At 40.5% G+C, this 144,179-nt stretch overlaps 2 protein-coding genes across 4 annotated transcripts; one reads left to right on the plus strand and one right to left on the minus strand.

Moving 5' to 3' along the window:
- Nucleotides 1-6,107: 6,107 nt before the first annotated feature.
- IPCEF1 (interaction protein for cytohesin exchange factors 1) lies at nt 6,108-82,579 on the plus strand. 2 transcript variants are annotated; one of them, XM_030945800.1, is made up of 11 exons: nt 6,108-6,142; nt 43,237-43,287; nt 48,904-48,940; nt 49,607-49,776; nt 57,416-57,489; nt 58,616-58,687; nt 61,619-61,680; nt 64,934-65,022; nt 70,306-70,672; nt 78,374-78,567; nt 82,335-82,579. In XM_030945800.1, exons 2-11 carry the CDS (start codon nt 43,264-43,266, stop codon nt 82,533-82,535), a joined length of 1,290 nt encoding a protein of 429 aa, XP_030801660.1. In that variant the 5' UTR covers nt 6,108-6,142; nt 43,237-43,263; the 3' UTR covers nt 82,536-82,579. The 2 variants fall into 2 exon arrangements, with proteins under 2 accessions (XP_030801660.1, XP_030801662.1); XM_030945802.1 differs by lacking the exons at nt 6,108-6,142; nt 43,237-43,287; nt 48,904-48,940 and adding an exon at nt 48,991-49,134.
- Nucleotides 82,580-97,252: 14,673 nt separating this feature from the next.
- OPRM1 (opioid receptor mu 1) lies at nt 97,253-140,990 on the minus strand. Of its 2 annotated transcripts, none has more exons than XM_030945783.1 (4): nt 140,911-140,990; nt 105,722-106,074; nt 104,274-104,794; nt 97,253-99,230 (listed from the first exon to the last, which is right to left on the minus strand). In XM_030945783.1, exons 2-4 carry the CDS (start codon nt 106,062-106,064, stop codon nt 99,192-99,194), a joined length of 903 nt encoding a protein of 300 aa, XP_030801643.1. In that variant the 5' UTR covers nt 106,065-106,074; nt 140,911-140,990; the 3' UTR covers nt 97,253-99,191. The 2 variants fall into 2 exon arrangements, with proteins under 2 accessions (XP_030801643.1, XP_030801642.1); XM_030945782.1 differs by lacking the exon at nt 140,911-140,990 and adding an exon at nt 119,715-120,162.
- Between the last annotated feature and the right edge of the window lie 3,189 nt (nt 140,991-144,179).

The following is a 144,179-nucleotide window of genomic DNA, read 5'->3' on the forward strand; positions in this document are numbered from 1 at the left end:
GGCAAAACAATGCAGTTAATTGGAAAAGATCATAAACCCCACAAAAATGGAAAATAATATTTAGTACTGTTGCATATATGTATAGTGGGGATCGTGCACTTTTGAAATATTGAGCAGGCTTCTGTTGAAGCCTGTAGAATACGTGAAAGCCAATACCTTTGGTTTCTTTTACATAACCATCAAAAAAAAAAAAAGTCCTATTTTGGATGGTAATGTGTGAGAGGAAATAAGACATAAAAATGAACACTAATGGCTGGTAGAGACAGAGTGCAGGGCAATTCTCCAAGCCATGTGTTTCCTCTAGTATTATGGACAATTAAATTAATCGTTGTTTGAATTCTGGATGACCAACAGAGGTGAACACAGTACTGACAGTATTATACTAATTTTGTGCTAATCAATGAGCCTATAACTTTTCCTTCCTCATAAGCAGGGCTTGTTTTACATGCTCCATAGTGTTGGTGCTTGTTGAACAGAAAGGAGAGACAGTAAAAATCCAAAACTTAACCAAACCAGGAAGCAGGTGGTAAAGACTAGCTTTATAGTTGGAGAGGATAAAGAATTTTCTTCTTGCATAAATGTTTCTTTAGTCCAAATCTTGCATCCTGTTTTATTACACGGCCACCAGGCAGTCTTCACAAACTGCTCTATATCTGCAATCACATCCTGAACAGACCAAGTTAAACCCCTCATCAGGCTTTAACTTAGGTCTTGATGAATTCAGCTCAAACCCTTTTTTTGCAGGTTTTACTTCCCTAGGAGCTTTCCTGCATTCATCATTCAATTTTTGGAATATCTTACACATGATCCAAGGAGAAAGGCTTTCATGCTTATGCATTCTCAGAAATGCCTTTGCCAGCAGGATTGGTATCTCAGAGGAGTGTGAATGTTGGCTTCTGCTTGAGTTTTCTGCACTAAAATATTCATCCCCCAATTTCCACCATACATCCTAGTGCACCATCTCTAAGTGTAAGATAGAAATGCTCGTGGGCAACTGGAAAGAAGTGTTGTGTCCTTTGTCCTGCTGTACAACTGTGGCTTCTTTCTTTGCAGTAGCCCGAGCTTTACTTTGCATATGTTGTGGTTATGGAGCATGTGCTCTTTGTGGCTGTCACATAGGAATGCTTTTGTCTCCTTGCCGGCTGTAAGGTTTTTATAATGGACAAGAGCACTCAAAGAAGCCACTGACTTAACTCAGCATATTCTGTGATTCACTTAAAATGTAGAAAGAGCACTCCAAAAAAACTCAGTTTGGAGAATGAAAAAAGAGGGGTCAGGCTAAGCTAAATGTATGGGTCTGTGTTGTGTCAAATGCTGCTGCAGCTGAGTGGCAGTAACTCTGCAAAGAAAGCACCTCACACAACTGCAGCATGCATATTTGTTTCTACCACTACATTTGTGTTATGCTGGAATATGAAACAAGGGCAGTCTTTCAAAGCAGTTATATATAGTTCCACACGCCACACTTGAGCTGTAAGATATATTGACAAAAGCAGTCAAGAGCTGCTGTCAGTGTGTAATTTCACCAAATTCTGCTGCATCAGTTTAAAATAGTAACCTCTCTTTATCCTGTTGCCTGCACAATGCAAGTCCTTAACCATCAGTTTTGTCTTCCTTTGTGATAGCAACTGCTGGTAAGATTGTGTCATTCCCATGGGGCCTTGTGCAGTGGTCCAAAAGCTTAGTTAGTTTGGGTTATTCTGGACTTTGGTCCAAAAGTGGAAAGTCAAATTTAAAAACAATATTACTGCTCCAACATCACTTAGAGTTGGAAGGTTTTTTTTAATACATACTAGATATGAAACAGGCAGTAGTTGTCTGTTGCACGTACTTTGCCAGTAGAAGAAAAAATAAGGATTACAAACTCAGTGGAGGAAAAAACCCCAGACCTTTGGTTGTCCTCCAGTTCCTGCCAGTGGGAGAAATGTGTTTGTTTTAGCATGACATAGAATAGACGTAAACATTTCTTTTTAAACCTCCCTGTGTGGTCACCTCAGTTATTCAGGATGATGTAAGCCACTGACTTTCTCCCTTAAGAGGTTATGGAGTTATCCAATATATTTTTTGGGAGACAGTAAAGATATCTTAGACAATTATGTGATTGATTAACAAAGTATAGAGACAGAGTAATTAAGCATAAAATAAGTGCCAGAGAGTGCTGAGTTATAGGGGAAATCCTTGGGGTCAGTTTGATTGTGGTTGCTGTTTGTTCTCTGTTGAGGGTGAATGATCTCCATGCGAGACAGCAGCCAAGGAATCAGAGGACAAGAAGGCCAGTTTACTGTGCCATCTTCAGCTGAGAGGGGTAGTTGCTTGGGCTTTTTTGGTTGGTTCTGACACCTCACATTCTCCTTGGTAAGTGCAAGTGAGCCAGAGTAGGAACTGTTGAAATGTACCTGTGGAGCAAACCTGACACGGTTCTGATGGATCGACTGAGCTGTGCTGACTGATGGTGCTCAGCCACCATGTGTTTAGATATGCTCTGGCAGTGCCTTTGCAGGTGAGGAACCTCAGACCCTTGTGACCTTTGTTTAGAGGCTTTTTTGTTTGGGCAGTATTTACTGAGAGGCATACAATATGCCACAGTCTAAACTGATATTCATTGTTTTGACTGTGTATTTAATGTTTTGGGTTTTTTTCCCAAGTAACTGCATGCTTCTCAGTGCTACTTATTAATGTGTTTTCCTCTTTCATCCCCCATTAGCTGTTTTCAGTACCAATGTTTCTAAGGAAATCCTCCCATATTTCCAGTGAAAATGTTCATAATGCCAAGTAGTCACAAAGGAGCCATAAAATTTTAATCTGTAAACTGTAAAAGAGCCCCAACCAAACAAAACTCCATTCACAAAACACAAGGAAAAAAACCACATTTTCTGCCTTGTGAATAACAACTTCATTAATAATAATGAAACTAAGGATTTTCATCCAGGTAAAAGATCAGCCAAACTTTAGTGGCTGCATCTTGGGTGATTGGTTTGATTTTATTACGTGATAGTAAGAAAGTGAGGGCTGTGGTTCAGGTATTGTAGATTCTTGTAGTGCAACTGTGGTGCTTAAATGTGTCTCCACAGAACATGACCAAAGGCTTTCTTAGGTGTAACACAGTTTTAGCTGAAACTCACCCACTTCACTGAATGTCCCATTGAACATGTAGAAGTCTTAATATTGTCTGGCATATTTCTTGACCACTGGTTCCTGGGGGGAAGTTGGTATAAGTTCCTATAAGTGAGTAGGATGAGAGCAAAATAAATTGGGTCCTAAATTAATTATTTCCCTTTTCGTATGTCTTTCCTCTCTGACCTTTTCCTCCCTACATTAAGGCTGAGGGACTTTCCAAGAATTTATTTCACAAACAAACTGCTATAAAGTCTTTAATATTTATAGCATAATCAGTTTGTTTTGATGTCCGAGATAGTTTTGATCAGAGCCTTCCAGCAAAAATAGTGCTGCCCACAAGACAACATTTCCAAGTTCTTGATTTTTGTAAGAATTCCTCTCTGCTTACTAAGCTGTTGGCTTAGACTCCGCTTTGAAGTTACTTAGACTGCCCCAAGCAGTCCTTGGTCCTTTAGGTCCAGACATATCAGCTTCTTATCACTGGATAGGAAGAAAGGTCTGTTTTTTTCTCCTCTTTCCGAGTTTTGTAACACTGGATTCACAGGCTGCCCCGAAGAGATGGGTGTGGACCTGCTGCCCTTCCCTGCCTGCCCTCTCCTGCTGTCTGTGCAGTGGCTGTGTGCGGGGGAGGGACAAGAAGGTGAAGAGAAGCTCATCATCTAAAGCAGCAGTCCCTCTCTTCCCTCCCTCATGCTCAGGATAGGAGTGGCAGGCCTCCAAATAAAAGTCTAATGGGACAAGGTACATGATTTGCAAAGCTGGTTTTCCTGTGAAAGTGTGGGAACATTGTGGAGTGACATGATGTGTCTCACAGTGTTAGCACAGAGGTAAAATGAGGGAGCCATTATCTAAGAACCAAAAAGGTTTGGCAGCATGTGAGCTCCCTGCAAGGCGCAGGCATGTTTCACCCAGGGCTGCACAGAGAGGCCCTTTACTAAAGCAAGGGGACAAGTGAGCTGGGGCTGTCTGGGAGAGCCAGTCAGGCAGATACCCCAGGGTGCTCACACATGGGTGAGTCTGGTCACAAGAGATGCATTTGACCTGTACTGACCGTGGCTGGCTGCTGTGCGTGGAATGGATGTGGTCTGTGTGGGAAACAAGGCTTTTAGAGGGATGTGGAAGAGGCTCAGGTTTCAGATCATGACTCATTTTCCCAGTGGTTGACCAAAGCGAGGGGGAGGTGTGATGGGAAGCTGTGATGAGAAGTACTCCTGCTATCTTTCTCCCTATCAAGAAATCTCAAGGAGTGAAAACAAACATCATCAGAAGTCTGAAGTTTAAAAAACCTGAATCACAACACAGTTACCAAAGCATATGATTTCTCCCACGGGTCATTCTTGCAAACGTGGATTTTTCATCTAGTTTGCAATGAAACATTTGATGTGTTTACAAAATGCAGAAGATTTTGGACACCGTCTGGTCTCACGCAGTATTTGCTGTTCGTGTAGCTGGCTGTGAAAAGAGACATGTTGGCTAGTGAGGCTGGCTCTGGCAGTGTTGTCTCAGGGCAGGGGCTGTGAGATTTGCATCACCCTGACTAGTTTGATACAAGCTTTTTGGGTTGGATGTGCATAACGTGCCTACATTTTAAAATGAAGTGAAAGTCAGTTATAAAATCATAAAAACATACAAAAGCCATTAGTGGGAGAAGAGATGCTGCCAAAACATTGTTCTCTGGTTGCTCTCCAGTACTCTTGCCTAGCTTGCACCCCCAAGACAAAATTCCAGGTGCTTCCCTAGTGGAAGGTGGCATACTACATGACCCCAAAAGCACATTTCCATTGTTGAAAGCATAGGCCAAGCAAAATTTCTGTTGTTTTTCTCTAGGTCTTCAGTGATTTCTAGTGATGACTAGTCTGCTCAGTCTGTTGCTACCTCCTCCCTTTGCTCAAGGTGCCTTTGCTGAGCACCTCGGGCATTTTTGGCATTGTCACACTTGGGTGCCTGCAGAAGGCAGTGTTGTGTTCAACATGCTGCTTTTGTACTTGAGCATAAATAAGAGATTCTCCCACTAAGTAAACAGGGTTTGTCAGGCAAGAGGGTTTGTCCTCAGCACTAGGTCTGAGTACTAGGTTCCTTGTTCTTTTTGTGTCAAATCTGATTGCTTGATTAGAGCTGTTTCTGATTTGTGATTGAAAGGCTGAAATGAAAATAGGATCTCGAAGAAGATTCAAATGAACATTTGAAAAAATTAATAAAGGCCAAAGAAACTAGAGAAATAAAACCAGGCACTGATTCTTTATTTGAGCAGTGCTAAACAAAAAATACACAAAGTAAATGTGTATGTCTTTTGCATTTTTGTGGGGTTTCATATCTCAGCCTACTGTCTGGAAACTTTTAATATTATTCTCCTACAAGTTTTCGGACAATGAAAGGTGACTGTGGGATGCTTATGATCAAGCTGCTGCTGTATTATTGTTCTGTTGTATTTTGGGAGAGCAGATTGCTTGCTACACCTGGGTTTTCTGTTCCTTCCCAGCCCTCCCACTCTAAAACCAATGCATATCACATCAGGTGGTTTTCAAAATTAAAAGCTTGTCACCAGATCCTCTTTTCACTGTCCTACTCAGTTCAACTTTTGAGAACAATAGGAAATGTATTTTTAAAGGCTGAAGATGCTGCAATACCTTAAGCACAGGTAGAAGTAATTATTGATTGGTTTGAGAACTGGAGCCATTGTAAGGTAACAGATATGCTGCTGTACTTAAGATGAAAAGTTTTTCTTCAAGTAGAAATTGTGTTATGTTCTTGGACTATTAAATACACTCTTGATTCAGAAATGCACAAAGCACTATTTGTGCCACTTAAAGTTCACATGGAAAAGCTGAATCATCCAAGCCATCTGAATGATGCACACTATTTGGTAGTTGTTTTCTTCATCAGGCAGCTGGTGATCTCTCTTCCTGTATTCCGGGCTTGGGTGGGGGCCGAAAAAAGGAAGAAAGGAGTCTCCAGGGTGGGGGGAGAAGCTATTGCTTCATGTGTGCAAACTTTATAGTTTTCCTGAGACCTCTCTAAATTTGTGGTAAGTTAAAACTATATTAAGAGGATTGAAGAGGCAATATATATTGCAATTAGGTTATAAAGTGTTTTTATTTTAAAGTAATAATGCTTTATGAACATTTTAGGCATTATTTGTTTATTATAAGTTATATTTCAAGCAGTTCTTCGTGGGGGAAGACATGGGATATGTGCTAGGGCTGGGAGTCCTTCAGACTTGGTAGCTTCTGTGTCTCCTGCTCCCCTCTCGAAATAAGGAGGTGAACAGTGAGATTTTTTCTTCTGTCACCAGCCAAAAAATGGTAACTCAATTTCTCTTGTGCTGTTCATGTTGTAAACTTAACACCCAGTTTGTGTGTTTGCCTACTGAAGCTCAGTGGTAATGAAGGGCTGTTTAGTGCTGAAAAAACTCCCAGGTCAGGAGTGGGACAGACATGTGACAGGGTTGGGGGGAACAGTAGTTTTGCAGAAAACCCCACACCTACTCCCTGCAGCTACATCCTTAGTTTTCTAATGTAGGATGTATCTATTTTTTGTGGATATTTTGTTTATATTGACATTGGTGAGGAAGCTTTTTTCTTCTTTTTTAATGATCTACCTCTTTATTAGTCTGTCTTACCTAGTTAGATGGTAAGATTTTTTTTTATCAGGCCTTGTCTTCTAGTTTTAGCTTCCTGAGTGTAATGGGTTGGGGATTTAATTGTTCTGTATTGTATTTATTAGTACAGTTGAAAGGGTCTAAAGAGCAGCAGAATAGAAAAAGCAGTGCAGAAAAACTTTGTTCAGATCTTGTTTGTCTGACTTTTCTTTGGGTTTTTCTTTTTTCCAAAAGCTGAAGAGGGACACAACCAGCAGGCATTCAAATCTTCTTTTGAGTCTGAACCAAACAGTGTGACTCTGTCAGTGTGAGTGACGAACTGCCTGGGAATTGATAGCAAATTAATTGTATTTCTAACCAACACAGAGCAGGAAAAAAGAGCTGGGGCTCTGATTCTCTGCAGATTCTTCAAGAGAGCCTCTCATTAACTGTGCAAGGGGGACACTTCCATTCCTTTTGGTGACTGTCATTTTAGGGCTGTCAGTGCCTGCAATAACCTCAAGTACTTACCACAGCAGGTAGTTTCAGCAAGGGGGCAACAGCCCCTCTTGCTTAGAAAATACTGGTCTTTGAGAAAATACCAAATCAAGCAATGGTTCATAGTCTTAAGAAAAGATGACTGCATTAGTGTTATAAGAACAAACTTTAAAGATTTATGTAAGAAATTTATGGGACAAGAGGCAGTAAAGTTGAATTACAGCAGAGAGCTTCAATGTGGTTGAAAAACCTGATGTCAATGAGAGTTAAGCACTGGTTTAAGATGCTGAAGGGAGCTGTGGAACCTCCATTATTTGAAGTCTGAAAGAACGGGTTAGGTGGCCTCTGTCAGAAATAGTCCAAGTAGAATTGATCCTGCTGGGAAGGACAGACTTAATGGTCTCTTGATGTCTCTACAACCTTGTGAATTTGCAGAGATGTGAGTGGGCTGTGTGTGATTGCATCCTGCTAGAGTTCATCAAGTGCTTTCAGACCCTTCTGGATAAAAGCCACCATGCAGACTTTACCATAACCCTGGTGAAATTTGGAGGTTTAAAGGACCCTGAAGCAATCAAATGAATGCATGAGAAGATGCAGTTCAGGGCTACCACACAGGAAAGAGGGACGGGGAGCACTAACATTCAGTAATTTTGTACTTATCTAGAGTAAAAGCATCATCAAAAATTACCATTATTGTTCCTTCAATTGTTGAGGCACTTGCAGAACATTTCAAAACCACCACTTTTTGTTTTGAAGAACTGTGGGGGTTTTCCTCTTAATAGAAGGAAGGTATTAGTAATGGTGCTACACTTCTGACAAGGGAAAGCATATTGATAGCTCGAAAATATAGTTTGGCCTTTTAAAATCAAGACAATAGACCTACAAGACCTGCTCTTTTATACTGCTTCCTGGTAGAGTTGAGAGACACATCCCCACATCCCTGCCATTTCGAATGTAATTTTTAATTTTTAAAAAGGAAAATAACTTGCAGACAGGTAGAGCAGCTCTGTGCTTATGGAAGTAGCTTGTTTCTGTATGTAAGTTCCTTGTTAGAACAAACTGTGAAGCAAAAAAGAACCCACCTTCATTTTCTTTCAACCAGTGGGTGGCCCAGGGGTATGAACTTTATGGGGAGACACGCGTGTGGCATGGTACCAAGAAATTAATTTCTCATGCAGTGAAAATCATCAGTGGCCAGAGTCTCCAGAAAGCAGCACCAGATGTCCTGAATATTTTGACATTCAAGTCTGCAGAAAGCTCCAAAAAGGAGGAAGTGAAAGAAGGGTGGCAAGTCTCTTGCAAGAAATTTTAGGGATGTGGGACTTCATTTGCACATGAGTGTGACAGCTCTTTTAAGCAAAAAGCATGGTGGGAAGTGGGATAGACTTTTTCTTTACTACCACTCAGAGGACTGAGCCATCTGCTTTTCCATGTCATCAAGGAACACTGTCTGGTCTGCTGCCTTGATCCCTTCTGTGGAATATTTACTCTTTCCGTAAGTAGCACATGTGCTTCTGCAGACCTGCCAGTATTGCCCTCACTATGATTCACAGTGCACGTAAAGCCAGTAGTTATTTTAGGAAGCAATAGCTGAGTCTCTGCATCAGATTTCAAGATGCATTTTTGGGCAATTTTTCAGATAATCCATTTATATGCAGTTGAAGTGCTTTGAAGATATAAAGTGCCATGTTACAGATAAGTACTGATTAGTCATGCAAATAAATAGAGATGTTTTAATTAGGGCAATTTCAACATGACTCGTACTGTGGAAAAGAGCCCATGTAAACATATTAAATAGATAATTTATTAGTGGGAGCAACCTGTGATTAAGGGTGTCATGTTTTAATTTTTGGGGGAGAATAACATACTTTGCAAAGTAACAATGCAAGAGAGTATCAGCCTGATAAGCTAAAAAACAATAACAACCTCTATTTTTCAAAGTATTTATAAAATTATAAATTAGATATTTTGTGTCCCTTCATGTCTGCTTGAGCCACAGTACAACTCCAAGTAAGCTGGGCATGCTCATGTACGTACTGCCTGAAATGTGGCAGTCTTGCCAGCTGGTGAGTCTGAGACTGCTTATATATCCTGTGGTGCTATAGTAGCTTTGTTCTGGGATTTGCCATCACTTTTCTGCCAGGACCCTTTCTTGCAGTAACTTTTCTTTGTGTTTGTGTGATCTGTTAGAATCCTGACTGCAAGAGTGACAGAAAGTGACTGGGGTGTTTGCCACAAGGCCTTCTGGTGTTAGGTAGGAGGTGTGGTAAAGTGTTGCTGGGTCATTCCATATCTAGTTCAGAGTCGCTTTTGTATGTGTGTGCAATTATGTGTAAGGTGAATAGAAATGGAGGCCGGGATCAAGGTACTGTTTTGCTATACTTGCTCAGGAAGGCTTCTGAGAGTTAGAGCCAGACCTTTCATGTTCTTAGATATGGTTACACACAGCGCTGTTGCATTCCTTGGAATCAGGATTGGGTACCGCTGTGACGAGGAATGGAGCAGAATATCAGACTGTTACTGATATGTGTGTGTTTATCACCTTGGACAATATATCTGGGCAATGTAAGTGATGAATACTTGATGAACTACAGGAATGCATCCATGAAATGATTCCTTGGCCCTTTGTTTTTAGTGCCAGGACTTGTTTATAGTGGAGTGTGCCAAAGTTAACCTCCAATTAAAAATCAGGAGAGGCAACAGTTTACCCCACGGTAAACACCACGTAGTGGCTCAATTTACTCTCTGTCAGTTAGTCACAACACCCACAGTCTTTTTAATTTATGACTAAAATGCAAAGGTGTAATGCAAGTGGATTTTCCAGTCTGGTTTCCTAGTTTCAGTGGAATTTGCCTGAGCTTTATATAAGTATAAAAGTATTTACATGTGTGTATGCCTGTGGGTGAATGTATATACCCATGCACTGAATTCTGTTTAAACGACTCAACCATAATATTTGAGATGGAATGGCATAACTTGTCAGCTCTGTCTTTCAGATTCAGTCTTTTACCTTTGCTAAAAACCTTCCAAAGAACTTAGACTTACAAACTATAGTCAAGGAAAACGGGTCTGTTGTTGCCATAGTTCCCTATTCACCCAGCACCCCTTACCTAGAAAGATGATAAAACCAGGCTCAAGTGAAAGTTTACTGAAACAGCTTTTGTGTAACTTCTCACTTCATGCCTATATGAGGTATATTTCTCTTTTTTTTTCCTTTTCTTTAAACTGAGAATATATAAGAATAAATTTTCACAATCATTGCAGTTCCTACTCAGTAGGTATTTGAAGTACTTACAAAGGTTCAGTGCAAAACCTATTTTTAATCATTGCTATTCTCCTTCTAATGTCAGGGTTACACTTCAAGTGCAGCTGTGTGTATCTCTGCCTTTATAAAAAGAAGTCAAATTTCATTTAGAGTTGTGCTTTGGAAAAAACCCAAACAACTGCTGTGACTTCATGACCTTTCTAAAATGTGTTCTCTGCCTTTTAAATAGGGACTTTCACTTGAAGGAATTTACAACAGATTTTCCTCTGAGTCCTTCACACTTAGATCTTGGCTTCATTCCAGAGTGTAGAAACTAGATTTGTAATTGCCTTATTTACAAGGTAGGGTTTGCCCTTCTCCTTGTTTGCTTAACTTGTTTGAATTGTAGACTATTAGGCGCCACTTAACCTTCTAAAAAAATGTTTTATTTCCATTTCTTTTCTGATAAATAACTGTTTATTCTCCTGAAAAACCATCATCAGAATGAACAGAAAAAGTGGATTATTCTGAATTTAATTCATAATGCAAGAGACTGGGTTTAGCGGAACGGAAGAAACTAGAGTTGTCCTCAATTTGATGAGAAGATAATTTGACTTAAAATTGCTGTTGTATTTTTTTCCCAAAAACTATGGATTTAGATAAAATTTGGACAAAACAGTGGTCTGAAGTTCCATTCCAGGCTTTAAACAAGGCTCAAGCACAGTAAATGTTTTGGGGAACAAAACCATTATTCCCAATGGCTTTTGGCTTGAAATTGTTCATTAATTATTTGTTTCTACCATCAGTCTCTGCCTCTTGCATACCTGACTGGCTCTAGAACTAGCTTCTGATACACAGAACCAGCACAGGGACTTGTTGGGAACACTTGTGCTGTCAGGACACGTCAGGCCTTTCTCTCTCAAACATGCCATCATAGGCCCTTCGGCTTCCTCGCTACCCAAAACTGCTCCTTGTCAGTACTTTACTCTTCCCAATGATCCTATCAGGAGGTCCAGCATTCTCTTTAGGAAGAGAAAGTTAATGGATGAGACTTAATGTAGTCCAGAGTGTGTTTGGGGACCAGCTGGCTATAAGAGAGATCCAGAGTGAGGTGTTTATCTTCCCATTCTCTGTCTTTCCCACTGGACTCCTCCCACTGCAGGAAAGGGTGGCAGCAGCTCCAGGTCCTGCTAACAGGGGTGGAGGAGGAGGAAGAATGTTGCTTCCTCCTTGCCAGGGTAAGGCTGTACCATGGATCCATGCAGAAGGCTAGCCCTCATCTGGAATTTCTGGACTATGTTTTACTGCTGTATTATTTAACCTTTTTTTCAAATACTGTTGTGTGAGCAGCTGGCACTTGCTGTCTGACTGGTGGTGTCATTAGGCTTTTATCTGTGTGACTCTGCTGTAGGACAGCACCACAGGAGTCATTCAGCTGGTTGGGCCGCTGAGGGTTTGTCAGTGGTGACTAACCCTTGTTGGATTTTCTAGTCCTCTCAGCCCTCTCTTTCTTCTTATTTCAAATAGATTGTGAAAATATTCTGAACGGTAAAAATGTACTTGTCTGTAACAGCAAGCGGACTGTGTATCACAGCCTGCTGTACAAGTCTTTTGGAAATTGTTTGCTTACATGGTTTCCTTTGTGGATTTTTTGTGGCATTTGACTGCTTGGCTGAGCTGTATGGGTCTCTGCTCCCAGACAAACTTTTGCAGTGGGAGAAAGACCTTTTATTGTTCTCTGTGGATGAATGCTGGTATTCATAAAAACACAGCCTGTCTAGTCATGCATATAAATAAAAATCCATTCAGGATAATGATGACAAAAAGGGAACATACATATGTCAGATAGATCATATTCTGTAAATACAGACAATAATGAGGTTTGTAGAATCTACTTAACTTAGGTCTTAGTCTTGCAGGCAGTTATCAGTGTGCGAATACGTTTATGTAGCACTGTTGACTTTTAGGACTGCTTGAGTTTATAGGATTAGTCCAAAGGCTGCAGAACACACATAGTCATTTTGTTAAACTCATCTAGTTTAAAGTGTTACCGTCTTCAGGCTGTGGTCATTCCTGTTTTGTGTTTCCTCACTGGGGGAAGGCCACCCCAGAGGTGGCTGTAGCTGTTAACTGGGAGCTGGCAAGTTGTGAGTGCAGGTCCCAGGGCTGCTGCAGCCTGTCTGCCTTCCCTTCCTGCATCTTAGCCTTAGGAAAAGGAAGGCCATGGTAGAGAAGGTAATGTTTAACTCTCATACTGTAAAGTCCTAGAATAGTGAATATTGTCAGAAGTGTGGGCCAATCAAGAACTAGCCATGACTCTTTGGGTTTCCTATTTGGCAGCTGACTTTTTATACTGCATGTAGCTTATTGCAAGATTCAGGTGTGAAAATTCTTATTAATACCTTCAAGTTTGACATCTGGAAGGAAATAGAATGGCTTGTTAGGCCTCATCTGCAAGCTAAAACAACCAAATTAAAAAAGGACTTTGGAGCTAAATCACTGTTTAAAACCATTGAAAACAAGACAGAATTTATTAGATTTACTTTTTTTTTTAATAGATTTAAAGCACATATATGTTCAATATGGTGACAATGAGCACTGATATTTGCAACTATACTTTTTGATACCTTGAAGGCTTATGAGGCCTGGTCTCTCAGCTGACATGGAGCTGATGGTCATTCCCACACCATCACTGTTGTTGAATTGACTGAAATGTGAATGTTCAGATATCTCCTTAGGGGATAGTCTCATGCTTTATCATGTGCATGTGTGTTATCAGAATTCAGGTTTGATTGATTTCATGCCAGTGAAAAATAGTGTATAGCTGAGTGGTAATGGAAACCTGGATACAATGAATAGCAAGAGAACTTAAAGGGAAAGAATGAGAACAGGAAGCCTAATCTTCAGCTTTTCTATATATAGAAAACACCTCAAGGGTAAGTACGTACTGTGTTGTATAAATACATTTAAGATGTGTTTTGTAGGCACATATTTTTGATGTGTTGTCATGATCAGAAACACATGTAGACTCTGAAAAGTTATGTGAAGCATGCAGAACCCTTGCTCATGCACATAAGTAGAAGCAATGCACAGTGTATATGTGTGTAAACATTCAGCTGGAGGAATAGCCACATAAGAACTACTTCAGAACCATCCCTAAGTCAGGAAGCCACAAATTATAGGCCTGAAATTTACCACACTGGCATGTCTACATAAATAAAACCGACTGGAAAGATAGGAGAGAGGAAAAATACATTTACAAATAGTATTAGGTTAGGAAGAGGAAAAATGCTAAACCCTTTTCTTGGCTCCAATCAGAAAGCTGGAAGATTATTACAGGCAGGAGCTTGCAGACTTTAGCTAAACAACTTCCTGGTGCTGAGTATGAGTTTTGATTTTTATTTATGTATATGCATACAGTCAGGGCTTTACACATAATCATTACTTTGATAGAGGCCAAGAGGGGGCATGGTTGGATTTGTTTTTTCACTTTCCAGGTACTTTGTCATCATCTTACTCCCTCTTTATCTCTGCCAAGTCTTTGGGATAGGATGATGTCATCTTCTTTATCTACCTAGTATCTACCATGATGAGCTCTTGATCCTGACCAAGGGTGTTGGCTGTTTCATGAATGCTGAATTGAGAAGCAGCCATAGGAAAGCTGAATTTCTATTGCAGACAGCAACACCTCAGCTAGAGTAAATACAACTGATACTTGTCAAACCACTGAGACAACTGCTAGTTGTCACAAAGCCTTATATAGGTCTCCTTACGTCAGTGCTCTTCCAGTCCTCCCAGCCTGTGCCAGAACAAACTCCCAGAGCTTCTCTCCCCACTCGGTTGTCACACTTGCAACTTTGATTCTGCTGCAGCTGGGCTGATGGAAAAGTAGCTTGGGAAAAGTATCTGCTCTGAATGATTGGTCGCTTCTCAGCCCCAGATGTTCCTGGAACTGAAGTAAGCTCGGCAGGTAAAACACAATTCTTGGAACGGAGAGTGAGAAAAGGGGGTGTCAGTAGATCTGAAGAAAGAAAGCAAAGTCAGCATTTGTGTTTGTTTGGAGTTGTCTTTTCTTTCTGTCTCTCTGAAGAGACTCACTGAGCAGAAGTGTAATTGAAAGTCTGATGTGGAGCATCCCCACACGGTAGAGAAGGTCTGGTGCTCGCTTCATCTCCTGCTCGTGTCTGGGAGGTCTGTAGCACAACTGGTGAGAAGGTAGCAAGAATCACTGCTCTTCCTACTGCACTCTTCTTGGAGCTCTGCCCAGGTCCTCTGCTTCACCACCTTGGAGGATGTAAGGGAAGAGGAAGAGAAGGGAAAGCATTATGTAAGTTGAGGAAACTTCCTCACTGTCTAGCAATGTCTGAATGTTTTAAATGGTGGGGTAGAAGGAAGACTTTTCTTGAGATTGAATGTCATGAAACTAGAATTGAACACACAGGTTCCACTCCATCATCTGGCTTCTCTGAAAAAAAAATATGGGGAGGTTCCTCTGTAAGTGCCTGGAAGCTGGGGGCTTTCTATAGGAGAAGGATGAGTAGGTTTAAAAAGTTTAGTTTTTTCCTTAGGCTCTGCTGTCAGACATCATAAGCAGATGTTGCACACAACCCTAAGGAAAATGGCTGTCAAGAATACATCAGCACTAATGCTATTATGTGAAGCCTAGAGTGCTGGTAGCCCCTGGACCAGAGTTGTTTCTGTGGGAGAGAACCTCCTGTTCTTGTTCTGAAAGCTGTCTTCTGTTTCATTGTAACTATGGCATTGCCATCAGCTTCCTTAACTTAAAATCATGAGGGTTTGGTCAGGAATTTTGAGTCTTTACATATTTTTATTTCCTGTACTGAAAGGCTCATTGCTGCTGTTAATGAGGCGGATAGATCTCAGCTGGCATTTAACAACAAGTACTTGTTCTGGGTGCTGACTGGGGACTGCAATCCCCACATGTGGGGAGAGAAGTTCCCCAGTGTTTTGTGGATTTACATCTGCCCTTCACAACACTTCCATCTGCAGGAGAGAACAGCCATTGCTTTCCTTGGATGATTTGAGGAACTGAGACAAAGGTAAACCAAGCTTGCTCAGCACTGCAAAGCAAATGAGGGAATGGAAAGGCCTTGAACTGTAAAGTAGTGCTTTCTGCAGCTGGAGTATCTTCCCTGCTGTCAATCTCCTAACTATTCTGTTGCTGCGGATAATTCAGTGGTCACCAGCCACTACTCAGTCTTTGAAATGACCTGTGCCTGATGGGTTTTCTGTGCCTGCAGAGGATTCAGCTGAACTGTATTTAGTGAAGAACTTGAAAAAATTAAGTCTGCAAATTAGCCCTGAGAAAAAAATACAGTTGGATATTTCTCTCTTGTGGATTAGAATGCACAGTTTTCCTTACTGGAGGAGGGGGAAGGAAAGGGTTTGAGCTGTGGTATGGAAAAGTTGTGTAAAGAGAGGCTTAGGGCTTGTATTTTGTGGAGTTTCCACTACCTGCTCCATTGTGTATCTGCAGAGCACTGTGTCTTTGGGGACAAGGTGCCCATACTGCTGTCACCTTCTGCAGCAGAAGGCTGAGCAGACAGCTGCGGGTGGGGGAGCCTCTGATGGGTATAATCATTAAAATGAACCTGTTATCTCTTACAGATTTTGGTACAGTCAGATTTATATGTGGCATTTCTTCTAAAATATCTTCATACCTAGTTCCTAAAGGCTTTTAAGCTATGTGTAATGTTCCCTTTGAGTTTCTCTAATAAAAGAGAAATATGTGATAAGGCAGGATTGGAAAAGGAAACTTAAATATTTAATTTGACTACCATTTTTGGGATTAAAAATTGGTCATAACTAGTGATTTATTTAATACCTTGTATATCTGTAGTCACTAACATTTTGCACAAATGAATGCAGTTCCACATTACCAACTTCTACCATGCTTTGGTTAGGTGGCGTTCCTGCAGTCATGCACAGGAACTAGATATATTTTTAGACTCCTCTTATCTCCTCTCAGAGGATAAAAAGTCCCAAAGAACATCCCACTGAATCCTGAGTCCTGCAGGCAAGCCTAGATCCCTGCTTAGCTCTGCTGGAGCAGGGCACTGCATCAGCTGTCACATTCTGCTCTTTAAACCAGTGCTTCATGCAACCTTAGTGCAGTGGCTGGACCAGGAAAAGTGCTGCTGATTGATAGAAATCTGCTGTGGTCCAACAAGTAGTTAATGGTTAAACACTCCATGGCCTCAGAAAGCTGGGGCATACTGGTTCAGATTTTTAATGTGGGGTTAGTCTGTGGAGAAACTTAGAGCTGAGTGTTTCTGGCAGACAGCCTAAGGAGTGGGAAAGGAAGACTTTTGTAAATTCACTGCTGTACAAATGTATGCTTAATGTATGCATACAACCTAGTATTTATTAAACAAGTAGGTTTTCCTAGCAGGAGAGATGAGCAGATGTTCTGCATGTGGCTGGGACATGGTGCTGCTTCCCAGCAGAACCTGACCCTGTCCTCTGCTGCCAGGTGTCACCAGCCCCAGAGTGTGGGGCAGCAATGGCCTGCAGCCTCCCTGGCCCCTGCCTTGGCTTTGGGGTGAAACTGTTATTGTCGCTCTGATTATTACTGTTAATCTTCCACCTCAGGATTTCTGAGAAAACTAACATCAGTACTTAATATGTAGGGATCTTTTTTTTTTTTTTGATTATGAACAAAAACTTTTTTGTTATCAAGATTGTTTAGCAGGAAGTGCTTATCAAGAAAAACTAAAAAAAATCCTGGATAAAATTTACATTCCATATGGCAGATGTTAAGAGGAATGACAATGAAAGCATTATATATCTCATCTTTATTAAGTTAAACAAGTGTAGGAACCACACTGACTTCAAATTCAGCATCAATCTGGTAGTTAAGAAATCAAGTAACTTTAAAAAGTGGACTTAACGATGTGACAGTGTGTTCAGAGAAAAATAAGAGAAACAGCTTAAAGGACAAGCTATTTGAAATGGCATCAAGGCTCTTTAATTGTGCTATTAGTAGAAACTAAGAGTAAATATGTTTCCACATCAAGAAAGATTAAAAAAATATATATGGCAAAGATGGTGTGTGCGAACAAAAAATTACAGCAGTCTGTTAGAAATAAGAAGGTGTTTGGATTTTTTTTTTCAAAAATTGTGAGTCATATCCAATAGAATAAGAATGGAAAAGACCAAAAGTTTTGGTAAATATTTTGTCTTTTTTGGTTTGATCCCTAAAGTCATAAAAAATGGACTGAGGAGGAAGTCACAGCAAAATCCTTTCAGATCATTAGAAACAGAAACCAGAGAAAGATTTTGATACTATTTGAATTGTAAAAGAAGTAGGAAAAGGTGATAAGACTAAGAAATAGTATTATGTGAGCTTGTACTAGATGTTTCTAGAGAAAAGCTTTTTTTTTTGGTGGTGGAAATCTAAAGAACTGTCCCAAAGTGAACTACTACAAGAAAGAATTTTAAAACAAACTAGTAAAAGAAGCCATCAGTGTTCATGGAGGATTCTAGAGCAACTGGAAAAAGGAAATGCTAAAAAAGACTGTGGCATATAATTTATTAGCTGAATTAGTACTAGAGGAAAAAGAAGAGGCAAATTACAACAGGTGGATTCATATGTATCAAGGGCGACATACTGATTTTGGGGTTTCTTTGGGGTAAAGATGATGCTCTTCCTAAATTCAGCATTCTTTGGTTTTATGAGCCAAGCTGCATTGAAGGTGTATCCAGTTGATAGGGGATGTTTTGACACAGGTGTGTTAATTCAGAAAAGGAGTGCACTTCTGAAGCCAATCTCCAGATTATCCCCACTTACCCTGCTGTAGTTCACATGGCAGACAGATCTTGCATTATACAAAATGAGCATCCTTAGGATAAAATTAACCAGATGTGCTCCAGGAGTGCACTGCTAATCAGTCCACGAGACTGGACCACTGGTATTCATTTATTTGTGTGCATGGCAGATCCTTGGCACTGCACACTTTGCTCTATAGATTCATTGTTGGTAGCCTGCTGCACTGCTTGCCTACGTGTGTATCACTGCAGCAGGCTTGGATTTCCAGACACTTTTTGGCAGGGTTATATCCAAAGGCTCGTGACAGCTAAGGTAGCTACAGCTCTTTTGTGGGCTAACAGCTAATTAAACAATGGGAAGCAAAGGCTGGAAACAAAGTATGAAAAAGGGGAACTAGGGTTTCAGTGCGTTAGGACTCCTCAGCTTGAAAAAAAGGATTGAGAAGTAATGTAAGAGGTCTGTCAGTTATGACCACCACTGTATAAGGATTCTTAGCAGAACAAGGACATACTATTCTCCTACAAGAATTGGGCAACCCTGGGCTGCAGATTACAGAGTTACTTTGAAGACCATGTATTGTCCTTGGAACAAGATAGACCATGTACTGTCCTTGAATAGATACAAAAAAGAAGAGTGAGCCATGTGCCAAGACGAGACCAGATGCCAAGCATGTTGTGGGAACTGCTAATTTGGCACACCTTATCTAAAAATGCTTATAGGGTGACAACCAATCAGTAATTAATGTATGTGTGAATATAGCTAGTTAACCAATGAGCATTAAGCATTAGTGGTGTGAGACAGTGTATGGAGAAAGATAAATATGCCAAAGGGGCAAAATAAAGTGGAACAACCTGTAGTGACATTAGTATGATTGTAGTTACTCCACCAACTCTCCATGGGACCCTCTTCACACCACAGAGGTGGTTACAAAGTGGCAGTGAATACTCATTTTCTGCAGGAAAACTAGTATGCACCATTTGTTAAAACGATACAAACAAAAAGCCACAACAAGTACCTCAAAAAAACTCAATCAAAAAAACCCCAACAAAACTGGCAGCAAATTTAAAGAAAAAAGAAGTAACTTTTTCACACACTGCAAAATTAAATTGTGGGAGTTAGTGTGGATTTCATTTTGCTGAATGTATAAATGGGTTCAAAAAGCAAAGAGAAAAGTTTATGGAAGGACAAGCTCTTGAGAAATGAAGCTCTTCATACAATGAAGCTCTACAGATCTTCCTTCAGGATGTCCCCAGAGAGGAATGGCAGAATTCCTCATGGAGACTTCACTTGACATTGTCTCTATTCTGGCTCTTTTCCTATGCTTTGTTAATTTCCACTTTACCTTTATTCTGACACAGTTTGAGCACTACATAAAAATGCTACTTTCATTTCCTCTCCAAGTCTGGCATGTAATTAAGTAAATAAGAAAAAGTAATAATCCATGAGATCAGATTTCTTCAGCTTGTTATTGAAGATACAAATACTTCCTCTCTGCATCCCCTTGGGACACCCAGATTATCCATACTTCTTTTTATGTAGCAGTCTTGAGTCAAGCTCTCTAGAAAGATCTGAGGGTGAAATAGGCACATGCACCTTATTCTCTACAATATTGCATTGTCTTGCAATGCCAAAGGGAGCTTGCTTTAATTCTGGAGATGCTGCTAGTGCTGTGAAGCCTTGCACGGGGCCTCTCAGCCTTGCGCACCACCTGTGACCTCACGTGCAGAGTCCTGCTGCAGTTTCCAGCTTTGGGAAGTGGCTTGAACTTGCAGTATTGTTTCCGTGTCAGCCTCGGGAGCAATTTTGATGTGGGTGTTTGGGACAAACCTCAGTGCTAGCAGGGAGGTGGCACAGGGCAGGTGGAGTGGTGCTGTGCCAAGGACTACGACAATCAAGAACACCCAAAGGGCATTCAGTAGTTTCTGACTCTGAGGAGAACCAGGGAAATTACAGATGTGGTTACAGATGTTGTAGCAGGCTGAATTACAGCAAAGGAACTTCTTTTAAGTGATGACACTGGAGAAAATGTGTACAGCTTCTTAGAGAGCTGAATTGTAAGACCAGGTGGATGGGTGTCCTGGTAAGCAGTGACTGCCTGGGAGTCTATGGAGAGCTCCTCAAGAGATATGGTGCTCTTCTAAGTTTCAAAGGTCCTTTAAACTTTGCAGCCCAGAACTGGTGCAGGCTCTTGGAAGAAAGGTGTAGCAAAGTGGGAATCTGTACCACTGGCTTGTTTAATTACATCTCTCTTGCCTTCTCACTCATTATTTTTTACTCTGTGTGTAACCACTCAACTTTGTTCCCATCCATCTTTTTTTTTGAGTAGACAGGGAATTCCTCTATAACAGGAGCAGTTGGAAATTTTAATACATGTGAAGAGGTTGTTACAATGCCGTTAAGCCTCACATAACAAGTTTTTTGGGTTTCAGAAGTTGTTCATAGTGGTGGAACAAATGAGTAGGAGTAGCAGTGGGGTTGGGGAGTTCCAAGCTCTTCTTGAACTGTCAAAGGACATGTGTGGTAATGTCACTGAGTCATGCCGGCCACAGGGGCAGAGGACAGTAGAAACAATCTTTATCTGCTTCATTGACAAGGGCTTGGACCTTGGTGCATTCACCAAGTAAATTCATTAAGGTTGGAAAAGACCTCCAAGATTGTTGAATCTAACCTTTGACCAAACAACAGCTTGTCAACTCGACCACAGCACTAAGTGCCATGTCCAGCCGCTTCTTGAATATCTCCAGGGGTAGCCACTCCACCACCTCCCTGGGCAGCCCATTCCAGTGCTTAACCACCCATTCAGGGAAGGAATCCTTTCTAATGACCAACTTGAACATCCCCAGTGCAGCTTGAGGGTTTTCCTTTTGTTCTATTGTTGGTTCCCTGGGAGAAAAGACCAATCCTCACCTGGCTACAGCCTCCCTTCAGGGAGTTGTATAGCCTCTCTTTCTCCAGGCTATATACCTCCAGCTCTCTCAGCTGCTCTTCACAAGATTTGTGCTCCAGACCCTTTACCAGCTTTGTTGCCCTCCTCTGGACATGCTCCAGCCACTCAGTGTCCTCCCTGCACTGATGGGCCCAGAACTGATCACAGGATTTGAGGTGCAGCCTCAGCAGTGCTGAGTACAGGGGGACAATCCCTGCCCTGCTCCTGCTGGCTACACCATTGCTGATCCAGGCCAGGATGCCATCGGCCTTCTTGGCTATCTGGGCACAGCTGGCTCATGTTTGGCCAATGCTGACCAGCACCTCCAGGTCTTTTTCTCCTGGGCCACTTTCCAGCCACTCTTTCCCATGCCTATAGCACTGCCTGGGGTTGTCATGACCCAAGGGCAGAACTTAGAACTTGGCCTTGTTGAACCTCATATCACTGGCCTCAGCTCATTGATCCAGCCTGTCCAGATCCCTCTGGAGAGCCTTCCTGCCCTCCAGCAGATGAACACTCCTGCCTGAGTCACCATGAACTGACTGAGGGTGCACTTGATCCCCTCATCCAGATTATCAATACAGAAACTTAACTGGACTGGTCTCAGCACTGAGCCTGGAGTAATGGGGCCTTATGACTGGCCTACAACTGGATGAACTCCATTCACCAGCACTGTCTGGGCCCAGCCATCCAGCCAGTTTTTAACCCAGTGAAGAGTGCACTTGTCCAAGCCATGGGCTGGGAGTTCCTCTGGGAGAATTCTGTGGGAGGCCTTACCCAAGGCTTAAGTCCAGGTGGGTTATATCGAGAGTCTTTCCCTCCTCCAGCATTTGGGACCCTTGGTCATAAAAGGAGATCAGGTTGCTCAAGCAGGACATGCCTTTCCTACGCCCCTTCTGGCTGCGCCTGATCCCCTGGTTTTCTTGTACTTGCTGTGTTTTTTCATTCAGATTTATCTGCCCCATGACCTGCCTTTGCACCAAGGTCAGGCTGACAAACCTGTAGTTCCCTTTGTCCTCCTTCAAACCCTTCTTGTAGATGAACATCACATTTGCTGATATCCAGTCATCTGGGACCTCCCTGGTTAACCAGGACTGAGGATGAATGTTGGAGAGTGGCTGGGCAAGTCCTTCCATCAGCCAATATCCTTGGGTGAATCCTCTCCAGCCCTGCAGACTTGTGTCTAGAGCCTCAACTGATCATTATCTACTTCCTCCTGGATTGCAGGGTTTTTGCTCTGCTATTTGTGGCTGTCTACCAGCTCAGGGGCCTGGCTGCCCCAAGGATAACTGGTCTTTCTGCTAAAGGCTGAGGCAAAGAGGCATTATGTACCTCAGGCTTTTCATTATCCTTGGTGGCAATGTTTCCCCTGTGTAAAATAAAGGAGGGATATTTTCCTTGGCCCTCGTTTTGTTGTTCATGTTTTTCTAAAACCCCTTTTTATTTTCTTTCAGAGCAGCGGCCAGACTGAATTCTAGCTGAGCTTCTTCCTTTTTCTCTGCACGACCTAACAACATCCTTGTATTCTTCCTGAGCTGCCTACCCCTTCTTCCAAAGGTCAATAACTCTCTTTTTTTCACTGAGTTCCTCCAAGAGCTCCCTATTTAGCCAAGATGCTTTCAGGGGTGCTTAACACCAGTCAGTTCTGGTAAAAAAGGAAAATAAATGGTTGCTTGTGGTGATGAGTTTGAAAATTAGAGTTGACAAACCATAGATACCACAGATAATCTTGTCTTCTTAATCAAGGATTGCCTTTCTGAGAGCTGGTTAAGCAATCACTCTACTACAAAGGAGAACCAAGTGGGATATCCTCAGTGGTGCGTGCATGGGAGGCTTCAGCACCTTTGCACAGAATTGCTGTCATTAGCAATGCAGAAGTGTTGGTAGACATGTCACAAGTTCTCAGGCTTTTATGGTTTTGTTTAGTCAGGGTGCAATCCAGTCCTAACATCGCCACATTCCTCATGTATACTGCAGTCTTAACACTGAGCTGTTTTCCTTATGCTATTTGGAGCTTTCCAAGCTTGAGATTTTACCAAGGTGAAATTTCCTATTAAGGAACATGTGAACTTAGGGGGGAAAAAAAGAAGTCTTGGTAAAAAAAGAACGAGACCCAAATTTCTTTAAGCCTTAAGCTTAGGTGTTAAACATAGGAGCCTATTCAAAATAGGCGGAGATTTTAACCACTAGACCACAGTGACTCAAACGTTTACTAAGATGTATTGCAAAATGCTTTTATTCCCTTCTCTTGCCTTATTATTATGACTACTGAGCATGAAAAATGCAAATAACCTGGGGGAGTGGAGTAAGGGCAAAAATGATAGCTGGGCAGAAAGGATGACTGGAGAGCAGCCTTCAGCGTCCTCACCTGTGAAGTTTGTGGATGGGCCTGAGTTGAATGCTGTGGGGGAGGAAGAGAGAGGAAGAGGAAGTAGAATTGCGAATGCTTTGCAACCTCAGCAGAAAATACTGATGAGAAACAGCAAACATGCAGCTGAGGTTGTTGCTCTTCCTGCAGAATGTGTTAGCGTTGCTGTGTGACCTCCTTTGTCCTTCAGAGGTGTGAGCTCAGCAGTCAGCTCAGCCCAGAGGGCATGCCTGTAGGGAAAATGAGGGAGAGAATTTGTTTGGGCAAATTCAGTTAACCCAAATGAATTTAGATGATGCACATATACCTAATATTAGTATAATTTGAAAAGGCACTATTTGGTAAATAAACATGCAAACACCAAAAAACCCTAACAACAAAAACATGGTAGGACAGGCTTTTCTTATCAATGTCTCAAAAATTGATCTTCTGCATGTTATGAATTTTTGAAGACACTGAATTTCAGATGGATATATCATGGCAGTATTTGAATTTAGGTGTAACTCATGTTACCCTCTGGTATCATTGAATTCAATGCACTCCTGATGACTTGTATATAAAGTAATAAAAGGTTATAGATGAATTGCTGCTTGATTGTTGACATTAATAAGTCAATGGCTGCATTGGCTTTTTATCTATTTATCTTGCACTGGAATGGGACATCCTTTTTTAGGTTCTTTGCAAGAAAGTAGATGGGCTAGCCTTAGAAATCTTAGAGCACAACCCTAGAACTATTTGAAAAAATAGATTTAAGATATGTGAAAATAATATGGGGTATTTTCAGAAGACTTTCAAACAGTTTAAAGATATTTTAATTTTCAATAAATAATTTTTTTTCTTTTTAATTTTTGCTTTTGCTAAATGACCTTGCAATTGGAATAGAAATGGTTGAGCAAGAATACAAAAACATGCATATTGTTCATAAGTTTTCCTTTTTAAGGTATTTCTTCTCAAGTAAAGTGTTACATCCAACAACTGTCCTCTTTCCTGAATAATTTTTTTAAATACCAAATAGTTTGTATAGTATCCCTTTTGTGTGTGAAAAAATATACTTTAAATCTTTTGATGTCTTGGTGGGACAGTTAAAATATATGAATGAAGGAGAAGGATGTTTTTCATGGTAAGAGAAGATAATTTCTAACAGAGCATATGTTTTGAAATTGCATTGTCTTGGTTCATTATCATATCCCGAACAATGATAATTTATGGCTGGACTTTAACAGGAATTTTACATGTGTGCAGGTCACAGATTGCCCTAAACCTGTGTTTGTATTCATACATACCTTGCTTTTTGAAAATATATGTGTCTATCTTCTTCTGGGAAGACATTTTAATATTTTCTCAACAGGTTTTTGGGTGATTTGCTGGTCAGAAGGAGGTTTGGAGCTAACAAAGAATGGCAGGCTCATTGCACCACCCAGGCAGGTGGCCTCAGTCCAACCTTCAGCTCTCAGCAGGCTCAGCTGGGAGCTCAAACCAACTCCCTCAGGGCTTGATACCATCAGAGATTGAAAACTTCCAAGGACAGAGCCTGCACAGCTTCTCTAGGTGACTGGTCCCGCTGTCTTCATAGGGAAGGAAGGGTTTATTTATTCTGTCTGTACATCTTCTCTTTCAACTTCTGCTTCTTGTGTCTCAGCCTTTTGCTGTGTACCACTAGGAAGAGCCCACCTCCATAGTCTTGCTGATCGCCCCATTAGGGTGGGGGGCTGCTGTTAGCGGGCCCCTGGAACTGTCCCTTCTCCAAGCTGGAAGTGTCACAGTCCCTTAACTTCACACAGAACCAATCATCCAGCTCCAACCATCTCAGTGTCCCCTGCTGAGCTTGTTTCAGTTTGTCACCATCTCTCCTGCAGTGGGGTGTGTGCCCCAAACTGGATATAGTGTTTAGATGTGGTTCAAACCAAGCAGAGGGGTATAATCATGTCCTTCAATCTCCTGGCTGTGCTTCCATCCCTACAGCCTGCTGGCCATCTTGCAAGCCCACCACATTCCCAGGGCATCTGGAACACCCAGTTCCTGTCACTGGGTTAGTGATAAAAGTGTCCATATTAACATTTGCAATGGGAAGGTGTTGCAGGCTCTCTGGCAGGTGTTTTAAACATATACAGCCACAACAAGCAGCAGTAGTGCCAATGTGACTAGAACTGCTGAGGGCTTTTTATCAAAGATAAAAGGAAAGCAGCGGCATAAGGTTGTGCAAGAAATGATTTTGAAGAAAAGAGTAGGATTTAGGATTCTGTACAGATGCTAAGGTCCTTTTTTAGTATAATGCTGCAATAAAAGCAGTGTCTAATGCTTAACTTTGGCAAATGTTTGTTTTCAAGGTGTTTAAGCAGTTTTCTGGCCACTTAAAGGTGTTTCTCTTTTCTGATAGTGCTGTCCTTACAAAGGCAGCTCAAATGCTTCCAACCTGTGAAGCAGTTTATCTGGGTAGCTCCAAACACTTAAGAGGAATTAATTACTAAAATTTCCTAAAATTCCTCCAATGGAGGTAATTATTGTGTACCTCCTTTAAAAGTGGGAAGGTAAAGCTGTGGAAGAAGGGGGTTCGAAGTCAGGTAGTAAGTTAGTGCCAGAATCAGGCCTGGAGCCTCTGAGTACTGATTCCCTGCTCAAAGACTTTCAGATTCATGCTGTCCTTCAGCCCTTTATTTTCAAAATCTCACACTGGGATTTAGCCAAGTGGTAAAGGCAAACATATAGTGGATTTCCTCTCCTTTGATTTTGCCAATAATGTTCCCACAAGGGGAACTTAATCTGGGGTAGAGAGGAGGTGATGTGTGTGAACCCCTACCATTCTCTCAACACGGGAGCATTCAAAGACTATTAAAGCTCTCTGTTTCAAATTCACTTCATTGACTGAAACAAGGTAAAATAGAAAAAAAAGCTCACAGAGGAAACTGGAACATCTTTACTGCTTAGAAGGAAAACTTAATGGTTGTGCAAGTCAGTAGCTTGCAATCGTAAGTGTTAAGTGCTGATAACACCTGGTTTGCCTGTAACAGGTGCGCTTGGCAGATATGAATCATATTGGTTGACGGAGTCTCATCTCACCCCACTTGTGGTCTCTACAGCCTGTGACAGAGGTCATACAACCAATAGGTTTGTTGGTGTGTGATAAGTTTTAGCAGATTTCCCATACCTTCTGGTACATTCATTGGTTACTTGGTCGTCTCAGTAGGCAAAGGAAAGTTCAGGTGATACCTTGCTTTCCTGTCTGGTAAGAAACAAACACTCATGGAGCATTTTGAATAAAAAATGCAGTGTCTAATGGAATTTTATAGCAAATAAACTGCAAATATGGTGACTTTTCCCCCGCCTTTTCCTGTGACAACATTTGTTCAGCTCAAGGAAAAAAGACAGATGCTGTGTCTTGAATTTTTAACCACACAAATATGTTTATACTGTGCAATTTCCAACTCCAATGAAATCTGCTAGGAGCGCAATGGAAAAGTAGTTTGACCTGCCTGCTTTCACCAAGTGTTGCTCATCTCTGTGAGCTGCCCTCATGCTCATATGTGCCCTGGTACCTATGATTCTGATTTTTCTGCTTACAACAATCCTTTATTTCCTCACAGACAGCTTGCCAGAGAAACAGGAATTGGAAATTCCTAAATATTTTTTGTTATGCTCTGCAAGTTTTCCTGTGTCCTTGTAGCCATGTTGGCAGGAAGTCCCTTCAGAACATCCTTTTTCTGCTCCAGCCTTCCATAACTACCTGTGTGGAAACCTAGTGATTTCTACAGCCTGTATTTGCACAACTATATAGATACCTTCTTTTAACTCTGCATCACTTACCCTACTCCAATGTTATTCCTGTGTTGTAACCTCAAATGTTAGCGACAGTCTCTGAGTCTTTGCCACTGCTGTGGCCAGAATAAGCTAATAAAACAAAGAGAATAATGTTTTTATGCTGTGAAATTTGTCATGAATATTTTGACCTAATATTTCTGGAAACTACTTAGTTTACTGCTCTCTACACATATTAAATCACTATTTGCCCTGTTTCACAGAGTAATATTTTCAAGTCTGTACCAAAGGTCCAAATACTGTGCTTCAATCCTCTTCCTTCTCTTCATTTTATCACCTTTCATTGTTCGTTCCTTCCCTTTTTGTTCTACATGACTGAGAAATAGATGTGTTTTCCCTATATAAATCATAATCTAAACTATTTATGTTGAATTCCTTATCAGTCAAGCCACACTACAGCACATTGTTTGTATTAAAATAACTGTTTGTATTAAAATCCATCTTCCTACAAGAGCTTTTCCCCCCTGGCAATTCTTGACCATTCTTTTCACTCTTTTCTCTTTAGTCTTACAGATTCTTTCTATTGTCCTCATGTGTCAAACTATTTTGTTCTGCTTCTGACCACAGCTGAACATTAAGCATAAACTGCCCTTGAACATGTTGTACACCTCCACTTTTTAAGTTCATTTGCAGCAACAGAGATATTAAGTAAATTGGTTGAGTACCTTCCACTTCAAATGTTATTAATGGAAATGTAGATACAAAGATGCATCTGCTTACTCTTGTCTTACCTTATGTCTTGAAATGATACATTGGAGAGAAGACTTTACAGACATTGCCTTAGCAATGTCAGAAAAGTGGAAAATTACTCTCTTGGTAAAGAGGGAAAAAAGAAAAGGGAAAGCAACATAAAATAAGTTCATGAGTATATTTTGAAGGATATATGAGTGCTTTTTAATGCTGGTGCAAAGTAACATATGAATGCAGTGCAAATACCAGTCAATGAAATGTGATGCCCTGGGTTAACATGGTCCACAGTTAAAAACTAAATTGAGAATGGAAAAGTTAAAAACAAACAAACAAACAAAAAATGTGCAGCCACAATGGAAACTTTCTTTAAATTCAAGGGTGATGTCTCTCTCAGCTGGAAGAGGTTGAGGATGTGGCAGATCTCTCCTGCCTATGCTGGCACAAGCTCTGAAATGGATGGACTATGAATGCATTGTGCTGGCATGTCCTCCTTCCACAAAAGATTCATCTTTGTAGCAAAATATCTTCTCCTGGATGTGCTGATGCATGTTGCTCTATGTGAACAAAGATTTCAAGTAACTCCCTGTAGACTGATGTGAGTCATCTGTTTTTTATGTTCCTACACTTCTGCCAAAACTACTAGAAAGCCCTATAATTATAAGTGGTGTTCGTGGCACCAGCAAGACCCAAATTAATTTTTTTTTTTGATGTCCTACAGGTGGCACTGTAATTTCAGTGTCATGAATAGTAAAGCATGGGGATCTCTGTGTATCGCCTTTACTTGACTCTGGACACTGAAATTTTGCTGTGACAGGGAAGTAGATCTGAGAAAATTCAGGAGAATCCCTTAGTAGCAGTATCCCTCCATCCTGCTTTGAGGAAACTGGTCTGTAATATTCCAGGAAGTTAAAAAAGAAAAAATAATTTCAAAGTATTTGATGGCCTGCTTTATTTTTAGCAATGCCTATCTCTTGGAAGAAGGATGAAATTTAACAGAGTGCATGCTCTGTCTTTATATACTAATGTGATATGTGAAATAAGAGCTGTGTAGATAGAGCAATGAAAAGTTACTTGGATATTTGTGCTAGGTGTTTATTCATTCTTGAAGTCCACATACCTTTGGGTAAAACTGTTGAATACATAAGCCAGAAAAGTACCCAAAAATACAAGGTCCTGAATTTTCATTTCCTTTTTCCCACAAGCCTAGTGAATATGTAACTTACAGAGGCATCTGTCTCCTATTTTTAACAGGGTTGTTAATTTTAGCTTACCACTCTGTTGGGTAGTTGGAAAGGAAATGTGGTAACTAAAGATGGTTGATCTGAGACTATTGGACCCATGTGCTTGTCTGCAGATCTTGCTGTCATCCCTGCTTGGATGGGGTTTCCTGGGACACACCTTGCAGATGACCCAGAAAAACCAAACCGACAGCACTTCATGTCCCACCTTTCCTTTTGTCCCAAGGGCTCCCTGGCCTTGGTGTGGCTGGGTTCAGGCTCTACCACACCTTGGGCTTCAGGAGTGAAGCCTGGGGCCCCCAGGACTGGAGAGGTGCTCTGAGGAATGTGTTAGCAAGAGAGGCTGTGCTGAGGCTTTGAGGGTGCCATTTGTCATGGGGACTGTTGCATAATTTCTTCTGTCTCCCACAAGACTCTGCTCAGGAATGTATGGGAGTACATTTTTCAAACCAATTTCCATTTGAGAAACAAACAAAAATATTTAAAATTAGCTATCTGGGAATATTTCTGATATTTTATTTGCATCTCCTATCCCATTTCCACGTCTGGGTTCTAGCATTAACACTTCTGGCAGGCAAGGCTTTTAGCACTTGCTTTGATGTCTGACTTGTGGTTTGTGTAGTCATGGATTGTAAAAGAGACATGAGTTTCCTCTTGGGCAATTTCAGCATTGCAACTGATTTCTGTAAGAGTTTCCTCTCTGCTTTGCAAGGTGTATGGAGCTGACAGGACAAGTGTGGCTATTCGTCAGAATTCCTTGCTGGTAAGGTTGTGGCTAATTTTTTTTTTCTGAAGTGACAAATGTTAGTTATTTCTGTCTTGTCACATCTATTTCCTTTTTCTTTTTTAAAGGCAGTATAGTTTTAGCTGGTAAGAAACAATGTTCACTTGGTACAATAAAGGAAGTTCACAGGAGCAAGTAGCTGCCTGTTTTTAAAGGCCTGTGTGAAAGATCTCATGTTCTCCCATCCTCCTCTCTACTTTGGTTAAAAATGCAAATGGATCACTAAAAAATAATGAAATAATTAGAAAAAAATATTTGTTGAGTGAGGACAAGGGACAACATGCATATGAATTGCTCTCTTCTGGACAAGTTTAATTCAGTTAAGTTTTTTAAGATCCATCAAGGGACACGGTGACAATCTATTCATGGCTGTTCATGTAAATCTGATATTTGTGAAGACAAATGTGTAATATGGAAATTGAAGCAATTCCTTATTGATTTTGAGTTCCAAGAGAAATGCATGCAAATACAGTGTTGTGTGAAGATAATTTAGAGTGCAATATCGGAGTAGATTTTATTGTGCTGTGGTGACAGCACTGAGAAGAATTATTTCTGTTTTCAATGTGAAAAGAATTTTAGAGTCCATTAGTTTTAATGTTTCTCTCATACACGTTAAATTGAATGAGTAAAGACATGGCTAAAGCACTATGTGAATGGGCTTACCCATACAAAAGGACAGCTGGAATTAGAATCTTATGTCCTTTGTGCTGAAACAGAAAATCCAAACCCCTGTCTTTATCTCTGGATACGAATTTTCCTCAACACAATATACCTCTGGAGAAAGTGGAGATGAGCATCCAGTTTAATTATTCACTTACCTACTTTCTTTCAACAAGTTCTTTTTGAAGTGTAGGGCTCAGTAGTATTAACTGGGTGTATTGGATGGTTTATTATCCCCATGCAGGAACTGCAGTTCAGTTTGGCAGGATTTTCCCATCTGCCAGTTATGCCAATATTTAATGGTTTGGGACAATTCAAAAAGGAGAGATAAATTGTTTTGTGATTTCTTATGGAATGGCCTTTCTGTACCCTCCCCTATAGTGAAACCGTCTAGGTGCAAGAACTACCTCTGTGGAGAGGAGATTCCCACAGTGCCCCTCTCTTGGTGTTGACTGTGGTGGCAGAGCTGCACACAATGTGACCAGATGTAGGTCCTGTGGCATGTGGAGGCTGTGTGCCTCAGGTCAGGCATGCTGAAGCTGTCTGCTTTCAAATGCTGCATCACCTTCACTTTGCCCAACATGCTGCCTCCCTGCTGTTCCTTTTCCATCACAGAGTGGTGGAAGGCTCTGTTTCACCTTATAAATGGCTAGAGCTATTCATGCCAGGCTGCTAATGTTCATGTGAACTTTGGGTTCTAGCTGTTTGCTACTTGTCCCCATGCATGCTGGGAGACCTGATTTCTTGCAGGGCTGTCTAGTTGCCAGAACACAACATTTGCTTCTCACCTCTGTGAGTGTATTTCCTTGTAGGTGCAGCAGCTGGGCGCTGCCTGCTCAGCATGGCAGGCTCTCCACCAGCCCTGTGCAGTCCCTGCAAGGTGGTGGAGGAAAGCATCAAGCCAATACAGGCTGAAGGGCTTCCTCATTTTTAAAGATTCTCTGTTTTGTCCTTATTGATTTCAGATGTTTCCCCTTGCCCCACAAGTCCATCCCTTACACACTCCCCCAAAATCTCCCTAAAGAAGCACTGACTTGGTTATGGGTTGGTGAGACGAGCTCTGCTGTGGATAAAGACACAGCTGCAGGGCACTGTACAGACAACAGTATTGTGCACTCAATTAAATGGCATGGATTTGCAGCCTGCTGCTCGCCAGGTTGTCATGGGGGGATCTTCGGAGATTCTCAGTCCCTGTTGGATCCTGTGGTAGGAGCAGTAACCAAGGAAAGGGCTGTCACTGCATGACATGCTGAATAGTTTCACTATTTTGTGCACAGAACTCTCTTCAAGGAGTCACTCAACCCCCTGTTAACTCATGAGGGCTGTTTACAGACCAGTGTAGCTGGTACTGGTTTCGTGTCTGGAGAAGGTGTCCTTCCTGATGTGTCACTTAATGCTGATAAAATCATACCGAGTGTTGCACCATCACCAGACAGGGAGATGGGCACAGAGGTAATGTTGCATGTGAAACAATACCTATTACCCCTTTCTGCATCTCAGTTCCTTCTTGCCTGAAGGAGAGCCATGTTTTTTTCTCTTAAGAATTTCTCTGGAAAGCAGTATATGTAGTTACAGACACAGCTCATCAAAGTGTGTGCACTGCGTTTATGCCTTAGCAACATGTCTTTCTAAAAATATTTCTCTTTTGCAGCCTCCTCTACTCTTTAATTGCTCACTTCTCTTTCCTATCATCAAGTTACAGTCTGGCTGTCCTCCAGTGTCTGTTTCTTTTGCTTTTGCTATGGGGCATCTCTGGCATAAATCTTGTGAATAGGCTGTGTCTGTCCTCCTCCAGCTCTATCCCCTGCCTCTGGCTTAGCTGAGTCATACTTTTCCTGTGCTTGTGCTTTCAGTTGTCCCCGTATTCTTCTGTCCTTTCTCTCCAAGCAGCTCTTGTGGGTTGCTTCTAGGGGAGAAGAAAAAAAAATCCACATAATGACATGGCCTTGACTGACCTTCTACTTTAACTGCTTCCTCTGCAGATATGGCTTCCTCATCAGGGCAGAGCTCATCTTCCTTTGACTTCTCTACCTTGCTTTTCTCCAAAACCTCCTCTAGTCTTTCTCTCTTTCTCAGCTAGCATGTTATTATTTCTTCTATTGGCTACAATCAATGAACAAAATCCTGTCCACTCTGCCTTCGTGTTATCCTAGCGATTACCCTCAATTTTATCTGAAAAACTCTTAAAACCTTCCACCTGTGATTCTATCTGCTAATGGTTCTCCATCTGTTTTCTGAAAACATGTGCAAAATGTCTTTCAGAAGGTCCTGATATACCTCAATATGCTGTTTATGATCTAATCTCAACTGTACTCTGATCCATTCCTCTGCATATTTTGCCCAAGTGATTTTATTCACAAATGTCCTCCTGTGAAGGACAGATCTAATCCTAAACACAGAGTTGGTTTTTTGTCTGTTTGGATTTTTTTTCTTTTTTTTTTTTAACAAATGTAGTGTTTGGCCTGTCTCTCTGGTGTGTCATGGCTCAGCCTCTAGTTGAATCCAGCCAGCATGATCAACTTCTACCTTTCCAAAGTCATACTTGCTCGTTGCTGGCAATAATATCACACTGATAATGCTATCATAGTCTAAGGACTTCAGTTCTTTGTTCTCATTTCCAAGCTATTGTTTAAATTTCACTTAAGCTTTCAAATGCCTTCACTCTCCGTACACAGAAATACACTCTTATCCAAGTGTCATTATCTAATGTCACTTTTACTGAAATCTCCTATTATCTGGCCTTGACAAAAGTAATTTCATCACCTCAGTTCAGTTCAGAAACTCATTGCAAGGAGTTTTCCTATTCTGGTTCATTGATGAATCTCCTAATTAATTTATCTATGCTTCTGAGCAGCATTAAACATACTGAGTCTGAACTCTAATTTTGAACTCCTTGAATCCCTGGGATCCCTCTCCTAGTTTTACAAGCATTTGAATGTATATAATCTCATTATTTTTCAAAGCCCTTGCTCTGGTGCTAACACAAACCTTTGACAATGCCTGTCCTCAGGTTTACTGAGACCCAAAATATGATCTTGGTTGTTGTTGTCCTGCTGTCATCTTGGAGTCTGTCTGATTCCTGTCTACATCCTCCTGCTGTATCTTGTCTTGAACCTGCCAAGAGAGCTGTCTTTTCTTCCCTGTTCCTACAGTGCACACGGTCCATTGTCATGGAAGCAAGCATACTGCAATCCCTATTGCTAATGCTTCAGAGAAGTTTCTTCAAAAATATTTTGTGTGGTGATGCTGTGAGTTGCTTGACATATTTCTCTGGTTTTTTTACATTGTGTAGCTGTTTTGTTATCCTTGTTCCTTCTTGCAAGGTCTCAAGAGAGCTCTCATGCTCTTATTCCATTGTGCATCCAAGTCTACCAGGTTCTTCTGGGAGCAGCTTCTGGGTACAAGCACCATCAAAATACCGTACTAGCTGAGTCATATTAATTGTGTTTATTTTCTCTTAATCTAAAGCAAAAACCACTGCTAGGCAATTCAGTTTGCCTTAAGGCTGCTTCGTAGTTAATGTGCCTCAGCTAATACACAGTAATTTGCTTATTGTCTGAGCTTTCTCCAGCTCCCTCTAAGAGAGTCTTTAAATGATTTGTGTGGGTCTTACAAAGTGCAAGGAGAAAGGAGATGACATCAAATCATCAAGTTTTTTCGGAAAGCAACAGTGTGAAGATGTTTGTATTTAGTAAGATGCAGCATTTCCCAAATTGGTTGTTTAACATCTCTACAGATATGGGCGAAATAGGGAATTTTAGGAGGGAAGGGAAGAGAGCTGAAATGGAGAACCAGAAATTATCACTACTTATTTATTTTTTTACTAGGAATTTAGTTCACTGATTTTTTTTTTCCAGCTGTGGTTTTTGTATTGCGTCTCTGCCTGGGGTCTTGCGGGTTTTGCCCAAGTGCTACCAGCACACTTGAAGCAATGCTAAGATGAAGATTGAATCTGTATTCCAAATTGCCATGCAGCACACACCATTGCAGGGGCAAGCGAGGCCCTCCAGCAGTTTTCTGTGTTCTGGATGTGCTGTCTGTACCTGGCATACACTTCCAAATGAAGAACAAATGAAATGCAAAGATGAATTGTGAAGATAAAATCCTAGAAACACAGTGAATCAGAGCAATTTAACTGTGGTCTTGGGTTTCTAACCCACAGAAAAGATTTGGTCTTGTACTGATTAATTGCTGAGTCCATAGGGCTTTTTCCAGTTCCTCCACTTCAGTGATTTCTGATCAGATAGACTTCTAGGTGGTGGTTATCTTCTGGCCTGTTTTTCTCCTGATGGAAACCTTGGTACATCTTCAGAGACAGCTGCTCAGCGTGTGGAGATATGTTGCTCCTAATTTTGGGTCATAATATGACATTATACTATGTCAGATGATATAATATTTGGGTTCTACACTGCTGCCTGTGGATGTGCCAGGACAGTGGGTGCTCAGCTGGAGTCCGCAGCTTTCCTCTGCTGCTGCTTCCTCTTCTTTTGCTTTTAAGGACGTGACAAAGTAGGAACATATTTGTTGCACAAGCAACACATTATGAAATGTGCTGAAAACTTGACTGACATCCAGTTTGAGCAGCTGTTCAGCCTTCTGACCTGACTCTGTGAGTTTCAGCCTTGGCTACCTTGAATTCAACATTTTCAGCATTCTTTCATCCTATCCCTGTGGCCAGATCTTCTTTTCCTGCTAAGAACCGGAGCTTAAATTCTGGAGTGGCAAACATTTAATAAAAAAACAACACAAACATATTGAAAGTGAGTCCTCTGAAGTGGTTTGGAATAGCTTGCATTTTTTTCATCCTCATTAATCTCAATAAATCACAGACTGTTGGTCAAAAGTCTGTCCAATTTATGAGAAGTAGGTTTCTTGTGCCAACCTTCTTATGAATTTGGATGAATTATTACTTATGTACAATAATTATTGTACATAAGTTATAAAATTGAAATTTAAGGACAGTACCTCTCATTCATTACTTTTACTACCATGGGTGTTCTGTTGCCAATGAGAGGAAAAACTGAAGTAAGAAGTTAAAATAATTTATTTAAAGAGGATCACAGAAATAAGAGTAACTATTGAGGCTGCAATTACTGATATGTACAAATAAGTGATAATACTAATTTTATATTGTCTTAATTATTATTTTTTTATGACTGAGAAGTCAAGAATTTATTTTGACTATTTGCCTTTCCTCTATAAAGCTTCAAAATATGTGTATAATAAGAATTATGAAAAAATGGAGGTGCTCTATATTGAAATATACTCTTTTAAATATAAAAAACCATAAAGAGCTGGGAACGTTTTAGAAAAAAAAACAGAGAAGACAGGAAGTATCTCCTTAGAAGAAAAATAAGACGCACAGATTAACTTGGTGTAGACTGTTGTGAGAACAACAATAGGATGCTGGAACATAAGCACAAAAGTTTGGTGAAATACAAATTATGACATAAAATCCTGACATTCTGGGAAAACTTTTAAATTGTTTCTGTGAAAGAAGATGTTCAGTTTTTAGCTCTATGTAAGTGATTTTAACATATGGGTTTCTTCTTTAGAAAAAGGCTTATTGTTTTAATTTCAGATTTCACTACAGTGAGGGCAACACTACAGGAAAGGAGTACAGAAAAGTGTTCATTTCTGTAAGATTCAACAAGCAAGTGTCTGATGTAGCCAGATCTGCATTTGCAGGAGCAGCAAGTAGTTATCTCTAATTATTTATTTCTTTGTGCAGATGTTCTGGCAAAGGCTATGGTGTTTAAGAAACAAGAATCAGTAAATCCTGAATGCCTACAGGCGCTGAAGACTGAAGGAAAGTACAAAAAATACTGCAGTGATCATTTGCATGCAGCCATCATTTGCAATCAGTAATAGGGGTTTTTAAAAGTTTATTGCTGCTCTCAGGGCCAACCAGCTTGTTATGCTACCCACCTTAGACAAGACCCCATTTTCACACTGGTGAAGGTCTGTATTCTAGCAGATGTTACTTACTGTGCTCTTTTTTGCGTGGTGAAGAGGTTTCTTTCTCTTCCTTATGGCAAATGTAAGTCAAAGTAAATATGGCTGGTAGCAACTGAAAATGAGAATTAATCTGTTTAAAAGAAACACAAATCTACTGCTGAAAGAGTCTAGAAGCAGGCAAGCTACTTGATAATTAAACTGGATTTTGGGGAAAAATGTTTCTAAGAGTACCTTCTTATCATATCTTTGAGCTTTAATCCTAGAGATGATTTTTTCTGCTTCTCACTAGTCCATATCTGGTCTAACTCAGACATACTGAGAACAGTATTTGGCTCCCAGTTGCCTGCCCAGATCATTGGCCTGCCTGTCCTAGACCTTGGAGAAATCCTATGCTGTATGTTACTAAATGGATGTTGAATGGAGAAATAGGTTCTGGCTAAATTTCTCTGGAGAAGTTGTGATGTCAGCAGTCCAGGTTTTCCATTCTCTTATTCCTAGGGAAGTGCCTTTCAGCCACAGGAAAAAGGAGGCCACTTGCAAATCTGCATGGCTCAGCAGATGACATTGTGAGCAGAAGCAGTTCCACCCTCCTTTGGTGAAACTTGCCAGGGCAGTTTATCCTTGCTCTGCCTCTCCCCACTGGGATTGCCTTATTGCAGAGGTGATATTTGAGCGCAGCACATGTATTTGCTGTGCTCTGATGTGTGGGAGGAAGATAAACTCTTCATTGCTCCTGATCTCTTAATGAAGAACCAGCCACAACTCTAGAGACTTCAGTTTCCTGAGAACTTTATGAATGTGGAGTGGAATTCTTTGATGGAAGAAGCAACAGATATTTCTTACGTATTTCATCCTCCTCATCATCAACATAATGGTTTTGCTTTGATTTTTAAAATCTATTCTCTTGAGATTTCCCTGGAAGTGTGAATGCTGGCCTTTTGTATAGTGCTGTTGATACAACAAATGTTTTCTTGGCGGAAGAAACAAGACTTACCTCTAAGCTTCAGAGAGTGCAAAGAGTAACAATTTTTGCTGGCCTCTTGCTCTCAAATGCAGGAGTTGAAAGGATGGTCCTGCAATTTTTACCTTCCAATGGATGTATAAACCTCCTGCAATGCCATGACAGCAAAGGTTATTCAGAACTGCCTTCTGGTGAGGATGTCTCAGGTTCTTGTCACTGCAATAATCCAAATTTGCAAGGAGAGCAGCAGTTCTGAACCTCTGTGCTAGGGTGAGTCATGCCCTTGTTCTCTCTTTGTTGTACTGGACCTTGCAGTGTTCCCTCAAAACTGTCTTTGCTGAACAGCTGATCAGAAAAAAATAGAGGAGGGGATTATGGTCCCTCTCTCCTCATCTGTATCTTTTCACAAGGAACTTGCTTTGAGAGAAACACCTTAGATTGTTGTCTCAGGAGGGTCTGTAGGCTTTTTACTTTTTTCCCCTTCCTCCCTTCTGTGTTTCATCTTCTGGACTAGCAAAAATCTGTGCCTCTTTGGAGGAGTGCAGAACATCAGGGAAGTTCTTATTTATCCCTGGAGTGTTTCCTTACCCTTTCAGTGCATTAAGTTTTCATCCAGTTTTGCAGAGAGCTTAACTTTACCTGCTTTCATTGCCTGCCACAGCAAAAACAAAAAGCCAGCTAGAAGGCAGTAGGAATTAAAGCATTTCATTTCTGCAAACTCTTCCTTGGCCTTCAAGCATAGCAGCACTAGGAGTTGAACACTACAAGGAATGTGGGGCAGACACACTTCATGAAGCATGCCATTTTGTTTTCCCATTTTAGTCTGTGAGGCCATAGAGGCAGCTGGAGCTTGTCTTGCTTTTGCTGAACTTCCTCTCTCTTTCCCGGCCCTCTTCTCCTGAAGGCAGAGAGCACTGACTCCTGCAACTGCTTGCTCAGAGCTGTCAGCACATATAACCTGCTGCCCTGGGGCTTCCCAGCTCGGCTGACAGCACCTGGCCATGATCCAAGCAGGGCGATGTCTCCAGACCCTTTCTGTCTCCAACACGGGAGCAGTGAACTTTGTTCCAGTTTTTCCTGGCCTTCTCCCAAACAGAGTCAGAAGTCATCTTTTTGAATTGCTTTCACATGAGGGAATGGAGTAATTCCAAATGCATTTGAAAACAATGTTATAACCAATGGTATTATAAAAAAGAAATATATTAGATACAATTAAGCAGTTTCTTGCTGCTAAGCCTGTGAAAAGAGCCCTTTGGTCTTTTCAAAGTGTAACACTTATTCAAAAGTTTAAAGTCATCCATTGTGGCCAAAGCCGAATGTATACTCTAAAAATTATGTGTTCTGACTATATTTTCATAGACTTGCTCTTTCTGATGCCAATGGTGAATCTGTAGTTTCATCTGCAATTACAAACATGAGGTCATGGGGACCAAAGTAGGGTGGGGCAACCTTATCCAGGATGGAAATGGGTCCATGAATTTTTCTGAAAAATACCTTAGTGTCTATTTGTGGTTGCCCCGAGGCAAAGTACCACCTTAATATCCATCTTCCCTGGTGAGCCTGTATGTGAGAGAAAATCTGCAGGCCAAGAGACTCCTTGTACAAGTTAGACAGTCAACTTAGATAGTTGATTAACCAGTTAAGTACCTGACTAGAGCTGACTAATTAGTGGTTAATGGTAAGGTTCTGTCAGATTAAATTGATCTCCAGTAAGCCTAAGGACATTTAAGCGTTTGCAATCACTGTGATAATTTTCCCCCTGCATTGTTGCAAGAACCCCGTTTAGATGTAAGGTGATAATTTAGGACTATTATGTAAGGCAGTCTCCTTGCCACAGGACAGTGCTTCAAGCGCTGCTGTAAATTGGGGCAATGCAATTCCTAATGTCTGGTGAAATATATGATTAAGTAATCATTGATTTTTGAGGGGGAAACTTCGTGCCACTCTCACTAGTTTCATATCACCTGTCAATTCATTGCCCACTGAAGCACAGATTGTTACAGGCAGCCAGACGAGCAGAAAACAAGCACAGGGGTTAAAGCTGGTGACCAGTGTGAGAAATGTAAACAGAAGGCTCAGAGCTTATTTTCCAGGTTGTCCATAGCCCTGGCTTGGTGCTTGGTAAAACAGAAATTTTTTTGGAGTAGTCTGTGTCAATGCCACCTGAACAGGAGCTTAGCTATGCACATTTTGGGTGCTTCTGTGACACAAATAGTCTGAGTCATGTTGCATATATCAAATATTTTGCTCAGAAGCAGGAAGGCATATGTCCACTCTGAATGTCATCTGAGTGATGCCTGGAAGGCATGTCTGGCAGGCTTATGCCCTGATCATTGCAGATTGACATACTCACTGTAGCTTGTAATTGGCAAGAGACAGCATAAGGCCTTGTGGATTTTGATTTTCCCAAGAGGAATATTACTAATGAATTAAGATTGATTTTTGCAATTAGAGTCATTGGAACCTCAGTGTTCTTTTTTTTTTTTTTTTTCCCCACGCTTTCAAATTAAATTTGATTTTCATAGATATTTCTATATATTTTAGGAGAGATGATGAGTCAAATAGACTACCTATTATTGCAAGATATTTCTGATAAGACACCTGCCACATTTCCATGTTTGTTGCATCAGCTTATTGCTCACATACCTACTTGTCTATTACTATTCTTGAAAAAGCAAAGATGAAGTGAGACTAATAAAACTATGCACACACATACCTAATGTTCAGTTGTTCAATCAAAATTTTAAAAGCCCTCAAGAACTTGATTTGGAGATCTTTTAACTGAAACCACATTTGACATTGTATTCAATTCAGACTGAAATAAAATCAGGTGGTTCAGATAACTCCTAGAAAAGCCAAAGAAATATAGTTATGGTTTACAAACTGATAATATAAATCCATCCCCTTTTGCTTTTATTGAGTACATCCATTGCAGTTTAGCCTCCATAAAATGAGAGACTCAAGTGTGTTTCACTGTTTCTGAAGCCATCTGAAGTGGGAGAGCATTTACTGTATTTAATTTTCTCTCTTTGATTTATTCCACATTTCAATTTTAGCAAATTGAGCATCTATTACAGCAGACTGCAATCCTGTTACAAGTCTTCCATGTGGGTACCTTAATCTGTAGGCTGGAGGGTTTTCCTCTCCTTCTGTTCCTAGAATTTATCTTGTTGCAAGAGGAGAGTTTTAGGAAGAGGGCTAGAATGCCACACACACCTTTCAGGGTAACATCCCTCTTCCAATTCCATTCCAGTCAGGACAAGGATACACACAGGTCTTCAGGCTGTAGCACAGCACTGTGAGCGCTGTGAAATGGGCTGAGTCTTCTCCTGCTGCAGCTACTCCAGCTAGGAGTCAGGACACCTTCCTGATGATACCAACTGAAGGCTTGTCTCTTACTAACTTCTCACTGACTTGCAAAGTTCCTGAGCTCAGGTGTAGCTTTTGTGGCCCCAGAAGTCTTTCTGTTGGCCAAGTTGCCAGCCCTGAGCACACCCTTGGGCTGCCATGGTGTGACCACTACCAGCGCACAGAGGGAGAAGTGAGGGGACTGCCCATCATGAGATCCCAGCTGCAGCCTGTGTGAGGGGTTTACTGGGGGGCAGGGAGCAGTGATTCCCAGAGACAGCCCCTGCAGAGTCATGCTGGGGCATCCAGTAAGCTGAATTGGCTCTATTTGGGTGGCCATATTTATCCAGCTCCTTCTCCTGATTCACCTGACTGTTTAGAAAGGATAGTTTTTCCACAGTAAACCTGCACAAAATTGAAAAGAATCACTTCTTTTGCTCTAGTGCAGAGATAAGCAGGTTATGCCCTTCTGCAATGTTTTGAAACAGTTTGAGTACGCTTGAGTGGATATAAAAAATCCTAATGCCTTTTCACAGAGTAACTAATCTCACTCAGGTTGGGCTTTCTTAGGAGAAACAAACTCAGGTTAAGTATCTAAGAGTTATTTCTGCAGTGACGTGAGATTTTTTTAAGTATCTTTCATTACAGGCAGCAATAAATTATATTTAACTAGAATGGGACAGAAGTCAATGCTGCTTTTGAACACTGGGTGCTGGCTCAAAACTGCTTGTCCAGTTTCTGGAAACTAAACAAATGTCTGAGTTAAAGTCACAGAGAAGGGTTAGCTGAAATCCATTTCGATTCCTTTGGCACAAAGCACACAGGAGGAAACATTGCCTTGCCAGTTAACTAATGCTTCTCCCCTTGCTCCTGGTACTGTGTGATTCAAAGCTTTGCAGTTCCTCCCCAAAGCCGAGGCACACATGAAATTAAGGAATGTCAGGAAAAAGGCCACGTCACAATAATTACTGTGATATGGTCTGTTATTCCCTTTCTTGCTTGCTCTGTATTTGAGGCTCAATGTTAATTTACTTGTATAACTCAAGGTGTTTCCTCTGCTTGTTTGTACTAGCTATGATTTCTAAACATCCTTGAAATTATTGGCCATAACATCTCTCCTCATCATGATATTACTTCAACTGGAGCTACTTATAGAAAGTGCTTCTTTCTACTTTTGAACAGAAACGGCTGGCAGCCAGAAAAATATGTATTTGTTTGCCTTTCTATTTTTGGTTTGAAATTGCTGGAAGCCAGTAGGTGGGTTTTTATTTTCTTTTTTAAGGTTTTATTTTCAAACCAAGACAAATATTATGTATGAGGAGTAGCACATATCTTAAATAACTGATTCTAGTAACAGGAAATAATGTTAGAAATTTCTCTGAAGTGTGGCTCTATTTCTGGAAATCCCCTCTTGCTTGCTTCTGCAGAGTTTTGTATCCTCTCCCATTTTCCTCCATGATTCTTTCACATGCAGAGGGGGGAGTTTTATAGGAACTTTGCTGGCACCAAAACATTGGTATGTTTTCATTCATCTTGTACTGCACCAATTCATCATCTGCCCATTCTACCAAGCTGACAAGTGCTTGTGTTAACCGAGTGAAATCTGCCACCTAAATGGATACCTGCTAACCTGGTGTCCTTGGAAAATAGAATCCAGTGTCTGCTGTTGGACTGCACAGATTTTTGTCTCCAGAAAGGAAAATTTCAACCCATTATGAGTACTCCAGTACCCAGTGAGTCTCATCCCATTCGGGAGAGCCAGAAGCTTACTTAATTTTTATTCCCAGGAAATGCTGGGAATTACTTAACCAAAGCAGGAATCTAAATCCTATAGATTTCTTTTAGACTAAAGACCAAAATGAACCAAAAAATGCACTCCCAATTTTATTTATTTATTATCTTTCTTGCATTTTCTCCTAAAACCTCAAAAACCTCCATTCCCACCCAACTCCAACACCTATCACAACCAAGCAAAAAGCAACCCTCTGGCCAAATCCACGAGCTTTGTTCTGTTTATTTCATAAAAATAAGCTTGGATACTTTTGAGTTAATGTTACTTACTGCTTGTTGATTTCTAAATCAGCAAAATCAGTATATATAACATAGGATTGTCTTTCGAAATTTTTTTTAGGGGTTGGGAGAAGTCAGAGGGTAGAGTTAGAAAGACAAAATGTTTGAAAGCATTTTTTTTTACTCTACTGACAAGACATGTTATATGAAAATATAATACAGAGCTTAAGTACACAAAATTTTCTCTTTTAACAGCTTTTCCATTGAGCTTTGAAACCATTCATGGAAGCTGATGGCAATATTCTTGTAAGTATACTTGAAGCTATGACAGAGTTATTGATTATCTGAAGAGGTCATATGTTGGGATTACATCCTTGTAGTCACAAAGACCATGAACAGCATAAAAGATGCCCAACAGCATCAGTATCCAAACAGGATCTTTCTTATGGGCCAGCCCAAGAGGAGAGGTTGCCCCAGTTCTGCTCTAAGGATAAACTGAAATCTGCTGCATGAGCCTGATGCTAGGGGTGCCCTCACTTCCAAATCCTACCCCTCAATGGGTGAGATAACTATAACCTAAGATACATGAGCTCAGCAAAGGATTTTCTTAGCCACACAGTCTAACCCTTGGGAAGCTTAAAGAAAATACAGCTCTGTAGAATATATCTGTTGATCATAGCTGCCTTTGGTGCCTTCTCAGACTCATGCATTGTGAGTCAAACTTCATGAGACATGAAATCTGTTTTTTAGTATTAGCCCAATGCCCCTGCTTTTCCATGTAGACCTTTTTTTTCTTTCCCCCGAAACAGCCTCATATACCTATTTCATCCCATCTTTATTCCTGTGGAGTTTGCAGCCTGCCTCTGACCCAGGACTCCTGGAGCCTTTGATGCAGCTCCCTCTGACTAGGAAGGGTCAAGAGTCCTTTAACTGGTGCTTGAGAGGGATCTGCCCGGAGAGCAGCCAACAGAGCCATCAGGTTGTGCAGCTGGGTATGAAGAAGGAGTGGAATAAGGGGGCCTCCATTCAAACTGTGGGGCTGTAGCAGTCTCAGATGTGGTGGTAACAGGCAGTTTCCCCAGAAGGTGTAGGAACAGCTGTCCCTGCTAGGGCAGAGGCTTCCACACAGAGTGGCTGCAGCTCTCCAAGTCCCAGAGTTCAGTGGGTGTCAGGAACCTCTCCCTGAGGCCCTGCAGGCCACCTTGGAGTGTTGTATTGCACTACAGGAGCTGTGCTGGGAAGTGGAGGAGGTTCCAGAGGAAGCATGCAAACTGTGCAGCAACAGAGAAAGTGGAAGGGAGAGAGATAGGGTCTTCTCTGAGACACAACAGCATGAAGACCACCAGTCCCCACCAGCAATGGAGAAGCAGGCAGTGTCTATGCCCTCTCTCAAAGTAAGAAAAACCTCTGGAGAATTGGAAGGATGGAAGTTGATGATTTCTTGTATCAAGAGGAAGCTCTTGCCTCATCTAAAAACAGGTTGACTGCCTTCATAATTGAAGAGGAGCCAGATGTGTCCCATAGCAAAGGACGTGTTTCACTTGGCTGTAAACCATGCAGGTCTGCCAGGAAGAAAAGGTGAGACCCTGCAGTGTGGGACTCCCTGCTGCAAGGGACAAAGGACCCACCTGTAGGCCTGACCAGCCATCCGGAGATGTTTGCTGCCTGGGAGAGACCAGGATCCAGGGTGTTGTCCAGAGACTGCCAAAGCCTGTGCAGCCCTCTGACTTCTATCCCCTGTTGTTATTCCATTTGAGCACAAAATATACTGCTAGGGGAAACCAATACCTGCAGGGGGCCATAGAGCTGGAAAGTAGCTTTGCAGGGAATAGCTTGGGAATCTTGATGGACATTATGAACCAACAATGTGCCCATGCTGCAAAGAAGGTAGATGGTGTCTTTGGCTACCTCAGACAAAGTACTGCCAGCAGGTCAAGGGAGGTCATAATTTGTTCAGTGCTGCTGAAGCCACCACAGGAATGACTTCTCAATATAAGAGGCCCAATGAAGGGCCAGAAGAATACTTAAGGGACTGTAGCATCAAAGATATGAGGAAAGACTAAGCGAACTGAGTCTATTTAGTTTGGAAAACAGGCTCAGGGGGGGCTCTTACCCGTGTGCATAAATACCTGAAGGGAGGATCCAAAGACGAGGATATGGTTTAATGGCCAGCATGGTGGTGGTGCTAAGTTGATGGTTGGACTCGATGATTGTAAAGGTCTTTTCCAACCTTAATGATTCTATGATTCTTTTCAGCGGTGCCCAGTGACACCACTGAAGGTGGTGCACACAAGAAGTGATGCACATGAACCAAAACACAGGAGGTTCCCTCTGAACATCAGGAAACCTTTTTTACTGTGAGGATGACTGGGCACTGTCACTGGCTGCCCAGAGAGACTGGGGTGTCTCCATGCTCAGTGAAATGCAAAAGCCATCTAGAAACAGTCCTGGAAAACCAGTTGCAGGTGGAGAGTGGACTTAGATGACCTCCTGAAGTTCCTTCAGTCTTAATCATACTGTGATTCTGTGGAAAAAAAAAAGGACACCTGGACTGACAGAAGCCTCTGCTGAAGTTGTCACTTCTCTCACATGTTTTTGCTCATCACTGGAGCCTGCCTGGCACAGAAGTGGAAATGAACTATGCACAGTTGTACAGGTTCCTTTGCAACTCACCCATGGTGTGTTTGCCAAGTGCAGGAGTAATAGATAGCAAGTTTGAAGTCTGTGTAGTTCTGCAGAATCACTAGCCCATCCTGTTCAGTCCTTACCAAACCAGAGACTTCCAAAATAATTAAAACCTACTCTCTATTACCAGTCTTGCACAAAAGTGTATGTTTTGCAGTTATCCCAGAGCTTTCTGAGAACTACTGCTCTCAGATTTCCCTTGGCAAGAAGAAATAGAAATACATCTGATGTTCTTAGCTTTTCAGTTGGACCTGTGATAATGAAATAAATCACTTCCCATTAGGAAATTTAAAATTATAGAAAAATATCCAGCATTGTTAAAAGCAAAATCATGACTTTTGGTTTAGTTTCAGATTATTCAGTGGCTATGTTTGCTAGTTACAGAATATTCACATCTGAAACTCCCCTTATACCCCTTGTTTTATTGGCAACAACTCTGCCTTCCACAGTTTTCTCTTTACTCTGTGCTGGTAAGAATCTCTAGAAGAGTGAAACTTAAAAGTATCTTTTAATCAATGTTCACTCAGGTCCACTGATATAAAAGATTATTGACTTTTTTATAAAAGAGTTTTCAGTGAAGGAAACTTTAATTCACTTCTTGAAAAAAGTTTTGCCACTGGAGACTTGCTAATGTGTATTCCCATGGAAAATTGAATCCAAACTGTGCTGGTGAGACATTTTATGAATTTTGTGGTAGATTCATTTGAATATAAGTTTTCTGTTGGTTTGAGATGAAAGCAGTTTTACTGAAAACTGTTTGTTTATTTCATAAAGTACCTATTTGACTCCAAACACTATGCTTTGGAGAAAGAGGTTGTTTTTATTTGTTTATAGATCAACAAAATTTGAGAAGGCAATTTTGTGAATCATGCTGCATTTTATTGCTGCATTTGGGGATAAGAGCTTTCTCTTTTGTGGAGCAGAACACATATTTTTTAATAGGATGAAGCTGAGTTTCTGAACAGCACTGAAACGCAATCAGAAATTGCAGAATTCCAGGCTTAGTGCTAATTTGTTGAAAATTTGCCTCAATTTTCAGGGATACTTGGAAAGATAATGAGAAATGTATCTTAATTTAAAAAAAATCATTCATCAGTTATTTTGTTAGAGATTTACCACTGATTTTATCCAGGCAAACTAAATACAGTTCTGGCTGTAGAGAAACTGCTCTCCCTTCCACCATTAATTACCCAACTCCTCCCACAATATATGAAGAAAAGGGGGTTGGTTCATCACCCCTAACAACTTGCAGCAGGATACCATCATTGCAGCAGAATAATACACATAAATTTGTAAATTATTTTAGCTAGCCCAAGCTCTTACTAGGTGATCAGTTTTTGCCTCAGTCTGATATAAAGTGGGCCCAACAGATGTCTTACATAACATGGGTACTAACTCTTTCCTGACACATGAGCAAGAGACCAAGCTAGTTTTTTTTTTAGATCATCAACAAGGTTGGTGGAAAGATTACTTCCTCCTCAGTTGTGTAGAGAGAGCCACATCCTGTCTCAGTATTGCTCTTTTTTTTAATGATTTTATATTTGTTAGAGATTAAACGACCCCAATATAGTGCCATGGCAAAGATATGATGTTGCTTTACTACATAGTTTTTGGGCCAGCAGACCTGATTCATACTTGTTTTCCTTAATATCATTTGGATAGCCCTGAAGGAAAGCAATTAGTTTGTGTGACCCATTGATTCCCTGAGGCCATACATTATTTCCACGTGTCCTAAATAGGGCGTAAGTTTCTTTGGAATGAAGACATGAAAAGGATGGGGAAAGAGCAGAGTCTCTAGTAGAAGTGATGTGTTTTCTTATTGCTTTTCTTTGTGTGTTGTCATGGAGAATAGTCTGAGAGAGAGAGGCAGTGATAGAATAAAAAAAAAACAATAAGGGAAAAAAGAAAAAAGAATACTCAGTGATTAGGCAGGAGTCTGGGATTATCATGCCTGCTAAAGCCTCCCACAAGAGTGTTGTTCAGGTCATGTCAAACAGGCACTGGGTAAGCACAGGAGTGCGAGACACGGCTCTGTGCTCTGTGCTACACGCTGCAGAGATCCCCGCTTCAGAAAGTTGTAGCTCTTGTAAATACTGGTGACAGTGGGCTCTTCTATCAACTTGCAGGTGGTCTAGCTTTACTCACCTTTAACGTGCCTGTGAGAAGAGCCATCAAATTTTTCAAGAGGGATATGAAATGGGGTTTTGTTTTGCTGAGAAGCTGTCTGGTGAGGCGGAGGGGCTACATTAGGGATGTTCATAGCGTAGCTCTGCAGCGGATCAGGTAGCTAGCGGCTTTGCATAGCAACATTGTGGCCAGCATATTAAATCATACCTCACTTTATGCTGCATTTGTCATCTGGGGGCTTCAAACCCTTCCTAAAAATAGAAAAAAGTGAATGCTTTAGTTCCCACACTAGAGAGGGAAAAGGTTGAGGCAAAGAGAAGTCAAGTACTTTGTCCGCAATCACACAACCAGCCAGTCTGTCCGGGGAAAATTTACTCTAAAAGCCATAGCTTCCATTTTCAATTACCACCTTTTTTGTTCTGTGGTCTTCTCTTTTAGTTTCATTTTCTATGCGTTTATGCAGGATTAAAATATGTAGACTGCAAATGCATAAGTAAATTCAATTGTGTTATTTTTGCAATGACTAAAATTTCCATATATTTCATGTTATTTTTTTTCTTAAGAAATATTATGAAACTATTTAATAGGGAAAAAAGTATATGTTCTGCATTAAATAAAAAAAGGCAAAGGTGAAGATAATTTTTTCTCTTTTTCAGGATTTCTTAGAATGAGCTAAATGACTATCAGTCATCTGGCATGTATTTTAATTTCCCCATGTTTGTAAATCCTCCTTATGGAGCCTAATGAAGCATTAAAATGCTGGAGTTTTAACTTCTATTTTTTAACTACAAACCACAGAATACAATTTGGGCAAACACAGCAAAGTAGAAGCTGTCTGTGGATGTGAAACAGGAAGCAGGAGTAGATAGACACGTGTAATAGGGTTGTGTTTGCTCTTGCTCAACTAGATATACATCAATTTTAATTAACACGTTTTTTGCTTCAGCTGCTAATGTCCCTTCAGCAGCGAGTGGGTTATGTGTTTCCATCCTGCATATACCACCAGCATCACCACCACGTCCTTCTCTAGCTTCCCCCTCCCCTTTCTACACAAATGTTGCAACACAATCTGAAATTTCCTCTTTTCTTTCCTTCCTGCATTTCTTACAGGTTCCTTTGCGTCAGAAGGCAAAAAAGAAAAGTCAAGGTAATGAGAGATTGTTTTTTCTTTTCTCTCCTGGATTCCTCTTTTGTTATTTTCTTATTATGTCTTATTCTTGGGAGGGTGAGGATTTTGTACTGCTACTCATCTGGTGAAAAGCTGCTTTTTAACTCCACTGATTCTTACATCGATTCTGAGAAAAATGACAACGGGCTGTTCCTTTGGACTAAATCCTTGTGGTATGTTAATTGAATCAAAGCTGGAAATCAGTGAGGTAGAATCAGCTGCCTGCACAGACATACACACTAGTGGTGTTCATGTATTTGGCATAATAGTTTTCTCTAGCTGACTTAAATAGATGTATCATTTTCAGTGCAGCTGTGTGAGGGAAAATATATGCATGCTTCTCTTAAAAGGATCAAAGGCTGTATTTTTAATTTACAAAAACTCGTGTATGGTTATCTTAGCATTAATTAGTATCTGCATTATCTATAGCTTACTGTTTAATTTCTGAACATCAGCAAGCCTTTCAAATGAATGTATGTTACTGTCACAGCCATTATAAAACTGAATTACATCTAAGTATATTTTAAGACATGCTTGGATGACTTGCTGAGGTTCCTAAGTAAGGATGATATCCTTAATTGGCAGCAACATCTTTCCTGGTAATGCAGTTTTAAACAAGCACAACACTGTATTTTAACGGCACAGGGTTCTTTATAATGAGCCGACGGAGGATATCGTGCAAAGAGCTGGGGCAAGCCGATTGCCAAGGATGGCTCTACAAAAAGAAGGAAAAAGGAGCTTTCATTGGCAACAAATGGAAGAAGTTCTGGTGTGTGCTAAAGGAGTCATCGCTCTATTGGTACAGCAGTCAGCTGGTGAGTACAGTGTACAGGCAGCTCCGGGTGCCAGACAAACAGCATCTGATGGCACTGACAGAGGGGAACCTGGGGTCACAATTTAGGTACACCCTGGAGGAGTACAAATAACTGGGTTTATTTCTCAGCCCTGACACTTCTTGTGATCTGAGAAGTGTCTATATGAATTTGAAGTATGCAGAAAACTGTGTGGTTTCTAGTTCAGCAGATACTTGTGAAATTTTAACTTGCTGTCTGTTTCGCCAAAGAAAGAACTGTTCTTAAAGGGCTCTGGTGGCATTTGAATTTGAGAAATGTTTTCCTGGGTATAGACTATTTGAAAACATTTGTCAAAACTCAAAACAGGAATACTTCTTCGCTTCCTATTAGTTTAATTTTCAGAAATGTCTCTCCTATTTCTCTCTCCATCACCTTCCACACTGAGATTATTCTGTTTGTCTTCTTCTTCTTCTTAGTTTCTTTTTCTTTTTTCTTCTTTCTTCTATTTTTTTCCTATCTAAATTTTTTTGGCCTCCTTTTTTTTTTCCCCCTTTTTTTCAAATAGTAGAGGGCAGCTGGCTTTACTCTGGGCTTGTTTGATTGGGCAGAGAGGGTGTCTTGCCCATTCTAGGAAGATTCAGATACAGTTATTCCCTTCACTTTGCTGTCTGGCACTGCTACCTTTAAAAAGCTCTTATCACATTCAAATGATAGAGTGACAGATCTAAGAATTAGGGTGTGAAGAGAATTAGGGTATGCCAGCAAAAACATAGTTTGAAACTCAGCAGCTTCAGTGTTGAATTGTGGATGGCCATGAGGTTCCTTAAATGCAAAGCAGCTGCTCTGAAAATCAGCATGTCACAGGCACAGCAAAGAATGAAAGATTGAAGGAACCCTTATTAATTATTAGAGCATTTTAAAAAATATCAAAGGCAATCTGGATGATTTACACTTATTTATTTCCAGCGCAGTAATCCCCATCAAAATTTTTCCTAATTGTTTCAGGGAAAAAAATTCAATAGTTTAAGCCCTTAAAAAAATCTTCATACCCTAAACAAAGCTTTACTCATGTAGACTATTTCACATCCTCCCTTCAGTTGTGAGTATAGTGTTAGTGTTTTTTTGTGGGGTGTTTTTTTGCTTGTATGTGTGTATGAGAGAGAGATTTTTTTTGTTTGCTTTTTAAAAATCCAAATAAAAACTTTGACTGGTACTTCAAGATGATATTAACTATTTCTTCTTGGGGTAAAGGAAAGAAACTCAGCTAGTCTTGGGCTGTTGTTTTTTATGTTGTTGTAGCAGTCTGATTTAGATTCCTTTCAAGACTATGTCAAATACATGCATAATACAAAGAAAATAAATAGAAATATTGGGGAATAAAAGTTTTGAAAAGGCACTTTTTTCCTTATGCTCACAGTATCTCTGCTTGAAAGACATGGCAAGGCAGTAATACCAATAAGCAGCATTAATACCCTGCAAGATCTTATTGGCTTTTATAGATCTGTTTGCAGTTGTACTTCTGGCCAAGCAGTTTTAAGAATGGTGAGCTGGCTGGCTGACATGACTTTTTAGACACAGAAAATATCTGAAAGGAATAATCCTAAGGAGTAATCAAGATGAGAGGAAATAAAAAAGGCAAGACTAGGAAAAATTTCCCTCTGGGAAGAGAAGAGTGGTGGAGGAGAAGTGCAAATTCCTTCACTTCCTTCAGTTGTTCTGGCCTGCTTAAATTCCACTCCTGAGATCCAGAAAAACCATGATCATGCTGGTTCCTATGCTCTTGGACAGCACTTACCCTTTTAGTCCATGCCTACTTCCTGACTGTCACTGACTGCCCCCAAAAGAATAAGGCTGAAAATAAGAGTCAGCCTCATTCCAGTTTATTTCATTTCCTCTGAAGAGCTAATGTGGCTTCAAAATACTGTTTTCTTGTGTCAGCCCTGAGTTCTCACCTATCACAGCTGTGCTTTAAGCATGCTAGCCTGTAGAACCTCTTTGCTTGCAACTTCTGCCAACTCTCACACACTATTTTATGTTAAAAACTCAAGGTTTCTTTGGGCAGCTTAAAGTGCAGCCTCTTTAGGCTAGATTCAATCAGTGTTTGCAGAATGCCAGTAACCATGGGGTTTGGAAAGGAGGAGAAGTGATCTTTGCTAAGGCCTGCTCTCTTAAATTCTTGAGACCAGAGGCATGTATGTGGGATCAATTAAACCCAGGTATTCTCACTTCTAGATTGTTGAAAGAGAAATAGCAGTGACACATTCGCTTGCTTGCTTGACAAGTCTCTGGCATTAGGACTGCCTGCACTTCCACTGTCTTCAGTGAAGTTAATCTTTGGTCCCCAGGGGCTGTACAACATGACAGTCTCAAGTTCTGTTGAAACAGGAGTCCTGCTTCTCACGTGCCTGAGGCTTCCTGTGATGGGCCCTTTTACAGGGGCTGATGCCAAAGGTGGTGATGAAAGAGTGGGGCTGATGTCAAAGGGACTGGGGCACGCTGGTTGCCTGTAGCTCTGCTTGACCAGCTTGGCTCTGGTGAGAAATGAGCTTGGTTTGTTTGTGGCTGTGTGAAAACCAGACACTGGCAACTGTAGCATAGCAACAGGGTACTGGACCTTTTTTCTAATGGAGATGGAGAAAATTGAGAGTGGGTGGAATTTGTATGGGAAAGTGCATTATCCTGGATTTGGGGAGATAACCTCATCTGCATATCATCTTCTTGGTCAAGTTTGTCTTCATGTGCCTCTGAAGCTCTGCATATATCTGTCACTCTGGCTTAATTTTTCTTCAAGCCACTCTGGTTCTGGGTCTCTCATGAGAGGCAGATTTGGATACATTACATAGGACACTTGTTATTACAATTTTCAGCTGATATTTCCTTCAATTTAATGTAAAATATTTTGTGAATGCCACAGCTCAAAAGAGTAAAAAAAATAAATGGGTGACCAATAGCAGATCAGACACCGTAAGAGTCAAGCTTCTTCTTCACTGAAAGAAAGCCAGAGAACACAAGCAAATCTGAATAAATTTTCAATGAGCGAGCTGAGGTCAGGGCTCAGTGGTCTCAGCAGCTTGGGTAGGCTCCCCTGGAACCTCTTCCCACACAACCTTCTTCTTTCTATAAAATGTGAGACAAGTAAACTTCTCTTTGCAGCACGGAAGCACTCCCAGTGTGGGGAGGGGAAGCTGCTTGGACTGGGAGGAAGCACGGAAGGGCTGGTTTTGCAATGAAAACACAGGACATGTCAGAAAATATATCTGGGCAGTCAAAATTTCTGGGTGCATTCAAGAACACCAGACTTCTTGGACAACTGCTCTTCATTAGTGTTAGTTTATTTTTTATTTTTATTTTTTTGTTTTTAGTACTGCTCTCTGTAGGCAGCTGCCTTGAAGACAAGTGTTTAAATAGTACAGTTTGTGATCCTGCCTGACCCTTTAGCTGTTTCAATTCTCATACTGAAACCCCAGAGGGAATTAGTACTCCTGCATATGAAGAGGGGTGGTGGGGGAGGATTGTCACATGTAATCTCAGGCTCCTGGCTCTCTGTGCTTGTTTCGACTGTGTTGGATAGTGTTGGCTGGAACAGGACAAAGGACTAAATGCCTCTGTCTGGTGGGTCTTTAGGGTAGCTTGACTAGTTTTCTAAATAGAGCTGAAACAGATTTTTGTGGAATGTCTTAATGGTGGTTGTCATGGGGATACAACTGAAAAGAAATATAAATATAAAATTAAAGAGATGCAGGTTGTGATCTACTGTCACTATTTATCTTTGTACTTTTTTTTTTCTCATTCGCTGCATTTGAATTGGTCCTCACTCCAACAGCTTTGCTGAAAACTGTCTAATTACAGTCTTTTAAAAGCAAAATATTTTACCTTTGAGTTGTAATAGCTGCTTATGTGGATGAGAAAAAGTCATTGATGTCAGCTGATTGAGCTGAGAGGCTTGGGGACCTATGGCCCAATATCTTACCCAAATTATTCACAGTTCTATAGGATGCCTCATTGGTGTACTTGGCAGAGAGAAAAAAAAGACTAAAATGCTGAACTGCTCCTCTGACATCCGTAGCGTCTTCTGGGGGCAGTGCTGAAACACTGATGAAGCCATGAGGACTACCCTGATTTGCAGATTGGAGCTCTTCCACAATAACAAGATATTTCATTTTCTAGCACTATGTTTTAAAACCTTGCTGCAACATTGCACTCACTTTAAATGACTTACTAAATCTCCCAAAGCCGCAACATTTAGATAACATATAGAGGCAAGCTCAAAAGGACATTAGCCTCTTTCATGCATTGTGTTTCATAAATAATTTCTTTTCTTTTCTGAGTGCAAAGCTTTTCCTGTGAAAAAAATGTCTACTTTCTTTTTTGTCACAGGAATTTTCACACTGTTGTTATTAATGAAATTATTTTTCTACAACTTGGAATAGCAAAAGCACAGATTTATGTTAGTCTAACCTCCATAAAACCCAAAAGAGATGACAGCTTATTCTTTTAAACATCCTGATTAAGTAGAAAATAGGTCAAGGTTCTTTGTATCTGAGTTTCTAGGGCTATTTTACAGCTTCACATCAAAATCTGAAGGAATCTTGAATGAAACGTGTGAGTTAAATAACAGCATGCTAAAGTCATGTTAGGCATAACATTTTGGAAGAAAGAAAGCACTTAGGATTTCTATATGCTTTAAATGTTTTAAAATGACATTTTTATCCTAAGAATGACTGAAAAGATGTCACACGTTCTGTTCCTAGGATTTATTTGGAATTCTATTTGCTGACTGAAATAACACCCTTAAGATTTTTTGTGACTTCTTTTTCTTTGTTCCTTTCTTTTTTCCTGATAATTATGAAGCTACATACCCATCAAACCCCTCTTTTCTGTTGCATAGATGGTAGGTTTTAGATGTGTACAAGTAGTGTATTTCACTCATACATAAAATGAAACATGAATTTTTCTTTAAATGAACAAATATGAAATCACAGACAGAATTAGTATAAAATCTGAATGTATTGAGAGAGAATGTGTATGTGAGAACATAATCTTTTACCAGCTGGAACAGGCCAAATACTGCATAAGAAATAGGGGGTTTCTCTGTTGTACAGTTGTTAAAATTAAAGTACTGAAATCAAGGCCTACAGACTATACTCATTAGTAATTTAGAGGGAGTTCCCCTAGTTTAGATAGAGGAATCTATTTTAATCTAATCTAAATTACTGATTGATTAAGTCAGTGATTCAAGTCCGAGTTCCATTTCTGCGTGGGTGAGAGTGTTCCAGGTGAGTGTCTCCACACTGGCTTGTGGGGTGCTGGTAATTCACTAGTCCAATACAAAATCCAAACACTCAAATACTTTTGTACATTGACAGTAGAAACAGTGACTTATCTAATGGCATTTCATGGACTTAATCCCCTCAGGAGTGTTTTTGCAGCACTCTAAACTGTTTATAGGGTACAGTATAGACCAATGGTCACTGCGCTGATAGATGGAATTGGCTGAGCCGTAGCTGCAGACAAAACATGGAAGAAAGGCCAAACCTGTCCCAGACCCGAGTCACCCACTCACCCACCTGATGGCTTACCCAGCTCAGGCCATGGATTATTGCTGCATGGGTACCTATGTATATTCCTTCACCCAGGGTCTCTGGATAACTTTTTCTTAAACTGGGAACAGGGATTCCTACTACAGAGAAGCAACTGGCATTGCATGCATTTCTCATCCAGCAGTGTGTGCAATAGTGATTGTTGTATCTCATGGACAGCTTTTTTGAGCTTGGTTCATGGTATTCTCAGATTTATCTTGGGAACTAAACAGGAATTTTGGCAATCCAGATCCAGTAAATTATCTTCTTTTTGGAACAGAAATACTACATAATACAATCTCTACTTTTAGTACAGTACAGCCCAAGAATAGTGCTCCTTCATTACTCACCAGTATTTATTTGCTCATCCCTATATATTTAATATACTATGGATTTGGTAATACTAGGTTTAGTTAGTTGTCATTTTATCTCAATGACTTTAAGCTCATGAAATTCCAAGCTGTGGAATGGAAACAAAAGCTCCCCAAGCTAGTCACTAAACAAGATTTACAGATACAAGTACAATCAGAAAGTGTTAAAAGCCCAAGTAGCAAATAAGCACTTTTTTATACAAATATTACAAAATGAAACTTTTTCAGCCCAGATGTAAAAATCATATTTTTCTCCTGTACTGAAAGAAAATAAGAAAAATCCCGTCCAGTGGTGTGTCTGTGTTTGGAGCAGCAAAATGATTTATTGGTGATGATGTGAAATATAAACTTCTCACATGAATGTTTAATACATGTAAATGACAGGACTGATGGTTAGATCATGATTTATTGTATACCAAAGAACAGATATGCAGATGTGAGGGGAAGCCACCCACTGAAGTAAGCATTCTGTATTAACATTTCAGTTCTTGGAGATTCATACTTCCAAGCATTAAAGCTCAAAGGCTTGTCTTGATGAACATCTTTTTATAGTCTGATCATATTCATGCATAATGAGACTTGAGATACTGTCAGTCATCTTCATTTATCCTCTGTCTTTTTAATTGTTGTGTGTATTTTATCTGCTTTAACTCAGTGTACATTTTCAGAATTTTAATGTGCCTACTAGCAATGGCTGTGAGCAGCAAAAATGTAATTCAGGAATGAGCACTCTGTGTTTTGGAAAGCACTTTTTTTCCTGACCTTATGTCCTACAGACTTTTGTCAACATTATATATTCATTTCATCTTAGGAGGATTTCTAACCTCATTGCAGATGACCAGGTGTATGTAGATGGATGTAGTAAGAAAGATGTTTCTGCCTCATATGTTTCAGTTTCAGGCAGCACAAACAGGGATTTGAGGGTTGTCACTTCAGTTTCTCAGCTCTGACTCAGAGTCCTGCTGACTGAGAGCAGAGACGTCAATGCTCAGTAAAGCTCCTGGCATGCAGAAAGGGCTGACTGGATATAAACAGGGTACTGAAAATGTAAATGTAAATGTCTGCCTGGATATTGCTACCTCTTGCACCATGCCTGCAAATTTCTGGGTGTAGTGATAGCTGGGTGACCAAAGCCCTTTGAAACAGGTCTGCAGTGTTTAACCACAGAACTCAGCTGCGTGGGATGGGAGCAGCCTGCATTGCCTCTGCCTTGCTTGTCTACAGGTGACCCTGCAAAATGGTCCATGCTGCAATTACACAGGGGACGCCCTCCTCCATTTCTACTTAGAATAATCTTGGGGCGCTTCTGAACTGTATTTTTCAGCTATACATAGGTCATTTTATGTGCTGCTGATACATGTTTGTGTAAGATACACACATGCACAAACCCACCTTTGAGACTGTAGGTGCCATCCAGACCTGAACAGATGATATAACCCTTGTACATCCTTACTAGTCAACAAAATCTATGCTTACACTCTGCCACTTGCACCAATAGGAGTGCACTTGCACCCCGGATTTGCACAAATATAGGTATAGAAATATTCCATCAGGCATTAATCTGTCCCCATGGTGATGAGCATATATTTTCACAGTATAAAAAGCTGTCAAAAACAAGCACTTGCATGTTAAATATTATTCAGCATTGGAGTCTACTAGTTTACCAGTTGGTTGATGTGGTGATATTTAATTTTTTTTCTTTTATGGAAGGCTGAAAAAGCAGAAGGATTTATAAGACTTCCAGACTTCAGTGTGGATCGAGCAATTGAATGCAAAAAAAAGCAGTAAGTTTATCTCTTGTTCCCAGTTTTGCATGATTTTTACAACATTGCAAGGAGTGAGCCTCAGTAGTCTTTGACGTGAAGCTGTGGGGAGTTCTTTTGTATTGTATAAATAATGAGATATTAATTGAGCTACTAAAAGAAAACCATATTGTAAAAATATTACTGAAAAATCTCTGCCAGATGTGTTTTGCTAAAACCACAAATAAAAAAGAACAGATGAGTGTGCCAATGCTTCCTTTTTTTTTCCTTTTTTGTTTTCATTTGCTGTTTATTAGTGGACTGTAATTCTCAGATGCCCCCTCTTAGTTGAGGAGGTCAGCAGTGGTGCAAGTAATGCTGCATCACTCCAAGCATTGACTATTCTTTAGGCTGCTGTGGTGCAACTCAGCTTGAGGCTTTTGGTTGTGCAGGGAATAAATACTTTCCTTTATCAGGGTGCACATTTAAAAATATTCTCTCCAAACTCTATATGCAGAACTGATTTCCAGCTGCTTCTGAGTACACTTCAAAGGTTGGGAGGGGTGTTGCTGTTGTTTAAAGTTACAAAGTGCACCATGGTTTTAATTGTGTCCCTCAAGAGAAAACCTTCATTCTTCTGATGGAGAAGTCAGAAGAGCCAGTCACTGTTCACCCACTGTGTGCTGCTTGTGATTTTATTGTGTCGCATGTCCCTTCCCTCAGCCATCAGTTTTCCATGCTTTGGGGTCTTAGCCTGATTGACCACAGCACACAGAAGCTGTTCCATGTCTTGGGTCACTACTGGTGTTTTCTTCCAACATTTTTCAAGTTTGCTTTACATGTCAGAGCTGGAGGAAGCAAAACTGCGCATAGTATTTGAGGTATGAGAAGGCAGCAAAGTTATGCAATGAAATAATGGAAGACTTTGTTTTATTCTTTATTCCTTCCCTCAGTTCCTGTAGTTTATACTCTCTGAATAGTGCGTGGCCTAGGAAATGAGCTAAAAATAGACTAGAGTTTTAAAGAAAGAGCTGTATTGATGGACAAGTTAATCTGGATTAATACAGTGGAGTGAATAAATATTTTAAATATTTCATTCAGCTATTATTTTTTCTTTCTTATGGAAACTATTTTTCTTCATATCTCTCATCTTTTTCTTTTTCTTAAGTGCTATTAAGATCAGCCACCCACAGATCAAGACATTTTATTTTGCGGCAGAAAATGTTCTGGAAATGAACACGTAAGTAGGAGCGACTGGTCGTGTTTCATCCTGTCTCATGCCTGAGAACACCCTTTGAAAGTTCATTCTTTCACTGTCAAGCAGTCGTTGACAAAGTTATTTGGGGAATTACTGAGTCTAATTTTTCTGGTCACTAAATGGAAGAAAACTATTGCTCTTTGTTCACTAATTATGATTGAAATCAGAATCACTTAATTAGCCCAATTTTGGTGCTAATCTTTCCAGCATTTGCTGGTATAAATCCCTTTCTGTTAGAATGGTGCTAAGATTTGATAGCAAGTACAGCACCTGGGAAAAAGTGAGGGGAGAAAGGAAAGAGAGGGAAAAGTCCCAGAACTCGAATATAACAGTTTCTGATTTCAGGGTATCATATCAGCTAACAGGGAGGGTTAGAGGGATAGAAAGATCTGTTTCCTTTACGTAAATTAGCATTAACTTCGGCATCAAACTGTGCTGTAGTTGAATGATCCTCATGGCAGATCAGAAATTTTCTTTCCACAAATGGTCCAGAAGATTAACAACCAAATAGTTCGCAATGGAAGAAGTAAAAATGGATATGAACGCTGCCATTTTAGAAATCACTGAGCTATCAGAAAGATATTATTTTCTACTAATCCACATTTGGCTGATTTAGATATATCTCATATCTTTGCCCTTTTTACTTCAGATTGCAGTCTGTTCTCTGTGCTATTGCATTAAATGGCCAAATACTAGATACAAAGAGTACAATTTAAATGGGAAGAGAGCTCCTACAATAGTTGGGTCAGGATTTTCATCATGGCTCTACTGGTGATCTTTGTGTGATTTTTCACAGGGCAATGACTACTCATTCCCTCTCTAAATGAGAGACTTCATACATATTTGCCACAATAGAAAAAAAGAGAGGTTGAGAGAATGTGTGTGACCTTCTGAAAGATCTATAAGTACAGAAATGTACAATATTACAGTAGTGTATGTACATAGGTATGTATTAATAAATCTGTGCACTACAGCTGCCTACAAGTAAATATAGATTAAAAGAATCTGTTGCCCTTTGCAAGTTGGAGCAGCATAGAGCATTCTGGTGGGGAGATAACCATCCATTTCAATGTTCCTGCATTTCCCACCAGAGCTCCTGAATGGAGCTCCTGAAGATCCTGAGGCAGATGGGATGAGGATGACTGAGAATGAGGCACAGCTGGACAGGAATATTTCAGTAGAGAGGGTAACCCTGGTTAAGAGAGAAGAGATGGAAGGATGTATTGAGAAGGAAAATTAGAGCTAATGGAGGATATTAGTAAGTGCTAACAGCCAGTTTGGAGCCCAGCTGGAAATTCTCATGTGAAAAATGCTTAGTCTCCTGTGAGTCAATGATTGAAATCTAAGCAGGTGTCTCAGCTCTTATGCCCCTGGAACGATTTTGTTCAAATTCCATTTCTTGATTAAATTTCATTTTGGCTTAAAGATAGGTAGCCTAGTGTTAGAGCAGCCTGCACTATGCTGTACTAACCCCCCACTGCTGCAAGTGATGATGTTTTCCTTGGCAAAGTACAAAATACATGCATTTAATACATCAAGTACACGCATACTCACGCATATGTCGAAACAGACTAAAAGACATCTGTTCTCTTGGCTCCAGTCCTGCAAATGCACGTGTGAATGGTTCCACTGAACTCACTGGAGCATTTGTGTGCGTCGAGTTCCTGGTGTGCAGAAATGCTTGATGGATCATGACCTTTTGTAACTCTTCATGCATATATCGACATACGCATATACCTGTACATATATCTATTAAATCAACAGTGGATTTATTAACAAAGTCATTTGTTTCACTAATTTATCATGTATTTTCTATTGTCATGCACACATGAAAAGTAAAACCATGCTGACTAGCTGCATGCGTTTAGCTGGCCAGTTATACATAGTTATTAGTGACTTGTCTGCCCTCATCCTTAATGAAGTCCTAGAATGTTTTTAGCAAATCTTTTCCTTGTTAAGGTTGATTTTCATTTAAAAAATCATTCTGTTAGGATTATCTGTCAGAAAAGAAACAATGGACCACTCTTATAGAAATGAAACTTAGTTTTTCTGATTTGTTTGTGGCTCTATTGCTCATACTGCAGTCTAAAAGTGCAGTTACTTTGATGCTGATCTTACTAGCAAATTCTCTGTTGCTTTAGTAGAACTAAAATAAAAAAAATTGGTTTTTTCCAGTAATGAATTCCTGCCCTTCATACTTTCTCTATATGGGCCTTGAGTTTTAATCTTAAAAGCTTGAGCCTTTTCAGTTGTTAGTTACTTAAAATGTGGATAGATCTGGATGACCTACAGGCAAACATAATATGCAAGAAGTATGACTAGGGAATGTTTCTAGCACCGGAAGAATGCAGCCACCTAGGAAGATAAGTGAAAAACATCCTAATTATAGCATAAACCAACACAGGAAGTGAGACTTACTAAAACCAAAAGTACATAGCAAGTTGAAAAATGTGATCTGTTATGATCAAAAAGTTTGGTTTCAAGTGGTGCAGACTGTGCTGCAATAATTTTGGCCAGGCCAGCTGACATCATCTTCTGAGGCTCCCATGCCTGTTTCTTCATCGCAGGTGAAAGATGGCACCTCAACAGCTGGACTAATGCACTGACATGGTGTTACAGCACAAAGACTTCTTTAGCTCACACAAATGTGACTCCTGGGTCATCAGTATGATGACTTTTTTCAGTATCAAGGAAACATGTCCCAGGCAACTAATCCTGTTTACTACGGGGAATATTAAAACAAAAGTAACTGGTGCCTTTCTAGAAGATGATCTAAGAAATAGAAACTTTGACATTTAGTTGTCAGGCTAATGAAAACAGATATGGTGATGCAGAAAAGAACTGAAAGGAGCAAAACTCAGTCTGAGGAGCACGTGAGCATCCCTGACTCTGTTCCCTCTGTTTCAAACACAGGTGGCTAAGTAAGCTGGGAATGGCTGTAGACCCTCAGGCACCAAACAGGAAGAATGAGGAAGGTATGCTCCTAACTGGTTTCAGTGTGAACTACTTTGTGTTCTTCGCAGTTTTTGCTTGGCCAAATTTTTGATTTTTGCCAGCTATTTTCTTTCTTTCAAACTGTCATCTTGGGTCTGCCTACTGCCTGAGCTCAGAGAAACCACATTGTCACGGCACAGAGTAACCACAGGAAAAGAAAAAATGGTGAGAAACAGTGTGAGTGGGGTCTTGGGAGAGGTGTGTAAGTACTTTCTGGGAGTTTGCTGGCTTGCTAAGCCTACCAAGCATGAAGAGGACCAGCTGTGCTGCTCTGGGTTTTGAGCTGGTGAGTTATATTACAGGAGTTGTGCTGCAGCATGGCAGCTTGCAGGACCAGGGATACCTTGTGTTCTGCAGACCCATCCCTACTGTGTCCTCCAGCCTGGGGGGTTTCAACAATTGCAGTGTTGGAGGATGAAGGGATGGTACTGCTATTCTGTAGTTTACAATTTGTTTTGGAGCCAAGCCCAAGTTCATTACAGAATGAAAAAATTTAAAACTCCTAAAAAATTTATTTATTGTCCTAATTTGCACACCAACCTAATATAGCTCTTTGGTGGGAGGATACCAGCACTCAAATCACAACTCTGGGCAGAGGGGCTGGTTTAGAATGAGAAGTGCTCTGGGTAATATTATGTTACCAAACCAGGAATGGACTCTAACCTGAGGAATATGTGAGGAATATCTGGGCTTTTAAGTGTGCATTTTTTGAACATTGGTACCCATTGCCATTTTTGGAATTGCAGAGCTTGTGAAGGAGCTGTCATTATGAAGAAGAAGCTGCTGGTATTTGCAGATGTATGAACACTTAGGTGATGCAGCCTGTTTTGTCTAAGCAATGAAGTTCCTCCCTGCATCCCTTCTGCTCTACCACAAAATTCAAGATTGTGATTTATGTCATGACATTATTGATTAATTTGATCTGGCTCCATTTGTGTTCTACCATTAAAAGCAGCTTTGGGGTTGGTAAACACTGATGCTACTGATACCTGGAGAATTCAGGAAGTCTCAGTTTGTTTTCAGTTCACATTTGTTTCTTGTCAAGAAACTTGTTAACTTCCACACCATCTAATTCTTTCTGCCTGTATCCTGTTTGAAGCCAACTTTATCAAAACACTTTAGTATAAAGGGCTATATTGAATATTAGGTTGTGTAGCAAGAACTGCAAGATACTTGTATTCAGGGAGGAAGCGTGCAAATATATTGTCCATCTTTTCATGAAGGGAAGAGTTCAATAGAAAGTAGGAATGGCCAAAATTTTTTACATTAAACCAATTTTTTTAAACCTCAATAAAACATGATACTGGTTGTATTGATTGAATCAAGAATTATGCAGCAATAAAAATGAGTTATTCCACCAATTTTAATATTTAAAAAATGTCCAAAAGATAAAAAATAATCCACTCAATAACCTCTGAACAGGCTATCTAATAACATTGCAATAGCGTAATATAGCCAATATTTCTTCAGCTTTTAAGGACAGTCACCCATTTCCCCCTCAGGAAAAGGCCTTCTTATTCCAGTGTCAAACACCTCCTTGTCTTTTCATGCATGTTTTGTCACAGGTGATCCAGCAGCTGCCTTCAGTGTGGGTGCAGCACCCACTGGTGCCTGGGCGGACGTGTCCTTGCAGAAACATTGCTATGTTTTATAAAAACACTGTCACTACCCACAGTCACTTCTCTTCCTGCTGACCAGTTCCTCCTCTCTGTATCACACAATTCTTCAGAAGTATTGGCTCTTTTTATGGCATTTCTTGTGTATTCAGATACTTTCTGTGCATTTTAACACATGCCCCTGTTTCTGGTTCTCTGTTAGAGTATCAGAAACAGCTGTTGAATCTTTTTCAGTTGTTCTGTGTGCCTAAAATGGGAGCTGTAGAAAGCATAGCTTGTTACTGAATTACTCAAAAAGGCATTAGTAGAGCCTTAGAATTTGATATAGGCCTTATTGCAGCCAGTTTCAGTTCTTTATGCTTAGATGTGCCAGTATATATTTCCAGTAAACAGAACAGCATCTATGCTCTTCAAAACCCTACAGTTCTGCAAAGAGTACAGGGAGAAAAAAAATGAACCCCTTTAAGTTTCTCTTTGTTTACATGTTAGAAAATTCTCTCTCGTGCACAAAATTCTTCTCTCTTACAACTTTATTCCCCTCACTCTGTGATTGTTAACACCCACCCTCCCGCCACAATCACATGCAGAAAAATAAAGCATGTGGGTATTAAATGAGTTAATTTTAGATGAAATAATTTCAGGTGACTGTCCAGAGACCATTCTAACAAACTGCTTTCTAGTGGTGTGGGCCCCTGAAATCAAGCTCTGATGAGGAATCAGAGCTGGACTTAAGCAACCCCTGTTCTCTGGGGCAGAGCTGGACAGAAGCTCTTGGTCAACACAGGCTGCTGAGTGTTTGTGGCCAGCAAAGGGCAGTGCTGATCCCACGAACACCACAGGGGCAGCCTCTTGCCTGTGACCCTTGGCGCTCAAGTTGTCCTCATCAGGCTCTGACTTTGTCTTTGTCTTTGCAAATTCCCATGTCCTCAGCTCAGTGGGGATCTTGTCCAATGTTTACTATTGCCAGGTCCTGGGCATAAGAACCAGCAACATTCTGCCTCCCTTTTTATGTGTGTAATTTTATCAATGATTATCACTTCTTTAATCCACCTTTAAACAAATTTGTGGAAAATGTTTTCACCTGCTGCACAGATAGTTGAAAGAAATATCAGGATGACTGCCTCTGCCACATGTCCGTGAGTTTCAAACTCCTACGAGTTTGTTACAAAAAAAGAGAAAAAAAAAAAGACAAATAGGCTATTCCTAGGTTATTCCTAGAGTACTGTGTTTACTTTTGGTATTACTTCTTCATATGTACCGCCATACCATATGGTGTGTCTATATGAGAAACCATGTGTGACACAAGACTCTCACAAGGCTGCTCTATAGTTTCCAAAGCATGATATGAACAATCTTTTTATTCCAAAATTGCAGCCAAAGCCCCAGCACCTGTTGCTAGCACCAGGAAAACTTACTGATTTCAGGGACTAAGGATTGCCTCTGCTACTTGCAACAGCTCTCCAGCACTACTACAAGTGGATTAGGAGACACTGACTTGTTAAAGTGTAGTCCTAAATCCAGAACACCCTACTTGGTGATCTTTGGTTGCCACAGTGCTGCAAAGAATAATATGCTGGTCTAACTCTTTATTTTTACTCATTTTCCATGTTTACCTCAGAATGCTACAGTGAAAGCGAGCATGATGACCCAGAAATAACAGACACGCCACCTCCACCCTACACAGTCCAGACCCCACCTCCTCCTTCGGTAAGTGTTCCAGTTATTACCTTGTTTCTTGTTGCAAGCAGGTTGAAACAAAACCCTCCTGAGGTGGTGGACCTCTAGGAATAACCTAAAATATTGTCTGGAAATATCCATGCTGTGTTCCTGTGAAACCTTCATGCACAGACTGCCTGCCCTGTGGCAGAGCTCACAGCTGGCACATCCTGCACCACAGGGAGCTTTGCACTGTAAAAGATCAGCTCCTTCCTATTTATCTTGCTGGAAAAAGGAAGGTGTCATTCTACCTCATACACAAGCTCTGTCTTTTCTTTACAAGATTTTTAACACACTGCTATAAGCTGTTTTTTTCATACTGTTTTCTCTCTTTTTTAAAAATCCATCCTGAAACCTTTCTCTTTTTGTGACCTTAGTAGCATATCTAACAGCTTTGTATTTATTTATTTGAGTGGGCTGTTTTTAAGACTGCTGAATTTGAAGCTGCTTTTGTGGCAGCGAAGTGAAGGAAAAGAGGCCTCTTCACACAGAGATAAAAATCTGGTTTTTTCCTTCTACCTCTGAAAAATCAACTATGAAAAAAGATAATAGGCATTCTTCCAAAATCTATGTAACATATTGTCCCAGAATATTCTTTCCTGTCTCATTTCATTTCATAAATTAAGCACTATGAACCCTCATGAGCGTAATCAAATTGGCTTACCTAACTATTATCTAGTTCTTGCCCTATTAATCTTGTTTCTATATAATTGTTTTTCCCAGTGATCTCATTGCCCTTATATGTGATTGAAATGGATTTTTAAAAAATCTTCTATTTTTAAAGAAATTTTCCATTTTTAATTTTTTTTAAGTAAAGAAAGGATAGTTGTTAATTTGCTATGACAGGTAGCTTCACTAGTAGGTTTAAGGTAGGTTTTTTTCTCTCTCTTTGCGGCCTTTAAAAGAAAAGTTTCATTTGTAGTAGAAATCAGGAAGAGCTGTGGCAAGTAGCAGAGGCATCTCTTGATGTTTGTAACCAGTAAGTTTTCCTGGAGCTAGCAACGGGCATTGAGGCTTTGGCTGCAATTTTGGAGTAAACAGATTGTTCATAACATGCATTGGAAACTATAGAGCAGCCTAGTGAGAGTCTTTTGTCACTACATTTTTATTTTTTAAATTTTTCCCATTAAAATGGAAAGTCAAATTTACTTAATTCTCTGGTTAGAAAAGAGTGATCTGGTTTGGGTTGGTAATAAGGAATCCTGATTCAAGCCTTTCCCTTCCCTATCTGAAAGTTAACACTGAGAGGTGTTGCAGTACTATACTTAGCACTAAATATTCCCATGGCATCTCACGGGAAGGAAGTGTCTGCTGTTGAGGTACAAGTTCCTCTGCAGCACACTGAAATGACACCCAGTAGCTGGGGTGGGCAAAGGAGCAGCAGCACAGGAGCAAATCAGAAATATACAGATGAGCTAGAGAAGCTTGTGCAATCACAGACATTAATAAAAGGAGGTGTAGTGGACAGGGTTGCCTGTCTGGCAATGTCTAATTAGCTCACATAAGGCTGGGAGCATATGTCACACTGTCACCCATTCACTCCCCTCATTTTCAGACAGATAAGTCAGTCTTCACTTCCTCTCCCGAAAGGTGGGACGTTTATCACCAGAACAATCCTCCTGACAGGCGGGGGTGTGAGGTGTTCACTTCTGTAGAACGTGGTTCTTTATTGCCTGTATTAGCTAGAAGTGAAATGTGACTGAGTGCCTATTAATATCAGAGGAGAGAACTTTGGCAATATGTCTCCCACAGTTATTCAGGGCTGTGGGTCAGTTAATGGAGCGTCTTGAATTTTACACCTCAGTGGCTTGCCTTTAGGAGATGTAAATGTGTTTTCCATCTGCTCGCCTCTGAGTGAGTGCCTGTGTTTTTCCAGATGATGAGTTTTAAACAGGTGCTGGTTTTAGTTTTCTGTTTTTCTGGTTTCCTGCTGCCTGTTGGTCTGTTACTGCAGAGGCCATCTCCGGTTGTCTCCTTCCCATACGCTCCTCTGGAGTGCTGGCCTCCACATTTTGGCAGGGAACATGTGGGAGGAAGGCAGTGGTGCAGATGCTGAGGGATCCTGCTTTCTCAAGATTTCCCTTAGAGGGAATCTTCCCTTCAGCCTTTGCCTTTGTCAGCTGATTTCCCAATTCTTCCTATCCCTTAAAATCCCTTTCCTTGTGGACAAAGGAGTCATCTTTTCACCCATTTGGCCACTCCATTTGCTGTGGCTCTGCCCTGTGCTCAGCTTGCTTACAAAGTGAGTAGGAACAGCTCTGTTTGACTGCAAGTCAGAGTCTTCTTTTAAATACCATATTTAATACCCCTTTCATTTCTGGGCAAGGGTTGAAACAAGAAAAACACTGGAAGGATTGCAAAAACTCAGCTTCCACTAAAAACTCAATTCGAGGTTTACAGCCTGTGGTTGTCTCAGGGAAGGCTGGTTAAACACAGCTCTCTGCTGGTTTATTTGTTGCAGAGTTCTTGAACCAGGCTGTGAAGTCTCAAAAATGTGGTGGATTTGGGTTCATATTCTGTGGGTGCAGCATTTGGCCTACTTCAGTTTTTTCAGATTTCTACTGGAAGCGACGCTTATCCTGTCAACTCAGCTCAGTGTCAAGAATGCCACAGGCATTGACTGGAGTTAATGTCTTTTTATTATTTTAAGGAGAAAGGCCTCCAAACTTCTTGACATCAACTCCAAACCAAAAACTATTATTCTGGAAACTAATAGAAACCCAGGTGTAGGCTCTGTTACATTTTAGAGCAGCAAACACTTTGCTGTACTTCTAGAGCCAAGTTTGTACTTTCTGTTCTATTCTCTGCTGGCTCAAACCATTTTGAAATTTGCAGAAGAAAAAAGTAGTGATCATGAGGTTCCACGTGTATGCATGAGTTTGGGTACTGTGGAGGAAAAAAGTAAGTGAGGAACAAATAAATTATAACATCTGTAGGACAAAAGTTAAACTGACCACCTGCATTGTCCACGTGTGAATGCATACACAGTTAAAAATTCAGCAGAAACGTTAAGACAATAGATTGCAGCAGCAGCCAAAAATGCAGTTGAAGAGTTTCATGGTCATAATTTTTCTCTAAAAAATATCTAGAGACTCATTAACCTCCAGTGAAATCCTTATGATCTGCTTTTTAAAACATCCCCAAATGGAAATTTATTATATGGATGATTGCAAAACTTCCAGAGGAGTCACTCAAATAAGTTAGGTAAACATTTGTCATGCCAAAGGAAAAACAAAACACAACACATATGCAGACAAAAAGAAACACCTTCTGGCAGTCATATTTATTCTCACTCATATTTTTAATTAACACACAATGAAAATGAAAATAAAAACATATTTCTCTCAGTGAGGCACAGCCTTCATTTCAATAATACTTTTTTTTTTGTATAGACAAATGCCAGAAAAATAGAAGTGAGATCTAATGTCTTCCTTTTCCGGCTTTGAACAACTGAAATTAGACCATCTACAACATGTGGGCAAGAGCTCTTACTGTTAGGTTGTTCTGCTTGACTTTATAAACGCTTCAACAATTTGTCTTTGTGATAGGAGCTCTTAGATGAAATGCTTCGTATCACCTGTGTTCCCAAGGGTATTTTTAGCACTCCTAGTTTACCACAGCATCTCCTCATCCTTTGCTTGAGGATGCATATGTGAAGGTTTCTATTTTAGAAACAAAACCACACCTGAAACACAGTGTTTTCTTTTCATAGGGGAACATAAATGCCTGGGTCCTGCAGTGTTTGGCACGGTCTTATAGGAATCATGAAAGAATCAGAAAACATGCCTTATGTGGAATGGCTGAGAGAACTGGGTTTTGTTCAGTCTCAAGAAGAGGGGGCTCAGGGGAGACGTCATTGCCCTCTACAATTCCCTGAAAGGAGGTTGCAGCCAGGTGGGGGCCATGCCTACAGTGACAGGACTGGAGGAAGTGGCCCTTAAGTTGGAACAGGGAGATTCAGATTAGATATACGACTTTTTTTTCACCATTAGTTTGTTTAGGGATTGCAATAGGTTACCCAGGGAGGTGGTGAAGTCACCATCTCTGGAAGTGTTCAAGAGGGATCCAAATATAGTGCTGGATGATGTGGTTTAAAGGTTGCAGTGGAAGTGCTGGTTGCTTGGCTGGACTGGATGAACTTGAGAGTCTCTTCCAACATTGACAATTCTATGATATAATGAATGGCTTCAAAAATTTACAAAAGTCAAGAAGCTGCTATTAACACATAGTGCTCACAGTCTGATATAGGTCCTCCTCATCCTCTGAATTGCCTCCTTGTTACATGATGCAGCTGTATTAGAAGCACAGGAGGGTTTTGCTGTTTTTAGTATGAGAAGGCAGTAGTATACATTACAGTATACAACACTGAATTACAGAGTTTAAAAATCATAATAAAAATTGTTACTCTTGGTTTGGTTTATTTGAATGAAATTTCTTTCTGGTTTACTTTATAAATAGTTTTTCCAGGCTAGCCCCTTTACTGTGTTTTCAGCTTTTGTAGGTTTCCCTAGCAACACCTTCTCAGTAAGTTTCAATATTTTCAGTCTAGTTATCATCTGTTTTAATCCTTATACAGATCTATTTTATGTAAATATTGAGGACAGAAACTTGTCAGAGTTGTGGTCCATCAAGTCTGCTACTCTGATGCTGTCATTGGCCAGTACAAGATGATATGCACAAGGAGTAAGTTTGTGCAGTAGCAAATCTGGCTTTGATATCATGATGATCTCATTACAATTTCTTATAGTTTCTGCTAAGCCTTCTTGCCCTGATGAATGCTTATCCCGTGAATGGACTAGGATAAATACTTCTTTACTGTACTTCAGTGCTTGGGATCCCTTCTATCTCTGATTATTGCATTGGTGGAACTGTTGAGTTCTTCATGTTCAATGGCTAATTTGGAGTTTTTCTTCTTCACTTTCGATTAGGCCAATAAAGCGAAGTCAAATTAAAGAAAGAAGGTGAGTGTGAGACATACCACAGAAGGTTATATTCAGCATAATAGTTTTCCTTGGTCTTTGTTTCTGTTCATACCTTTTTTGCCTGTGGCTTCCTGGTGGCTTGGTTTCTGAAGTTACTGCAGTGTAGGAGATGGATTGCCACACCACCGGTTTGTTTGGATGAATAAGTAATCAGATTACATCAATTTTTGGTCATTCAGCATTTCAACTGCATATCTATACATCATGTAGAACCTAAAAAAAGGAGCAATTTGTAAATAATTTTTCTTTTTTCTTTCCCCCCCCCCCCACCCCTTTTGTTTCTGGAAAGCAGGATCAGCAGAAGTCATCATTTACCTCAACTCTGTCAAGTGAAGCATCTTGTTCTCTCTCCTCTCCTGAAAGCACTTTCAATTCCCGAGAATCATCGTCTTCCTTGACATCCAAAGTGGTTTATTCTGAGAGGCAGTCCTGGCTTGACCTGGTGAACAGCTCTGCCACGGAAGAGGGTGATCAGCCCTTAACATTCTGCGTACAGATCCATTCTGATGAGGCAACACAAGTGGCCTGTGGAGATGCAGCAGAAAGCCAGGAAGTCCAGCTTTGCCAACCCAATGGTGGATCCCAAACCTCTTACCTAAGTGCAGATACACATTGTCTAGCTGTGCCAGATGCAGCAGGACAGCGATCACCAGCCAGAGGTGAGCTAATGAGAGAGGAGACTTCTGCTGCAGAGCCATACAATAGAAAAGTTCCAGGTTTCCTTAACTTCCTTCCCCCTTCCTTCCTCTATATCCTTCACTGAAGAGTTTTCCAGTGGCACATAATTTATAACATTTAAACTATTGCACATTAAATATATAACCTAGTATCTGGTTTATAGGTACCTTTACAACTTTTCTCAAATAGAATCTATGTGTTAGACCATAACCTCTGTGTATAAATTTAGCATAGAATTAATTTTATTAACAGCTTTTATTTCAGTGCAGATATCTTTAATTTGTTAGGATTGAATCAAAATGTTAACAAAGAGTGTCACAGAATGGACAATGTAACAAAACTGTAATATGTTGAGAACAGTGAACATAGAGTTAAGTCAGTACCATTTTACAAATCTGTGCTGTTGCATTTACTCAAAGTACGTACTCCCTATTTACTTCATTAAGCTTCACTGTAATCAAGAGACAACAACTGAAATCCTGAATCAGAAAGTCTATTAAGACTGGATTTTGTTTAAGCAAATAGGTGTCTGCACAGTATCATCCTACTGAAATGTATTGCTAATTGAAAAAGGTGGCATGGTTCCAGAATTTGGCCATTGTTACTGTTTGTAACTCTCCTGTGTAACGAGGAAATATCTCCTGCCTTTTGAGCAGAGCTTCTTCTTTCTGAGTTAAAAGCAGTTGAAGCCTGAGTTGTTCCTGGCATACAGTTCTGAGGAGAGGGTTTATACATAAGGGAACAACAACATTCCTGTGCCTCAGCTCTTCCCATGATTCCAAATCCTGGTAAAGATTTGAAGTAAATACTTTGTTGCTGAAAGAGAAGGGTTGTCTCAGCGCAATGCGAAAGAAAGGTGCATCTAAGAGCTTAGGCTGAAAATAATGCAGTGGTGAAAAGAAACAACATTGGAGTTGTTGGGAAATCAGGGCATTTCTCTGTAGGTGAACCTGATACTGAAAGATGATACTATGAGGCACGTTAGTTACCTTGTCAGTCTCCCTATGTTTTACAAATACTGACACTTAGAAAGCTGGCACCCCTTTATGTAGCCATACCTTTCCTGATTTTACACTCACAAAAAAAGGACATTAAGAAAAGTTTTCATCAAAAGTGAAAATTAACTCAGTGTTTTATGCTCACCTACCTTATCCATTTTGTAGGCTTCTCTGCTAGAAAATTCTGCAGCAATGAAGAGCAGAAAAAATTAAAATCCAGATTGAGCATACGTGCTGTTTCTATGCATTGGAAGAAAGTGCTGTGCTTTGAGTTACTGTGGAATCTAATTCCCCTAATTCTGGCTTTTCAAGTTGTGAAAAGGCTGGAGCTGGCAGAAATGGAGTCCCTAATGAAAAAGTCACAAAGACATATTAAATATATTGTTTTCTGTAATTGTACCTTATGAGTGAAATTTGATAAAATAATGTCTTTGGAAAACATCAATAGGGATATTTAAGTAGATTGTTGGAATGTAGGTCATAAATGGCATAGTGGCTTATAGATCCTGTTGATAAAAATTCAGCGGTTGCTCTTCAGAAATCTAAACTTCTGCTTAGAATATACCCTCTGGTATTGTCAGAAGTCCTGCAATAATGTGTAGGTTATTGCTTTCCATTGTAGTGTAAGGGTGACAAATACTTTTATAGATGTCATAGAATGTGCATGACACATTCATAATCACTTATAGTTTGATCATAGGCTCAATCATACTAACCAATTAAATGGGATTAAAATGTAAATCAAGGCATATTTTTGTATACTCCTGCAGTGTGCAAGATGGTTTTATTTTGATAAGGTTATTCCTGTGGGAATGAATTCTTCTGTTGCTCACTGCTTAGCTGATGGGCAGCCCTGATGGCAGAGCACAGAACACTTCCATCCGAACCACAGTGGTGATCACTGACAGAATTCCAGAAATAGATAATTTCCCCAAGACAGTCACTATGGAAACTGTATCACCTCACTAGTTCTTGTCTGCATCATAACCCATTGCTGACCATAAATGTACAGCATGCACAATTTTGTCTTTCCTTTATCAGTCTGCATATTATGGGCTGGGTGTGGAGAGTGCTGCTGTGTGGAGCCCTTCCCTGCAATGGTCACTGAAAACATTAAGGAAATATTTTGCAAGAAGGTTAAGCTACTTCAATTTGAGCATGAAGTAGGAAAAGAAGGATTAATGTAAAATAACAATTCAGTTCCAAATGAAAGTTATCAAAAAGGATGCAATTCTGGCTCTGTGGCTCATCCCCCAAGAATTTTCCTCTCCAGCTAGTTGATAAGCATGTGCATAAATACTGTGAGATGAATTCAAGTTGTTGAGTAAAATCTAGCTGCAAATTCTCCTGATTTGCAAAACTGGTAAGAGCACCCTTGTTATCTGATGCAAAACAAAAAGGCATACCGCAGTGCAGTGGGTATTATTTGCTTTACAGTGCTTCTGAATAGTGTGTTTCTGACATGTTTCAGAGTCATGAGACTGCATCCAGGAGGAGACAAGTGTTTCTTTTGTCCACATTTGTCCTGAAAGCACATATTCCCTGTGTGTAAAGATGGCCTTGCTATCATCAGAACAGCTATGTTCTTAGATAGTCTTAGATTCCAAACCCCCACAGAACCTACAAGGGTGTCTCTCTTTTTCTCCTGGTAAGGATAAAAAAACCCTGCCACACTGTTTTCTGGCCACATTCTTCAAGGTAAAGCTGCAAGTTAAATTTTTGGTTGTAGCTGATAAGAGTCTAGAGTTGAGGTGAAAATTTTCTAGAACTGAAGAGCACTTTTGCGGGGCAAAGTCTAGAAATGGAGACCAATGTGACAGAAGTTGGTACCTAAAAGGAAGAAAGAGTAGCTGTGGTTTTGTGGGAAGAGCTTACCATGAAAAAGTACAAAAACAGTGAAGGAACCTTAGTGATGAGTTAAACAATGGAAGAAACATTTTCCAGAAATAAATGAATGAATCTCCATAAGAAAATCTACAGATTCAACAAAATGATGATGGATTACTTTTTCTACAGAAATTATTTCATGAACTGTACTAAGCAACTGTGAGTGTCTGATGCAAGGAGCCATAACATTTGATATCTTTAACAATCTTTCTAACCACTCGTAGTGGCATTATGAACATTGTCAGCGTTTATTCTCTGCACCAGTTACTGGGGAGATGTTACATACCAGAGAGTGATACAAAGAAGGGGAGTTTATCAGTTTTCTCTTTTGAAAGGAGACCAACATTATGCATCCGTTTACTTTTTGGAAATATTTAAGACTTTGGTGAAGCAGCTTGCTACATGCAGAGTGACAAAGGATTCTAAGCTGCCTGTGATGCAAAGAAACTGAAAGGTAAACAAGAAACAGCTGAGAATACAAGCAGCTGTCTGACTACGTGCATTGTATCCAGGAGCTGGCCTTGGCCCCTCCAGGATGGCTAGACACACTCTCCATCCTTTGTATTTCTTCTGGCAACCACCGGAAGAAAAAGTATACGACCCTGACACACCACCATTATGATCAAAACCTCAACAGCTAAACGAAGACACAGGAACTAAGAGGTTATATAAGAACACAGGAATGTGTGTTCCTATTTATGTAGGGATCTACTACTATAGCAGTAAGATCCTTCTTCCCTCCCTGCATTTTCTGAGGGTTTCATGATTGTATGAAGTTAATGGACCTTGGCAAAGCATTCCTATTTTACCACTTCTGGTTTATTTTACCACTTCTGGTTTATTTTACCTTAGCTCACAGTAGCTATGGAAGGTCAACTGTGTGCTGATATTTGACAACATGGACAGCCTTTCAAATACCTCTTGGATTTTATCTGGGTTGGTTTTACGGGAAGGAGTTGGTTAAATAGGAGCTGGATTCATTCAGTTCCTTCTGTTCTCACGACTGACATCCTCTTCCTCTCTGGAGTCTGACTGTGCCAGTAATAGCCAGAACAGATCCTCTGGTGTGCTCTGGCCCCTTTGTCCCATCTGCAAAAGTTATAGAAAATAGCTGGATCGTGGCTTAGACTAGACAAGAAATGTGCTTATGGTGAGAACAACCGTGTAGAGAAACAACTTGAATAATTATTTTGTTTCTCATCAAAAAAGCTTTAGAAATCACAGTGAAAACTATGGTGCTATGGTTTTCTGAACCCTCTGAAAAATAGGTGCTTATTTATGTTGTTTCCAGTTCAGTTTATTAAAATTCCACCCCTCACTGCTGAGTCCAGTATACTGTCAAACAACAGCATCTAATTGTGGTAACATAGTTTTCCTATTATTTTCTTCCAATATTTCCTCCCTTAGTTCTGCATTTGCCAGTGAGGAGTTTGCTTGAGTTATGCTCACCTAATTGAAATTTCTTTTGTATTTTCTGTTCCATAATTATGTGGGAAATTGGATTTCCCTGAGGTGACATCATATTCACATCAAAATGTCTAGTACCACTGTGGAGAAGGGCTAGGGGGTGGATAGGTAGGTAAGGGCAAAAATCATCAGTGACTTTTCCCCCTCTGCTCTTTTCAGCTTTGGGTGTATGTGTTCTCTCGACTGCTGTAAAAAATTTTAGCAGAATCAGAAACAGAGGTGCTGGCAAAGCTACAAGATGCTCATAAGAGTAGCAAGAACAGGAGGAAGAAGCAGAATTTTTTTCCTGGGATTAATACAAACTGGGGATCTGTGAGATCTCAGTTGCAGAATGGAAGAACAAATATTTACATTTCGGATAAATTTAGTCAGATACGTTCTGTTGGAGGTGGCTTTCAATGCAAAATGCTCTTTTTGCCAAATGTTTCATATTTCTTTATCTTTACTACTGGGAAACAATCAACATTATTTTTCACAGCTGCTTTTTGAAAGCTCTGGATAATTTCACTTATGGATGCCTAAAGAGTATTAAAGTTGAGATTTCAGACAGGCTCCTGTACTGATGCTCCAAGATGGGGAGTCTCAAAATCTTAATGTCTCCAGCCTCTGGTGAGTTGGCTGACAGGAGAGCTGAAGCTGAAAATTGAGGAGGGGAAGAACAGGCATGTTGAGCCTCTGGGAGGTTGTTCTTGTCTGTGATACCTCCTGTTAGAAGGAAATTCCAGATAAATGGCATCAAGCCTCAGAATTGTGTTTTAGTGCCCCTAAATCAGAATTTTTCTGTTCCTCCATTACCTTTCAGATTTACAGCATCAAGCTAATACATTCAATGGCAGCTTCAAGCCTGCAAAAGTGGGCTTTTTCTTTCTGAGCTTGGCTCAGGGGTACTCAGGATGCTGAAGGTAAAATTCCAGATAGGTAACAGATAGTCTGGCCTCAGATTATAGAGTTTTATTGGCAGACATATCCTTTGTCAACAGCAGAAGTGTTCTACACACATAATATTAGGATACTCTCTTATTTTTTAGCTGTAGTTGAAATCCATCAAAGATGGAGAAAAAAGTGCTTTGTAACTCATACTTGGCACTACACAACCTGTAAGTTTTTCAGCAGTTTGCTGAAATCCTATTTAGTCCTTTATCCACCTGATATGAAGAATCTGACATGTTCCTTTCCCTTTGAAATCATCTGACCCTGATTAATCCCTTGGAGGATGAGAGTGGTGGAAGAATAAGAAATAAGAAAGGAGTTTCAGGTAGAAGTCTTGAAAGTCTGCAAGAGTTGAGTACACTTTGCTGGGCAAGTGCATCACCTGGGAGCCTTCTCCTGGGCTTTTCTCACTTTGGCTCCATCTTTTTCTGTGCTGAATGTTACTGTACTCCCTACAGTTTCCCACAAGTGCATGGAAGGTATCAGATTATTTAGCATGAAAGAAGAGTGTTCAGTGAGGGTGAATTTTTCTCAGTCTTGCTTTGTAACCCTCTTAGGATACCGAGGAAGTTCATGAGTTAGCCTCAAAAGGTATCTGGAGCAAGGACCTTAAGTCCCCTGTGGGTTGACTTTATCTAAAAGTTGCTGAGCAGGATTGAAGCAACTTTTCCCCCTTCTTACACAGTCTTTCTTGGATAGCTGATAAAAATCAATTTATCTCTCAAAGTATTACTGTGCACAGTCCTGATAGGTGATGTCTACAGCAGAGTTGAGCCAGTCCTGTGCAGAAGCTCGCTAATGAAACAAACAGCTGCTTCATCCCAAGAAAGCAGGCAGGAAACTAGTTATTGCAAGCCTCATGGCATGTGCCAACAGCTTTCAGGAAATACTATTGCCGTGTATTATGCCTTACACTTCCATTTTTTTTTCTGTTTCCTGCAGCTTGTTAAATATACAACAGTCCTCCTTTTCCTCCCCCAGCAATGTACCAATGTTGGAAGTTATATTTAGTTTTAGTCAAGTTACAGTAGGCTTTTTATAATCACACAGTAGTGAAGAATAGGCCAGAAACACAGTGAAGGCAAATATTTGCAGCATATCATAAACCTTTCTTGTAACCTAAATATTTAGAAAGAACAGAGATGTAGGAGGATGCTGCACTTTATAAAACATGGAAAAGATAAGAAGCAGCCTCCTTAGCAAGCTGACATATTGCAGCATTCTTTTCACAGCAGCATGACTGAGCAGAAGGACTTGTGTTCCTTTTGTTGTGAATATATTTGCTGACTGCAGATGATTTAGAAAAGTAAATGTTTAACTTTAAAAGAAAAAAGTGCCCAACCAGTTCAATGGGAATGGGAAGGACTGCAGTTGAGAAGAACCAACGCCACTACCCCCAGTGACATAAAACCAAGTGTTATCCAAAGTGGATCTTGAAGGATTCATTAGCACCCTGAAAACAGCAATAGCTGTAAGATTTTCCTTTAGAGATCACTGAAGCTGTGTGGACTGAAGGACAATAAATGAGTTGCACAGTCTGTTGCTAAAAATGTCCTTCTGCTGAAACGCCCCTACATATGCCCGGCACATTTTTCATTTCCGTCTGTTCATTTTTAAGTTGTTTTATTCTGAGAAATGCCTTTGCTTAAATTTTCATCTTATTTTATGCTTTTCTCAGATGTATATTCACTTTTCCTTTTGTGTACTCTCTGTCTTGAAAGATGGTCCTGCAACTTGGGACCCAACAAATTAATTAGGGTGGAGATAATCAAGGCTTTGTTGTGAGGCATTACAAGGAAATTCTCTGCTGCAATCTGTGAAACTCAGGGGCAAGACATTGGATGCCCCAAGGGTTTTTGCTTTAATCTGTTTTCTAGGGACCTCCTCTTGCAGCCCCTGAAATGTTTCTATGTTTCTTTTAATTGCTCATTTTTTTGAAACTCTGTTTTCAATAATTATGAAAACCTGGTGATGAATCAGCACACCAAAGAGAATTTGCCCTGAGAGTTGCCAGGTAGAAGCATGATTCTCTGTGTGTAGCATGCAGGGTGGGATGAATGGGTGTAGATGCTATCAGAGTTGTTTCATTCAAACATAGGGCTACTGACAGTTGTTCAAACTCTGTGATATATTCAGAACATTAAAGCAGCACTCTATTAGTGGACATAAAGCTCACATCTGTTTGGATCATTACCTGGTTCTTAACAACATGTGAGTTTGGAAGTATGTCTTTCTCATAGGCATTATTACCCTAGAAATTACCCTAATTGTCATTAGTTTTAAGTCTAATACAATTATTTTTTGAGTTGGTTAATAGCATTCCTAATAGCTGAACATATCTTTTCTGTTATCTGCTGCTACATTCACGTTCTCATGCCCAATTTATTCTTTTCTTTGCAGACCAGGATAAGTGTGATGATGATGATGAGATGGAGCGACTTTACAAGTCATTGGAGCAAGCAAGCCTGTCTCCCATTGGTGATCGTCGACTGTCAACTAAGAAGGAGCTTAGGAAGTCATTTATCAAGCGCAGCAAAAACCCCTCCATTAATGAGAAACTCCATAAAATTCGAATGCTGAACAGTACATTAAAGGTGAGTTTGAAGATCTTGCCAAGGAAAAGCTTGAGAGAAAAAACCAGTTTGGCTGAAAAAGAAGCAGTACAGACTTCAGCCAAACTGTAGTTATGTATTTACTGAAAGCCCCAGAGAATTTTGTTAAGTTTTTGAAATCTTTTTTTCTGCTTCCTTGTGAACAGTGATCTGCGTTATGTTCAGCTTGAACTGGAAGCAGAGGCAATAGCTCAAGAGGGACTCCTCTTACAGAAGTTCCAGCCCATTTGGAAAATATAATAAAGAAAACTCTTAGCTAACTGGAAAACTTGCTAGCTCAGCTAAATACACTAAACAGGGGAGCCTTAAAAAAGGAAGAGCAGACAAAGTACATTGATGATAAAGGACATGAAAATGACCCTGAGCCAAAAAAAGTTTTCCTTATGTGATTATCAGAGAATGCACAGGATGTGCCAAAGCTATTGTAAAGACCTCCTGTAACTAAAATATTTCTAATAACAAAAGCATCCTGCTTTTATGTTGGAAATATATCATGAACTGGAGGGGTACAGGGGTTCAGGAGACGTTCCGTGAAAGGGCTGGTAAATCTGTCTGGAATGTGGGAATTTATGAAGCAGTTTACTTGCCAGCATCAAGTGTCACGGGATTTCAAAGCCTGCTTCTGAGTGGTACTGAGGGAAAAAAACCACAACTTAACCATAGCATTTATATTGTAAGGAGAAGACAGAATAAATGCAAACTTGGGGCTTCACTTGTTCACTTGTTTCTTTTCATATGCGTTAGAAGCAGGAATTGAGTATCTTGTTTCACATCGATGTATTTGGCTTCAGGCACTGTAAGCTGGAGAAATGCATGTAAAATGGTTGGACTTGATGATCTTAGAGGTCTTTTCCAACCTTAGCAGTTCTGTGATTCTAAAAACTTATCCTGCCAGCACAATCATTGTTTGATTATCAGTTGCAATGGAAGGCTTGGGTTTGGCACCTCAGCCTGTGTTGAAATTCCTGAAAAGTAAAGGCAATTGGGAAGAGAGGCATCCTTCTTGGCTCCGTATGAGTCTCTCCTTAGTATCAAAGAGTTTTCAGAGATGTGGCAGTGACTACAGAAATATTCATTTGCATCAGCAGTAAAGTGAGCCTCCCACATAGCAGAAAGTTGGTTTAAAAAGTGTGTCAACTTCCTACATACAGAAATATTCCAAAGAAATTTTCCCTGACAGGACCTTCACTAATAAATCTAAGAACCAGTTAGTGCAGAATGGAGTTGTATTTTGTGGGACAGTCACTTTCATTAGTATGGAGCTGAATGAAAGCCTTAATCTCAGACATGAGCAAGGAGGACAACGGTGCATTGATTTAGCCTGGGAGTATTATATAGGTTGTGATTAACTTAGGCTTGTCTAACACTTGTATTTAATATGGAAAAAAAAAGTTTTGGAGTGTTCATAACATATAAAATATGTTGATCTCTTTGGGGTTTTTTTTTTTTTTTTTTTGCTTTCTTCAAACTAAGAACCTGGAGTATTTACAAGACAAATAAAAAAGCACAGACACTTTCTCATAGACACAAACAGAGTTCTCTACACAGCAGTATTTAAGTTAGCCTGTCTGAAGGTCAAGTGCCTGCAGTGGGAAAGTGCCATATTAATTACATCAGAGGAATTATGTGCTTTTAGAGTCAAATTTTCTTAATGTATAATGCAAGACATAAGATAATTGGAAGTTATCTACTGGAAATTTAAAAATCAGGATTTTTTAGATCCATATGTACTCTGCTTTAATTAAAACCCTATTAGTTTGAGAAGTGATTTATGCAAGTCTCAATGCAATTTTAATTTTAGACTTTTGACTCCACATATTTAACAACAGATTAATGTTGCTGCCACAATATATCATTAACAAAACATGCTTTGAATACTTTGGAAGTGAGGAAAGCTATGTGCAAATGCATCACAGTCTTAGTGAATGTGGGAAATAGTTTTAGTGCTAGAGGAGGAATTCCATGGCATGACTTTTTGCTGCCATGTTTGTCCAATAGAAATATTCCTCTTCCTTACACCTCCCTGTCTCCTCTCTTCTTCTCTTAAGCTAACTGCACATATCCCTGCATCAGTGCTAGAAGTCTTCTTAAAAGGGTCTTGAGGGTAGGATGTGTGTAAAACACAGTTGAACGAGCTTTTGGGTGTAAGAAACAGCTACGGCATGACAGGAATTGGAGCAGTTGAAGGTTCATTAGACAAGTAGTGGGATATGGATATAGAAACAGCTGATGGCTGCTATCAGAAGGTGAAATGAGTGTGTGGGAGTACTTTCAAGGTGTTTTCAAGGCAGCCACCAACACAGGGTGTCTTTGGGTATGATGAATGGGTGGCAGCAGGAGAAGATGGCTAGAGCTATTCCATTGCTTTCACACACAGACTGGAGTGAGGGAGCCGAGCAGAAGTAGCCAAATTTTGTTAGTGCAGCATGGTGCCTCCATTAATAAATTATACCGGCCTTCTGATGTTTACATTATTGTAATGAACTTTCTCACACACTTTCTGTAAATAACTAGTTGTTTTGCATTCTTTTATGGAGGAAGAGAAATTTGATAGATTGTTGGTTTGTCCAGTGTCATTGGAGAGGTAGCACTTTCACCCTCCAATCCACTGTCACTTTTAGAAAACTATATAATATTAAAGTCAGATAGTAAACTTCCCTTTTCTTCACCTTGAGAGCAGCAGTGTGTTGCTTCGTGTCCTATAGTGACATTATACCTGCTCGCTGGGGCCTCTCTCTCCTGTGGTCCCTGGATAGACAATATGGGCTGGAAAAGCAAAGTGGTTTGTTATGCCACAGCATGTGAGGACATCAAAGAACATCAGTGTGTGAAAGGAGGGTGTAAGGAAGACAGAGCCAGGCTATTTTTAGTGGTGCCCAGCGACAGGACCAGAAGTGGTGGGTTCAAACTGAAACACAGAAGGCTTCACCTGGATAGCAAGAAACGCTGTGAGGGTGACCAAGCACGGATTGTCCAGGGAAGCTATTGAGTCTCTATCCTTGGAGATATTCAAGAGTCACCTGCACACAGTCCTAGGCAGCCTGCAGTAGGTGGCTCTGTTTGAGGAAGAGTTTTGGACCAAATGACTCCCAGAGGTCCCTTCCAAGCTCAACCATTCTGTAGTTCTGTGATATATACAGTCTCAGCATCCCTGCATCAGTTACTGCCCACACCTTAAAAGTGAACCAGGGTGCCTGCAATATGTGGTCTGAGCTGCTCTTGCCTAAAAGTAGATACCAGATTTATTAGCAGTAGCTGATGGTAGATGGCAGACACAGGTACTATCGCCACTCTACTGCCAGTGCAAAAATTATACCAAAATTATGTTCAGTCCAGTTCCCAGAGAAGAGACATTAGAGACATTTATTACATGGAATAAGTGCTTTTGAGAAAGTTAGAACTGCTGTCAATTACAGAAACAAATGCTGTTTTGTCTCATTTAATGCAAGTACTGTCTTGTTGAGAGACAGAATAACAATGTGTAATTTTCACATGAATCTTCTCTCATCAAGTTTTGTTAAGAAGCCTATAAAAAATCTAGATGAAATCATAATTTGCCTTTAACTGGGAAGAATTTTTACTGTAGACATAACTCTGATGACCTACACTCTAAAAATGGGAAGAAGATGCCAGGAGGATGGGTAATTGGCTGTCTCCTTGTGACATGAGTCTAACGTTCCCAGAATGGTTTTGTTAGGGACAATTGTCTTGACATTTTCTGTGGAAGTAACCACTTGTTCTCTTCCTAGTGTAAGGAACATGACCTGGCCACAATTAACCAGTTGCTAGAGGACCCAAAGTTGACAGCAGTGAAGTACAGAGAGTGGAGGAGCACAAACATCATGCTGGTCCAAGACATTTATCAGCAGCAGGAGGCCCAGGACATGTCCACAGAGAATAGTGAAGAGCAAGAAATGACTCCACAGCCAGTCACTGAAAGTGCTATTTGATCAATGGCACATGGCAAGATTTCTCTGCACGGGTCTTCATGTACAAGCGATTTAAGCTGCTGTATCTTGAGGTTTGTTTTTTGCAAGTGTGCTTCAAAAGGAAAACAATCAAAGTTTTAAATGCTCTTGCAGAACTCATGTAATGTCAAATGGGCAAGTTCCCCAAACTTGCCCAAGTTGCCCAAAAAGCACGCCTGAATGTGGCCTGCATATGTAAGGAGACTATTTAACAAAGCAGCAAAGAAACGTTTTTCAGTTTTGGAGAAGAAAATTATATGTGTCCAGCTCCTGGAGGACACAGAACTATGTAATATGTACGATATAAATATGAGATCCTTGGGATTGTTTTAACCATACAACTTACCTTGATATGAAGCTAATCTGATCCCAACAGGATGTAGCCTACTCTGCCTTTTTACCCTCTAAGGTAACCCATTGTATTCATTTTCATCTCTGTACACGTTTACTTTCACCACTCAACTAGTTTAAATGGAGACAAATGGAAGAGTAATTATGCATGAATTGATACTGTTGACAGCTGACAGGCACCCAGTTTGGGCTCTGCCTGATGTTTTATGAGTTTCAAATTTATTTATGGTCCAGACCAAGAAGGTACTGTCTTTCTATGTGAAGAAGAGGTCTCTAAGTTTTTGCTAACATGTAATTTACTCTTCAGTGAGACAAGATTCAACTTTTCTTATGGACTTGGCAGAATTCCTTGGAAGATTATGTTCTCCTTTCTTATTTTTGACAATTGGGAGTATATCAGGTACAAATTCATCCCAGAGTCCAGCTTAAGGAAGGTGATCATATTCACAAGCCAGAAGCTAAATGACTCAACTCCTAATGTGGACCTGGAAGTGTAAAACAAAGCTGCAAATATTTTTGTAAATATATGTAATTTTATGACTTATATGAATGTGACTATGTATTGTATAGATGTTTTATTTATATATTTATATATACTGAATTTCCTAATATAAATAGGCACATGTGGACCGAGCCCACTCAGCTGTGAGTGCTTACACATTGACTTGAAATGCCTCTTTGTTTTGTGTTCCATGATAGACCACAGTAACGCCTCTGCAGCTGAGGCAAATGCTGTGACTCTTCTGCTTTTCTAGCTTTGAGTTTTAGATGAAGAAAATCTGTACCACTTAGGGCCTGAAAAAAATTTTCTAGAAAGTTTCAAGATTTCCCTTTGGAGGAAAAAAAATGAGGTTTTGCTGCAGGATCATGATTTTTTGGCTTCATTGTCCTCAGTACAGGGTTTTGGGCTTTTGTCTTCCTCTCTTCTGCAGTATAAGGAATTTTGCAGAGTGCTGAATTTTGAAAAGCAAGAATTAGTCCACCATTCCCAAATTAATGTCACTACAGGAACTGTGACAATCTGCACTTCTGTTGCTATTTCATGAAGATATTCTTTGTCATTAGTTTTCAATACAGTTTATCTTTTAAAGCAAAAGACACTCTAGAGATGCAGCCATATTCACCTCTCTTTATACATTTTATTTTTTATCATAGCTTGATTGACAAAACAAAAGATAATGGTGTTAGTGGGAAGATATGAAATTTTTTCCACCTGTGTAGTAATTTGTTTGAGTGTTGATATTGCATTTTTAATACTCAGCAGCTTTTCTATTTAAAATAGAGGCAAGGAAATAGAAGAAAATTACTAAATAGGGCAGCAGACACAAAACCCTGGATGGTTAAAAAGCTAATTTTTTCAGGAAATCATCATATGAATGGTGATTTCATCACTTCACTAATTCTAACTAGAAGTTAAGCAAGCTAAATACCTGGTGCAATTTGGTTTGAAGTAATTGCATCTTAAAAGTGGAGCCCATTTTTTTTTTTTTTTTTTTGGTTCTTCTTTTTGTGTTTTTTTTTTTTTTATAATTCTTCCACCATTCCTATTGAAATGCTGTCAATTAACTGCTGAGAGCACCCTGAAAATAAGGAGTGTAGGGATTTATCTGCTTGGTCCATTTAATTTTTAACTGCCTAGTGCTAAGTAATGGATAAATACTGGAGGACAAATTGCATTTTCTATCACACATGTGAGTTTCTCATTAAACAAAGCACATAAACACTGTTTTCCTTCAAAATCATCTTCACTCAGATGCTGAAAAGAAGCACATGCTTAAGTGGCCTGTTGAGCTGGGCCAGACAAGTCAGTGCCTTGCAGTTCTGAGCGAAGTCTGAGTCAACTCCATTTGCTGAAGTAGATTTGCTGGATACAAAGAAAAGCCTATGTGGCCTGTACATGCTGTGTTGGCTCCTTTCACACTGCACTTGTGTAAACATAGACAAAACAGCTTTTCCAAATCTAGAGACAAAGAGATGCCCTTGGACTGCCCAAACTCCACTATTGGTTTTGACAGATTACATAGCCTGAAATTGCTTTTAAATTACTCTCTTTTAGATGGTCAGTAGATACTTATTGTTGAGCTATTGAGGCTTTGGAGACCTACTGAGCATGGGCTCTATCACCGCTTAGAAAAAACCAGAAAATTCTTGAATGGGGTTACTTTATTCCCAGTTATATCTTTAACAAATTTCTTTGTTCAGGAAAGCAAATGTATGGATGGGTTTTATGTACTGTGCAGGAAGTCTTCACTCCCTTCAGCTACTACTTAGACTCAAAATAATGGAAAGCGTGGAAAATGCAAAGTGAAAATTGCAGTGAAACAGGATTAATTTTCTGGCATTGCTAATTACTGTGACAGTTTTTGCCTGGGTTTATCACAAGGGGCTGCCCAGCAGCGTGAAAGCCATAATCAGAGACAGAATTACGCACAAGCTGACAGCTACAGCGGGGAGCCACCCCAACAGGAGAAATTTGGACAAGTCTGTGCTCTGCTCAGTGATGCTTGGAGTAACTGCTATTTCTTGGTCTGTATTTGGAAGACCTGCACTATTGACTCACAGCATAGGGAGCTGTGCATTCCTAGTATGTGAATGTCAAGAAGTCTTTAACCATCTGCCTCAAGGGACATGTTTTATACACTTTTTTGGGAGAAAATATGTGTGTGTGGATATGTGCACATGCACAATTTTTTCTCTGTCAGTAAAGCCAATTGGTGCAGCAAGTCCAGCGATGGAGATTTTGGAATTCCTGGTAACAATACCTAATTTCAACTGTTTCTGCAGCTATTCTGGAAATCGAATCTCTCTGTTCTGGTGGTGTACATTTCATGAGATACCAGCATGAGATGGGATCATGTTTCCTTTCCTATGATGGAAGAGATTCTATGTGGGGATTGTGAATATTTTTACGTCTAGCTCTGATGATTCAGTAAATAGTAGGGTTTCACTTTGTCATGGTTTTAAGTGCAGCTGGAGATGAAACACCATGCAGCTGCTTACTCATCTCCCCTCTCTTTTCCCTCCCCATCCCTGTGTAATGGGGAATAGAATTGAAGTAAAAATTGTAGGCTGAGATAAGAATGGTTTTATAATTTAAAATAAAGTAAAACACAACAGTAATGGTAAATAATAATAATGATTAAAAAAGGAAAGAAACCCAAGCAAGTGATCTTCAATGCAACTGCTCACCACCCATTGACCTGCCAGACCTCTCTCCCCAAATCCAGACCAGGCCCCTCTCCCAGGTAGCTGCCCCTGGTTTATTTACCTGGCATGATGTTCTGCAATGTGGAATATCCCTTTGGTCAGTTCGAGTCCCCTGTCCCAGCTGTGCTCCCTGCCAGTTTGGTTTATTTTGTGCATTTCCTCACTGGCAGAGCATGAGACAAGAAAAAATATCCTTGACATAGGATAAAACACGGCTTAGCAAAAAACAAAACATGAGTGTGTTATCAATAATATTCTCATTCTGAATCCAAAACAGCACTGTAACAGCTACTGAAGCAGAAATTAACTATACCCTAACTAATACCTGGAATAAACAGGAAATAAATAATGTGCTACTTCTATTTTCTGCAAATAATTTGAATTTTGGAGGATACCATCATATTGAGAGAAAAGGCTGATGTGGGGCAGTCAAGGAGGGAGGGGAAGAAAAAACATGGTCTTTGATTTAAAACTCAGTGGAAATTCAGAATTTAAAATTATTTCTAACTTGAAAAAAATATGGGTGTGTTACATCCCTTGTGTAAGCCTGTAAGCTTGCATGTCTATTACAGATTTAATATGAAAACCTGTATTTTTAAACTTTTCAAGTAGCAAAAGAACCCATGAAAGCATACTTTTATGAGGGGAACTCCATGTACTGTGATTGGGTTTTGGGCTTTGGCCTTTTTTTTACTCTTTTTCTTGTTTAGTCATACAAAAGTAACCAATTATAACCATTGTAACCAAATGAGGGCCTGAGTTTTCTTCACTTATATGAGACACGTCTTTCTGCTAACAGGAAGCCAAAGTGGTTTTCTTGTAGTAGTGGAGCCAAAGTGGAATTTCCTGTTTTGTGTGGGGCATTCAAAGCAGCAGACATTTTAAGATGTCAGTGAGCATTTCCTTGATGCTTGAAGATTATCCCATTTTCGTTTGCTTCAAACTGCAACATTGTTGCATTTTTTAAAAACTGCATTCGTTCTGAACTGAAATGAAATTTGAGGTGAAAAAAGGAAAATAGAACCGAAAAAATCTTGGAGCTAAGATCATGCTGAAATTCACATCTCTGCATAGGGTAGTAGGAGCTGAGCTTGCCAAAAGCTAAGCATTTCAACAGTGAAAAAAATTGTAAGGTGTTGAAAAGAGTACTACATTCCTTGAAATTGGCTATGGGAGAAATTCCAAGACCTATCTTCTCTGGAAAAATGAATATTTTCCTAATTTATTTCCTCCTGATAAAAATCCAAAGGGAGTGGTTTATAAGATGGCAGCAAGTTAAAGATGAAATATGTATGTAATTCATTGATAGCTCAACAACCTTGATGTATGATCTGGAAATGGTTGACTTTAGATGACTCAGCCTGTAACACTCAGCCTGTAGAATCCATTTCTTTGGGAAAGCGTTGTAGCTACCAGTGTCTGAAACTTATGCACCCCATCTGGTCCACATGAGGTCCATTTTGAAGATGTAGGTGAATGGTCTTTCTATAGGCCAAATAGTTTGTGTCCTCATGCCATAGCTTAGGAACCCCTCCCTGTATCCTAGATGCCTTAGGACCTGCCCAAATTATTCTGACTCTTGAAGCTGCTTATGGTAGTTTTATCTTCTCCCAACTAAAAATAAAAAGAGGATATGAAAGCACATCTCCCTGTCCCATATGAATCAAAACTAGCACTAGTCTAGCAGAGATTAATGTAAGTCACCTTATTTATGAGTGTTTGCCAAAATAGCTCACCTGGTGAAAAGCCATTTGTGCAAACAAATAGCAGTGGTCTTGTGCCAAGTTTTTAGTGCTGAGGGCTGGCCCAAAGGAGGAATGGATGTGTCTCACTGTGCTCTGTGTAGAGAGGAAAAGTCATGCACAGATGCACAGAAGAAGATTTACAAGGACTTCTATCAGGCAGTGGCAGGACCTGCATCACCACGAAAAGACATGGGATCCAAATTCAGTATTTTATCTGCTGAGCCTTTTTTTTTTCTTCTCTAGTTTAAAACTCACAGCACAATGTTGGCACTCAGCGCTGCCTTTTTACTGCTTGTTGCCTACACGTGTGAATTGATTTTCATGGAATGATACACACATCTTGCAGAATGAGAGCCTTATGTTTGCACTTGTCAATTAAACACTGAAATGAGAGAATATTTTGCTCAGCCTTTTTTTTTTCTGCTTATTTTTACTGCAGATTTTTCCGTTTAGTGCTATAAAAAGAAAAAAAAAAAGCTGGTTCTTTAAGCAAGCAATTTCCCTGCGGGACTAATATTATTATTAAGTTGTATAATCTGAAACCAGGAAGAGTCAATGAATGGTTTGACTAAGGAATGCCTTCTACTAGTTGGCAATGTGATATTTGAAACTGCTTTTAAATTAGCTAACTCTAACTCTTAATTAGTTATTGTAGGCACCCTTTAAGAAGATCAGTCTCTTCTGACAGGTATGGAACATTACTAGATTATTTTTAAGCTCACAGAGCAGCCGGCTTCAATTAAAAGAAGATAGGTATTTTTGTCAAAAGGCTTTCAGTTTAGGCCAGCCATGTATGGTGAAAGTGTGTTTCCTAGGAAATGAACTTGTCCTAAGGGCTCAACTGAAAAAAGAATATCCCTGTCTCTGTCCCCTCTCTTCCCTCAACCTCCTACATGCTGCCACTGCTTGCCTTGGGCTAATCAGCTCATCATTTGGCACCTCTGTCAGCTCAGCCAAGTCAGGCAGCAGGGAACAGGCACAGCAAGCTGGATATTCATCTACAGTGATGATAACTGAAATTGCCTCATGGAGAGGATCAGTGCCTGACAGAGTCCTCAGAAGGGATGCAGCTGGATTCTGTAGGCAGAAGCAGGAGGAAGAAGAGCTGTGTAAGTGGGAAGGAAGAGAGGGGCTCTTTCCTTTCAGAAGTAAAGCATTAGCTTGGCTCATGTTCCCACAAAGTTATACTTTTGCTTCTACCAAGCAATGATTTCTCTTTTTTCTCCCTGCTAGACAGGGAGTCATGAAGACAACCTGAGGAAACAGTTTTCATCTGATCTCAGCCTGTGCCTTGCTTTCAGTGTCTAATGCACAGCCAAACATTTGGTGTCTGGGCCTGAAAACAAAACTCTACAAAAAAGCATCCAATGATACCTCCCTTTAGGATCCTTCCTGGCATGCTTGCTGTGGGAATGCTGACAGGAAAGGCAGTGGGGCACCATATGTCCCCCCTTATGCCTGCTGTAACACCTCACCTCACTGCCTCTAGGCTGCCTCTTGTTTGGCTCTTGCTTTTGCTTTACACCCTCTTGTGGTGGTACAAAACATCAGCTGTTCCAACGTTTTATAAAGGTATCATTGAGTTGCTCATTATGATTTGGACATTTGTCTTTTGCCTGATTCAAAAACCCTGTTGGGTTTTATTTGGCTTGCTTCCTGTGAGCTTGGGGTGAGCATGATCACTGGCAACACAGAGGGCAAAGGCTCCGTCCCTGCATCTGACCCTATTTCATCGCTGCTTATTTTGGAAAGGCTCAGTCATCATTCTTCTTATTATTGTGCCCTTTTCTTAGTGCTGGAAGAAAGTGCCTACTGTCAGTGAGAAAGTTCCTGTATTATCTTCCTCTTCTCAAGAAATATCCTCGTTATCACTAGGGGATGTTTCAAATTGTCTAACAGAAGCCTTGGCAGCACATGACATACAGGGTACAGTGACAAACTGCTCTGTTATTTTGGTGGGGAAACTGTATCTTTCCCCTTTCCACTTCTTGGCAAAGTGCTCTCAGTCTTGGGAAGACAAACAAGCTCTTGTACTGCGGGTGAGAAAACTTCTGCAAGAGGCTCTCGGAGTGCTCCTGAAGGAGAAAACTGATCCCTCAGCACAGCCTGCTGGCTGCTGGCAGCACGACAAGCAAGGAGGGAATTGACAGGTTCGTGTGTAAGAAAGGAAAAAAAAATAAGAGGGTTTGCTGCAGGATCCCCATTTTTTGGCTTCATTATCCTCAGTACAAGGTTTTTGGTATTTGCCTTCCGCTCTTCTGCACGTGTACAAGTTTGTGATGGTGTCAGCTCACATTTGAGGAAGTTTTGCAGAGAGGTGACAGCATTTACAGCAAGTGTGAAAATGGGAGATGCTGTCTGGGACACTGACCCTCTCCAGAGCTGAAAGAGAAGCAGTAAAATGAAACCGAGCTCAGTCTGGAGATAAAGATGCTCTGTGAGAAAGAACAAGTGAACACCTGAGCAGCAAAGGTGAACACAAATTAAAAAGAGCTGGTAAATTAGGGGGTGTAGGAAAGGGGTAATTATTGTCTGATGAAAAACAGATGGCATGGGATTAGTGGAACACCCCAATTGGCCATACAATGGATGGGGATGATTTTTAGTATATGGCTATTTAATATCCATGTATCTCATCCATCAATTTATTAAAGCTGTTTTGCAGAGCACCCTAAAAGTAGAGGGTTCCAATGTCAGGGATTTTTTTGTGTAAAATGCACTTAAGGACCACGTATCTGTCCTTTGTGAAATGTTCTGTGCATGCCTGGTGAAACCCCAAAGCCATTGTCATGGTGTGGTACAAGAGAACAGCTGAAAAGTCAGAGGCATTTCCAACATCCTCAATCCTTGCAATGGCAGTCCTGGTAATTGACAGGCCTGCCTGTGCTCTTGCAGTCCTGTTGCTGAAGTAGAATCTCTGTTTCTAAGGTGCATTTTCCTAAGTCCTATTTTTTTACAGACAGTAAATTCAATTCACCTTGGCTAGCACTTAAGTTCATGCATTACAGCAGCTATGAAGATTGCTCTGATAGTGGTGTTGTTTGCTGTGAAATTTGGAAATTTTTCTCTACAAATGTCAGAAGGAGCTCCAAATCAGATTTCATACTGTTGTAAAACACACATATCACCGTCCCAGATAGATGTGATATTTCATCACAAGCATAATTTCTGTGAAACAATTTATTCTGTTCATCTTGCTGCTCATGACATGAGGCAATTCAGGCAGCCGTGTTGTTTCTGAAATGTGTTTTCTAACACAAGAAAAAGAATGACTTATGGTGCTGGTACTATTTGGAAGAAGCAGATGAGAGCCTCAGGACTGAGGCAGCAAGCAAAGCTCAGTACTTTGGAGACAGTGGCACAAATGACATCTTCAAAAGAGGATGTGGGAATTTCACTCATTAAAGAGAGAAAGGAAGCCTATTTCATAAGGAATCAGAGAAATGATGAAGGCACAGTTTGTGTGACTGTTCAGACAAAAAGTCAGTGTGTGAAGTAAACCCTGGGAATGAAGTTCAGATGCAGGAAGGTGTGGACTGGTTTAGGAGCACGGCTGCTCTGGAGGACTGTAGGGTGACCCAGCTGAACCACAGCCCAGGCAGGACTGGATAGCTCACCAGCTGACATCTGGAACTAGCTTAATGACACATGGCAAGAGGAGAGAAAAAACAGGCTGCAAATCTGCCTTAGCTCCCAAGTTCTATTTGTTTCAAAGACACCACCTGGCAAGGTAAGCAGAGCATGAAGACATAGTAAACCATGGCTTGGTGTCAAGGATGGGAAGGTGACGTGAGGGAAACCACAGTAGGTTCAGTTCCCAAGGATGTGTTTGCATGCAAAAGGCAGCTGCAATAGGTCAGCACCCTGGGCCTGAGCTTTGCAGTGTGGCCTGAACCATGATGCCACTTTTGTCCACAATTCAGTTTCTCCAGCCTTCAGTTTTCCAGTTAATTTGCTCCTTTGGAAGATATGAAATCCTACTGTGTGGGTTTTTACCTTCCCTGATATACTATCTACCTCCTGGAGAGGACACAGTGATAAATTCTGTTTATAGTTCAAGAAAGACATAGCTATCTCTGGGATCTTATGCCACTTGCAGCCTCCCAGAGTTTCACAGTAAAATGACTTTGGATGAGGATCTTTGCAACAATTTCGTACTCCTACTTTGTCTGTCAAAATTTCCAATAAGGATCAGAAAAATAACTATACACATACCTGTATTCAGTTCTTAATGTGGCATCCAATTAATTCCACTGCACCCAATTCAACTTTGGCATTAGCTGAAGAAAGAGATCTGGTTTTTTCTTTGATTCATTGAAGGTTTTGGAATAATTTGTAGCTGCAGTATCAGGGTAAATTCTTAAGTGCTACATTAGTGAGGATTATAAAAGTAGTGCAGATCAAGATGAGAGGCATTTTTTCTGTATTGCTCCAATTAATCCTTTCAAATCCAGCAGCAGCCTTTTCTACAGCACATACCCACAGATTCACAGATGAAGGTGCTGATATTGGTTGCAACAAAACACCTTGAGCTTGAAGAAAGCCTCTTCAATATTGAACACTCACAATACTTTTTTCTTCATAGCACTTTTTGTATAACATTTTATTTCACTGCTCTTTTAAACAGTTTCCTCCCATTAAAACCACCACAATCATAAACTTAAAAAAGAGTAGCACTTCTTCTAACACTCTCATTGATACCTGTGCTGAAAGCCCAGCAGTAACCATTAAATACATTATTAGAAAATATGCACTTAGAAGGAAGAATCGTTTCTACAAAAGAATAGAACAAGAAAGAGGATTGCTGCTGTGTTGGAGAAGAGGCAGCAGTAGTTCCACTGAACTTACACCAGACAGAAAATAAAATAGCAACTGCAAAACACAGGCAGTAATGTTAAAGGGAAAGGGGTGAAGGAGTGGAAAGGGAAAACCTTAGTAAGACAGCCTGTGGAGATAACCACCTATGTGATGTTTAAAATTTGCCCTAAGTTTTACTCCATTATAGGTAATACTGATTTCACTGAATTTTTCTGCATAATAAATGTACTTATGCTGTTTCCTTTCTTCTTCTCACCCACTTCTAGACTGTATTTTATTATTGACATATGTTCATTTAGGGCCTGCAAAAGATTTGCTAAAGTTTTGGCATTGTTACCTAGAACCTACTGCAACTAGTGACCTGTATTATTACTTTTAAACCAAAACATTGTGAGGATTTATTTAGATGGTGTTTTGCTCGTCCCTCACAGGCAAACTCACCAATCCAGGGATTTGAAAGCCAAACCCAAATGCTACAACTTTCTGTTCAGACTGTCTTCAAAGGCTGGCTAGTCTTTTACCAAGTCCAAGTGATCCCAACACATGATGTTTTGCTTTAAGAAAAGTGTGGACGGAGGGTATTCTTGGTTCAATAAATTGAAATCCCATTATACCTTCATGATACTTCTGTCTAAAATGTCTCTAGCACATATCTGTACAGGGTAGCCGCCTGAATTCTTCACTTCACAGGTCTCACAGGTCGTTCTTCACTTCCTACTGATTGCAATTCTTTTTCTGACTGTTTGAAGACCCCCTGCTATTAAACAGACTAAAAATTCCAGCTGGCGAAGGGTCTGGAGCACCGGTATTAGGAGAAGTGGTTGAGGGAGCTTGTGGGTGTTTAGCCTGGAGAAAAGGAGGCTCACAGGAGACCTTATTGCTCCCTGTGACTGCCTGAAAGGAGGTTAGAGCCAGGTGAGGGTTGGTCTCTTCTCCCAAGTAACAAATGATGGGATGAGAGGAAATGGCCTCAAGTTGTGCCAGGAGAGGTTTAGATTAAATATCAGGAAAACTTGCTTCATGCAAAGGCTTGTGAAGCATTGGAACAGACTGCCCAGGGAAGTGGTTGAGTTCTGATCCCTGGAGGTATTTAAAAGATGTGTAAATATGGCCCTTGGGGATGTGGTTTAGTGGTGGGCCAGGCAGTGCTGGGTTAATCCTGGACTTGATGATCCCAGAGCTCTTTTCCCACCTAAATGGTTCTATGATTCTATGATTCTACTTCAGTTCAACCAACAGGCAGAAGCACAGGTGGTGTGTACAGTTACAAGCACGTGTGTAATTCCACTGCTACCTCTACTTTCACACAGTTGACATGGGGTTTCTCTGCCATATCTAGCACATGTTTTTCTTGGGAGAGAAAAAACTTTCTCACAATAATCCCATATTCAACTTCCAAATTACAGAGATGATAATGGCAGTATAAAAGGCAACATAAATGCTCTATCAAATGTTTTAAAAAATTAATTTTCTGTTGTTCTGTAATGAACTGCATTAAGCCAGAGACCATCAGCACAGAGGGAGGTTATAGTTATTAGCAACACCAGTGGGAGGTCCCCGCTCAGAGTTCATCTGGTGATGATATTCATCTTCTCCATTTCCAAGAATTAATGTCAAATCATGAAATTTTGATCCGTTGTAAGTGGATACTGTGATGTGGTCTGATCCTCTCTTGAATATCAAAGTCTCATAAACATTGTATAATAACTTTTGTGTTAGTGTTATGATGCTACCATTCTCTGGTTTTATCTAATTGTGTTATGGTACATGGAAGCAATCTTAATTTTTAAATCTTTCAGAGCAAGAAGTTTTGTCTGCCTTCATCATCAGACCCCTTATCATATTTGGATCTAACAGGCTGTATTTATCCCTCTGACACAATGTACAGGACTCTGGAGAAGAATGAGTTCTTCTGATGCTGCCTACTGACAGCATTACAAGGGAAAAATAAAATAGATATTTAGAGAAAGAGACTGTGACAGTAAATTGATGTGCAGAAACAACGTGATGCATCATTTACATCTGAACAGTGTATGCCTGGAGCCTGCCTGTTCCCTGTTCTTTTGTCTTCTCTTCCCTGGAACATCAGATACAAGAAAATATCACAGCGAAGGAATCAAAAAAAGCAATTAAGTTTGAACAGCCTGTATCATCTCTGCACTATTGAGTAAACCAAGCAAACATTTAATATAAGAGGTTTGAATATGTGCCTTTGCAGAATTAGTAAGAAGTGAGAGAGAATTCAGATGATCCTGAACTAAACTGTATCTTATTCCCAAATATCTTTCTTCTTTGAAAAGTTCAAAAGAAAATAACTAGTTATTGGAAATCTATGTGGGGGAAAGAAAGGAGAAGAATGTGATCCTGTGGCAGGTAAAAAGTTCAGCCTAAGTCAAACACTTTTACTTTCATGTTATTTGACAAAATGTAGTACATGGAATCACTAATCAAGAGAAAATTTTTAAAAGATCAGGAGAAACAGCAGCTGGTCAAATTAGGAACTGGATACCAGTAGAAAGTAAAGCACTGATCTTATCACCTGGTTTGGAGATTTCAGTACTGGAATTCCCAGATGATATATTTTCCAGGCAGTTTACAGTCCTGACACAAAAGTCATCGCTTTGATCCTACATCTTGAAGAAAATGTTTGATGCAAAGCAAAAACTGAAAGAACGTCTTTCAGTTTGTTTGTACAAAAAGGCTTTCAAGACAACACAGCCTTAAAAATATAGTTCTAAGAAAATCAAGTAATACAGAAGTAGGTCACTTAAAAAAAAAAAAAATTATTGAATGGTCTTTGGAAAATCACAGCGAAACTGTTTTTTCATAAACTTGGCAAAACACTGACCTTATATAGAAAACTGCTTTGATCAAAAAGACCCCAACACACCAAAACCTGTGAAAAATAAGTAGCAAGGACAGGGATGCCCCACTGAAGGCCACCAAAGTAACATTTTTACAACTGCAGTGGCACATAGTTGATTTCCAGAGTTTTTCCAAATTACCTGAATCCTTATAGTTAATTAGCAAGGATTAGTTGAGACTATTTTGCCCACGACACAATCTAAGTGCCCTATTTTTTATTAATTGGGAGATATGGAAGGGCATGATGTTGATTTCTAAGGTTTCTTCCTATTATTCAAAATGAGAGCCAGATGTCTGCAGCACATCCTGCAGCACTACTCAAGCTGCCTTGACTTTATTAACAATAAAGCCAAAAGGACGGGGGGGTTCAGATGTTGAGCTCTCCCTTCCCTTTTTTAGCTGAGTGAACCTGCACAAGTCAGTTCAAAGCCAACTCAGCTGCATATTTCTTCAGCTAGAGCATCTGCAGTTACACTTAGCTACATTCCAGCTTCAAGAGAGACAAATTCACACAAAGACACTTGGGTTCACGGAGTCTATCTCTGCAGTGGAAAATGTCACTCATTTTTCCTCTTCCCTTGTAGAAAGACTCCTTCAAGTAAAAAGGGAATTGGCTGATGTAATTGCTGAGACATTCTCCATCGCATTTGAAAAGTCATGGCAATCAGGTGTAGTCCCAGGTGACTGGAAAAAGGGAAACATTGCACCTGTCTTTAAAATGGGTAGAAAGGAGACTCCTGAGAACCAGTATATCAGCCTCACCTCTGTATCTGGGAGCATCATGGAATTCCTAGAAGTTATGTCAAGGTACACAGGGGACAGGGAGGTGATTTGGGACAGCCTGTATGGCATCAACAAGGGCAAATCCTGCCTGACCAACCTTCTACAACTTGTGGCCTTCTACAATGGAGTGGCCACATCAGTGTGATTAGAGAAGGGCCTTGGGTGTCATCTATCTGGACACAGGAAAGACTTTTGGCCTATCTCCCACAATGTCCCTCTCTCTCAATTGGGCACACACGGCTCTGATGCATGGACTATTCAACAGATGAGAAACTGCTTGGACAGCCACACCCAAAGAGTGGTCTAAGGCTCAGTGTCCAGATGGACATCGGTGACAAATGGTCTCCCTCAGGGATCTGTTTGGGATCAGTGCTATTTAATGTTTTCACCACAAACATGGACAATGGGGTTGAGTGCAAATCCACAAGAAACAGAGACATTTTTATTAAAGGTTTACAATGCAGATACAGAAGTTTTGTAATAAGATGCTACTTACTGCAAAGCACTACCAATGAACATTCAAGCCTTATGGAAAAAAAGACATTTTTCTTACTTTTTGCTAGTGCTCTGCTAAAAAAATTTACTTCCTCATATCCTTAAGCCATCAAGGCTACAACATTATTACTGCTAAACATATTTACAGTCAGGTTTATCAATTTTTGGATTGCAGAAACAGAAAATGTCCTTAAAAATATTTTAAATATTTGGCTGTCTGCTGGCAAGTCACAGTATTTTGCCTGTGTGCTTAATGAAAAGTAAAGAAGAAATAATGGTTTCCATTAATTACGTAAATTTTGTGAAAGCTGAACTTTTGACTACCCACAAAACTACGATCTGAAGTTTACTTAAATACCTTTTTGGTCTATCAGTGAAGACTTTCCAAATATTCATTCAATATTTTAAAATTTTTTGATTGTTATATGTGAGCATGTCAGACTACTCTGAATCCATCAGGTAGTAATGATTTCATAGGATGTTACTCCATTTAAATCTAGTGTATTCTATGTTGATTTTGTTATTTAAATAATACTGCTGTGTGGTGCAAAACAAGGTGTTGACTTATTCTAAGTGCCTATCTTATGTTGTTTAAAAATTAAATGCAAAACCTCTTAGAATGGTGATGACTCTGGTTTAAACTTTAATGATGGCTATGAGATGATACAGCTAAATTAACACAAAATTAAACATAAATTCATATGACCACACAGCTGAATTTTCAACTGAAAGAGAAAAAAATTAAGGCACTTCTGTTATATCTAGCTTCATACTCTGCTGATATATAGGCTACATATTTAGCTGCAACACAGTGATGAAACTCAAATAATCCTTTAATTTACAACTTGCAAGGATTTGATCTTCAATCTTTATTAGGCAGTCTATGGCAGAAACAAACAATTTCACATTATAACCTTATTTTTACACAGACTTTAACAATGAAAATAAGAAATATATTTTGGCTGCAGAAAGAAAGAAGGAAACAAACAAACAAACAAACAAAAAAACCACCCCTGTTCCATATAGTTGTATTTCAGAATACACTTAAATTCATCAAAGTACAATTTTCCTCCAGTTAACTACTGATGATTTATTTACAGAGCAAGTAACAAACAATGTCTAGAAAATACCATTGAACCACAAATTATCTACATGGATATTTCTAATCTTCATAATAGAAAACAGCTAAGAAGGTATTTGCTGCAGCACATTGTTTCTTCCTGAAATCTTAATGTGTTTTAGCAGCTAATACAAAATGCAGAGGCAGACTGTATCATGTTGATTAGAAAAGCAAACATACTATGGGTTTGGTTAAGAAAAAGTAGATGTCTAGCAAATTGGTTTTTAAAATTTCTTTTTTAAAAAAGGTCTAATGTATTAACTGCTCCAAGTACTTCACATAAGGGCTGTTGTTTACTTACAAAGTGAAAACGCTGCTGACAGAGCAGCTGAAATTTGAGAAACGACTTGAAAGAGAAGACATCATCAGCCTGTGCAAGCTGTGACAGGCTTATAACTACATTTTTATTCCCAAAGAAATTTATGTTAATCTATGCTATTTTGGGAATCATTTGACAATCAATAACAATGTAGAATACTTTAATTTACTCATATCTTTTAGAAAAAGTGATAGCTCATTGTTTTGGTTTTAAAGTGTTTTTTTAATTTATGTGAAATAGAAGGAGAATACACTTGGAGACTTTTTTGGGGTTTTTTTTTGTTGTCGTTGTTTTGGTTTGCTTTTTTTGTTGTTTTTTTTAAGGGATCACTGAAAAAAAATTTTCCTTTGAAACTGCAAAACTTGCAACCCTTGTCAGAGATGACCTCTTGAACTAAAAATGTGTTGTTCTACATGACCTCATGAGACTTCAGCACGTAAATAACCTGCACAGAAAACACCTCTACAAATAAATTTTAAGAGTAAATAGAGTGTACCCAACAGTATTACAACTTCATATCCCATTGTTTTTCATCCTCAAAAGCTCACCTTATTTTTCAAACTATAGCTGTCCAGCTTTTGAATTTTTGTTTCCAACCTGTTTTAACGCCACTGTAACTTACCAAGAGCATGTCAGGTTGCTACAGGCACAGTAGCTTTGTTTTTAGACTAATGTATGTGCTCCTAGTAAACAGGAATGCTTTGAGCACTGCAGCCTGGAAAGGCCCCTGTATCTCCTGGCTCTGCTCGATGTTACATTTCATGCTTCTGTTAAGTGCAATGTAGATGTGCTGCAGAAGCAATTTTTGACAGACTGGAAAAGCAGGCACTTTCCTCTGTGGTATTTTGTTTTGAGGGAAAGCAAATCCTACATGTTCCCACTGGCACACTGTGGCAGTGGCAACTGCTCTGAGAGCCATGCAGCAGGAGACCCTGTCACGGCAGTGGAGTAGTTTCAGCTTCTTGAAGTTCCAACTGAAAGGAAAGAAATTGCACATACAATGAACAATTGCTTGATATCTTCCCACCCACAAGCTTGTGTGTGTGTTTTTTTTTAAGGAGGAATTTATTTCTCATTTGCAGCTACTGTTCTGATGTATAAAGCTGAGCACATAGCCCAGAGTAAGGCAAGGCTATGCTTTTGTCTGAAGCAACAGAGGAAATGATCACAAAGAAACATTAGTAAGTCTGAAATTTGAATTAGAATATACTTCATATCAAGCCATTTGTTCTCTTTCTAGGGTGGAACTTTCTATGAATTTCATGAGCACAGAAAAATTTCACTCCCTCTCTGTATTCTTTCTGTAGCAGTTACAGGGGAATTCGTGCTTTAGTTGAACAAATTCTGTGTTCATATCAGAACAGTGTCTAACTTTTGGATTTTCAGTTATAGTCTAGTTTAAATTCGGTGTGAGGTGGATGCATATCAGCAAACAAACCCAACAATCCCTCAGCCCTGCATGTCCACAGTCTCCAGACTGAACTACTTGCATGCAGGCATGGTAGCACTACAGGTGTTTTCATCAAGAAAACCTGCTTGCTGCATGGCACATCCTGAAAGGCTGCAACACCTTTTTGCTCAAAAAATTTTGTACCAGAACCTGTTGAGAGCTGGGTGGGAGACACTGCAATTCAGGGATTTATGGAATGGCATAGACACAAATGGAGCCTGGAGATTCACAAAAAGCCCATGCCAATGCATATCAGCTACAAAAGAAATCCCAGTTTTAAGGATCTATTACAAATGTTTCATAGATGTCACTATCTTGCCAGAAAGGGGCTTTCTAAGAAACCAGTACTTTAAAAATATTATTGAAATACAGTATAATTCACAAAGGAGATCTATTAATTTTCTAAAAATACACAGGAAGGACATTCTCTGTTAATACAGGCAGATGTGAATCTGCCAAGAAGCTGCCCAATTTTTTTCATGTTTCAGCAACAGGAATCACCAGCCTTCCCCACATTTGTTCACAGTGGGTCATATAGCAGAAGGAAAATTAGGTAGTAAGAAAACACTTTCTTCATTCATTTAATCAAAGTGAAACTAGCTTTCAATTTTTCCTTGTTTTAACTTAAAAACTCTTTCTTGAATCCAATACCCTTTTTATTTCTACATGAGGCTGCCAATCCAGGCAGTAAAGGCAAGGCTTTTAGGGCTAAGCCTTTTGTTATTGAACATATCTAAGGCCTCATTTTCAGCATATGAGGAGGATTTACAGTTTCCATTAGGGCATTTAGACATATTTCAGTAGTTGACAAAAAAGCATCAGAAGCTAAAATTGAAAAAAAGAGTTACACACTAAATTATCCCAAAGATGTGCCTATACATAATTTCCTTAGTTGCTTGGATACATTCAGGTGAAGCTGCTATAAAAGCAGCTGTAAAAATGGGTCACAAAGAAAATAATCCACTGAAACTAATTAAATTTCTCAGATTTCTATAATTATTAATAATCCAGTTCCCTAATTATTTAGGATTTTTAGTTACTAACACATAGATCCTAGCAAAAAACTCAGTTTTCAGGGGAAAATAACTATCCGTTGATTTTAAATTCAAAAAATTAAACCTCCTTTTATCTCAGAGATAAATTGATGCAGAGAGTCACTGAGCATCTGAAGCAAAAGCCATTTCAATATATTTGCCAAGATTTTGATATGAACAGTTAATGTCAAGAACATCAAAAACCCTCAGCCATTTGCAAAAGCTACTATTTGGTCCTTCATTCCCCTCCCCTGCCAATACTTGGTCATAGAGAAAAGTTCAAAGAAAGCAGTTTTGCTTTTCAAGCATTTTTTCCCCCCAGGATTCCATCACTCCTTCTCCATGCAAATGCACTTACAAGATTGCATAAACCATCCTGAAAACTATAAGCACTTAATCTAAACCTTTTTGGCAATGCCAAGGAGCCACAGAGTAGGCCCAAGGCCACTTTATTAACTCAGAATAATATGAATATTTATGATGTTTCCTGTTGGTGCTTTTGAACTGGTAGAAGACACTGTTCCTTCCAACAACTTAAATACTTAAATGTGTCAACTCTAAATGCTTTTAAATGCTTTAAGAGTGTTAGGCCTTATGCGATTAAGCCTTGTAGCTCTCATTTAGCAGCAGAAAAGAATTCTTACTTGGCAAAATGCAACTTGTAGAATATCTGTTTCTTAGAAAATTGCATGAAATGTGCCAAGTACTACACAGTCTTGCAATTAGAATTCATACCAAATGCTCTCCAAGGCCTTGTCTATATAAGAAAGTGCTTGTCAGTATACCTCAGTCAATAGGTACACAAACTAGACTTTCTTTTACAGAAAGCACTTACCTGTAAAAAGAATACCCTGTCCATAGAATTTACAGAATCTCACTGTCTGAGCAAATATTGGTTTGTCAGGGCGTTTATTTTCTTTTTTATTTTCTGAGAGCTAAAGCTGCATTCACTCTAGGGCCTTTTGTGTTTAATAATATAAAAATATTAGGTATTACATTTTTAGTTGCTATTCCAGAAAATCTGTTTAGTGTAGATTAGTTCAACAATCTTGTCTCTCATTCTGATAAAAGCAGATATCAAAAATGTCCCTTACAGCAATGTTTGCGGGAGAAAAAAAGATAAATTAACTTTACTATTAAGCTTTGAACACGGCTTGCTGTGAATGTATTCCACAGACATTGTGGAGAGCGAGAAAGATTGTACCAAAAGCTGCTGAGCTGAACTCCAGGGAGAAGGCCCGGTTCAGCATTCAGGGAGCACATCTGGCATCAGTAGCTGCCAAAGCAAGGACTGCAGGGATGGTGGGGAGGAAAGTGGAGTTGGCTACTCCAGAGTCTTTCAAATACCTGAACATGCAAAGTCCCATCCACCCACCTATGAGGGCCTGAGCTACCAAGTGCTGGCTTCTTCTCCCTGGCTCTGGGGAAAAGTGATGGTTAATTGCTATCAAGAGCTACCAAAGCAGTCAAACAATTTCTTCCAGTGCTGCATACACCTTTTTTTGGTTTTGGCTCTTTGCTTCAGTTTCCATCCTTAGTGCCTCACTTGGACTTCATTCCTTATGTCGCCCTCTCTCCTCAACATTCTTCCTCTCAACTTCCCTTCCCTTGAGTGTCCTTCCCTGCTCTTTATATATGCTTGATTTCTTCATAACTAATTTATTTCATCACTATCCCCTGAAGAGAAAAACAAACCCTAACCAGCAAAGAACCCAACTACAGGACTAGCTTCCTCCTTATTGCCACTCTCAAGATCACTTCACTTGCTTGCTCCATCCCTGCCCCAGCAGGCTGTCTTTCTTGGCAGTGTAGGCTGAAACATCTCTCTGGGAAACATCATCTTCTGTTCTGTGGTCAGGGAAACAGATTTTATTTCACTCAGCCTCTAGGTAGTATCTAGTACACATTAATCTTTTCTATGGGTAGAAGTTTAGAAGGCTACAGCTCTCCTAGAAGTAATATAAAGATATACAACTAAATGTAGAAAATGGGTGCATTCACACTGCACTCTATAAAGCTGTAATTGTACTAGACAGAAATACAATCTTGCTGTCAGACACATGCACAATATTGACTCCACTGAGGATTACAAATGCATTATTAACAGATGAATGTAGTAGCTTGCTACACCTAGTAAATACTACAATACATACATACATACATATATATGCGCACCTATGCCAAGTTTGGCAGTTCTGCCTCACCACCAGACTGAGCAGATGCTGATTTCACAGGCCACAGTTTGGCATGAATGAATCAGACACAGGTGAACAACACCAATTGTTGATGCTTAATAAAGCTTCTCGCTTTAGCCCTTCTCCCTTTAGACTTCCCTCCTCTTTTGTGGTGCAATTACTGTATAGTCTCCTTGGAGATGGGAATTCTCTTATTTGGGCTATCTGGCAGCAGCTGAGTGTCAGGCAGGTAGCTGCTTTCACAAGAAGCCACTGAGTTCTGCACCTGGAGGAGGCAGCCAGCTTGTGGCTGAAGTGGCAGCAGTGAGAAACTGTTGCACAAGCAACCTGAGTATATTGCTGAAAGGTGATACAGCAAGGAATGAACCAGGCTTATGCCTTTTGTTCTTATTTTTAAGGAATTACAGAGACAATTCAGACTTCTTTTAGTGCTTGCAATGCGCTTAAGTTACTTTCATGAATGTTAAGATTTGCTTTCCTGTTTTGCTGAGAGATGAAGCTTGGAAAATCTTAAGACTAAGGACACGACCATGGATATTGAACATGTACAAAACAGCTTCTTTGCAAAAATGATGTAAAAATATGCTGAATAAAAAAACCCACAAACAACTCTTGTCATCTGATGTGCCATGAAATCCCTACTTCTTAAATGCTTTTTCTACATGGAAAAGGTATTTTCTTGGTATACCTGAAATGGCAAAATGGCACATTAGTATTTAACATATGTGTATATATTTTCATATCTATATATACATATATATACATATCTAACTCCACCTTATTTACCATGTAATTATCTGACACAACTACAGCATGTAGACAAGCCTTGGTCTACCTTCTGCATGACTTTCAGGACAAGCAAGGCCAGGTAAGCCTTCTTTGTACATCAATCAAAGTGAACAAGCACAGTTTTTTCTCTTTTTATTCACTGTTGCAATGGGAGAAGATGAGAGATCTGTATACTGTCCCACTCCTGTCTCTGTCAGCAGATAAGGAGTATGAACAGGAAAATCTGTGGTTTTTAACCTGTTGCAAACAGCCTGCAAGTGAAACACTGTTTTTTTTTAATGTGCTTTGTACATGCATGCACGCTGGACCCAGTCACTCAAGGTACCCTTTCGAACCCTTGGCTTCTGAGCATCAAGCAAAGCAGAGAACAATTTAGCACCATGCAGGACTGGGGTCTCTGTGTATGCATACACCAGTTTCAAATATAACCCTGAAAGCGTTCAGACCTTCCAAAAGCTACAAATCAGTGTAAGTGGTAACTTCAGAACACATGTCATCTCCAAGCGGGTGGCCTGGATCCAGAGATGACATCTCCACTGCTAGTCATACCTGGTGGTTAGTCCTATCCACAGTGTTGGCAGTGGAAGCATGGTCACGAGTGTTTTGTCGGACTCGCGTGGAGTTTTGCTGCTCAATGGTTGAGGAAGTGGGGATGCAGAACTCTCTGAAACACCTTTTGAAATTCTCATCTAGAAATGCATAAAGGACCGGATTAAGGCAGCTATTTGTATACCCTAGAGCAATACAGAAGTGCCAAGAGACAGTCTGGAAAGTGGTTTCTGGGATGTTGACCAGGGCTTTAATGATAACATAAATGTGGATGGGAGTCCAGCAGACAATGAACACTGCCACCACCACAAGAACCATCCTTGTGATTCTCCTCAGGTTCCTGTCCTTCTCTTTGGAGCCGGACAACATGCGGACGCTCTTCAGGCGTAAAATCATCAGCCCGTAACACACCGTAATGATCAGCACTGGCATGATGAAGGCAAAGATGAACACACAGATTTTCAGGAGGTTCTCCCAGTACCAAGCAGGGTGGGAGAATGTAAGGGTGCAGTCAATTGAGCCTGAGGAAAAGGAAAACAGCAGAGAAGAACATTCAGGTCAGCTTTTCATCTGCTTGTCTTTAATCCTTTCTTTAATTAAATATCATAGGCAAATATATGAAGACCTAAGTAAATGTGCAATGAAGCAATCTGTGACCTGTCATTTGCACAAACATTGGTAGGATAGAGTGCATGAAGCATGAGTTAGGAAAACAAAACCAAATTAACATGTTCTCTTTTGCACATTATGGCTGGGAATTTAATGGATAATAAACAAGGAAAAGAGTTGAATTGTCATATATGCTTAAACTTTGATTTTCACTTTCAGTATAAAACATGGTGAAAAGAAAGATTCTTAAGCCACCATATATATGGTGAGAGTTTGGGCATTTCAGGGCAGTGGGGAAGAGAATGCCATGACACTTGGTAACTATGCACCGTGGAGGGTCTGGATTTATGCTGACATGCTGTCACTGCCCCTTTATGGAAGGTCTTGGAGCACCAGTGGTCCAGAACCTGCTCTCTGCTCTGTATCATGTCCTGCCAGACAGGGTGTAACATATCTATGACTGCCAGCTTCCCAGTGGGAGTATCCTGGGTGAAGCCCAGGCTCCTGTGCTGAGGGGCAGTGCAGAACTGCCCCACTGCAGAAGGCAGGCAGGCATAGATGCTTTTCCAAACACTACAGTAACTGAGTGGGGCAGCAAGACTTGCATGGACCCACTGAAGAATCTGGAGCTGCTTGTTGTAAAACACAGATCACATGCACTGCTTGTCCAGTCATCTACAGCCAGATGCCAAATTGTTGAAGTGGCTCATCTGCACTGATACTTGCTTTACACAGGTTAGAGGTCAGAAGTTAATTCAATGCCTCTATACTACAGTGAAACAATGCAGAAAGGAGTTTAAATGTAGAGAACTCAATTTAGGAATGAAAGCCAGACTTACCATGCCTGTATTTAGTAGTTGCCATGAACATAACTGGCAGGCCAATGGCGGAGGAAAGAATCCAGTTGCAGACATTGACAATTTTGGCATTTCGGGGGGTGCGGAAATCAAGGGCCTTAACTGGGTGGCAAACAGCCACGTAGCGATCCACACTCATGGTGCAGAGAGTGAAGATACTGGTGAACATATTGTAGTAGTCTATGGATATAACAATCTTACAGAGGATGGTACCGAATGGCCAGGTTCCCATCAAGTAATTCACGCTCTGGAATGGCAGAGTACTTGTTGCTAGGGCATCTGCCAATGCAAGATTGAAAATATAGATGTTGGTGGCAGTCTTCATTTTTGTGTACCTAGGAAAAAAAAATTGGCAGAGCATGTGAATAACCACAACTGACATTGTTAAATAAAACTGAATTCAGTGCATAATCTGTAAAAAGCTTCTGTAAAATAATGTGCTAGATACTGTCAAAGATCACATTTCCTGCTTTTAAAGAAATGACCATGCTATGATTCACCTCCATGTTGGCGGTTCAGTGAGACATCAGCTGAAGGGTGTAAGGAAGAAAAGATTAATTTAACTTGTGCACAAGAAAAAGATACACATAGAAGAAACAATATTTTAGGTGCTAGCAAATTGAGAAGATGAAAAAATTGTATGTTTGCAGATCAGATACTGTTCTACATGGATAGATTTTCTGTACCTGCTGATGTCATGCCAAGTATCATAACTATGTTCTATAGAAATAGAAAATTCATTCTAGGTCGTGAAGTAGTAATGATGTAATTTCAAATAAGCAGCACTTGAGACCCATTTTTTATGTGGATGCTGTACTTTTGCAGTGGTACAAAAAAAGTTTCAATTAAAGTAATGTTCCTGGCCATGCTGCCCTCATCGCTGCTGAGGTTGCTGGGCCCTGTGGCTACTTGGATTTTGGGGGTCAGATGGCTTGCTCTTTTGATGAAACTTCCTTCCATTTCTGCAAAACTAATAAGAAGAGCGCTTAATCAAATATTTTACAATTTATAGAGTGCTTTTCAAGAGGAATAGATCATTTCAAAAGACCTGTCGGGGAACCTGCTAGGGAAAGCAAAATGTAAAATACATAATTTTGTGGGTTTTATCTCTCTGAGTTAGATTTCTTCAGAATATGAGTCAGTTGCAAAAAATCCCAATGAAAGGATTGTGAAGTGAATGTGCATTTGGAACTTTTTTTTGGTAGAGTGTGCAGAAATGCAGACTTCATGTTGAATGGACCTAAAAAGCTTTTATGATGAACATTTGAAGTCATTGGTACTGGATCTGTTCTCTCATTTTTAGCACTGTGCGTGAGAAGACACTAACAATCCTAATTTCAATTTAGGGTGGTTTTTAAAAACAGATTTTTAAGCAGATCCAAGCGCTATCTTGACTGATACCTTGAGAAAGTATGATCTGAATATGATACATTCAAGTTGTAAATAAAGTCCGTATTCTGAAAGTCCTGTAAAAACTTTTCTTACTCCATTTATATAATAAGTTTGTAACTAACACAGGAGGAGGTACAACTGTCTCCAGGAAATTGGGGAAAATGTACAGGATTGCAGTGTGGGAGAGGTACACAATAAAAACTGCTCTAAAAACTGTTTGGAAGGAGAAGAAAATATTTCTCAGGCAACTTGCTGGAGAAATATTAGAAGGAGAAGAAAATATTTCTCAGGCAACTTGCTGCTTTCATTCTCATCTTCCAGATGAGAATGAAAGCAGCAACATTTATATTCTGCTTTTAATATTAGCCAGTACTAAGCCCTGTGGTTTATCAAAATGAATATCTCTCCAAAGGTCTGAGATATCCAGGAGTATCTGAAGGTTTGTCCAGAGCGGACCTGAAGGTTTGATTGTGTTGTGAGCAGACATATCCAGCTTGCTCCCACCTGATCTGCTGAGGCTGGGACAGTGACAGAGGGGCAGTGGCCCTCAAAGGTGACAAGGATTCTGTGCCCTCACCGGGGCTGCTGATCCCTGCTCAGATCTTAGATGATTGCCTGCCTTCTTCACAGCTGGACAAGAAAGCCCACTTGGGAATGCTGCTCAGGGCTGCTGCCATCACATGTGATTCTGGGACAGGTCTGTCTGGAGGACGCATGGTCAGGTAATAATGACAATGCTTTGTCAGCAGTAATTAAAGCCATTATGATTTAAAAGGAATGCTTGATGCAGCAAAAAAGCCCAAACCATCAACCAATATGTAAATGACTTTCAGGTTAGCATGACAGAGGATGGACAGAAAAACACTCTGAATAAATAGAATGGAATAAGTAGAATAAAATTTCTTCACTGGGCATGGGCCTTATCCCACTCAAATGCTACATATTTTTCAGTTTTGCAATCTAATTTTCAATGCCAGTTTAAGTTTAAAAGTTGTTGGACTTGCTTTGTTCAATGTAGACCATTACTGAAGGGTTTTGCTTGATCTACTCTGTAATCCTTGTACTTCTAATCATGCTGTTCTGACAATGAATAAAAGCAGAGCTCTTATGGTGATAGAAAGTATTTACCTCCACCTGCTGCCTAATCAACAAAAGCCTATTGAAATTTACAGTATTCTTTTCAGTGAATTCTATGGGCATTTCTCTGTACAAAATATTTAAAGATTTTATAAGGGGCTTATTTCTGCAAGGTACATTTTGCAAGACATGTATTTTCCTAAATTAGTAGATTATCAGTGTTCCCAGGATTATTTTTTGGCATGAACAAATAAATATCAAAGCACTTGATTAAACATAATTTTAACAGCATGAAAAATAACAATCAAAATGAAGCTTTTAAAAGTCTTGAACTTAGCTGCTATTATACTTTTTGCTAAGGTATCAGTCTACCTATTTGAACAAGCAGAACAAACATTTCCATTATCCAGATACAGATGGCTATGTGATTCTATTTCTACAGTTGAGATGGACTTAGTAATACCAAAATTTATAATGCAATACCAAAATTTATAAATGCAATCTTTTAAGATACTGCTTTCACACTTTCATTCAAACTTACTAGAGAATCTAAAACTTAACAGGCACATACACAAAAAAATCTTAATTGCAAACTCATAAAAATCTGAATACTGGTATTTAGATTACATTGGAATTTCAGCATCGAAAACATCAAGTGCATTAAATTCTGCACAACAAAGCAAGGTTGCAAGTGAACACAGAAGTTAGCTTTGGGTGGCCTTACTTTTATTTTACAGCTCTGCAAGGAAAAAACTAATAGAATGAGATGACCTGGGGGCTTTTTGTGAATATTTAGCACAATACTGCTCTTGCTATATATCCAAATTAATTACGCTCATTATAATACTGGCACCTACTAGTATACCCCTTCTAATTCCTCAGTACAGGTTTTGTATCATAAAATATCTGTTCATGGAACTGTTGTTTTGCTGCTAATAGTAGATGATAAATCAGGTTTACAACAGTAAGAATACACTTTATGTCTGTCTATTTTTTTAGGGAAAGCTCAGCCTCGTCTTTATCTTCAATCCTACAAAGCTTTAAGGTAGACTTCAAGTTTGAAGACCTGAGCTGTACAAGTCCACTCAACTGAGATTTGCTTGGAATAAGAAAAAGCAATGGAGAAGAGTGAGAATTCAGCTCAGATAGTCACCATGTTCCTAGCATTCAAGGATTAGTAGAAAGTCTTGAAATGGACCCCTCAGCTGTCTGCCCACAGGCCACTTGTAGTTTGTAAACCAAATAAAAATTTCACCAGGTTAATCTTTCACCATATTAACCTCAGAGAGTCTCTGGCTCCCGAGGGTAACAGCACCTTGGATAGGAGGGCCTTCCCTTCCACTTCTCATGCAACAGGAGAGATGTGAGCATGTTTTTGACCCTAATTTAAGCCTCACAGAGTTTTTATAGTGCTATTGTGGTCTATACAACTGATGTAGTCATGTCCCTACTGCTTCCTAGTCAAGTGGTTTACATCCATGTGGATTGTTGAGACATCCTCTCCTCTGCCCTTCTAGATCAGATCAGCTTTACAGCATCCTTGGACCACTGGGCTGGTGCAAAAGCTAGAGAGGTCCACATTTAGCTCAGTGTAATACAGATTATTATTATTATTACCAACAACAACAAAAATAATAATGACAAATCATTATTATATTGTTATAATAATTATTATTAATGATAATGATGCAGCTCAGAATAACACATAACATTACAAATTAATTTGAAGAATTTTCTCTCTGAATAACATCAATGAGGAGGAAAGCAGAAAGTCTTTTTCACTTAGGAAATTGGCTGGTCAATGACAGACTGGTAATAATTACTTCCAGCAACACAAAGGCATGCAAGGTTTTGCCTACAGAATGCTAATTTGGAGACAAAGACTACTTCAAGATCTGTGTTGAAGTTCAGCACAAAATACATGAAAAATGACACAAAATTACTGGAGATTCACTGCAGAAAGCAGTCACTCTCAAAAATGGTTTGGCTGCTGAAAGAAACAACAGCCAGCAGTTAGGTCTTGCATACAGACAACCTGACATAACTCTTCTTGATGCTGGAGATTAAGTTAGCATTTCAAATTCATGTTCTTCTTGCATAAATGACTTGTTAACCAAATGAAGAATCATTACGTGCATACATTAGATTAGTTGAGGTTGCCTTGGGTGGCAAGATTAAAAACATGTGAAGTATGCCTAGTTGAATCAATTTAATTTTTTTTTCTCCCATGACTGTTCTGGTGCACCTTGTATATGCAACTCAAAAAAAGTAGGAAAAGGGGATTTTTTGGCATGTTTTCTTGAGATATCAGGTACTTTCAATTTTTCTTGAGTCCTCAAAGCTTTGAACAAAGTCAGGACCTACTCAAGGTGGTCTGTAAAAATCTGAAAAATTTTTCTGTCTGCCAGTCCAATTTAGTTTTAATATTTAACACTGAAATGAAATCTCTCAAGCCACATTCTGGAAAGTACCTTTGAGCTAAAGGGTCTCAAATGAAGGACTTTACTGAGGTCCATCTATTTTATTATCCTTTTCTTCCCACAGTAATGGGTCTCCACAGAGTGAAAGACCCATACTGTATCACAGCCACAGCTGAGACGTGTGCTGTGGCAGGCTGCAACCTATTAAAAGTTTTGAAGTCATATATATTCTGGATAGGTCTAACCTTCCTGTCTGTGAGCACATGATTTAATTACCTTGAAAACTTAAGTATTTGATTTTTCTATTAATGGGTGCTTCTGAATGCTTTTTCCTTAAGCCATTTAATTTCATCTCTGGCTACAAGCAACATAAATTTGTGCACAACCCTATAGGTTATTAGGCACTAAGGCCACCCAGATTGGAAGTGCCATCTTGTGGTTAACAACCTCTGCATCCTTTTGATATATATTCTACTAAAGAGATCTTATACAAGGCTGCAATTCAAACATAGTAAGCCCTGAGTGAACCAAACCAACAGCAAATTGAAAAACTAAACAAAACCTTAAGCAGGTACAATAGAGCTGAAAGCGTTCACACTTGGTTGCAATGAAATTGTGCAATTTGCATCACATTCACTTACTTCCTGCACCCATCCTGAGTTTGGGAGTAAAGGCTGAAATGGGGGAGTGAGGAAGCTTTTGTTGCCTTTAAGAAAGACAGAAGCAGTTGCTGCTTCCTCCTGCTAGTCTTGCATCCTGACTCCCAGCACAGTGCTACCCATTCACTGCTGTGACCTGTCATGGTGGTTTAATTAGGGATGAAAAATACTAGGCATCACTTAGGTGTCAAGGCATGACATCCTGAGGGAGTGCAGTAGATTTAAGATCAAAGTGTTTAGTTATTTGACATACTCAGTCATACTTCACATACATTGTTCTAGAGCAGCTTTCTCTCCTTCCTTCACTCACTGGCAAGAGGTATCCATTTTCTGAAGGAGTCTGAGCATGTATGGGGTCAGTGTGGGCCTGAGCACAGGGCAAGGAACTGCTGCACTGTGGCTGCTCCAGTTGCTACCTCTTTTCTCCCTAGCAATTTGTTTTCCTACTGCTCTGTCACTTTATTCTCCTCCATGGTACAAATGAGATTTGGCCAGAATGTCACCAAACTTTACTTCCCTCGGGTTATTTTGTTAGCCTCTTTGACTTCCCAGCTTATCCCTTCCTCTCATCAAGACAGTGCCAAGGCATGTGCAGATGCAGCAATATTTGCTTACAGGATGGAGGAGAAGCAAGCAGCACCAGCTCAGGGCCATTTTTCTCGTACTCAGACCCCATCAGGAATTTATCTCATACCTCAGCTTTGGGAGAGGGTGAGCGAAACAAGAGCCTTTTAGGCAGAGTCACCTTTAGTCTTCAGTGCCAGTCTTTTGGAAACTTATGTGGAGTTGTGAGGGCATCTGACTCATCCTGTTTTCCTCTGATGGACTTTGGACTAAAAATGACTTGCTGCTGTCTCTGTGGCTCTTCCCGATTTTATTTTTTTTGGCTACAAAAGGCATAACATAGAAGTTTTCTTTCTGCTATTTAGTTTAGGCCAGTGAGTTTAGTCCCTGCATGGAGAAAATAAAACAAGCTTTCCCCAGACATCATAAAAAGCTACTTAATGATAAAAAACAAATGACAGTAATAAGTATGCTTCAGTGCCCAAGCAGTCATCTGCTGGTACACTTCCTTCCCTTCCAGCCTAGTTGAACAGGGGGAAAATTACCTACCAATTATTTCAGAACTTAATCTGGCCTGTTTGTTAAACCACTTTTATTTGAGTCTCTGTTTGCCTGGGGCTGAGGCATATATGGGTCTCCAATAAAGGTCATTGCTTTTATGGTTATTGTGTAACATATCTCTCTGAAATAAATCAATGGTGCTAAAAAGGCTAACTTCAATATATTTCCATTATCCAGCAGCAGGTGCTTATTGTTGAAGCTTTTGCTTTGCTAGGAAGACATATAAAGGAAAACTGTCAGTATATTCAATTTGACTTTTTCTCCTCTGCCTTCAGGGAAGTGTGATTGAGAGTAAAACTGCTGACTACACCTCTGCTAACAGATAATGTGGTGACATTTTCCTAGAGGGAACAAGTTATCAGCTACTTTGTCTGGTTTCCAGGTGCTGGTACACTCCTCCTGATCTGTAGATTGATCACCTAAGATAAGGACTGTACATGAAATATCCCCGATCAGCAGGGAAGCTGGCAGGGAAGCCTTTGAAGACAGTTTTAGCTCCAGTAGATGTGAGAGATCCCTAAAGGTGTGGTAGGGAGCAGCAGGTAATCAATCCCCCTGGTCAGAGGGTAGCAGGGAGGTGGCATGAGGCTGGAGGCCAGGCCATACACACTGTATGGGCCAAAGTAACACCAGGTATACAAGGTATGGCCTCTTGCATGCAGGAGATTGGGATCTTCTGGTGAAGCTGTTGAGTGTGATCTGTAAAGGAGTGACAAAGGTCGACAAAGGAATTAGAGAGAATAAATGTGGAGGAAGGTTTGCCTATGATATGGGGAGAAGGGGAAAGCAGGCAATGGTAGAAGCTGGCATGAGAGGAAGAAGAAGCACAGCTACGTGTTATGTGAGAAGACCAAATCAAAAGTACTGAAATCATGGACTCAGTCTCCACATGACAAGGATGAGATTGAGTCTGAAACTGTGGCTCTGAGGGAGTTACAAACACCACAATCTTAAGAGAGTGATTTGGGCAATTGGCTCCTTAGATGATTTTTCTATAGGGGCAGCATATCCCAGAGCTGAAGATTGGCACTGTGACAACTGCTGCTCCCTGCCCCCCCTTAAAATAGAGACTTCACTCAGTTGGAACTGCTCCACACAACATGATCAGGAGGAGATGTTCCATTTTACACAAACATTTTTGTTCTGAAGTTTTATTCTTGATCTGAGATACCAGATCTTATAGCTGATAATTGGACACTTCTCAGTAAGAAGGTGGAAAAAATCTATTTCATGTCCTTCACAGTTATTTGATTAGCTATGGTGCATCGTCATCCCTACCTTTTTTCATCATGTAAATTCAAAGGAAAATATAAATAAAATTTAGAAGTGTTTAACATTAAATGAATGAATGCGAATGCTTATCACAGCTTGCCTAAACTGTGGAACTCCTTGATAGTGAACATCATTAAAAGCCCACTTCCAAAAAGGACTAGAGGTCTTTGAAAGATAATTATAATATTCCCACTTTCAACACCATAAACCCAAACTGCATGACATAAACCAGAGAAGACACAGATGGTTATAAAAAGAGCTTTCTTTGAGATTATCCTAAGCACAACAATTCAGAAAATAGTCGCTTTTGGATTTTTAAAAAATATAGTTACAAGAGTGAATTTGTATTTTGAAGAGAATTATCAAGCACTGAAAACTTGTTTTCACTTAGAATCATAATGAAAATAAATATTTTTTGAAAATGTCTGTAAATGAAGATATCTACAACAACCATCTTATAACACCTAAGCTTAAAAATAACCAAATTGGAATCTGTAAAAATGCTTCACATATTTGTTTTGAAGCAACTTTGTTTAGTAGTGGCAATATTTGTAACCTTCTTCTTCCAATCTTATTTTTGATCCTCATTTTTTTGGGGAGAATGTTAGAAATGTCCACAAAAAGACACTGAATAAATGCTGATGCAAACTGCATCTCAGAAGATCTCTGCAGTCTAAAAGTCTATTAGAAGGATACTCACACAGTTTTGCCCCTAATTTTTTTCCACTCTGTGACTAAACACCAGCTGCTGGCTATGGCTAGAAAAGAGGCTAGTAAACTAAATTATGATCCTGTGACATTTGGACTTGCACCATGTTATGTTTGAGATTTTTGTAACTATGTCATCTTTTGATCTAGAAAAGCTATAAAAGCTTATCCACAGTGTTCAGCAAAAGTTATGCTCAATGATTTGTGAAAACACTGTAAATAAAAATGAAATAAAGCAGTACTTCAGGATTATGTTAGCTAAATAGCTCATTAGTCATCAGCTTGCTAGTAATTATGTAATGTAAGCAATAAGTGCATACAATATTTTCTACTCTTACTGAAGCCTTGAAAAATTGGTAACTTTTGATTATTTTTATAAAGAAATTTAAAAAAAAGAGGAAGTGTTTAACACTATTTTTTCATGGGAGCCATTACCATAATGTCACTCCAGGAAAAGTACAGTGGGATCAAACAGCTTTGTACAGGCAAATAGAGTGAGAAGGGTTGTTTCCTGCCCAGAACTGCCTGGTGGTAGGCACTAGCAGAGCCAGAGGGTCTGTGCACCTGGGCCTGGCACGCTGTCCTGTGTGCAGGAGTTTACTGGGACTGGGGCCAGGCACAGGCTCTGGAGATGAGTCTGGGGCTGCAGAGCTCTCACTCATCCCTCAAGTGTCTCTGCTTCCTCAGTGAGATGGGTGTTACCGCCAGGCTGCAGCCTCATGTATTTTTGGTCAAATTTTCATCATGTCTGTAAAAACATAATTTAAAAAAAAAGAATATAAAGGTATACATTCCATTTTATCTGTCTGCTTTCCTTCATCTTGGGGGAGGGAGGGGAGCTGCTTGCTAGTTAAACATTTACCCACTAGCAAAGGTTGGTAAACTCTGTCACAAACAGTATGCAAACAGGGACACCTGCCTTTCTGTAAGGCAGGATGCTGAGGGTCACCCCCTTGCTATGCTGCTGATTTAATTCAGCTCCTCTGCTGCTCCTGCCCAAGAGTGCTCCCTCAGTTCTGTCCCCAGGTCTCCTCTGGCTGGTGCTGTGAGCTATATTAATTCATAATTGACATGACTGGATAAGGCTGCTGAGGCTTTCAGCTCTTAGCGGAATCTTTGCAGTCAGTGGAAGAGGCAGGACACCCACACAAGCAATGCTGTGCAAATGCAGAGAGGTACATGAGGCTGTGGACAGCAAAGAAAAGCAGGAATTTTATGCACTTCTTGGTTACTATGCTCCCTGATCTGTGCTGCTACCAAAGATGCTGAAGGTCACCTTACATACAGCATCCATAACACCATGTCACCTTGCAAAGAACATATTTTTTAGAAACACTTGTTTTGCTTCACCCACTTTCAAGCTTGAGATAATTTCCAGATTTTTTTTTCCTCTCTAAAAGGAGTCTACTCTTCTGTGCACATGTGTGAGAATATTTATTGCTCTGGGATATCAATTATTTCTACAACTGAAACTTCAACTCTAAGTCTGTTCTACTTAACAAAACAGTTTTTCTGAATTGTGAGTGAACTCAGCTGAACCAGAGTTTTCAGTGCTGCACAGTCTTTCCAGATTAGATGATGCTTCAGCCACAGCTCTTTTTTTCAAAACACTATTAAGAGGCTGTTTTGAGACACACAGAAAGATTTCTCTGATTTCAGAGAGGGATTTCTTTGACTTCTTTTCCTGTTTGCCTTTTCTTTTTCTTTAAAGCGGTGTAATTATTTACTCAATGAAACAAGACATTTCCTTCCTCTACAAAGGATCGTGGAGAACCTGACACCTCTTTCTTTATGGTATGTGAAAAATTTATAGCAAAACAAATGAGGAATCACTCTGAACTTGAGTGACTTCAATGGCTGTTGGTGGAATTACATTTCTCCCAGAGCATTTGGATTATGGAGGACTGGGGCCTCTGTGAGCTATTCCTCTCTTCCAGACCTGCAGTGCTTAAGACTTTCATCTAGGCTCTATTGCAGCTTTCTAGCACATTGCCTTAATCACAAGGAATATTGTTATTTCCACTCTAATTGTGAGACTAATATCCCACCGACTCAATGAGAAAGCTGGAAAAGCCTTTGGATTACTGTGTAAATTAATTCAATGCCACATGGTACTAATTGCATACTGTCTTCTTGTACTCCACAGCAGGTAGAAGTAGCATTTGCTGTTGATATAGCCATAATGACATTGTATTCATATTAGTAATTTACACTTACACAAAGCACGCGAGGAAAACAGATAATAAAAATTATCTATAGATTTTTTCAGATTACAGGAAATTCATGGCTAGCAGTAAAACCTATTAAACTACTACTGCTGTCACTTGAAGGCATTTTTTGGTACTTGAGAAAGGGAACACTTCAGTGTTAGTAACAGGAGGTTAAGCCTCACATACTACATATAAAACATCTAAATATTAATTCAAGGATGAAAGCATTCAGCTGAATAGGAACCATCTGGAAGGATGAGAGTGGATGAGAATACGTTAATTATTATGTAATGTGTATAAATTGGAAATCTTGGAATGCATTTGGTCAGTCTGCTTTGCAGGAAGAGCCTTCGTTTCCCATTGATAATCACAATACATTTCTAACTCCTCCTTGGACATATCTACTTTCTGACCTCAGTTTGCCCCAGCAGAGATAGCAGGGTGGCATTGTCTATGATAATGACAGTTCCCTGCCAGGCCAGCGCTTGCACAACTCTGGCTCCAAACCCTTGGATTTGCCTCATGTGGAAAAATTTTAAGAGTAATAATGTTTACAAGAATGATATAATTATTTTAAAACTATTTCCAAAGAAACCAAGCATGAGATGTTAGCATGCAGTACACTTGATCTGAAGTCACTGTTGCTTTCACTGGGGCTGGACTCTGAAAGGTGAGTAGGACAGTTTCAAACATCTAAGCACCTACCTCCCAACTCCTAGTATTTTCAAGACAAACTAGGTACCAATACTACTCAAATTCGTATTTTTAGTAGCCTCAATTCCTCTCACAATTAATTTGAAGTTCAATGTTTTGTTCTTCCTGAGCAGGCATGACGGGAAAGGCAAATAAAGAAGGGGAGTTTTATATGATGACAAATTCAATCCAGTGAAACTATGGCCTCTTACATGTAGTTGGATGCAAGGAGGCATGAATGTGAGCACATTTCATCATATTCTGTGATTTGAAACACTTTCAAGCTAGTACAGCTTGCAGCAGGAACCAAATTACTAAGTTCCCTCTTGCTGACCAGATACACTACACGTGCAGAGAAGCACAGAAAGGGAATGTATTTTTATGCTGCTTAAGCCACAGATGCTATTCAGTCATTAGCATATAAAGTCCTTGTCATCCCAATTGCTAAACAGCTGCAGTGCAAACTGGGAAAGAATTCTGTCATAACAAAAGCTGTTCATGCACAGGAGATGTGGGGTTTGCCCTAAAATTCCTGATGGTTTTGGACAAGCCACTTAATTTGTGTTTTCTTCTGTAAAATGAAAATATATTTTTGCTTTCTCCGATTGCTTCTGGCTTTTGTTTGTAAGCTGTCATCTCAGGGAAAGTTGCTTTCATTAGATAGGAATCTAAATACAAGTGCCTCATTAGATTTGGCTTTGTGGCACAAGTGTAATTCAATTAATTACTGTAAGAAATATGAACCTAGTAAGGGTTATGCCCAGGATAATAAATACATAATTTCAGGGACAAGCTGTGGCATATTTCTCTGCTGACAGCTATCCTGTCTCTGTTACACAGTGCATCTGCTTTTCCTCCCAGAGGAATGCATTCAACACTGCTATGGTGATTGCAGTCATGCCCCCACTCAGAAGCCTTTCTGCAGATGTATCCTCACACAGACAGCTTGCGTCTCAGACTGACCAAAACCACAAGACAGAAGACAATCTCCCCAGCTCTGTGCATGCAGCCTCTAAAGCACAGTTAAACCACAAGGCTTCTGAACTGCCCTAGTCTGAACCACTGATGGGTATCACTTGTGTTCCCCTGGGTCTACCAGATGCACAGGCTTTGCAGTGACATCCCTAACATGTGCCGCATCCTCCATCCTGCTGCAACACCCCACGGTGACCGCGACCCTCACCCCCAGCTTTCCACAGCTGGCGCTGCTTGCGCTGCCCCCACGCACCACAAAGCCGCCCGCGGCCGCTGGTTTGCCAGGGATGCCAGGAGACAGCCCCGGCTCCTGCGGCCCCGACTCCTCGGGGAGCGCGGAGCTCAAAGAGAGAACGGACGCTCCAGACGGGGGGGTAGAAATGGAAGTGCTGGGGATGCCTCGATAGGAACGGAACGCGCCCCGGGGCCACCCCATCTTCCCCCTTAAAAGCGCCCGCTGGGCTCTCCAGGGCTCAATGGATGCTTGGTTGGGAACGACGAGCAGCCACGAAGGGAGATGAGCTCGGTCGGCCCCGTCCTGTCCCGCTCCCGGCCCGTGGCTCCCGGGAGGTGGCAGTGTTCCCCCACGGAAGCCACCTGCCCACCTGCCCAGCTCCAGGCAAGGGAGCCTCTTTCATCTCCCGCTCACTCGTTTTCCGCTCATTTACGGGCAATGGATTTATCGCGCGTGATCTGATCTGTAATAGCCCCACTGGGGGCTTTTTCTCTTGCGGGCGAGAAAGTTGCGAAGTGCCGCAGCACAGCCGGAATGCCGGGATTACAGAAAGCGGTGGCGATCACGGCATACGTATTTATACACGTGTATACGCATGTATGTCTATAAACATACATAAATGTATTTCAACATACACATATAGATCTAGACATGAGACAGAGGATCTCCAAACACGGCCACAGAGAAGCAGTGCCATTTACATTTTGTTCGTGCATTTGGGAGAGGTGGGTGGAAAGACAGGTGGACGCATACCGGCTATCCGTGTTAACACCCCGTATCCGTGCACCACCCCATGCCCGTACACGCTCACAGGCAGTGGCTACAGTCCCTTTAAATCCTCGCTCCTTAGGGGACAAGTCCGGGATTCAGGCCCCGTCTGCCAGAGCCGCTCGCAGAGGTGAGCAGCTCGGAGGGTCCTTAGAACATCCTCGGACGCGCAGCGGTTTCTGACGGACCGGCCGCCTCTCACTGCTCCACCGCAAGTTTCTATTCCCCCATCACCCGCTCCGGCTCTTTATCAAAAGCCTCCTTCCCTTTCCCTTTCTTGAGCCCGTCCGCAACCCCAGTGCGCCCCTTTGGGCGCTGGCCGGCGGATGGGGACCGCAGCATCCCCGCCGGGACACCGTCCCGCATCCCGGCTCGGGGCGGCGGGGTTCCGCCCCGACGGCAGCGGCCGTGGGCTGCGGGGCGGGGCAGGGCGGCACTCACCTGACGATGACATACATGACCAAGAAGTTGCCGAAGAGCCCCACAACGCAGACCACGGAGTAGAGGGCCATGATGGCGATGGCGGTGACCACGGAGGGGCCGCCGCCCGCGGGCGCGCAGGGCCCGCCGCCGCCCGCGCTGCCATTGCCATTGCCGCCGCAGGGCTCGGAGCGGTTCCAGCCCAGCGCCGCCGAGGCGTTGCCCCAGGCCGGGCAGGGCGGGCGGCAGGCGGTAGCGTTGGCAGCGAATGGGGCTTCCAGGGCGCCGGCGAGGAGCGGCGCGGACCCGTTTCCCAGCAGGTAGGCGACAGCCATGGCTGTCTGACAGCCACGGCCTCAGCGCGTTCCCCCGCTCCCCGCGCCCCAGGGACGCCCGGCGCGCCGCGCTGCTGCTGCCGCGGTGTCGGCGAGGCGACGGCACCCGCCCGCCCCGACGGCGCGCCCCGCCGCTGGCTGCGGGCACATGTGCGCGGCGGGCGGGGCGGGCCGGGAGGAGGGGCCGTGTCCGCAGGAGCGGCGGGAGCCGCCTCCCCGCACCCGCTGCCCGCCGCCCGCCGCCGCTCCTCCCCGGCCGGCGGGACGCGGTGGCGGCCGCCCCCAGCGGCGAGCGGGGCGCACCTGCGCGGGGCAGCGGGCGGCGCGCCGGCGGTGTTCGCCTCCCCTGCGGGTGGCACTTGAAGGCTAAGCGCTTAAAATGTTCCTTTCCCCAGCGCCACAGGCATCGGCGGCAAGCATGGAAAAGAGAGAAGCGGAGGAGACTGACTTGGAGAGATAAAAGGCGGTGCAGAGAAAGGAGATCAGTGCGCGACTGATTATCGTAGTGAGACAGGGGTCTTGGCAAAACGATGTCCTCCAGTGATTATAGAGATAACAGAACCCTGTGATAAAATGTGACGAACTTTACGGCAACACTTTGGGAGGGGTGGTTGTGAACAGAATTATCCTTCAGAAATTACTCGGATCTCATGGATCCTTAGGATTTTCAGAGAACCTTCTGTTCAGAGCTCCAAGAATGTTCTCCCCCAGGTGTTGGTGTGATTGTTATCGGATGTGATAACACAGATAAGAACGACATCAAAACCGTTCTCGAGCCGTACATTCATTGTTACTGGGTGCTTAATTTGCACACCGTTTGTTTTCACCGGCACCTTTCCCTGATCACTTGCTCCAAATGAGTACAGAGGTGCAGGACTGCCTGATGGCTGATTATTAGGACTTAGCTCATTTACTGTCTCACTAATGAAATCAGAAGAGATCCCTGGTAAGGCAGAAAAAAATATCTCCTGGTGAACAGGAAGGTGACAGAGTAGCAGTGATTGCTCCCGCTGCCTCATCACGGATGCACACTTATTCTGCTCACCCTGTGCAGAGCACCTCCCACTATTTCAAGAGTGGTAATGACAAAGTGGAGAAGAAGCAAGTAGCAACCTAAGAGAAAGATACAAAATCCCTGGCATTTTAGTGTCAGGATTACCTATGTGCTCGTGCCTCAAGCAGTGGGAACCAGTGCTGCTCAGGGCAGGTAACAGTGGCGGAATTGACCACACACTCTTTCAATGTACATCTGATAATTTGTGCAGAGGAAGAAAAGGCAGTGGGAAAGGGGTGTCACTGGACTTTGAGAGGGATACAGATATGGAGAATTTGTATTCCTTTTTTCATTCTAAAGGGAAATGGAAGGAGAAGAAAAAGGAAGCTATTAATGGGCACTTTCGGTAGATAGCATGTGTTGCTTCATGGCCAGAGAGAGTATTTTCAGCATTGTTCATTGGCTAGGAGAGAGCCCATTTAGCATTGCATGTAGGATGAGTTTTAGAATAGGAGTTATTTTTGTCTCTGGAAAAAGCTGTGGACAAGGGGAAATGTTAGCAAGAACTCAGAGATTTTACATGGTCAAAGGCAGTGCCTCTTTATCCCCTGTTGAAGTATAGCATGTACACAAAGCAGGAGGAACAAGGCTTTAAAACTGGGCTTTTCTCAGAGGCTTTCATCTCTGTATATGTGCGCAGAGTGTGGGAGCCTCTCTCTGTGCTTGCCCTTTGTTACACCAAAGCCATCAGAAGAGTTTAAGGTAAGCCACAAGTACACAATTAGTATTTAGCCCTTTGAACACAACTGTGCCTGGCTGTGGAAGAGATGGGGAAGATGGGGAGCAAAAATCAAGGCTGCTAGGAGATCCACTCCATATCTTGTGTCATAGCCAGATTTGTATCATCCTCACTATCAGAAGACTATGCATTAAAAATGACATAAAAACTACATTAAAATGTCTTTTAAAAAACCCTTAAAAACAGATGCCCAGGTAAATTGAGTGCCATATACAAGTCTTTATGACTGCTCACAGAAAAGTGATTGCACACAAAAAAATTATTATGCCCCGATAAATCAACCTTTTGGCAGGTGCAGATGAAATCGTAGGATGCAGAGAGGGCTGGCAAAAAGCCCTGGGAGTTGAGCCTGTTTAAGACAGGCCTCATTAAGCAAAATTTCAAGGTAGGGGAGTGATAGTTAAATGCACTTCTTTGCGATGTTATTACAAGTGTCATTTCACAAGGACATAGGCAATGTGAAATAAATGTTTAGAATAATGCTTTCAGATGGTAAAGATCATTTTGCGCGTAATAATGTGTGAGACCCTTTCTTCAAATAATTTCAGATAATATAGGACTGTGTAGCCAAGATTCTGGTGAAAGGGTGTTTGTGAAGTTGAAGACCAGTAACTCCTTCCTGATGGTAGTACTTCTGATTTTTCCTTCCTCATTGAAAAGAAGCAGTCTCAGTCATTTGCATTATTTCTTTATTCACAGATCACCTGTGTCTCTCTAGATTTTGACAGTGACTCTGCAGATAAGGGCAATCTGCAGAGTGGCAAATACTATATCCATTAGTTGAAAATAAGTACTTTAAGTTTCATCATATCTGAGTTCTTCTGCCCTTGTAGAAAATAAAATGTCTCTTCAAAGTTTAATAAATGTAGCTATAAGTGATAGCTTTTGTACTTGCATAACAAGTCTGAAGGGTGTCAGTTGGACCACGCTGATGGTTGGTCTAGATGATCTTTAAGGTCTCTCCCAACCTTGACCATTCTGTGATTCTGTGATATAGTCTTCAATTTCCTTATCTGGCAAGGCTACAAAGCAGATTCGTGACAGTTTAAGGACTGTATTAGCTGTCCTTGATAGCTATATTCTCAACTATCCTTGACAAACTAATAGTTTTACTTTTGCTGAGTTGGAGCTACATATTGAATGAGAAGAATGAAAGGCGTTCCAAAAAAACTACCACGTAGTTAATGACATAAGGGTCTAGAGGAAGTTAGTGTGTGATATAATTTAATACAATAGTAAGGGGAACACCTCAATTCATATAATCTTACATTTTCTAGTTTTTAGGTATTTTGACTCTGCAAGTTCAATTCTTGGTCATTGATTAGGCTTTCCAAATCCAGTAGCTTAACAGAGGGGAGATTGCTGCAGCTCTGTGCTCTTAGGTCCAGCTAATAGCCAGACTGGGCTTGTATTCCCAACAGTCGTGCCTGCAAACACCTTTATAGAACCCACACATAAACATATACACAGAGCTGGCCCCACAGACCAGCAAGGACACAAGCAGCACTAACAGAAACACAAACTGACCAACAGCCTCACCCTGCTCCCTTATGGCTGTTCAGGGTGAAAATGTTCTAGTGGGAATATATATATGTGCACATGTACACCATATGGCTCTCCCCAGTGAGCACCTGGATCAGACACTCAGTCTGCCCAGTAGCTGCTCCCTGCATCCCAGCTATTTGCACATGCACACAGGAGCCCTGAGGCTGCAGCACCACTCAGGCTGTGCATATGGACTCACGTTCAGACACCCAACACACACATGGGGAGACACACTAAGGCCTCCTAGGAACCATCCTCAGACTCAGTGTACCCAGTATCCCTCCCTTTTCCTGCCAGTGTCTCCTGCTCCCTTAAGCATCTCGTGGCACATTTTTGTGAAATCCCAAGATACTCTTTTCCTGCATCCCATATTGTGTCCCACATTCCTAGCAGTGACACCCTACAGACTGGAAGGTGCTCCAGGCAACTTCTCCCCTGTGGTATTGGTTATAGTGCTTGGCCCATGGGGCTGAGGCTCCCCTGTGACAGCCTGGGGACAGTCTAGGGAGAGATCTCATTTCTCTGATGGCATTATCGGTGTTCTCCCACCTGCCCTCGTGTCCTGGGGTTCCCTCCTGTGTGAGGAGATGGGTCCTTTTTGGCATGGTGGTTCCTCTGGTGGCTCCTGGAATAACCATAGCAGAGAATTATTTAGGTTCCCCCACATGCTGCTGTCTCTGTCTCTCCCTGCATGTGTGCAGGTACAGATCACATAACTTAAGAGTAATCTCTGGCAATCTCACTGCTAAATACTGATTTCTCTAATGTGCCAGAAAGGCAGCATTAGGCATACACAAAGGATGCACCTGTTGGAGAAATACTGTCCACAGAGACTGACTACTCTGCCCACTCACAGATGGTAATGTAGGGAAAAATATTTATGTGGCCATAAAATTGGCTTTTCCTGAAGGGAGGAGATTCAAATAGATAATTTAAATACAGTTATATACTTCTAGGAAATCCTCAGAATGCACTAATAAAATATTTGTTATGGGCCTCACAGGTTCCACAAGGCATTCAGAAATAAATGGAAAACTCTGAGCCATCATAAATTGCCCTGTGACAAATATAATTTCTAAACTACAATGTAATGCCACTTTGGTAGCACTAAAAGTAGAGCATTATGTGACACTAAGTAATTGCCACCCATTACTTGATTAATGAAATTAAATAATACAGTGTGGCAAAATAAAGAGCTGACTTTGATTCTTGGAAGGGGAGGACACTAGCAAAATCTCTATAGAATGGGTAGCGTGATATCTGTCTTTTTGATTTATCCATGTGATTTTGTTTTGAGAAATAAATTATTTTCAAAACCAAAAGGAGAGGGAAAATGAAGGATTATGATTTTGAGAATTTTCCAATCTGTGTTTTGGTTAATTTTAGAAATGATTAAAAGTTACAGAATTTAAAATCTGACAAACTCTACTTATTTTCAAATGAGCAAATAGTCTCAATTTCCTCCTGTGTGAAGTGTGAGCTTATGATTCTTTCCATAAACCCAACTGCAGGATTTTGTTTCCTGATGTGTTTATCAAATTTAACATTTCTTTGCCTCTACCTGCTTACATTTCCAAAACTTTTTTGTGGGCATCCTATATGGATCTAGTTTTAGGACTGCATTATTTATTCTGTTCTTCAAACTCATGTCCTGTTCCTTTTTAAATCTTTCCTTGTTTATTATTTCCTTTGCTGTCCTAACAAGAAGTGATTAAACATACATTTGATCTATCATAGGGAAATCTATCCAGTGTAACCCTGCTGACATAATTGCCATCATTCATGTTCCCATATGAATACTTTTAATGGGAAATAATGGGAAGTTTTGAAAAAATGGATAGTTTTACTTCTAATTATTCTTGCATACAATGTTAAAAATGATGTGCCCTTCAAATATCCTGTTTTCTCCCTCACAAAAGCACAAGCCAGAGCTGAGACACCACTGAAATGAACGAAAATAAAAATTCAGCACACCTCCTCCCAGCCTTTATCTCTCTGTTTTCCACATGCAGAGGAAGCCCACTTTACCACCATATCTGCAGTAATTTGTAGGGAGATAATTTTAGAGGCTCATATAAATCATGAAAGCAGTGTCCTAACAAACAATACTTGCAAAGGCGCTGGGAACACACCCAAGTGGGAGCAATTACCTACAGGCATGCCGTGGGCTTTGTTTTTTCAAACCTTTCCACAGTAAGTGATACTGCAAAGTGAATTAATCTCTCTTTTGTCTTCCCAGTAAGTATCAATTAGTGTAAAATAAGGTCCTCTGTCTTCCAGCTCATAATTGTTGCTTCTTGCTTGATTTCTCTGCTCTGACAATTGATACTCAAAATGCTCTTGAAGCCTTTGTGTGCATTCTTGCTGTGTGCAGCATGCCTTGCTTCTTTCAGAATGGAAGGCTGCCTGTTTTTGTGAGACAGCACTACACTTTAAACCTTGCACTTAACAGATGTAAGACATAAGTAGGGCTAGAGGCTAAGCAAAGACAAACAACATGAAAAGAAAAGGCACACTGGAAAACTGGAATTCCATAAAGAGTCTGATGTCAATCTGGCTTCTCATAGCACCAGGCGCAGTTCTAGAAAAATCCATGCAAATAAAGACAGAGGCTGAATCTCATTTTCTGTTATTGAATAGTAGGAACAATCACCTTGAGATGTAACACAAGTTCTCCAAGCTCAAGTCATCCTTTCAGCCACTAAAGGCCAGTTTGACCAAAAGGTTTAGATATTTGGTCACCGAATCACTTTCTTTCCAAAATGTAAAGTTCCATACTTTTATTTGGCTGCCATGTGCCACTAGATGCTAAATATTTTGTATTTACAGTGTTCACTGGAATAGGCATTGGTGTTAAAGTTCTCCTCAGGAAGCAAAGCATCTTAATTACTGAACTGGGAATTATCGTTGTCCCTTCACTGTGGCTAAGTAAATGGTTAATTATCCATAACTAAATGGAACAGCTTCCAAAAAGAGAGATCTTTTTTTCTCCCAGTCTCCCCTGAACTATCATCTGCTGTTTAAGCACTCAGCTAAAAATTGTGCTTAGGTCCTTTTCATCCCATGAGAGATGAGAGCTCAGGCGTTCCATCTTCTTTGCAGGGTGTCTTGTTCTTGGGGTGCATATTAGGACATATGAGAGAGGAGGCATAGGAGCAGCAGCAGCAGTGATTGATGAAGTGACATGGAGATGGACACCCAGCAGTGGAAGGAGTTGTGTCTGTGATTTCAAATTTCAGGTACTGGGTAAGGTACTGGGGAACTTATGTCCAAAGGATAAATTCTGATTTTCATGCTCAAATTCACTTTATCACTTGCAAATGCCTGCTTTAAAGAAACCTTGGGGTTTGAACTCAGCCCACACAGTGCTCTATAGATGACTGTCGTGAGATAATGACACTGTCTAAATAGAGCGTCTTAAGCAGAGTGCTGGTGTAATCTCAGTTTAGATTTATGACAGAAAGCATGGCACTACTCCTTCTCAGGTTGTTTACTTGCATTTGTCCTTGTCATACGTTTGACAAGTGTTTGAGTTTGCATCTTACAAGTATTGCATCTATATAAAACACAAAAGAAAGACACTTATACTTTTCCACTTATTTTTTCCTAAGTGTCCTGGTTTTAGCTGGGATAGAATTCATTTTCTTCTTAGTAGCTGGCACAGTCTTGTGTTTTAGATTTAGTATAAGGGTACTGTTGATAGTGCACTGGCATTTTGTTTGTTTGTTGCTGAGTAGTGCTTACCCTAAATCAGAGACTTCTCAGTGTCTCATGCTCTGACAGTGAGGGGGTGCATAAGAAGCAGGGGGAGCACAGTCCAAATGGTCTAAATGGACATTCCATACAATAAAACATAATTTCCTATATATTAACTGCGAAGAGTTGGTTGGGAGGGGATAATTACTGCTTGGAGATGGGCTGAGCATTGATGAGTGAGTGGTGAGCGCTTGTATTGTTCATCACTTCATTTTCCTGTGTTGTGTTCCTCTTTCTCTCTTTGTTCCTCTTTCTCCTTTGTCTCCTGGCTCTGTGGTATTAGTTGCCAGCTGGGGTTAAACCATGACACTCAGAAAGCAGAATTCTCTTGGTATAATGATTTTTCACATGTGGCTTGCCAGTTCATGAGCCAAGAAAAGGATGAACTATTGTAGCCTTGTTCCCACACCTGGTGAGGGGAGACATTGAAGGAGGGCAGAGTTTTCCTGGTTAATTTTTCTTGGAAAAGTATATCTGCCCAGCTTATTTCTTTGCAGCAAGTACAAGAGACAACACACGAACAGGTAATAATCTTGGTGTCACATGGCATAGGATTTCATTGGAACATGGTGATGTGCTATTGTATTCTGAATGCAGTATTTGTATTGTGAATATGTGCAAGCATGCAGAGACTCTTCTCAGTGCGTTATTAAGGCTCTTTATCAAATGCATAACAGAATCAGCAAGCTACACAAATTAGATGTCTGAGTCATAGTTTTCACATTTGCATAGGAGGGATAATAGTACTACTTATGACAGGATGAAAGGTCACAAGCATGTCCCGTATTTATCTACCTATTTTTAAGTAACATAAAATCTAAAATTTGAAATTAACTTTTATTTCTGATTTTTCTGATTTATGTTCTTTCTTCCTTCCTTTTCTATTTTCTTTTTAGTTGCAAGTAGTCTGCAGTTACTAAAAAGAGAGCATAGGAGATGATTCATTTCCAAACAACCACAATAGGAGAAAGAAATCAACTTGAAGTGAAGATTTCACACTTATCTGTATAATAAGCACTTCCAGTTTCTCATCAATTAGTGATTGCAAAAACTAATTTGCAGTAGGATATGACATATAGGAAAATGACCTTTAATTTGTCACTAAGATTCTGAACGCTAAGAGCCACTGGCAATAGAAAGGTGTCCTGTTGGGGTACAATGACATTTGAAGTGATGGAAAAAAATAGTCCTAGCACTCCTACCCCTGTAGATTGTGGAAATTATTGTTTATTGGAATTTCTGTTATTTCAAACTAGTTCAGAATATCTTTTCTCTCTTTGATTTCTCCCTTCTATGAAACATCTGTAGTCTATTAGGTTAAGATCTCTTGTAACCTCTGATGTGTGACTTTGTTGTCTTTGCCTGCGAGAATAAACAAAGTGAAGAAGCATGTGCATTTTGTGCCTGAGGTAAATGGGAGCACATATGGGGCATGCAGTGGAAAGTTGTGTGATGGATGACTGTAAACATGGATATTGTAGTTGCATAATTATCTTTTAATGTTTTATGTATTTGAAGTGCTTGAAATGATAGAGTAGTAGTATCCATGGTAGCCTTATTCTTTTCTGGTTTGGATATGCCATGCTTAGCATCACATTCAAAATTCTCCTTTCTGGATGCATTATCTTTTTGTACCATAAATCATTTAACCATAAAGAAAACAATGGGACTAATTTGTCTTTGATATTACTGGACTAAGTAAGGTATAATTCTGATGAAATCAGTGGAGCTTCACAGGGCAACAGGAACTTGAGGAAATAAAGACTTGGTTATGGTTACCTAGGGGAACAGATTCTGCCTGGTCTCTTGATTTACTTAGAATGCAAGTTCTAGGAGGTGGGGAAAAATCTTCCTTTTCCTGTAAGTAAATGTGTAGAGTGGTAGAGGGCCAGGGAAAAGAGTCATGGCAAAGGAGGTCACATGAAAAATAAGGAGGTCATTTGTAACAGCCAGCATGGCTTCGCTAAAGGCAAATCATGCCTGAAAAATTTTGTGGCCTTCTACTGTGGAGTTACAGCAGGGACAGATAAGAAAGGCCTAACTGACATAATCTTCCTGGACTTGTGCAATGCATTTGATGCTCTCCCATGACATCCTTGTCTCTAAACTGGAGAGACATTGTTTTGATAGATCAGCTATTTGGTGGGTAAGAAATTGGCTAGAAGGTCACAGCCAGTGAGTTGCAGTCCACATCTCAATGTCCAAGTGGAAAGCAGTGACACGTAGCATTCCTCAGGAGCTGGTACTGGAACCAGCACCTTTTAATGTCTTTGTCAGTAACATGGACATTGGGATCGAATGAACTCACGGCAAGTTTGCCAATGATATGGAACTATGTGGCGTGATTATCACGCTGGAGACAAGGGATGGCATCTAGAGGGACCTTGACAGGTTTGGGAGGTGGGTCTGTGCAATCTTCATGAAGTTCAGCAAGGTGAAGTGTAAGGTCCTGCACCTGGGTGGGGGCAATCCCAAGCAAAGTACAGACTGGGTATAGAAAGGATCAAGACTGGGCACAAGGACCTGGGGAGGTTTGTGAACAAAAACTCAACATGCACTTGCAGCCCAGAAAGGCAACCACGTCCTGCACTGCTTCTAAAGCAGCATGGCCAGCAGGGCGGGGGAGGTGATTCTCCCCCTCTACTCTGCTCTTGTGAGGAGTGCCCACCTGGAGTGCTGCATCCAGCTCTGGGGCACCCAGCACAAGAAAGGCCTTGACATGTTGGAATGAGTTCGGAGGAGAACCATGAAGATGATCAGAGGCCTGGACTAGCTCTCCTATAAAGAAAGGTTGAGAGGATTGAGATTGTTCAACCTAGAGAAAAAAAGGCTCTGATGAGACCTCATAACAATACCTTCCATTACCTAAAGGGAACTCATAAGAGAAATGGAAAGGGACTTTGCACAAGAGCATGTTGAGATAGGACAAGGGGCAATGGCCTTTAGCTGAAGGAGAGTTGATTTAGGCTAGACAGAAGGAAGAAATTCTTCACCATAAGGTAAAGGCATTGGAATAGATTGTCCAGAGAAGTTGTGGATGCCTCATCCCTGCAAGAGTTTAAGGCCGGGCTGGAGGGAACTTTGAGTAAACTGGCCTAGTGAAAGGTGTCCCTGCCCATGGTGAGGGGGTTGGAACTAGATGATCTTTAAGGTGCCTTCCAATCCTAACCACTTGTGATTCTATGATTCTATGTTTCTGGAGCCTTGGCCTCACAGAATTGGCTTGCCTGGGGCCACACCACTTCGTGCTGCATCCGTATAATGACCCATAGTGGGAAGCTGTACAATAGCCACAGTTGATGGTATAGCTGCCGTACAGGGATAGCAAATGATGCAGGAAGTGGAGAAGAGAAGAAATGGATGATGCTTTTTGGCAGAATTTACTGCAGGTACTTCAAAAGAGCTTGGGGCACTAGTATTACTAAATAGTCAGCTCTGATAATAGGAGAGAATAGTAAATTCCTGACTTGTATTTTCATTAATGTTTCAGTGAATCTGAAGCAAAAGGAATTTTTAGCCTTCTGGAATAAACTGCTACTGAATTCCCTTTGCTTTATTTCAAAGCAATATGCTGACATTTTTCACTTCCTGCTGAAGTGTTTATATACTGTCAGATAATTTCTTGATTCTCTCTTGGAAGCTAGTACAGTTTACTAAGAAGCTGAAGGCTTCATTACATCTTTTATGTGTCTCAGAAGGGTATTACGAAGTTCAATTAACATTTGAGAAGTGTTCTGCAATCCTCAGATGACATGTACAGTGGAAGCATACAAAATTATTATTATCCATTAAATGCATGATTTTTGCAGTGTATCTTTCATCAAGTTACTCCTGGGTAGAAGTGTTCTCTTCTTGGTTAGAAGACCACTTGAACTTGTGCAGCAGTACTGGCCAAATATAACATTAGTGGGTGTGAGATTTTGCAGCTCACTGAAATCACTTACAATTGAAGGGAGAGTGACAAATCATTGTTCAAGACTTCATTTTATAAAAATGTTAACAATTCTCAGTCCCACATCTTGTAAGGACCTATGAAGTCATTGTGAAAGCAAGCATAAAGGAAAGGAAGTCTAGGAGGCAGGAACCACGATCCACAATGCTATTGTGAATGTTTCACTTGCCAGACAATGATTACCTTTGCAGTCCTCTCACAACTCCTAAGGTTAAGTGTCGAGTATGCAGAGTAATTAGAAGATGAATTCAGAGTTCATATTGTCTTTGTAAGGTTGTGCCTGGATATGGCAGACTGTGGGAGTATGGGTTGCCAAAACCTTGACATTTCATTAGTCCTAGAATGAATCATTTGTGCAGCAGAAAGGCTGAAGTCAGACTGCCCTCTTTGAATGAATACATGTTTTTCATATTCAGGTATTGTGAAGCTGGTTTCAGAGCACCCATAATTCATTGTGTACGAATAGGACAACAGCTTTCCAATAGCACACTTGCTCAGTCAGAAAGCCCTTTGGATGAGGCTCCCAAAATGCAAGGGCCCAAGTGCCCAGGAGAGCATTGGACCATCAAATTATGAATGGGATTAGGGCACAAGCACAAAACAAAATGTAAGAAAATGCAGAGTGTCCTTCAGCTATAATACAGAAGATGCATTTGCAGATGAGAATCTGTCTTTAATAAATAATTCAGCAAGCTGGTGAGTTTATTTCTTCCCTTCCAGGTCCTTCTAGGAAAACTTTCTTTTGTTCATGAGTATCATAAGAGTGCAGCAACTTCCAGTTATCGCTTTTGTTATGGCACCTGCTGTTATTCCAGCCCATACATATTGAAATTCCCTTTCTGCCAGGAACTGAAGAAATAGTTCCAGTTCTGTAGGATGCACTGTAGAGCTACAGTGAGGAGAAGTAGTGGCAGAGTGGGAAGTGCATTGAATCATGTGCAAGAGGCATTGCTCTCTCCTGAGGAAGCCTCTGTCTTTCTGTTTCCTGTGTCCATGCTGGACCTCAAAAATACCTAACACGGGTTCCTCTGTTAAGTGTCCAAGTAAAATGAGTCTAGTCTTCAATTTAATAAATTTCCAGGGAATAACTTGCCCATGAGAACATGTAATGACCTATGCGCTGGGATAAGTAGAAATTTTTGTTGACTAAAGCCATGGAGTTTATCCGTCAGTTTATTTGTATCTATTTGTTTCCTTTTATGGTACTGTAACAATAAGGAACATATTTTTTCTCTGTTGGGTGTAAATTGACATAGGTTTCTTTCAGACTACAGTGCATGCAGAAAGGTAAGAAATCCTGAACTGGGGCTGGGCACATTCCCTATCTGCTGCCTTGTCAGACAGCTCCTTGCTCGTGGATCTGTCAGCATGAATTCAGATCCCAAACCACGCCCTCACTGCGCTGAGTGTCCACAAAAGCACAAAAGCACCTCCCTGTTCTGGCAGGGGCACTTCAGAGGCGCCAGGGCCGGCTCCTTACTTGTTACAAATGTTACTTGTTACTTGTAAATATTCCTGGCTACTTTTTCTGCGGTGGTCTGTAAGCAGCACTAGCAAATAAACCAAGGTGTATCAATCACCATATCTGTTGTCAGGTATTAGTGGATGATGTGTCTTCTCATCATAAATATATTTCTATTTTTAACTATTGATTTGAACTTGTCTTTGGTGGTATAGAAAAATATGAGTAGAGTAGCTTTATGCAACAGCAAAGACTTTCACTTTTAAAGGAGCGAAGGGCTAATCTTGTCCCAATGTGCTTTAAAAATACCCATTATCTTCTATTTGAAGTATTTGCTCTTTCCATTAAATATTTGCATGTCAGAGGCAATGAGAGATGATTACTAGATGTTTCCAGTTGTCTTGGGAAACAGATTTGTGCCCTGGAGGCTGGAAGCTTTTCCCCTTTTTTCAAAAGAGGCTCATTTGTAATCCCAGAATGGTGTTTAAGGATGTACAGGTATGGGTATTATCAATGTTCATGTTAAGTGATCTTTGATAAAAAGATGGATCTTTATTTCTATTTCAGCCTTAAATCCCACCTCCTACAAAGACCACAAACTTTGTGACTTTGTTCTAGCATTAAGAGTAGAAGAAAGGGGAAAGAAAGGAGGGGAAAAGAGAAAACAGCCTACCTGTGGAAAGACATATGTATACAGCATGTGTCTTCCTTTGTATGGTCCTCCAGATGGAAGAAAAGACCAACTCCCTTTTCTTCCTCAGAAATGTCTCTCTGGAAGGACACTGTAAATGTAGTCAGAAGTCTATATTCCAAATTGAAACCTTGGGGGCACGAAAAAATAAGTGACCCAACCTGATATAACTAATTTATGTCTCAAATAACTCCACAAATTGAGACTACAGGCTGCCTTCTCTGCCTTCTCAGTCTGGCCATAACACTACTTTAATTTGGAATACCTTGTCCTTATGTTGAAGCAAGATTTGGATGTAGTTTAGAAGTCCAGCAGCTAAGGAATAATTCACTTTAAAATTGCTTAATACTGAAAATTTCAATAATTTACTTTTAAATGTATCTTTTCCTGTCTCCTTCAAAAATTCCTTGTTCCAGCCTAAATTTCTCAAGCCCACACAGAATCTCTGAGACACACAGAGTAGAAATTCATTCTCTCAGAGAAGCTTACAGTTTTAAAAAAATTACTTTAATTTCAGCTGTATACATAACCTGACATTTTAAAATTTGCCAAGAAAGAATATCCAGAAAAAATAATTTCACGTGGAGCAAAGTTTTACTTTCAATTTGCTATTTTTTTTATCTATGATTTATTTTTGTTAGTCTCATCTGCTCTAATGGAAATTTTAAAATTAAAAGTTGAATCAAAATTAGTTTTCAGCACAGTCATGATGCTCTGTGAAATGTTTTAGTAATCCCAGAATCTCCAGTTCAGATACCAATACCTTTTGTCTCTTTCTATCCTTCCCTGCCATGAGATTCACTGTGCTCTTCTCCACATGGAATGATCTTTTAACTCAGCACCACGGTGCTGGGACTTGCTGTTGTTTCTCCCATTATATTCAAAGGGTTGGAATGACATTAATCAACAAAATGAAATAAATATTCAAGTTCTGACCCTCTCCAGTGCAAGTCCCAGGGCATATCTTATCTACTGGCTTTTAGACATTAGTACCTTCTCTGTGACCCAAAGCAGCAGAATATTTAATTGTGCATTAACAGCTAAAAAAAACCAAAAACAAAAAAACAAAAACAAGAAAAAAAAAAACAGCTTTGGAAAATGTGGGCCAGTGAATTTGAATTAGAGGGATCAGTTTTGGTATGGGCTTTCTCAGTGGCCAATTCAAACAGGGTGGAGCTCAGTTCCTTGAACACAGACATCCACTGCCATTAAAGATATCCTTTAAGGTGTTCATCTGGTCTCCTGTTGAGCCTTCAGAGTCTTGTGTCATTGCCACCACGTGGTGTCCTTAGACAGTAGAAGAATCCTGTCCTTAGGGTTTATTTAAAGTGAATCAGAGCAGCAGTTTCACTGAACTCGGGGTTAAGCAGATGCTGAAGTTAAGATACCACCTAGTGACATGTTTCTGCAGAAGTCAGACCACTGCAGGGCTATGTTTACTTGGAAAAGCCAGAATATTATTCATGATTCACATAACCACATACTGAGTAAGAATATAAAGATGTCAGCCTAAATTCTGACTTTGTTAGTCATCAGTAGCAGGTGCTGGCTGTAACACAATAGTAGCAAGACCAGCATGTAGTAGATTTTCTTCTGGTTTCCATAAGTTTTCACTTAAGATCTTCCCAAGACGGAGGATATCCTTGCATTTGCTAAGATATTACTTAGCCCTTCCCTTCCCTTCCCTTCCCTTCCCTTCCCTTCCCTTCCCTTCCCTTCCCTTCCCTTCCCTTCCCTTCCCTTCCCTTCCCTTCCCTTCCCTTCCCTTCCCTTCCCTTCCCTTCCCTTCCCTTCCCTTCCCTGGAAGAGTTCTTGTTATGAATACCATAATAATGAGCTGTAATAATGCATGAGGAACTGTCAGTGAGCCTTCCCTGGCATCTATTTGTAACCTTGGGTTTTTTCATAGACAAGTATGGTATGTTAATGCTATTTTATACTGTCTGAGAACCACCTACACCTATCTCTATCCTTACACATTCATCAGAAAGCCACTGTCAGCTGTAAATAACAACAAAATTGAATTGAAGGCATTTTGCATTTAGCCCTATCTTGTCTGAAATACATTAACACCCATCTGTACTTAATGTAATATTTTCAAATGTCAGTGTCTCTTCCTCTACCCATGCATCACGACTGCCAGTAGGCAGTGCAGTTAAGGATAGAGTTCAATTATTTCCAAAGATATGGCACTATAATATAAGGTATGCAGATATTTTCTACAATGATTCATATTCCTTCTTGTATGATTGTCTGCTCTTTTTGACTACTGTTTGCCATCCACTACATATGCACTCTTAACAGTGACTTGCTGATCTCTAATTTGTTTTCCGATTAATCTGAGTTTCCCGACTGCTGGCATGCAAACAAGCACACCCATTATCTAGCTTGCCTCAGTATACACTGCACATCTAAAACTATCTGTGTGAATAGTTTCTTCAAAGGAAATGCATTTTCCTATTCATAATTTCTGCAGTAAGGGAAGGTGTTATGTTGGTTTGCTAAAGATGCAGCTACTCTTTGCTCAGCGTTGTCCTTTACCATGTCAAAGCTGAGTGAATTTGCTCAGCGTGTCCTCATCTGCTGTTGCATTAGGAGAACTCCTGGGAAAAGGCATGAAAAGCCAGAGAGACTTGGGGTCATAAAAATATTTTTGTCAAAGAAAACAGTGTGCAAAAACAGAAAAGCAAGCTCTCCTTTTCTGTTTTCTTTTTTTTTGAAGAAGAAGACTTAACACTTCCTTTCTTTTTCTTTTTTTTTTTTTTTTTTTTTTTCTTTTTCTTTTTCTTTTTCTTTTTCTTTTTCTTTTTCTTTTTCTTTTTCTTTTTCTTTTTTTTCTTTTTTTTCCTTTCCCTTTTTCTTTTCTCCCTATCTCACAGGTTAAGGAAAACTGTGTTTGAACTGCTCGTCTTACCTAGTTTGGTTTCTCCTCAGGAAGAGAGTGCTGTTTACTGCATGAGCAAAAACCCAGTGAGCGATTAATTTTTAGTGTTATTTGAATTGCTCCCTGGATTGGAGGAAAAAATCGAATCTGTGGGCATGTTTTGTGAATGTTAAGCAAACTGTGACCTTAGTTGATGAATTCCTGATACGCAGTTCAGCCACAGAAGTATTCATGCATTCACCTCCTATTTAAATTACATGCTTTAGGTTAATTAAATCAGGACTAGATCTATAAACACCCAAGATACGCAGTTCTTTATGTAGCTTTATTCTTTATGCATTTAAACCAACTCTTCTAGCAAGCCTGTGGCAGTTACTGCCAGATAATGTAGGAAATAATACATGATAACCACCGGGGACAGAATAAGATGTAAGTAGCACTGCAGCATTTATGAGTAACTGTTTCAAGTGGTTTGTGTCAGCATAGCTCTAGTTAAGTTGAAAATCAGATGACTGGAAAACTGACATGAGAAAATGAGGTGAGCTAGGGATTTCCTCTGGAAAGAAAGATAGTGGAATTGGCTTGACTGCAAAGACTGCAGTCTACTTATATTTTATCTTATTTTGCTAAGATGGTATCCAATTGCCTATTGTACATTAAGATGATTTTATATTAGTGAAGAAGATAAGAAAAGAATAGCCCTTTGTGAAGGTAGTGCTGCTTTGGCACTGAATTCATATACATGCTGAGTTTCCCAGAAACTTTCAAACTTTTTTCTGATCTTAGGAAAAGTTTTCACAGAGTGATAGAATATCTGAAGGTGGATGGGACCCACAAGGATCACCGAAGTCCAACTCCTGGGCCTGCACAGGACTACCCCAAGAATCACACCATGAGAAGGAAAATAAGAAGAAGACTCAACAGGCAGACTTTTGCTGCTGACGGTTCAGTCCTTCCAAAGATTTCAGGCCAAGGCTTTTTTGGAGAACAGGATGGAGCTGGTTCTGATACCTGGGGAAGGAATTGCCACATGGGACAAAATCCGAATTTCAATTCAACTGAACATGGTGACACCTGCAATATCCTCATCAGTACGTGACAGAAAAGTGCTCATAGCATGCCCCCACCCCTTATGAAATTTTAAACAATGTGCTAACAATATATGTCATACATCTGACAGTGTATAAACAAACATAAGAAATGAATCAATGTTTTTCTTATGTGCAAGTAATTCCCCTGGAGATCAAAAAGCTCTCTGCAGACTAACTGTATGTGGGTATTGACCACTAATGGATTATTCAAGGGCTAGTTAGGCTTTCTGTGGATATAATTTTTTGCCATGTTTTGGCAAAATAATTCTAAAAGGAGAAGGAAGTGCTAAATCCTAGGCAGGTTCAAAGAAACCTGAAGTTTGTGACAAGAAGAATGTTGTAAATTCAACATTTACAGTTTGTTTAGTATACCATAAATTGAAGAGCAAAAGAAGTTCATCTTATGCTTGATTTCTGTAGAACACCTGCACAGTTTTTTTGATGGTTGTGAAATATTGAAAATGGGAAAAGGAGACTTGCACTCTGCTATAGCTAACTGTTGTGCATGACTGAGAGATAATACAATATGGAGGTATATGTGTTATAGAAATGCTATAGACAGCTATAGGCAGCTGCCTGAGACTATTAAATAAAACAATTTGTATCCAATTATCATCTGTGAGCTGCTAGCTGTTTTTCTCTCATCTGAGGCACTCTATCCAACAGTGTGGCATTCCCATTTTACTGTAAAATAAAGGAATCCATATGAGATCTCATTGAAGGTGCTCCTCCACCTGTCTAGACTGAGGAGTTTGGTCTTGTGAGCAATTTCAGAGCATGATGCCCAGGTTGCAGGTGACACTGCAGGAACCATTGCTTTCTTTCCAAGTTGGTGCCCATTGCTAAGCAAGAGCTCCCTGATTACAACACATATGTAAAGTTCTGCCTCTCCTGACATCACTTTCCATTTCCCCCTGAAAAAAGGATCAGTATTTTTCTTCTCCAAAGATTGTACCTTTGTTGTTGTCATTGTTATAGTTGTGGCATTGCTCAGAGTAGCTGTGAAAAAATGTATAAATAAGAGGTCTGGTCTTTAGCTACATGTTTGGCTGTTCACTTGGGAAGTAAAATAGCATGGGACTCCTGTTTAAACAATCATTTATGTCAACGAGTGTTTGACTAGAGCACGCAAATGGTCTGCAAACTAAGGTGGGAACCTGAGTCTCCTCACTTTAATCTGAGTGCTCAAACTACTAAACTGTGAAGCCATGCTTGCTAATGTTCTATCTTGGCTGCCAATTCATCGTTAATATTCTTTTCCCAGAGGTTACACTCACTAAGCAATTTGTAAACAACAGCAAATCAGATAAAAAGGCAAAGGCTGCCTTCCAGAGTAATAACAGCAAACAATAAAAAAGACCCAGACTTGTGAATACTATCTAGATAAGATCACTTTCAAAGGGAGAATTTCCACCATACAATGAGTTCTTTTATTGAGGTGTTCTGAGAGGAACATAATTACCACCCAAGTAACTGCAGACAAGCTGATACTTGTGATACATCAAAGTGAATCAAAACTTCAGCCTCGCTGAAATGATATATTATTACATACAGCATTGTACTGTAGTCTATGGAAAAAGTATATTTGCTAACCTTACTTTAGCTTAACTATATGTTAACTGTAGAAAATAAGTTAATACTGTTGAGATGATGAAGTGCTTTCTCTTAACTTTTGGTCTAAATGCCTCACAAAGGTCTATATTTAAGACACTGTGCCAACATAAAGCTAGCAATAGTTGTTGGCCATTGAAAGCCAAAGGCAAATAGACTGATTAGGATCTATAAAGAGTGAGAGATGAATATAAAAAACCAAAACAAGAAAAAAAAAGAGGAATGAGAGATGGGAAATAAATTTGTATCACAGAATTTTAAGGCTAGAAGGAGCCTTGGGAACCTACTTAGTTTTTCCCCAGTCCTAAGACAGAACTAAATATGCAAAGTACACTTGTAGCAAATGTTTGTATGTTCCCTCAATACTGGGAGGAGGTTTCTGCTCCAAACAACCCATTTCTTGGAACATTTTCTGAGAGCAGTAAAGAGATTGAAATGCTAAATAGTGTCAGGATCGGAGCCTGACCAAACTTGACCAGGTCTGTGGAAGGGATCTGTGTATAACAGCTGGTACTAGGAGGAGACTGGAACTGATCTCTGGAAAAAAGTCCATGTCTGCTCTAAATTCTTAGAAGCAGCCAGGTATTCTGCCAGGAATAATATTTCATTTTTTTCTGGTTCATGCAGGCCAAAGCTCTAGCTAACTGTAAATTTGTTTGCAGAGTAGGTTTAAGCAAGGTGCTGCAGTGCAAATCAGTGGGGAACACACCTGGGCTCCGTCTTAGCTGCTCCTGCCCTTTGACAGGAATATAGGGAGGAAAAAAGACAGAGAAAACAGACTAGAAGAGAGACAGGGAGGGGATGGATCCATTGTCTAGGGCAGACAGGCTTCTTGCATGGGGGATTGAATAAAAGCATGAGTGTGAATCCAGCTTCCTCAATCTTCAAAAACTCTGTCCCACTTCCTCACCAGCAGCCAGTCTGACCTTCCAGGAGCCTGGCATGGGCAAAGGAGGTATCCAGCTTATGACCATCGGTTGCTGCCCTGTTGCTTTAGGGAAGTCCTTACATCACCTCGGCTGAGCCATTGCTTCCTGCTTGTAAGTAGTCACTACCAGAGCTGGAAGGGTGTCCCCACCTAGCTGACCCAGCTGTCCTGATGGCTTGCTGTCACCAGAAAGCCCCCGTAACTTTTTCTTTTCTCCGTGGGCCATACCAAGTCCTGATGACATATGATCGCCTCTCAAGTACTGCCAAAATAATGTTAGATTGATTCTTCTAGAAATTATGCCCCCACTTTTCTCCCCTTCATTCCTGGAAACATGACTTTCAAAATGTGAGGAAAACCTGCATGGCTCTGTTAGGGCTGAAATCTGAGGCTTTTTAGCAGATGTCTAATCATTCTAGATGCCAGTTCTTGTTCAACTTGAACTGCAATCCAGATTTCCTGATATGCCACATCTCCAAATTAGATATTGTCTTACATTTCTCAGGGGTGAAATAAAGATGCTTTCAGAATAAAACTGTCAAAGGATGTTAGCTTTATTAGCAGTAACAAAAATGAAAAGCAAACTGTCTTGTGTGTATGCAAGGCGTAAAACTTGGTGAATGCAGATAAAAGGACAGTTTTTAATGCAATGACAGCCCTAGATCAAGAAATTGAAACAGATAAATGATAAACCTACAGAAAACATCAGGTTCCTTGGTATTAAGAAAACATTAATTTTATCTTGCATAAACAAGTAGAACTGACGAAAGTAAAATTTTAAAGAAGGACTGGTATATACTGAAAATCATGTAATATAGCGTATTTTGTGTAGATTTACTTTGTAGTATTCAATTTCTCTTTACAAAGTCGTACCTCAGTTTGCATCAAACTCTATCACCAACTAAGAGTGCTTGGAACAGGTTCACATACACAGGCAAAAACTTAAATTAAGTAGAGCTCAGGTTGGAAACATAGCTAAACAGTTTTAGTTGTAATACATTTGAATATATTTACAGGCTATTGTAATTAACTCATCTGAAACTAGAAATAAAAAATTGAGAGAATGTATTATTAGATAAGCGAATCTAGAAATTATAAGGTATAAAAAAATGTGTTTGGATGAGCTAGGAATTGTAATATTCTCTCTTAGAACCTTTCCAAATCCTCACCTGGTTTAAAGGCTGCAGTCCTGTTGACTAAGTACTTCAGAGGTTGCCTTCCATTCTTCTTCATTCATTACTGATGAAATTACCTTCTTTGGAAGAAACCTTCACTTTCCTCATAGTGACACTGTGCAAAACATACAAGACCACAATTGGGTAAGTTTAAAGTTTGTTGATCTAAATTAACTTACACTGTACTAATTTTTATATCTCATACTGTTTTATCTTCCACTCCTTGATGGTCTTGCTATAAGAGAAGACAAGAAATGTTGGTGAGGCTCTGGGGAAGATGATGAGAGAAGATGGGGTTTGTAGCCCAAACTTATTTTGTGAACTCATTCTCCCAGTTTGCAAAGAAGGCTCTGTATTCAAAGCAGGAAGGATGAGAACTGTCAGTAATGATGGAAAGCAGAAGTGTGTTTATATCCTGTGGGGTGTCAGAGGAAAGGACTGCATCATGTTTGCTTTAAACAAGCTTGCTTGGGTGCAAGAGTGCTGCAGCCATGGGAGCAGTACAGGACAATTACTGCGCTGTTTCTTTCTTGCCTCTGGCCTGGGAGGACAGCCTTGGGTCCTGCCAGTGATCTTCCCAGCAGCATTCCCACAGCAGCATCTGAAGTTGGCTGAGAATCCAGAGGGGCTTTCACATTATTGTCTTGCAGTGGGAAGATAACTGATAACTGTTGAAAATAATTTACATGGCAGAAAAGAATGCTGAGGGACATGCTGGTGTTTTTCCTTTGAGTTTCCTGTGGAGATGGTGCTTAGGAACTTAATGTAGGCCTTTCAACGTGTTACCTTCTGTCAATGTTTTCTCTTACCTTCAGGATGTCTCATTTTGTTGTAATCCCAAACCCCACTGAATTCCACGGCAGGATTCCACTGGCCAATGTGGGTTTGGGACCATATTCCAGCATATAATTTATCTTCGGCTGCACTAGATGTAGTCAAAGGTGAGCATAAGTTATGCCGTGTCTCAGGCTGAGCCACTTTTTGTTCAAATAAAGTGTTTTGAAAATGGATAAATGACAACATTAAAAAAAGTATCTGGATGCATTTGACATTCTCAATTAATTTAGCACAGCTAATGGCAATTATGACAGTGTTGTGCTTTTTATCTTGTGCCTTCATGAGTTGTTTGAGCTGGTGACAGTCCCCCATTCCAGATTTTGAGTAACATGATTAAGCCAAATGTATCTTATTACTTAACTCTTTGCAATAATTGGTTCATTGTGAGCCATAAAGTTTGTAGTGTTGGATCCCCAGCTGTCACAGCTTACCATCTTCAGGTAATGTTGGTTAACAAGGACAGCCTTATGACAACTGTTAAGGTAGTAGTTATGAGAAATCAACCAATGTTGTTTCATGTGAACCAGTAAGATCACTATTGCTAGTTACAGATCACAGGCCCTACACTAATTTTGGAATGTGAGGAACAATACTTTTAGGGTTAAAAATGCTTCAAACAGGTATATGGGTCAGAGGCTGATCTATTTTTGATTCATTGGCCTCTCAGAAGGAAGCACTGAAAAACACTTAAATTTCAATGTGGCACTGGAAAATATGCTCAGTGAAAGGGCAGATATATCAAAGTAAGGGAAGGCAATGGTTTCTGAGAGATAAATTCATTGTTTCTGAAGACCCTGACTACCCCTCTGAATTTGTGACTCTGGTAAGATTCTACCTGTGTGGGGTTTTAGACTGTAGAAAGTAGGGGACCACCCAAATGATGAAGAGCAGAAACAGATCAATATTTAACAATGGTGTTCCATAAATATTCTTCATGTTGGCTGTAGAAAACCGTCTGCCTAAGGTGGCCCTCTAGAAAATTGAGTATTTTAAAGAAAATTGTACTCCCATGATCAAGGAGAGCTGTCAAAACCACTTGGCAAAAAAACAACGCAAAAGAATTAATGCCAGAGATATTTATGGGTTATTGCTAAGGAGAAAAAAATGTCATGCTGTGTATATTTGAGAGTCTAGCACAAGTTGCCATACAATCTTTGAGAGGCAGAAGGGGTAGAATGTAAAGAGCTCATAAATTGGGCTATGAACTTGTATTTCCCTGTAATTAAGAACAGAATGAATGTACCTCTCATTTTTGTCAATGAGGTCCACTCTAAAACAAAGAATTTGATGAGTTTCTGGGTCTTATTTCTAGCATGGTCAATCATCTCCATTGCCCTCAAACTTCACCTCCTCAAGGGCTATAATTGTTGGGATTTACTGTCACACATTTTTTCCTAGAAAGCCATCTAATAAATGGAGGCAAAGAAGAAATTACAGATCAGGATTTCTTTTATTGCCTTATCTACAACTTTCTATGTGCTGAATCAGAATCTCTCCCAAGATTCCTCCCTGTTTGTGTATGATTTTTCTGTAACCTACTACCTTCTTCTTCCTTCTGGCTTTGCTCTCTAGCTTCAGAAATATCTGAGTAGAGCCTGAGGTGTCTAGTCAGGCTCATGGTAAGGATTGAGCAGTAGGATGAACTGCAAGTCTCCTGAAAGGAGCAGCTGGGTGAGCCAGTCAAGAGTTTCTTAGAGGTAGGAGTGTGATGTCAGTGTTTAGACCCATCTCAAGGCGAAGCCAGCAGCTCCGAGCATGTTTTGGACATGGAGCAGCAAGGTGAGAAGGGACACATCTGTTTCTCCCTTTGCCATTTAACTCCCTGTCTCCTTTGTTTTGCTTGTAAAAGAAATCACAAAAGGAGCGACAGAGGTGACAGCTATGGCCTTATCCCTGTTGTCTCGTTTGTCTAAGGAGAGAGATAGCAGATGCAGACAACAAATTTCATTCCAAGGCGATTTTCCTCCTGCAAAAACCAGAGAGGAGGAGAGGAAAAGTCGCTTCACCGCTTGATTTTCTCACCCGACTTGTAAACACCGGTTTAATGTTTGCTTACTTGAACAGTTTGTGGAGAAGTCGGTGCCTGACCAGGAGGCTGAGGCGCGGGTGGCTCTGAGCGCTGCGGGGCGGAGGAGCCGCGGGGCCTCCGCAGCGAGGGCGGCGGGACGCGGGCACAGCCGGCCTGGGCAGGCCGCTCCGGCAGCCTCGCCCCTCGCCTCCCGCCCCCAGGCGCCATTCCCGCCCCCAGGCGCCATCCCGGCCCTGCAGTTGCCATTCCAGCCCTGCAGTTGCCATTGCAGACCCAACAGGTGGCAATCGCCGCCCGGCTCGGCTCCCCCGCCTCCGCCGAGCGCACGCACAGAGGGCTCTGCCTGCCGAAATGCTCCGCACCCAGCAAAGCCGGCGCTGAACTTGCGGCTTCCTCT

The sequence above is a fragment of the Camarhynchus parvulus genome, chromosome 3 (genome assembly GCF_901933205.1).
Source record: "Camarhynchus parvulus chromosome 3, STF_HiC, whole genome shotgun sequence".
Lineage (NCBI taxonomy): Eukaryota > Metazoa > Chordata > Aves > Passeriformes > Thraupidae > Camarhynchus > Camarhynchus parvulus.

Coding starts and splice junctions, on each gene's coding strand:
- IPCEF1 (XM_030945800.1), top strand. CDS start 43,264: ATGGAAGCTGATGGCAATATTCTT. Junction 48,941..49,606: donor GGCAAAAAAGAAAAGTCAAG/GTAATGAGAGAT, acceptor TTAACGGCACAG/GGTTCTTTATAATGAGCCGA. Junction 58,688..61,618: donor AATGTTCTGGAAATGAACAC/GTAAGTAGGAGC, acceptor TTTCAAACACAG/GTGGCTAAGTAAGCTGGGAA.
- OPRM1 (XM_030945782.1), bottom strand. CDS start 120,028: ATGGCTGTCGCCTACCTGCTGGGAAACGGGTCCGCGCCGCTCCTCGCC. Junction 106,075..119,714: donor GTCATGTATGTCATCGTCAG/GTGAGTGCCGCC, acceptor TTTTTTTCCTAG/GTACACAAAAATGAAGACTG. Junction 104,795..105,721: donor AACTACTAAATACAGGCATG/GTAAGTCTGGCT, acceptor CCTTTTCCTCAG/GCTCAATTGACTGCACCCTT.